Raw genomic sequence first — 128,258 nt, 5'->3', positions numbered from 1 at the left:
TGAGAAGCTTGAGATGGAATTTGAAATTGGTTTGGAATTGGTAGATGGAATTTGACCAGCTTTGATTAGGACTAAAGCTCAGGTTCTTCTCTCTAAAAATTATACCTGACCTCTCAAAACGTTTTCTACTTCTCTGCCAACAGACTCCGCTGATTAGTATTATTTCTTTTTATGAAGCACAAATACTTGCTTCCCACACGGAGCTGTGTTCTCCAAATTAAACCCCGTGAGCAGACTTTTGATGGGTTTTGTTCTGCCCCCTCCGCTTTTACAACAAGGATTTGCCACAAGGTGATGACGAGGACAACTTTGTTTTTTCTGCCTGGTCACACACGTCGCCCGGAAGCGTTTCAGGCCCTCAACCTGCTCGCTTTCAGTGTCACAATCAACCATCTCAAGAAAAGGACTCACAGCTCCCATCTCCGGTTTATTATGTATAATATGAGGCTTCATTTAATTTTCAAACGTGCCGTGCCTCTGTTTATGCGGAGATGTGATAAGAATTTGCACTTGCTCCAAGGGCTGTGCCAGCTTAATGCAAAGTGACATTTCCTTTTGGCTTCACAATCAGCAAGGTAGATAACAGATGAATATACTGTATTTTATGATTTCATTCATTTCATCGGGGATCCTCAGTTTTTTTTGTTTTTTTTGAGTTTTGGGCACTTCTGTGCGTGAAATATGTGCATGCACATGAGTGCAATGTGTCTCCCATTATGGGTCATGGCAGACAAATAGGGCAAAGTGTTGCTCACCTGCTATTATTATGTGACTCACACAAATAGATTTACTGTGCAAATAGCTGCCCATGTTCCCCTGCTCAGGTTTCACTATAACTCATATAAAAGCCACTCCTCTGGGACCTCTTGCCGGGCAATGCCGGGAGCCGGTGGCAAAGGGAGGTATTTACAGAGCAACAGTGAAGAGGAGGGGCGGGTCAGGAGAGAGAGAGAGAGAGAGAGAGAGAGAGAGAGAGAGAGAGAGAGAGAGAGAGAGAGAGAGAGATTGACTGAGCCATACAGAGACAAACAGGAAAGATCTTTTAGAAATTACACACAAAAGAACGTGATGTGCATTACACCCAGGAAATGATCAATGAAGTAAAATCAAAGCAAATTACAAATGCACTATGATCCAATACTGGTCGCTCGTGCTGCTATAACCAAATGCAACAGTCTCCTAAACAGGATGAAATGGGATTTTCACAGGGATTAGTATTGTTTTACATAAGCTTTACAAAAATGCATCTAATTCAGTTTGACTAAATGCTTCTCGTTTCTTTGACTGGTAAGATTACTGACAGACAGTTGTTGTTTTCGATTCATCCTTAAAGCTAATCTGATCAATATTTATATATCGATGAGGATTATGAGTCATGTAAAAGAAATCTCTTCTCGTGACAAACCCCATATGACCACATATTAGTATCTTTTAGCTGGTTTGGTTTGAGTGCCTCCATCTTTTAGGTTTTGTCTGATTCTCACCGATACACATCAGAGGTGACGAATCACACGGGAGAAAGAGTTGGTGCCTAAACACAAAGAGGCAGACTGACATCTCTGATAGTGATATTGTGTCTTGAAGCTTAATTAAATTTTTTGATCTCCAAAAATAAATTTCAACAAATACAATTTTTCATTTCCTCATGAGGTTCCCTCCCATTCTCCTCCTGTAGTGTTGGAACTTGAGGGTGATTCTTTATTCTGAATCCAACAGCAATACATAAGTATCACGAACAGCAACCACCCGTGAGGTTGTGTAGTTCACCTCATGACGGGCATAATGTCAGCCCAATCTGGAAGTGGAAGTCTGATCTCGACAAAGCCTTTGGAATGAGATGTGAAAACACTTTTCAAATCGAAAAGGGAAGTCCAGTCAATGATTTCACACAGGAAGAATTATCTAGTAGGTTTCAACAAAAGAAAGCAAGCGTCATATATTTTGTTATCAAGATCTTAATATTTATGCTGTAGAATTTCCCTAGAATTGTGAGCACTGATTCTTACAAGGAATCTTACTAGTTTCTTTTTCAGTTAAAGCTTTATTGTACTTGGAGTGCTTGCGAATAACCTTCAAACAGTTTTAAGTCAGTTTTTAAAGATGTGAACGATTTTCCTTTTGATTTCTAAGTTTTTAATACGATTTGCAGTCAGCATATTCAATAAGTTTGACAATGAATTGGTTATAGTGAAGGAAAACTGGGCATTTTAGAATAAACCTTATGTTAAGGTTGTTAAGTTGATCGCTGCATGTTTACTTTGACCTGTTGACCACAGAGATACAGAATGCCCCCGGTCATGTTTCTGGAAAAGAGCAGCAGAGGTAAAATCAATGCGAGTGTAACATGGAGTGACAGGACGGAGTGTGTGTGTGTGTGTGTGTGTGTGTGTGTGTGTGTGTGTGTGTGTGTGTGTGTGTGTGTGTGTGTGTGTGTGTGTGTGTGTGTGTGTGTGTGTCAGCAGGTGTGGCCTCTCTCATCAGTCCGACCCCTCCCACCTGTCCGGGGAATTGCCCTGTTGCCGTTGCCTAGCAACCCCATCGGCTGTCTCCACGCCGAATCCTCACCACAAGGCTGTTGTTTTCCCGACCAGTGAGCGCACACGTCACATATTCATACTGAGAGCGGCACAGATGAAAATAGCTTTCATAAAGAGAAGACTTAAGCTGGTGTCTTCTGACTTTGACACGTTTTCTTCAATTACATTTCACACTGACGATATCCCCATTTGACAAGTGATCATTTCCATCATTGCACATATAAGTGGTAAAACATTTAAATAAATGCCTAAAACCTTCTGAAGTCTATTCGTCTTATGTAAGCAATTATTGATTTTCTTCTTGATTTTAATGACTTTCATGTAATTATATATTCTAATTATTTATATTATATTTAATATTCAAGTTTATAACATAAATTTTACCATGTTGATGGTATTTTATTGCAAGTTTATTTGCCTTGCTTAAAAAAATCCAGGTCTATCTTGATTGTTTAACTGTATTCTTATAAACTAAAGAGTCTTCTAATGCTTTATTTTTGTCATTCTTTTTAATAACTGCTGTACTTACCATTTTTTGTTTATTAGCACACTGTCAGTCATCTGTGAGGCACTTTAAAATATGCTATAATAATAAACGTTGAGTGATTGATAATTTATGACTAATCAACCAGCGCTCATAAACTTAAATTTTTAATGCGAGAGCTGAGATGAGAAGGCACTGCCTCAGAACAAGGTATAATTCTACAAAGTTCAGAAGCAAATTAAAGCATATTTGCAAGGCAAAAAAGCCTTTGTGCTTCATTAAAATAGAATTTTAAACGAGGTTATGTTTCCTCACGTCAGAGTTAACGTCAAGTAAAGAAGACAAATGGTGTTTACTTTCGGCCCCCTCATGTATTTCTCATCATCTTAAGTGTTTTCCTCCAGTCGAGCCGCTTCTCCGTACGCCGGCATCACTGGGAAAATGCCAGCTGTAAATCCCACCGAGAGCAGACCACATGACGTGATACAATATGATGAAGCATCTGTCAAAGCTGACTTCTGTCTGAAAAGCTAAGATGTCACAGTCTGGAGCGCCGTCACATTTTTCAAACTTCTGCAAGACAAACAAATTGATGTCTGTACTGCTGAGCCTTCACTAAAGAGGAACAGATTCAAAGAAACTGCATTCATGCAAAAATATTGCATTACAACGTACACTCCCTCCCTCCACATCCTGCCCCCCCCCCCCCCCCCCCCCCCGCCCACCCCCTCCCCACAGGCTGCCAGGCACAATTCATATATTAATTCTTCTGGGTGAGTGTGTTACCGTGGCAACAAATGATTTCCAAGTTTAAAGTTTAATCACCATCTCCCCCGCACAGTGTCGCCCTGGCAAAGAGGACGGGACACGTGTTTTATCTCCACATAAACCGACACAGATGCAGCCTCTCCTGTCACCTCCAACTGTTTGGGAGGAACGATCGGACACGAGAGAAGATGGAAAATCTTGACTGAGATGGCGTTAAAGGACTATTGGCTCAGGAGGATTCAAGCTTGTTGTGATGGATGGGAAGGCTGATGCCGCTTTGTTTGCTCAATGCAAAGCTACAAGCAGTTCGTTTCGGTTCAGATAAAATACTGAAAACAGGGTTCATTTGTGTGGATGTGCATATATAAAAAAGCTCGCTTGCTCTCGTAACACAGAACGCCCCTGCTTACTAATACAACAGCAGAAGCTCATCTTACTTCCTGATCATGTACGACCAACCTTGCCACCACAAAATTACTTTCATAGGCAACAAAAATGTAGTCTACCCTGAAGAGGCAAACGCCTGAGGGAAACTACATATTGTGAAGTGAAACAACTGAGTTTGACCCACTGAACCATCCGAGCCATAGGGCGTAACACGCAGCAGTTTATTCTCCTTACTTACGAGGGACAGTGGTAAACGTGGTATTTTTCTTTTTTTAAGCACAGTGGTACTGTTGAAAGAAATAGCTACATATATATATATAATATATATAGTGATTGTTAAAATACTTGAAGTAAACAAAATACTTAAATTAAGCAAGAACACTGGGATCCCAGTGTTGATAATCCTTTGTCAACATTTTGGATGTTAAAGATTAATCACCCAAATGATCTAAGGTAATAAAGTTAGCTCTGGAGTTTTGCCAACTTCTCTAACTACAAATGTTATTAGTGCTGCATCTTCTTCCTGTAAATGAATCTTCCCTGCATGAGAGGATCTGCAGAACAATTCCATCTCCTTATCTAATCTCATCAGAAGAATGAGATTGGATGAGCGTTACCAGCTACACCAGCCACTGCAGTGGTCACTTTGCACCAGAGGTGAAAAGAGTACAGGACATTTTCATCCCTTAAAAGTAACAGTTGTTGTGCACAAGTTGTACACAGCTACAAGTAAAAAGTATATATATATATATATATATATATATATATATATATATATATAAAAACTCACATTAACTACTCAGTATTTACTTGTTGAGTGTATTGGATTGCATTGCCAATTGTAAGCATTGGATTCAATATACAGTACATGTATACATTTTTTCAAATCAGAAAATTAATACAAGATATGAAAAGTACTACTGCAGATATTCATTATGTATCTAAAAGTAAAGTTGTGAAGTTGATGCTCACAAAATGCACATACATGTTTAAATGATTAAATCAGTTTAGATGTAGTAAAGTTAATTACTTGGTATAAACTGTAAGTATGAGTATTCATATTGTCATTGGTGCTTCTTAAGATTTGACTCACCATTCAAAGCAAAGGTTACCTCATCTATTTCACGACCACACTGTATTTTCTTGAGTGGATCGTATCACAATTATCTGAGCTCAGAACACATGCACTTTAATTATTTAGCTTTAACGATGCACATTTCAATGTAAAACACATGAACAGATCATGTATGCACAGTAGTATTGTACATCTTAAGAGAGATGTATTATTCAGAAAAGGAACTGCACTTGTCTATTGCTCTGTCCTACATTGCTTCAGATCTATGCCATTCACGTTGCATCATTATCGACACACACACACACACAGCTGTAGATCCCAAGGAATGAATTAAAACCAAACATCTGACTTTAACGTTTAGCTCTGTGGTCATGGTCACCGTGGTTACACCTTGTTGGCTCGGTGAAAGAGAAGTGATGGCGGGTGTGTGTGATATGATGTCTCACTCGGGACAAGGGCAGCCTCGGTCCCCTCTGTGCACTGACTGATCACATTACTATTAGTGAAAGCTATTCTGTCAGGAGGAGAAGTTATGGCCCAGCCAAGGAAAGCCTCGGGGTGAAGCAGGCATCCAGTGACGGGAAGTCTTCAGGGGGATGTGAGGTGATCGGATATGAAGGGTCCTCGCTGTCCTGCCCTATTTTGATTTATATATTTTCTGTACTTGCAAAATCTTGTTTCCTTCCTACAAAATTGAATTTAGCTTTTTGTCCTTGTCATTTCACAGATAATTCCTCACCAGAAGTCCTTGAGATTGGTGCTGATATAACCAAACCACTTGTAGTAGAATACTACAGGTGTCTACCACAGGTGGCTGTAACGTAGACGCTATACTTCAAATGAATCCATCTGGATAGTTTATGATGCACAGCCTTGTATTTTGCATCCAGTCCTCAACTTCCATTCACATTTCCAGACACAACCTTAATCTAATAACAAGAGTCTTCAGCTGATGCACAGCCCCGTCTGTGCATCATCTTGACATCCGCACTTTTCCAGATGTCAAGAAAACAAATTTAACAGGGGGAAAACAAATTGAATTCAGATCCATAATTTTTTTTTTTTGTTTTTTTTTTTTATTGTTGAGAAAAGAAGTTAGTTATCAAAAGTCTGCTTTTGCCTTAACGTGAGAGTATTTTTTTTTTGTTTCACATTCATTTTTGACCAGGCGCAGTAACATTTACATTGAATATACATTAAATCTAAAACCACGTTATACCACAATTGAATACACATGCTAATTTTAAAGATTAAATCAATAAAAACCTGAGCTATTTAATAGCAAATGTGAAACTCCAACCTGCTGGTGACCTTGCAAGACACATACCACAAATGCTGGATCACCTTATCTAGGTTACTACACTTACTTCCTTAAAGTGCTGGAAATATCTTTACACATTTAGTATTTCAGTAGATTTGCAAAGTCTTCATGACTACAGCAACACAGAAGAGTCAACATTGGTTTTTGCACACATTCTTCTTCAAATTGTCCATTTCTATATGTCTGTATAAAACTCTCACACCAACGCTTAATCTATAATCACTGATTACCCTCAAACACAACGCAAGAAAGCCACCAAGTCTGGAAAAAAGATCTGAGAACTTCTCAAGCATTTTTCATGTAATTGTTGAAATTATTTTATTATCTCTTCTCATGACAGTGCCAACCACGACCACTTTTCCAGATTTCCCCTAAAAGAAATTGAGTTATTTCAGTCTGACCAGAAGAGCTGGTTCAACCTGTTGAGTAACAGACAGACCAGTTTACAGAGACACATCACAGCTACAATAAAGGTTATTCTCCCTCATCTTGACATTATTATTGACCGAATCCGTTTGCTCTTCCTCGGTGTCATACCCTCTGCAGTAATAATCAAACCCCTTGGAGAGAGGGAAATATCCAAGTGACCTCTCAATTGAATGTGGACGACTGCCGTTTGGAGATCAAGCCACGGTGGATGGATGTGTAACCGCCGGCTGACCTTGAATGAGCTGATGCATCCGGCAACGTCTCCTGATGCGGCCTTGCCAGATCTCTGTCGCCTCGATCAGCAACGACACTCAGTGAATCAGAAATGCAGGACGACAGCAGCGTGTTCTCAAACCCCGCACCCTTCTGAGGTCGGCCATATCTATTGAAGGCAAAAGGAGGAGAACAAACATCTTTAGAAGTGAAGGATCTGAGGGATCCATCAGAAAGGGGGCGGGGGTGGGGGGGGTGGGGGGGGTGGGGGGGGTGGGGGGGGTGGGGGGGGGGGGGGTATCAGGACGTGGTATGGAGAGGGTGAATATGAAAGACAACACGGGGAAACATAAAACACGAGGGAGAGACTGAAAGGGAATAATGTAGACAACAGAGTGGGACCCGGAGAGGAGAGGCTTTGATCAAACTGTAAACATTTTCAGCAAGATGCACATGATGGTGTCCTTCAGTGCTTTATGTCTTCCTGTAACGTCTCTGGGACTGAATACTAGAGAGCTTCAGTGGGAGCAAGTTTATTGTCGTAAGTAAGAGACAACTCAGCAATGGCCATTTAAATTGACATAGAAAAATATTGTCCGGATTCCCACCTTTTGAGTTCCGTAATGCCACAAAGATGGTTATAGACATTTTAAAGTAGACAATTCCAACAACCTCTTATTCGTTATAATAGTTCAAGGATCCTAAAGGTTACAGAGGAAGAATGTGACTGGAGGGTCACTGTTCATTCCCAAAATATGCCCGCGAATTCCACAGAAGATCAAACATCAAACACAAGTCACAAGACAATCATCATTCATAAAAGTTTATATTTAGTAAAACATTAAGGGATTGCCAAAAGCTTCACCAAGCTGTGAGAATAAATGAAAAAAAAATGGCACTTGTCCATGTACAGAGAAATGAAATAGCAAATTTCTAAACATATTAACTCTCTGTTAATATAGGTCGATTTCCTAACAGTAAATGATCTGCTTGAATCAAACCACTGCAAATAACATTCAGCTGTCGCACATCCCGAATAGCTTGTGGCAAGAGCTTAGTGCTCTGCTATATATAACACGTTTTATCTATTTAAAAGTACAGTTGAAACCCCCTGCCAGTCGCTTTAGCCCCCCTACAGAGATCGCGGCCTTCTATGGGCGTTGGCAACAGGTGTCCATACAAAGACACAATTATACCAACAACCATGATGAAGGGTTCCTACATTCGTCATCATTACCAAGAGCAGACGGCAGTAATCAACCTAAGCAATGCAAATATTCTGAAGTCATGACCATGGACATAAATTCTAGATTGATGGGATAGTACATAAAAAAACTGTTGTTGATTAACACTATTTTTAAATTAGCACATATCAACCATTCATGCATAAACAAAACACTGATAATAATAGTTCTGATTTAGAAAAAAATAAAATATGGGTGTGAGTGTAAATGTGCAGGTGCAGAATCAACATTGAGCAGGTGCTGACACATACGACCTGTCACACCCACACACACAGTCTGGGGTCTCTGAAAATATGAAGGCATCAACACAAAAACACACTGGGGGATTGCAGATGGAGGTTCTGATACACCAGATTAATCCATTGACCTTGAGACAGACACACAGAAATGTAATTCAGAGTCACCAACTCACCTCAAATGCACGTTGATATGTTTTCCTCACACAGTCCATAAAGGCCCCAAGCCTAGAATCTAATCAAGGACATGTTCACTATGAAGGGAAAGTGCAAGTTCGTGAATTGGTGAAAATTTGCCAAAAGACCTCGAATTGATCGTCGTAGGCCAGGGAAGCCGAAGGTGGCATCACCAATCTTGGATAATTAAAAAGGTTTTGTGTAATGGTTGTGGGCTCACCACCTGCAGGAAGGTTCTTAATCAGGTGCAATGTGATCTGGGTGATAGTGCTCAGACTGCCACCCCCGCGACCCGGAAACGGATAAGCGGAAGAAAATGGATGGATGGATGGTTGTTACATTAACCCAATATGTGAGGAAGCTGGAGAAAACCCACATCTGTAGAACATGAAAACTGCACTAAACTGCACTCACCCCTGTATCAGCACTTTCGGCTGCATGGTCACCAAAGTCTGAGTACTACCATATGAAAGCATTCTGGCTCCATCTTGTGGCTATTTACTGTTACTACATAATCTGTGAGAACCGTTCATTAATTCATACTGGAATCATACAAAAATAAAAACGTAGTTTTAACCTCAAACTGTGTTATATTGAGTTATGCAACATGTATTGAGTCAATACACAGTAACACCGCTTCATTTGTACTGATATTTAATATTTAGACATGGGGCAACAGCCATTTTTACAGCACATTTTGCATAATTTATCAATACCTCCTGTATACAATCACAAAACCATGACAGTAGATTTTATTAGGTTTACTTACAAGTGAAAAACCAGACAGGTTTTACAAGCATAATCTTTGTACAGTCAGCATACATCGCCAATAATTATAGGTTTTCTTCATAATTTTCCCCCTTTATAACATTTTTGTTCAATATCTCCCTCTATCGCAGTCTTGTTTTTTTCTTTTTTCTTTAATAATATCTGGACACAAAAATAGTATGAACCACCAACGAAACATGCAACATCCAGTGTGAGCACATTTATATTCTCCTGCAACTACTCGAGTTGTTAAGATAGACTTCTGTGTTAGACTCTGGTAAACCTTTAGTGTTTAGTGTAAAGGGTCGGGTAAATCTGGGTCCCCATAGACAGACACAAGCTCATCTCCCAGTCTCTCTGCTGTACAGTGATCTAGAGAAAAACTACATTTCTTTTTTTTCCCCCCTCCTCTATGATCACATACCTTGTTTTTGTTTGTTTTTTAGTCTGCTAAAAGACCTATTGCTTCCCAAACCCCAGTATAAAAAAAGCTATGTATTTACAAGGTTGGAAATAGAGAGATGGCATCTGTGTGTGTTTTTGTGTGTGTGTGTTTTTGTGTGTGTGTGTGTGTGTGTGTCTGTGTGTTACGAGAGATTTTAGAGCTGATAGTCCCACAGACAACACCTAAAAAAAGACATATGCACTAGAGCCGATGACATGCATGGGTTCGGTATGAAGATGCTACACATACAAGCACATAGGTGTTAAATGAATAAAAACAAACAAACAAACAAACAAAAGAAAATCACACACACTGAGTTTAAAACTACGACTGTTTCAGGTATAATGTCCACTGATTACAAAGTTCTCTGGGTTTTTTTTGGGGGGGTAGTTTGTCATACACATATGTGGAAATGGATAATTTTCAATGTGGGAAGTGCATATCAAGATGGGGTTTATTTGAATAGGAATGTCGTTTTTTTTTTTTTTTAAATCTTGATTCATAGCTACATCGCTACGTGACCATTTTCTTTAAATATGTGAGTGTATGTTCGTGCACAAGGGCAAAAATGTTGGTTCTCTGAGTTTCAGGCCCTCTAAACATTGTAAACAAGCACTACATTGTGTACAAAATCAAAACTTATCGAGTTTTTCCTTTTTTTTTTTTTTTTTTACTCTGTACACCTGATATGTACTGTAAACAAATATAATACAACATATGAAATAGCCTCAGGCAATAAATAAAGCTTCATATAGCGATACAAAAAAATCTCATGTGAAATAATTGAAAAATCATATTAAAGCAGTAACCATTTGGTAAAAGATATGAAAACACAGCAGTGCAAAATTAAACTCAATGTCAATGTGTGGGTTTTTTGTTTTCTGTTTTTTGTCACATTTCTGGTAAGCCAAGATGCAGTTACTACCTTTACACAGCAGATGTTGCATAGAAATCACTCAGAGTAAAGTTTCACTGCCCAGTTTGACTTTAAATGTTGAATGAACCAGCTCCAAAATACACCTAAAGACCTTTTCATCATGACATAGTTTTGGATAATAAATCATTTAAGACACACAAGTGACAATTTACAGCGAGGACATGACAAAAAAATAAAATAAAATAAAACAAGCAACAATGATAGAAATGCTGTATCTTAGGATAGTATTAGTGATAATAGGGCTTTTTTGAGGATAGTTTCTGGCACGTTTGCCTTTTTATTCGCCACAACACTTCCCGATGTTGCCATCTCATTATTGTCCCTCTCTACTTCCTCACCTTGTTAACAGAATGATGACGAGGGTGATGTTAGTTATACATTCTAAGCAGAAAAAGTGCAAAATACCACAAAAGCGCGCGTCGTTGGGTTGACTGCCCTTCCGAACAAAAGCGTGTAAGAATCTAAATGTGCTTGGATCTCACGAGGAACAAAAGTGAGGAAATGCTTAAATCTCACGTGGTGAACGTCTCACATTCTAAGGGGGCATCATGGGTAAATAAAACGTCTATGCCACAATCATCAAGACTCGATTGTCTGTGATAGAGATATCTATAAATCTATTTATATAAGTTAGGATTAATGTCCACCTATGACACTTCACTATATACAAATTGAACCTTAGAGGTAATTTCTTTTTTTTTTTCTGAGTAGAACATGTGGCACTCCATACCAAATAGATTAACTCATGCGCACAACATATATAGTTTCCAATTTGAATATATATTGATACCGAGGCATTATCAAACCGTCATTTCATAAAACTCTGGTGGGAAGAGTGCGAAACAAGTAGTTTGTGGAAATAAAGTCAAAAACATGCTTGCGGCTATTTCTTTTGAATTGGAATGATAGGTAGTGTGTTATAAAATATACTTTTAGTATTTGATTGAGGAGAAGACAAATGATAGAACTCTACGCTGATATCGTAATACAAAAATAAATAGGAGGTCCCTGTAACAGAGTCTTCATTATTCTATTCCCGAAATGCTTTGTAAATGAATAAAGTTCTGCAGGTCTTAGTTAAAGCAATGAGGAGTCTTAAATGGATAAAACATCTATGTCAATAAACAAGAATCTACAAGCGAGTCCATTCCCTGTATCTATTAGAATTAAAGTATCTCTCCAGGGTGAATGATGGGTGTGCAAAATTGCCAAAAAAGTAACTGAGTGCATGGGCGTGTGTGTGTGTGTGTGTGTGTGTGTGTGTGTGTGTGTGTGTTTTTACTGTAAAATAAAGTGTGTAATACCTGGTTGATTTCGCGCTTGACCTCTGACCTCAGCGCCTGTGTTCTTCTCCCCAGCGCCGGCTATACTGCTGTACACTGAACTGTCCTGTAAACATGTGTTCATGTCCTGTAAACACATCACTGCTTCCTCTAAACTGAGAGAAATCCGTGCTCAGGAAAAGAAAAAAAAAAGCAACGTTGGAAAGTCCGGCTGTCTGAACTCGGAAAGCAAAGGCTGAAGCAGGAGACATTTTCGCCCCTCCTGCGACTTCACTTTGCCAGAAATCTCTTGCTTCCTCTTGAGTTGCTTTTACGTCTTCAGATCAGAGTTCCTGCTTCCTACGAGTGGATCTGAGCCGTGCTGGCGAGCAGCTTGTGCCAGCTCACCACTCGCTTCCGCAGGTCCACTTTGTCCAGCCACACGTAGGCCTCCCCGATCAGGGTCTTCTTCATGAACTTGCCGCCATTGGACACGAGGAACAGCTGAGACAAAACAAAGAAAGAAAGAAATAGAAATAACTGAGGGGAATATGCTTTGTGTGACATTTTATCTCACAAACGGCTCAATTTGACCTCAGAGAAAATATATAAAAAAACCTAGTTTGAGTGCAAAATTAGTGTTCACATGTTTAAAAGTCCACATTTGCTACGATTTTTCAGAAATACATTTCATACAAGAATCCCTTTGTTGGCAGCTGAGTAGCTACAGTGGATTTTACTGCTGCATCACTGATCTCCTGCTGTTCATTATCGCCACCGCTTGCTGTTCAGTTCAGATTTTGACCATTGTTATTTTTTTTCTTCTGCTTTTCCTGAAATATCTCAACCTGCAGGGGACAAATTTGTTATTTCTACACTTTGGCAAGGCTGGATTGGATCCTCTCGCTGATTGAATTTGACCCACAATATAAAAAGCAAGTCAGGTTGAGAAAAAAAAGTCATTTTTCAAGTTTGCAGCTTTATATAATGTATATACTTTATTTGGATTTGGATTGGTTATGTATGTAGGAAAGAGGATGGAGTTGCCAGGTGAGAGAAGAGGAGACAAGGTTCATGGATGCAGTGAGGAAGAAATGAAGGCGATTGGACTGAAAACAGAGGGTATTGGAAGGAAATGATTGGCTGTTGTAATCCCAAAGCTAAAAAGCCTTATAAAGAAGAATAACACTGTTTGCACCTTCGCTATATAAAACCCTGTGTGTTTGACACCCTAAATTTAGATATAAATTTGTCAAAGCAACAGAGATGCTATATAAGCACATGGAGCACAATGAGTTGGATTGAATGACTGATTACCTGCAGTGAGTGTCCGGTGGGATTCATACAAAAGCGGAAGGTTTCGTTAAAAGACGGCTCGCGGTCGTGCCGACACACTCTGGTCTTCTTCTTGATGATCCTCTTCTGGGTGGCGATGTTCACCACGTAGAGCTTCACGTAAAGATCTGTGGGCGCAGACACACACCGGAATGAAGCTGGTGTCATGCTATGATGAGCATTTCATTTGTCTGATAAATGCCAATGATGTCTGGGACGATTGTTCATAAATTCAATAAAATCACTAAAACCGAGAAAAAAACAACTTCTTATCATTTTCTGAAAGCTACAATATACCAAAGTGTTAATATTATGAGTCACAGAGAGAAATTCTGTGTTTCTGAACAACCATACATTGACGACGGCGATAAATCTCTGAGTACAGGTCCCATCTGGAAGCAAAATGCAAATCAAACAAGTCGCCGCCAGCTTGGGCATTAGGATGTAAATCTTACAAGAGGAGGCGAGAGGGGCTGCAATCTGTGTTTTGTAGGGAAAGAGACTCCTGAGTCTACAGAACCGACCAAAGAGGTGCCTGTGCGGCGTTTCGCAGTCACGGTTTGTCTCAGCACTGATTTATACGGCGATATTTTCAACAAACGTAGTGCTAAACTGCCGGATGATCAAGTGCTCCATACATTTTCTGAACAAGTCTAGCTTTCAGCTCTGTTGCTTCATATCTTTTCTGGCTTCATACAATTTGACACTGTTGGGGTGACATGACGTATACACCCTCAACAGCTTTCCAGGACCACCGCAAAGAGAGATCTAATCTTCTGCTTCCACTAATGGTCAGATTAGAGTTAACAATCAGCCTGATAACAACGTCTTGGGATTTTTTGAGGATGTTACTGCACATGGGAGACAGTAGATTTGGCATTAAGGAGAAAATGCAAATTCCAGAGAAAGATCACACAGCAGGGAATCAAACTTGGTTATTTTTTGCTGAGGTGATCTTGTATTGCTTATTAGTCAAAATCATAAAAATTAAAAAAAAAGTCAAAAAATCACAAAGTTAAATGAAATCTGTTTTTTTTTTAGCATTTCATTTTCTTGATATTTTATTAAAGCTGCTCCTGATTAAAATAACGTATCATGGTGCAATGCACATGATCTGTTCTTTTTGTGTTCAACACTGAGCTCGTCTCACCTCAGTTTCATTTTTTTTATTTTTACGCTGTGTGTGTGTGTATACAGTGAGTATATGAGTTTGATGCACTACAACCAAATGTGGGCTGGGAAAAAAAAAAAAAAGACGCCAGTTGTGCTGCAACCATAAAAAAAACTGGCAAACACTCGTGGTGAGATGCCAGAACAAGTGTCTGTGTGGGCTTCCCAGCTGTCAAATGTAAAACATTATATGCCTCATTAAAAATCTCAGTGAAAAGAAAAGCCAAAAAATAAACCCTCAAAATATGACAGCGCTGCAGGAAGAATATCGACGGGTATTTTTTGATTACCAGGCAGGTGGTCTGGACTCTTGAACTTGTAGGTGATGTTGCGGCATTGAAGAATCTCAAGGACCAGATGTTCACCCTCCGTCTTCATCTCCTTCTTCAAAGCGATCTTGATCTCACCCATTACCTGAGTCTTACCTAAATACACACACATACATACGATTACTCATCAATATTGATTTGTGGTATTTTTTCATACAAACACAATGTAAAATGAAATTCATTGCGCAAATAATCCAAGGAGCGTTGAAAGATTATGTAAAAAGCTCCAGTTTGAGCCCTACTTTGTCAAAAGAAAACAGGTAGTTGTCCCCAAACAGCAATACAATTTAAGGAACAAATCTATGTAAAAAGAAAATTGTGTTTGGTGGATTATAATCAATCCCAACCTCCAATCCCGCTCTGAAATGTGATTTCATCTTTCACAGTTGCTGACCTCTAGTGGACAAAATGTATAATTACAGGTTGAATCATAACCATCGCAAACTGAAATGTCTAATGGATTTTATACTTTTATAGCATTTCCACTGATTCAGCAGCTCTCTAAATCTTTCACACACCAAAGGAGCAGTTTGAGGTTCAGAGTCTCGTTCATGGACACATCGGCGTAGGAAAAGAGTAGAGATTAAGTTTACAACCTCACAACCTACAACTGAGCCGCAGCCCACCGAAAGGCAATAACAATTGTAAAAGCTGGATCAACAACACTCTGGCAAATGATAAATGTAGCCCGTGTGTGTGTGTGTGTCTGTGAGTACTTTTATTACTCCTGTTGTGAGGACATAAATCTGTCTACACTCCCCACTGGGACAAAAATCCATAATGTAAATCATTATGTCTCTATGCGGAGGTGTGGGTAAGGTTGTGTGAGGTCAGGACTCAGCTTAGGTAAGGTTCTGGGTTATTTTATTTTAAATTAATCAATGTAAGTCAATGTGGTGTCCTATTCAGTGATAAAAATACAGCTCTCTGCAAGTATGTGTGTTTTATAAACAGATAATTGAGGCAATGACTAAGAGCAGATGATAACAAAGAAGTTGAAAAGAAAAAGGCTGTGAATAAGTAAAAGTGCATGTGTGTTTACCTCCAGTCTCACACTTTGCAGTCAATTTGTGAGCAAGATAACAAACCTCAGGTCTCTGCTGCTTTTAAAGGTCATCATTGCACCATTACATTATTCATAATAACATGACTCAGTAGCTCTCAAGGAAAAAAAGGAAGAATAAATCGGATTAACAGAGAAAAAGTGAAGGGAATAACCTGTAAATGTGGTAATGCATGATGTGAATGGGGGATAATAAATAGTTTTTCATCCAAATACATGAAAAGTATCTTGTAGAGATGGAAAGGGAAAAATAAAATGCAGAAATACTTCAATGAGTAATTCATGGCTGGACTGCAGGATTTTACATGAAGTTAAAACACTGTTTGTTGCTTGAGGCAACATAAATCAACACCACCGTCATTAATGCATTTAAAGTGCCTAATCAATAAACCTTTGACATTCATATAATGCAAAAATAATGGCTTTTAACCTTCAGAGTCACTGAGTCCTGTAGATTTCAGTCCATCTGTGCCATTTGGGATCTTTCCACTGAGAACAGACAAAAAAGAAAAGAAGACATCAAAATGTTGTTAAATACACAACACATGACGAGCAGATCTTTTGATTTCACTATAGGTGTTCAAGAGTAGTGAGGGATAAATACTCAATAAACGAGTTCAAACTGTGCATGGGAACTTACAATCGAGGCACCTGGAAGATGGCACTGTCCACCTCGTTTGCCTCTCCTTCTTCGTCCAATAAGCTGTAGGCGCTGCCGCTCAGGCCGCTGTCCAACGAGGCTGCCGTGACTGGAGCGTCCCCGGATCTGTAGCTCGACCGAGCTGTGTGGAGATACGACCACAGGCATCATGACAAAGGGAAATAAAGTAAACTTGCACTTCTGCTGATTCCAAGTACTCCTGGGCCAAGAAGCATCAGGTAACTTTCTTTTTTCTGCAAAGGAAATCCATCATGATCCACTTTAATACTTAAAATGATTAATGCCACATTCAAAAAGCGAGGCTCGTTTAAGGCACACAACACTAGACTGGACTGGAATGAATAGCAAGGCAGACATCGAGGACTTGCAACAAGCATATGGAGAGACAGAGTATCTTAAATCATTTTCTGAACAAAGACTCAACAGTAGAAGTTCACATATAAAGCTAACATAAAACAAACAAATCACATTTATGTGTTATGCAGACTCAATGAGAGGCACAAAGACCCTGCTGACGTTGTTAGTCCTCTGTATGGAATATAAGTAGTGTTCAGATATCTAACATTTAGCAAGTTACAAAAAGTGTCATATCAGGAAGGAATTTTTAAAGATGTTTACGGTGGTACTGTTCACAAAAATATGTTTACAAAAATGTAAAAAAAATAAAAAAATTTAATAAAATGCATGTTTGAGTTTAAATGTTTTAGATTTCAACATTCTGCTGCTCGGGCAGTGTGAGAGAGTATGGAGGATGTGAGATGCAGAACGGCATCCATGCCGACACGCTCGTCTTTCGGGCCACTCAACAACAATGTCACTGACGGAGTGCTGAAGCTCACTAATAACAGTACAATGAAGCAACGGGAGAGTCGTGACGCCGCGGATGTGGCAGTGGCGTAGCGTTCACTCTCAATGAATCACACCCCGAGACATTGATTTCCTGGCATTAGTGAGCTGTGTTGGTGGCCGACAGGAAGTGTGTCTCGCTGCATGGATCGCCGGCGATGTGGGGACTTTCTCTGTCTCTTTTCAAAAGCTTGCAAGATTCCCCCCTCTTTCTCCCTGCGGGTGTGCGTTAGTAGTACGGCATCCTCTCTTTCTCTCACTCTCTCTCTCTCTTTCTCCCCCTCGCTCCAGCTGTGCTGCAGTCACACCACAGAGAGGAGACTCTTGGGCAAACGCTCACCTCCGATGCTCTGCGGCCTCTCTTCTGACACGGCTTTCCTGAGGGTCAGGTGTCTGCCGTCTGCTCTGCTCCCTTTGGCCCACACAACTGATGGCAGGGCAGGCAGCCAATCGGACTGGGCTCTCTGAATGGTGAGCACGCCCACTACGCTGTGTCTCTGGTGCCTCAGTGAGAGGCGGCCTCTTTGGCCTGGATGTGTTTGTATATCACAGGTCAGATGTCAGGGGGCGGGGTCAACGGCAGGAAACAAAGGTCACGAGGAGGGGGTCGAAGTTCAAGATGGAGGGAAGAGGAGGGCGGGGAGGGGGTGGCAAGATGGAGATTCAGAGAGCGGTTTATCTTCATCATGGCAGCCAGCTTGACGGACAACTGTCATGCAGCCACAGTGTGCAGTGCACGTTTGCCCCTCCCCTGCACGTCTCAATGGGGCAAGGTGTGCAGCATCGACTGAGATGCATTGTGAGTCCGGGAGTTTTTTAAAAAAAAAAAGAAGGAAGGGAGGGGGGTAGCAGACTGCATGCACAGCCATCTCAGTGAGGAAGTTTAGAAATCTGGCCTTTTTTTTTCCTCAACGAAAAAACACAAATCATAAAGAACTCCAAAAGATAAAATAATAAAGATATCAAAACAGGTTAATGATATTTTAAGGAGGGAGGGAGGAGGGGGCGACAGCTTTCTTCTGTTTTAGTAGTTGGATGGATGAATCTTAAAAACTGGTCCTAAATGTAGTAACATCATTTATCATTTCCTGCTTTGATCCTCATGAGCATGAGATGTTTTGTAGACCTTTTTTATTGATTGTAGCCTGACTTACCTCAAAATCCCAAAAGTTAAAACCTAATTCTAATTTGGTAATTTTATTAAAATTTTTGCTGCACAAGATGTACTTTTAATGGTTGGTTATACGTATTTAACTATGAAAAGAGTTTAAAAATTCAGAAATGAACATAATGCCTCTTTGCTTTTGGTGAAAAGAGGCCAAGACGTTGTGCTACTGTACAAGTGTAATGCTGGCTTGAAACATCTAAAAACTTGTGCAGGCATACAGAAGAGAAGCGATGGAAGGTCGACACACTGTAAACGCACCGGGAAGGAGGACCAGAGGGTGACGGGGGGGGGGGGGGGGGGGGGGTTGGGGGTCGGGGTCAGGAGGAAACCAAGTACGGAAAGGGAAACTCAAAGGAAAATGAAAAGAAAAACCCAACAGAAGGTAGAACAGATGAGAGTGAGGAGGCCATGCTGCGTAGGCTTTATTTGCGCCTTGGTTTACTTGGTTGGAGGCGTTGCGGCGGCTGCTGCTGCTGCGACTGCTGCTGGGCATCGCCCGTTGCTATGGCAGCGCCCCCGCCGCTTCCATTGCTGGTGTCCTGGTGGTGTTGCCGCACGGCGCTTTTGCTGGAGCGCGAAGCGCCATGCGAGCGAGAGTGTTGGCTGTGTCCGTGGCTGTGGTGGTGGCTGTGGTGGTGGCTGTGGCTTTGGCTGCTCTCGGACGGGGAAGGCTTCGATGTGCCAGGGCTACTGTGAGATTTCTCGATAGTGGGCATCTGCGTGTCTAAAACAACCAGATTCACCAAATTACCCAAAAAAAAAAAAAAAAAGTATATTATTTTTTAAGGAATTTACAGGCTTTTTGCAAAGTTGCTGACTTGTGCAACCTTTCAAGTACCTGCCTCCTAAAGTCACAACCTACTGTCATTGTCATTCTATTTTCTTACAATGTTACTTTGAGGTTTTCATTTTTTAAATTAGCGAAGCATTCAAAGCCTTCCACGGCCACGTTGCCCTCAGTGTTAGAAGAAGGATGGAGGGAAGCTCTGAGGCCGGGCCTCTGAGCTGGGTGACATCATGGCAGGCGAGAAAACAGACCACGAGAAAGCAAACAAAGCATGAGGCAGAAGCTACACTGTGTGTAAAAATGAGCAGAGAAAGGTGTCGTCAACGCATTTGCAGAGTGAAAAACAGGTGAACAGAGGCAGACACTGTGATAAAGAAGCAGTGATAAAAAGAGAGTTAAAAAGAGAGGTGGAGGGAGGGAGGGAGAACAGAACTAGAGAAGCAGCAGAGCCCAGGAGGGGAAGGGGGGGGGGGTGTTAGTGGGTGACGGTGTTTTAATCAAGCGGGTGAGAGGAACTCATCGTGTCCTACCCTTGGCTGGGTCTGGAAAGATCCCGTGGCTTCGGCTCTTGATGACAGAGGATTTGGGGGAATCCTGAATATCGTGTGAGGAGCCCATGGTTTTAGGGGAGGAGTGCTGGGACGAGGGTTTTGAGGAACCATGCCGGCCCTGGCCTGAGTGGGAGCGTCTGTGGTGGTCCCCCTCGCTCTGCTCCTTCAGGGTAAGCCAGCGCGGGATGTTGTCTAACTGAGCGGTGTTCGACAGATCAATGAGGACCTGGGAACAAGCACGGCAGTTTAACTCAATTTATAAATTTTTTATTAAGGCATCTTTGAACAAAAATGATGTTCTGATAGAAGATTACCTCTCCGAGAAAATCATTGGAGGAGCACTTGTCGTAGTCCCACACGCTCACCTCCAGAGTCTTCTTCCTCAACTGGAATACACACAGTTTAAGAGTTTCCATAAATGAAATTACAATTAAACCAGTAGGAGCTTTGCAGATGTATTTATTTTTATTTGGGTAATTTAACCTTGGAACCAGTTAAACTGAGAGTTTTCCTGAATTTTCTGGAGAAAGTGTATAACGCACACTCCTCCCCACAATAACTGAAAATATTACCAAGCAGAGATGGCTAGCTGTCAGATAACAGTACACTTGTCTGCTCTCAGATACAAAGAAGTCATCCTAGAGCCTCTATAACACGAATGTCAAAAATATTTTACTTAAATTTTAATGAAACCTGGTGGAAAATTCTGTGAAATGTCCAAAAAAGCTTCTATAGCAGAGGCATTATACATGTTTTTACAAATTCACCCTGACAGCATGGCTTTGAGACTGCTTTGCTGGTGTCTGCTACCCTTAAGTAATGTTTTCTTTGAGATTTTTACAATTTTCTTGGTGCTTTGGACGGATTGGAGCCTCTTGCAGGCTGGTTTTGACCCACAGACCTTATGTTTGACACCTATCAGTATCAACTTTTCTCAATGCTGACTTATTTTAAACAATGGCATGATCATACTCAAACTAAAACATTCAAACAATCACAAAAAAATATGATCTGATTCTGCAATCATAGTTCATTCACAACTTATGCATAAAGAATTACTGTATTGTCATTGAGTATTAATTAAAATGATGATGTCAGTTGTTTGTATGTTAAAATGCCTAAGAATAGACTCCTTGTGTCCGTGGTCACGCTCGGTACCTGCTCCAGGTGGATATTCTTATAGATGACAGTCTGGTTCCACTCAGGGTTGAGGCTTTTCCCTGCATGTTTGGACTTCCTCTTGTTTTCAGCACTGGGGGGGGGACACATCGTACACATGCAGACTTGGTAAGTAAACACATCATCATCCTGCTGGGTAGGGGACCACCAAACTGTAGTGAGCACAAAGTACTGGAGGAGGCCACAATATGACAGTTAAGGGAAGAGAATGGATGTGATGCACATTGTTTAGATGGTAACAATGTATGAGGCCTACGTGCATGGACGGCAGGGAATGATGTCAGGATGTGCTGCAAAAAACTCCATTTTTGATGCTTATCAAGCCGTTTACCATTAAGATCATTTGGCATCAAACTAGCCTGCAGCCGTTCTTGGATGAAATCTCCAAGGAAGACAGGCTTGAAACCGAAAACAAGGCTCTACTAGAAAAAAGACTTTCTAGTAGATTGCTAATTGATATATTTGCCTGCCAATTTAGTAGTATAAACAAAAGACTTGCTGATATGGATGTTTTTTGCAGTGTGTAGGGTCTGATCCCAGATCGTATGATATGAGTAAATCTGTAAGAGTTAGTTTGGAAAGGACAAGGACGCTTTACTCCATGTTGGAAAACAATGGCATGAATAAAGGACTGCATTGCAAAATGATAGGAGTGTGTATTAAATGTGGGAGGGTGCTGAGGGTGCGGTATGATGTCAGGGCACGATGTAGGACAGCACCAAGGAGTTTTAATCACAAAACGGTGACAAACTAAAGGGTGTCAGGATCAATGTTAGGGTTCCAAATTTCAATGGTTCGGGGGTTGGGGTGGGGTGGGGGGGGGGGGGGGGGGGGACAACGATCATCTACCAGGACAAACCAACAGTTAGCTCAGATAAAAATGCACAGGACTGTTTTTGATTTGTGTTAAATAGATGAAAAGGCATTAGTAGTTAGGACTTTGCCACCTCCAAAGACAAAGACACTCCTAAAGCTGCAGGGAACGTTTGTGGGAGGAGGGAAGGAAGGGAAAAAGTGCAATTATTCCAGGGTGAAGGGTAGTTAGTGGGACTGAGCTAGTAGACATTTATCAGTTTTCCAGTTAGTTAGAAAACAACTTGTCTTTTTGAAAAAAGGCATTTCTTTTTCTTTTCTTTTTTTTAACTTTGACCAAACTGACAACCAATTTGCAACCAAAACAGAACCAAAGTGGGCAAGTCACATACCTGGCATTCTGGACAACCATGACCTGACTGAGGGGGTCCAGCATGCATTAAATATAGAGAACAACATACAGAAACAGTCGTCAGAGGGAGGGTGGGTGGGGGGACGGGGGTGTAAGAGAGTGTCTGTGGACTGTTAATGCATATGTAGGAAGGGTAGATACACCGATACATCCGGGTTCCCTTTGGTGTGACTTATCAACAAGTGTGTGTGTGTGTGTGTGTGTGTGTGTGTGTGTGTGTGTGTGTGTGTGTGTGTGTGTGTGTGTGTGTGTGTGTGTGTGTGTGTGTGTGTGTGTGTGTGTGTGTGTGTGTGTGTGTGTGTTTAGGGGCAGAAGCAGGGAATTATGGTGCGCTGGAGTGGTTCACTGAAAACTGCTGTAAGTGTGTCATGAGGTGCATGTATGAGTGTTGAGAGGACTTTCAGGTCATATGAGTCATCCATTGGCAACCGTAATGGCGATGTGCCATTCATGGGCTGCAACAAAACAGCACTACGGGTGGGAGCTTAATTTCTTCATCACACAATCAGATGCAATTTTTGTCTACCGTTGACAAAATTGATCTAATTTCACTAGTTTGTATGCTATATAAGTAGAACATACCATCATTTGAGTGGTTATATTTCCCATTGACATATTACCTGAACAAATAAATATCATGCACCATTATATAAATCAACATTTTTACATAAATGTTATAAATACCAGTGAAAGTTGGACTTTTAGTAAGAAATTTCAACATAAAGTTACTCTGCAGATAACGCCTGGAGAGGTATGCGTCTATCCTTGTGCACATGTTTAATCATGCTGTCCAGATCACAGGTGAGTTAAGTCACTGTTTTCAACCGCTGCAGGACCTCCATGTGGTTGCCAGGAGATGTGATGCAACTGAACAGCCTCTGTATGGATTGGAGTTGGTGTTGATAGTTGTGAGAGCCCATGTGTATACACACACACACACACACACACACACACACACACACACACACACACACACACACACACACACACACACACGTATGTGCACACATGTCGTGTTTAGTGTGCGTGACCCCGTCACAACTTTCAGGCGCCATTCTCGCAGCCTCTTTACTGTTACCGCGGCCCCCGATCTCCTCCGCTATGTTGTTTGCGTCTGTGCATGTGTGTAAACACACACACTATGTTTTATTGCTGTAATGATCCTCAAAAAGAAAAGAAAACTCTAGAGAGAGATAGCATTTCATAGCATAGAGAAGGTGGGAAAGTCAATAGCATTACAGTGCAATCACAGGGAGCAGGGAGCCCCGGACCTTTAAGGGAGTGCAGATCGTATTGCGAGCAGATATGAGAGCTATTGATTTTGACTGCACTCGTTCCTCCAGTGGAACAGCCATTAACAGCAGAGGGATGCAAGTACACTATCAACCTCATACATAAGGTTTATATTATCCAGCAGTGATACAGGGCTGATGAGTCCTGTGAAGCTACTATAATAATAAAAAAATAAAAAAAACCATGACCTTTGATGGACCTGCTGTAATGTAGTGGTGTGTCGACGCTATGGATTTGATATCGGAGAAAGGCCATGAGCTGCACATAGAAAAATGTTATGGTGAGTCAAAATCAATGTCAAATCGATTTTTACAATGAATGGAGATACGGCTTAAGCTTAAGAAAGTCTGTGCCTCCCAGATAGTACATTTCTTATAACTACGTACAACTTTAAATCAGTCTCTCAAAGACGGCTCATGATTTCAGTCCTTTGGACATGAACAAAATTCAAGCATCTACACATTTTTATTTCATACGCTGAACACACCACCTTCCTTCTTGCTGTTTCCACTCTGCTGACTTACCCTCTGCCAGGCAGCAGATACACTTTAACGAATGGATCGGAGTAACCGTTGTTGTCCCGCGGGGCGAGGTTTCTGGCCTGCAGGACGTGAACAATCAGGTTGCCGAGCTGCTTGTCATAGTGGATTTGAAGCTGGAAGAAAGAAACACAAGTGAGTTACAATGGATTCAAATGCATTAGGGGGAGATGCAATGTGGGAAAAGGAAGAATCTGGAAAACGAGGGTTGGCAATGCACAGAATTCTGTTTGCTTTTCATTGCATTTGAATATTTTAAAGGTAAAATCTCACAACATTGGCATCTCACTCTTTCCATTTGCATTAATATTTTTTTTACAGACCTGTATCTCTCCAGAGATGGGGTGGGTCTGGATCTTTGTTCCTTCTGAAGTCTGTGAGAAAAGAAAAACATTAATTTACACATCATTTAAGAGCTTAAACACAAAATAATGCAACTTTTTTGTTTTTGCATATTTTTATTTGTGTTGATAAAGCTAGACTGTTCTTTGTTTAAACTACTTACTTGTTTTTTTACATGAAAAATGAAATCCAACTAAAGATAACTTTGTTTGTATTCTGTCTCATAGATAAAAGAAGAAAAGTAATTGGCTTAAAATACTTAAATTATCCATGTTTTGTAGAAAAATGTTTTTTTGTATTTTGAACAAATATTTTTGACTTAAGTACTAGATATATTTGTGTAAAGATAGTAACTTGGATTTTATTGTTGTTTTCAAAGATTAAATTGAGGGAAATCTACTTTTTGTCATTATAGTCTTATCGTATTCCTTTAGAATGGGTCTAAAAATCATCCACAAAAAGCAAAAGAAGCAAATACAATGTGATATATTGCGTGTTTGCAATCACAATATTGGAACCAAGGTGAAAATATAGATTTGTTTTTCAGAAACCAGCCTCTGAGCACTCGCCTTGCTGCTGTGGCGCTTCTTGCTGACGGACGGGGATCCAGGCTGGCCGGGGCTGGAGGTGGCGGAGGTGGTGGCCGGCAGGCCGGAGGAGGAGGAGGGCGCCTGCTGCTGGGACACTTTCTGCAGCTCCGCCGCCAGCTGCTTGGGATCAACACCCGGAGACCTGGGTGGTCTGTCCCCTGGAAGGTGCACAAATACTGAAATCATAATCAACACCATCAGCCTCATGAAGCCATGCTTGTATACAAAAAAATGAAACACATATTGTTAATCTAAAGATTTTTTGTTTCGTTTTCCGGCATGACAGTGTCTACAGACTGAAACTATAGACACATTTTGAGGTGAACTTTTTAACTGAAAATGAAAAAGAAAACAACAGAGCTCATGAATATAAAACATCAGGCTAAATATTAAGGCTCTATATCACGGAGCCCTATGAAAAGATTACAGTGCTCCCACAATGGTTCAGTGTAATGAGGACAGACAGAGGAAATGGCCACAGGGTGAACTAGAGAAGAAAGAGACGAGACAAAAAAAGACGCGAGAAAGGAAATAACAAGAGAAAAAAAGTTGATTATGAATTACAGAGGATGGCGGAAAGAAAGAACTGTTAAAACCTGCATTAATCCTGGGCCGAACACATTTTAAAATACACCATAACTCACCTTTGCTGTGCTCCTGGAAATCCAAATGCTGAGAACCTTCTGACTCGGCCAGCATGTTGAGATCACTGAAAAAAAAAAGATATTTTACATTACTTGCTTTTAAGAAAACAACAGTGGCAGTGAAATACCAGAACAAACGTGATTAATAAGAAAATAAGAAAAAAGGCTATTTAAAGATCACCAGAGATGAAATGAGTTTCGCAAAAGAAGAGAGAAGCGTGGAAAGAGATGTGAAAAGATCTGTGACAGATTTGAGAACGTGAAATAAGAGGATAGCGGATATGACAAGATAAGAAACCTTCTACTCACAGCCTGACACACACTTCAGCCTCATTACACGGCTGCCCGACAAGCCCTTGGACCTCTTCGTAGGTTTTTCCTGTCTGAAGAACACCGTTCCACTCCAGGACTTGCATTCCTTGTTTAGACATAGGCACAAAAAGGAGAACATCCACAGTTAAAGGACGGTAGAGGTTCCAACTTTTACCAATTTGGTCAACACACACACACACACACAAACACTGCAAACCAAACAAGAAAATGAAGCTTTGGACGAAGCAGTTCTTTAAATATAAGATTAGAAAGTACTTCAGGGTTTGAAATGGAGCCTCCACTTCGAATCACCGTGAAAACAAAGCTTTGGTTTTTACCCTGTTGACAGAAGCATCAGACTGCAAGCCAGAGCTGGAGACACAGCAAACCCACTGCATCCCTCCAAACACACCCTGCACACAGGCGGGACTTACACAGCTTGAAACAGCTCATCCAGAGGGTCTTCTGCTTGCGATGATACTCCCGAGCTGCGTGTGGCAGTAACAAGAAAGGCTATGCTGTGGTTTGATAGTTTGAAACCCATAATAGTCATCGGAGCTGTTGCACTAGATACCGTGGTATGCACACAGATGCACACACACTGTCCTTCTGTGACACTAAGCCTCCGCGCCCGTGGAATCTGACAACATTTTTCCATATTCACACGAGAGAGTGAAGCGCCGTGTCCTCACTGACAGCGCCGGAGTGCTTTGCAGCCTTTCTGCTCAGTGTTGATGACGGCGTTACGTGTGCTATCATGGCTGAGTTGTCCCCACAGCCAACAACACCACAGATGCATCTTGACTCTTGGACTGAGGCAGTCCCCGGCAGTGTCAGCCAATAACACACACATCCTCCTGTCCGAGGACATAATACAAGAGGTACTCTAGTTTCCTCCCCACAGCCCAGAAAACACGCATTTCAGGCTAAATGATGTAAAACGTCCCGATGAATGTGTGTGTGTGGGTGTCTGTCTCTCTGCGTTCGCACTGTGATCGACAGCCCAACTTAAACAAAACATAATAGATAGAGAGATTATTAGCCTGCACTGACCTCTGTACTTTTCTTTGTGTAGTCATTAGCCTGAATTTAACATTTTAAATTTACTACAACAAATGCTGGTTGCTAAAATAAACACAAAAAAAAAACAAATCAGCCCAGAGGCATAGCTATTGAGCACAATAGTAAGAATATTATAGAGTTTTGCTCAAATCACTGTCATACCGAGCCACCAGCATGCCTCCACATCTTTATTGTTCTATGCGATCCACATTTACTTTGATTTTTACTGGAATGAAATTTACATTTTATTCATTATTTGTTTGATATTAATATTTCTTGAAGAAAGACCCCCCCCCCCCCCCCCCCCACACACACACACACACACACTCACACAAACACACACACAGCAACAATGATCTCAGATACAATCCTTTGACTGTCTGTTTAAAGAAGTAGAGAGAAGAAACTGACAAAAAAAAAAAAAAAAAAAAAAACAGCCACGTAACAGGATAAAAAGGGAAACGGATGGAGACACAAACAGGAACACAAAGTGGCTGTACTCACACACCTCCGCACGGCACAGGCAGATGGAGACGCACGCACACACGCACACACACACACACACGCACACACACACACACTGGGTTCGGCTGTTTGTTTCTCTGTTTCTCTCACTGCCTACAGATCACCCGTGTGGCAGCTCTGCGAAAGGCTTTGGCCACAGCTTCGCCAATTGTTCGACATCCTCTCTGTGACCACGGGTATCCACACGGACTGGGAGGGTGATGGGGTTAGCCGCTCCCAGACTCCCCAACGTCCAATCGATATTGCTTCTTTGAAATGTGTTGCTGTTAATGTGCTGCACAAACATCTTTATCTTATGGTGGTGTCAGTGAAAGGTGTATATAGACGCGAAACTACAGATCATATACCATATAGTATATAAAGGTTTTGACATAATGGTTACCGGGCACTCAGGGAATTAAGCAATACCACCTGATTGCCGTCTCCATCAGGGTTGCTAAGACCAGTGGAACTGAGCTTCTTTTATGGTGTTGTGCAAGTAAATGTTTTTGGCCGCGGGTAAGGCTTGGACAAGGCCTCGCTTGAATACAGATTACATAAACATGCTGAGGATTGTGTCTGACAGTCACACAAAATAGTCCACACAATCAATGTAGCGCATCTGCCTCCATGAATATCAAAAAGCAGATGTGTGTTCCAGATCACACAAAATACTGGGAAACGTTTATGTAACTAGGTTTTTTTTTCCACATGCAATGTAATTTTCAACTGAAAATATTTGCTCTGTTTATGATTTATAACCAGGCCCACTTTTACCAGAGATACTGCAGTGAGCTGGTGGCAAAAAACATTTAACCAACAGGCTCAAGATGACTTAGTTCACCTGGCCATATTATAAGATATTCCTTACGCTGTGGCCCTTATTCTTTTTCACACTACAAGATGTCATTGTTAAAAGACACTGATATAAAATAATGCATAACTCTTCAAGAGTTAGAGGTTTGCAATGTTACATCTGCTTGATTGTTATATATCGTCTGGAAATGTTACACCAGTGATTCAGCATCCAATTTTTCTTTTATAATTTGCCTCCGTGATAGGTATGTGTGTCTTTAGTTCTTTTTTTTTTTCTGAATTGCCAATTTTGGAAACATAACAAGCAAAATAACAAACAACTGAGAAAAGGCATCAACAAGTGTTTCCATTTTAATGGAGATGTAACAAATGCTACCACGATGGCTGGAGGCTGGTCACATATTTGGTAAAGTCAAAAGAAATTAAGTATGAACCTTTTCCCTGTAAGCTTTTTATTTTAGTTCTCACTTTTCACAACCAAATATGAGTCATGGCTCATCGCCGGGAGCTGATCAGATGAATGTAAACGAGGACCTAATTTTGCCGCCACTATGTTTCTCTCCATTTTAACGAGACGCTCGATTATGTCATTTTTACAAAATTTTCAAAGTGAACGGGATAGTTTAGTCGTTAATAAATGCATAATTACAGGTAATTTGATGCTATTGTTGTAGTGATACGGTAGTATGAACTAAAGCCTAGCTCATTCATAAGGCAAAAGAAAAAATTAAACCATCATTCGAAACCCAGACCTTACCTTCAAGGATCTTTCCTGTTTGTTCTGCGGCTCCACCAGGCAGGACTTTGGCAACATAAGCGCCGATGTCCCCGTTACTGTCAGGTACTTCTTTTCCTCCAACCACTCGAATACCCAGTCCGTTTCCTGTTTGGGCACGAAGATCAAAAGCAAATCATTGGCAGAACAAATAGGTTTGATCTCCAACATTAGCATCACATGTCTTGTTTATTTGAACATGAACAGAAACACACACTGCAAAAACATAACCACTCTTTGGAAGACAAAGAATTGTTCAGTTAGTCAAATTGGAATTTAAAATATTGCAAAAAATATTGTTTAATATCGGAGCTTTGAAGTCATCACGGAGTAGAAACCTGAAGCTGATTAAAAGTAGTCGTGGTGGAAGGCATAGCGGATTTTGGTAACTTTGAGATCACAGTAATATTATTCCCAACATAACAATTAATATGTCAGAATTACTAATGATGGCAAGAACCAGGTAAAATTTTGTTTTGCATCCTAACTAAAGGCCGCATGGTGACACAGTAGTTGGCGCTCTCACCTCACAGCAAGAAGGTATGGGTTCAAATTGCTGTGTGGAGTTTGCATGTTCCTCCTCTCTCTGCGTAAAGAGATATTTCAGAGGAACTTATTGTTACTTGGTTCATTTGAGTAACAATTGCCTGTTCTTTCTACATTCTGAAACTGTCTCATAAAACCTCCATGGATGAATTTGAGCATGATCAAATAACATCTAGAATAGTTGAAAGGCAAAACTCACTCTTTTTCATATCATGTCCAGTCAGGGTGGACGTAAGTTAAGGTCAAAACATTCTGTAGTGATCTCTGCCTTTGCAGATGAGTTCAGACAGAAGGAAATATTAGTTCTCAGTTACTCGTGCACGCATACGAAGCCTTCAATCACATAAAAGCTTAATTTTAATAAATAACTTGATAACACATCATGAAGTATCTTCCATATAAACAAAACAAAATAACCGAGAACAAATGACTTAGTTAAGCAGGAAGCATTTGTAAACAAAATTCTTCCTTTGTGGGACGTTGGTTAATTGCGGGAGATAATCCTGAGCTTGAGGGAAGCGCCATTTTGGCATGGCAATTAGTGATGGGTGTGGAAAGGAGCCAAATCAAAAGGAAAGCCAGGACATGAAATGTCTGTCTACTTTGAGCCTGGAGGAATGGTGCAATAGAAGGTAATGGAAGGGAGGTGATGGGCCACTTTGCTGAGATCTGACATTAGATGATAGAACGAATAAGATGCAGGAAGCAAAAAATCATTCTTCGTAAACCTAATTAAATGTTTATTCGTGTGCAGATTTAGGGTTTTTTCGTCTTTAATTTTACAATAATTTAAAATTAGATTTTTATTTCTGTTTAGTCAAACGAGAACAAATTCAGTGATTGAGGCATAGTTGAGGGCCTCAGTAAGCATCGAATCAAATACAATTTAATGAATGGACAACAGTCAGTAACACATTAACTTGTAAGATATGCCTCCCCATATGCCTGTTATGATTATATTTAGCCTACTGCTGGAACAACGTTACTTTACCTGAGACACTGCGGTCCTTTGGATCCCTCTGCAGTTTGACCCTGAGGTGAGGGAAGGGGTAGTACGGACCTTTCCCCTGTCGCCCATACACAATGTGAGATGTTAATCACTTATCATTTGTGTATGTACCACACAAACACGTATCAAGGTGATTGAGCGAAGTTGCATGCTTTTTCGTTGACCTTGTTATATGATAACACCTAAAAACATTGCTTCATTGCATGCGGGTCAGAATTTATGTTTTATTCACCTGTCTCTTCTCATGTCCATTCTCTGACCGTCCATCTCGCGGTTTGTCAAACCAGTCGGTCTCCTCCCGTCTGAGGTGGTAGGCTTCAGGGATAAAAAAAAACACACGCTGCTTCAAAACCATTCAGAAAGGCAAGACCCTTATATCCCATTCGACAGAAGGAGTTTCAGGTCATGTAACGTTGTTTGCGGGGCAATTAAAAAATAGAAAAATAATAATTGTATTTGTGGGAAATGACAGAAAATTAAACCAGGGCAAAAATAATGATTAGAAAGTAAATTGTGAATTTTTCCAGCATTCATAAAGTGTCATAGGGATGCCAAGCAAAATAATACTTTCAAAGGTAGTGTGATGTAAGCGACGGAGGAAATGCAGTTTGAGAGTATCTAAACCTATTGAGTTATGGATATTTAAGAATGAAAATGTTAGTGATGTATACGTACAGTTTGTGTATGTATGGAGAGATTTGTATGTATCTGTGGATGTGTTTGCAATTCATGTAAACTACTCACAAAAAGTAATGACAATCATGTTTGGTAGATTATTTTCATGTTCTAACAATGCTTGGTGGCAATACATGTTATCCAAGTCTGTTTATTTCCTTTTTAAATGGCTCCACATCTGTAAGGAACATGGACTTCTGGGTCCCCCCCTGACATCTCCACGCAGTGTCCATTTAAAAAAAAAAAAGAAAGAACCATTGTTCCATCTACCGAAACCAAGATTTCTTTACTTTAAGTTCAAAGTATATTTGAATTCCCAATGTTTGTTGAATTTATTTTCATTCACAAAACCTCCCCAAAATGAATTCATCATGTTTGTTGTGATGCGTAATAAATGTGTGGTGCAGGTTAATATATTAGTTAATGGATAACTAGAGAACTTGACTAATACTCTACCATTGGTTGCATCGTCTCTGTTCAAAGCCATCAGGGAATCATTTAGGGCTGGAATCAAGGCAAATGGGTTTACATTTCAACATAATGGAATACATCTGAATCTATTTACAAGTGGTTAAGTGGCATTCAAGACAACTTTAAACATTAAAACCAGACAACTAAACAACGGTGGCTTTCATTAATTTCTTCAAATTAAAAATGGCACAATGTGCATCTTATTCCATGAATGTGATCTGAACTTGGAAGTGGATGATTGGCTTGCCGAGTTAAGAGAGTACTTTTCAACAAATGAATTTTTTCCATACAATTCAGTCATGCATGTATAGGAGGGGGCAATGTCTTTTCTGGGTGCATTACAAGTCTTTTTGTTTTTACTTGTTTTATTGATGTGTAACTTAGTTCCATTTAGCTGTTTTACACCAATTAGGTCCACTTGGTGTGTCACACTCTCAGTAATGTTTTGGAAAACTTTCAGGATTCATCATCAACCAAGTGTTTGTTCACAAAATAATGGTCCATTTTTGTCAATGACTTTCAATAGTATCTGTGTTTATAAACAGAAACATTGAAAAGGGGTCAAACAACAGATTCTGTTTTTTTATAAAATCCAAGCACGTTTACCCTTTAGAAATGCAATATAAAATAACTGTGTAGAAGGGAAACAGAGCACACAGTTCATGCAACAGAAAGTATCACAAACACTAACTAATATAGTAAAGAGAAGACATGCAAGGTGAACTTTTACATTTATTACACACACACAAGTGCAATCAATTATCATGCATTTCAAAGATAGGAATAATCCAATCCAAGTACTGTGATGACAACAACACCCAAAGTAAAGAGTTTTCAAGGAATACCATTCTAGCAATATATATAAATTATCAATATGAATCGATGTGTATTATAGTCAAGTACACCAACAACACTGACTATCAACAGTAAACATGAACTTTATACAAACATAACTAATCTACTATTGTCTTTGTTGTTAAATAGGACATAAGGTTTTTTAACTGTCATTTGTCTGGATGCCAATTATGCAAAATCTTCAAGTGGGAGAGGCACTTTTCAGTGTATCATTTGTGCAGAAAAGACATTTTCCGCAACTAATTCAAGATTTATAGATCTACTTTGCAATTGTGACCTTGGCTTTGCATACTAAATCTGATAAAACATTTAATTTCATTAAAACAATTGAAACTGCTACCTTCTTCAAAAAGATGCAGTGCTACAAATATAGAGATTCTGTACATAAAAAAATCTACAAGTGAGCAACTACTTTTTGGTAGTTAAAGCCTCCCACATCAAAAGCTGAAACAGGAAGTTCGAATGTAAAGTGATGAACTAAAATATGAACACGTTACACAACATCTGAAACACCAATAGACTCATGGTGCATGCATAGAGATACATTCAAGTCCCGAAAGAAAGCATAAAAGGCATGCAAGGACACCACATCGCCACAGCTTGATGAAATGTACACCAGAAACCAGAAAATGAAAAGAAAGTACATTCACAAAAATGGGACATACAAACAGAAATCTTTCACAGACACAAGCAGAGTTTGAATCCTCAAACACAAGCTAAATATTAAACACGTTAAGACTGAAGACATGCAAAACAAAGAACAACCAGAAGTGTCTAATGACAACGTAATGAACAGGACAAGCATGACAATGTGACTTGTCTGTGTTTTACCTTCACTATCTGACATGGTGCCCTGAAGGTCATCCAGCAGCACATAACCTCTACCTCTTGTTGGCTCCTCCCTGATTTGCTGCTGTTGGGAACCCTCCAAGGACAAGCATGAACCAAACTGGTCCCGTGAATCAGCTGAGATTGGAGGCAAAGGTCCCGCTGAAGCACGCGCCATGCCCATAGGCTGGCCAACGGGACTCAGTGGACTTTCTTCTTCAGAGTTTTGCGCGACTATGGGTATTCTTCCCCGGCCACTTTGCACAATGGGAAGGCTAGTGGGTTTAGTGCGACCAGATGGGGTTTGATAACTTGGTACATCTCCAGATGCTTCACCATCTCCTTTTAGCCTTAATGAAGAGCTGGAAGGGTCCCGTTTGAGAGACAAGTCCAGACCATAGCAAGAAGTTGGTCTGGATGACGGTCTTGAGCGGCTTCCACTTGGATAAGCAGAGTCCAAACCTAAGCTCTGGCCCAAGTTCAGGGAACCAGCCAGATTGGCACCCAAGGTAGACCCAAGGTACTTTTGCTGCTCTGCAATATTCTTACGAAGCCCAAAAGTAATCTCATCCTGCATGAGTCGGCTTGATCTTGGGGATGCACTTGTAGATCCAAGATAGCTGGTAAAGTCTGTCTCCAAACCTCTGCCATCCGTAATGGAGGAATACTTGGATGATATTTTAGGATCCAGTGGCTGAGTCTTGTGTTTTTGGTACAACATAGATGTTGGGAGTTGTTTTGCTGCCTGCTTCTCAAGAGTAAGTCGACTGATGCTGTACTTTTCTGACTTTGGATAATGTCTTTGGGAGTAACTGGAGACACTAGAGCTTGGGGTATAGTAGTGCTGGGAGAGACCCGTCAGTTGTTCTAGATTTTCTGTCCCACCGGTACTTCTCCTAAACTCTTGCTTCAACTGCTGCTTCAGAAGTTTTAGTTCGTAAGGTTCCTCCATTGTATCCTCTTCATCGGGTGTCTTTCCAAAAGTATGGAGTCTAGAAGTTGATCCCAGGTAGTCAGTGGATCCCAAATCTGCAGCGCTCCTACGCAGGAGCTTCTCTGCCTTAGCCAGTTCCCTCTCAGCCAGACTATAAGATGAAGACATACCAGTGGACCCTTTTGCTAGTTCTGCAGCATCTTCCAGCAGCATGTAACTTCGAGGTGTGTGGTGATCGACATCAGTGTAGTAGGATTCTGAGACAGTTGACATTGGACTACCTGCCAAACTTCCTACTTCCAAGGCTCGTAGGTCAAGGTGGTTACCATATTTGTCATACTTGACACCCAGGTAAGGAGATGACACTGGATCAGGCTGACGGCTAATGACATCATATTTAGTTGAATCCAGCTCTGAAAGGAGAGCTGCTTGCCGAGCAGCTTTCTGTTGCAGCAAAAGCATCTGGTGGTAACTCTGCTGCTGGGAGCTGGTGAGTGAAGGAACAGAGGAGTAGATTGAGTGAGACTGATATGACTGGGGGGTCTGGTAAAGAGACTGCTGGTACTGACTTTGATTGTATTGGTACTGGGAGTATTTTCCATACTCATGCTTCGTTTGAGGTGGAACAAAGTCATCCAGCTCTGACTGAGGAGCTGTCCGGGGACGCTCCAGACCATGAGTTTCGATTTCCTCATCCTCACCACCTCGCACACCTCTAGTCTCACGGATGTTACTAACTTCACTATCTGACATGTAATCTCTGTCCTCTGCAACACTCTGTAAGTAGGCTCTTTCTCTCTTTTCTCTCTCCTTCAGCAGTGCATCCTTCCTACGATTGATGCCCATCTCCAAATACCTAAGCTTTGCATCAATCTCTTTCTCTTCTTCATCTAACTCTGCTTGTCTTTTACGGAGCTTGGAAGACTCGCGCTCAACCAGATCAAGCTCACGGTCAATATCTTGTAGGATCTTTGCACGTGCCATGTTGGAATTACGGCACATTCTTCGACGGGCTGAACTAGTACTGTATGCTGTCTGGCCACTGGTTGTGGTCTCCTCCTCTGATGGTGGATTAGGGAGAGTCCTCTTTACCTTCTTTTGAGTGCCTGTTGGGGTGCCACCTGAGCTCTTTCCCTGTAGGAAAATGTAAACTATTAGTCCAACAGCAATTGTGGCGTCAACTTCACTTTAAACAATCATGATGGGAAGGGGGAAATAATCTGATCATTCAATACACACACATCTAAAGTGATTTTAAACCTCAGAAAAGTTTTAACTTTAACTGATATTTACTTTTTGAAACTTAAAACAAACAGATTTTTTTTGTTCTGGGACTTTTTATGTGAATGACAGTAGGTGTTTTAAGTGTTATACTTACACCGTAGTTTTCAGATGTTGCTCTTTCTTCTCCGGTTGGGCTCATGGGCTTAGGGTCAGACATAGATCTCTGCATGGACTTTGGAGAGGCTTTTAAAGGATCTGCACTTCCTCGTAGCTTTTGTGGGCTGGTATCACCCAGTGATTTATCATAGGACACAAACTCAAGGGATTTGCTTGGTGATACACAGGGGGAAATAGGAGAATAGAGTACTTTAGGGGATTTAGGAAGTGCTTGAAGGGTAGAGGAATCCGTTTTGAGATTAGGTGACTGGCCTATTTCTAAGGGTGTAAGTCGTTTCTTTGGTGAGGTCCTTTCAGAGTCAGAAAGCTCCATTCTGGCGTCCATTCTAATATTGCCCTCCGTATCTGTTTGTATGGAAATCTCTGTATGAGCTTGGAGTGACATGTCTGACTGCCCACCCCTGTCACCTCTGGAAGTGCGTGGCCGGCTTTGTCGGCTTCTGTTCTGAGCTTCCCATTCGTCTTGATCCTCATCATCAGTCTGCACACAACTGTCAACACTTTTTTTTGCACTTCTCTTTTTTCTTCCAGCTGTATAAGCATTGCTCACTGCTTCATCCTCTTCATCTGTTTGGCAGCCACTGTCTGTGATTTTTCGGGACAGCACTGTGCCGTCAGGCCCCAGGACAACCGCCTCCTGTATCCCATGCCCTGGAATGTCCCCACCTGGGTACATCTGACGAAGCTTTTGCTCCTCCAGTTGCAAACGAAGTTGTTCTTGGAGTCTCTGAATCTGCTCAAGCTGCTGTTGCTGCTGGGCATAAGTTTCTTTCTGCATCATAAGGTGAGCCTGCCGTTCTTCTTCTTGCTGGGACAGTATCTGCTGCTTCATAGCCTGCAGCTCTTCAAGTTCCTTCTGCACCAGGAACTGTTCTTGTTCACGGAACCGCTGGATCTCCTGCCGCTCCCATTCCAATTCCTCAGCCAGGCGCTGTTGCTTTAGTTTCTCCATTTCTAGTCTCTCACGCTCTGCTTGATACTGGCCATCCCCAGGAACCATGGGTGAAGACAGAGCTTCAAGTGAAGCAGCAATGGCTTCTAAGGATGCATCAGTGTATGTGTCAAGGGATAATGAAGTCGTTGTTGCTGTGGAGGCATTACCAGCAGCATTACTGCCTCTGGAAATTTCCAAATTGAGCGGGGTATCTCCTTGTTCTTCGGAGTTGGTGAGAGTGGACAGAAAACTATGGGATCGTGTAATTGGCAGGCTTTGAAGGTCGGAAAGGGAAGGCATGGTGTCGCTGGTATGCATAGTTGCCAGGGTGTTGTATGATGTACTAAATATGGACCCAGGCTGGGTGGTAATGGCATATGTAGATGGAACAGGTGCAGCAACAGAGGAATAGACTACTCCATTTGATGACCTCAGAACACTGCTTGTACCAAAGAGTGTACCAGCAGCACTTGTGTCTCTGGCTTGGGAATAGGGTGGAATAGTCATTCCTGCATATGTGCCTTTCTTGGAGTAGTCAACAGCTTCACCTGTCAAGAGTCAAGAACATCAGTTCAGTTCCAATACTTAAGAGAAATATAATTTTGAAGCCAACCATGCCTTATTCGAATTATTAAAAAAAACAAAAGGGAACCAGACGAAAGAAAATCCAACGTTGAGGTGTGACAAGCAGAACAGCATGCAGACACATGCAAAAAAGTCACAAAGAAAGGAAACAAAAAAAAAAAGCAAAATGTCCATGCATGACAAAATGAAAAGCAAAAATAAATCAAAAGATGCTATATTAGCCATGAATAAGTGGAAGAAGTTCAAAGTGACATTTCAGTGATAGGTCTGCAATGTCACTCCACTGACCTGCATCAGAAATCTTTGCTGAGGTAAGATCTACTGCACCTTCTGTTGTGCCACTGAAATTATAGCTATTCTTACTCTTGTAGAAGAACAGGCCAGCTTCTGCTAGGTTTGTGTCTGACATTGAAGGTTTGATTCCACCAAGCCCTCTCATCCCGTAAGGTGATCGATCATATTGATAATGGTCATCACGATATCCAAAGCGGTCTTCAGGTAGTGGCGTGGTAGGTTGTTGAGTGGTGCAACTTCCAGCAAATGGGAGCTTGTACACAACGTCACAGCATACAACTCTTTTGCCGGCAGTGAGATCCACTGGCTTGCCATCATCTGCGATTACAGCTGTAACCACTTCTGAAGATCCAGCATCCACTGATACCACAGTGTTGAATGGTTTTGTTGTGCTGAGGTCAACAGCTCCTGCCACTGTAGACATGCTTGTAGTTAACCCATTGGCAACACAACCTGCAGCAGATGGGGGAGCCATTGTGACAGGCATGGATTGGAAGATTCCTCCACCTGTGCTTGATCCAACAGATAGATTGATAGGGATCTCCGTGGTACCATTGGTGGAGGGCTGCGAATCAACTGGACGATATATAATCTGTGAAACAGGTTCAAATGACTTGTTTGTCGTTAACTGAAGGGGCACTGATGATGTTTGAGAGGTGTCGACATCACATCGTTGTATCGTGGCAGAACAAGTTACGATGGTGATGCTATCGGTCACAATGGAAACAGTAGATGATTCAGCACTGAGGTTGACCACGGGTGACTGCACAGCACTGTTGTGACGACTAACATCAGTTGTAAAGGACTGCCGTCTTGAGTCTGAGCCAGTAGTAGACAAATCCACCCCGTTCATGCCTGATTCGGGATCCATCTTCAGAGTCCTAAGATCTACCACATCAGAAAGTTGAACAGTCTGTCCATTCTGTGCTGCCAACTGAGGCTTCGATTTCTCTAATGATGTTGGGACTCCATTAGCCCTAGGAGCTGGCACTGGAGGTGGTGTCCTTTCATGAACAACAGAGACAGTGGTCCTTTGAACTTCTGTGGTGACCACTTGTGAGATGAGGTTCGGCATAACCACTGGTGGCTGTGCTGATGCAGATACTGCCTCAATTATATGACAAGAACTAGATACATGTTTTTCTGGGCTAAAAATCTCTTGACTTTCAATAGATTCTGAAACACGTGTATATGCCAGAGGCACCCTGGGTGTTTGAGGAGGAATTGGTTGTTGTGTTGGCTGTGAATATGAATGAGGTTGTTGATAACTCTCAGGCTGTCCCTGTCGTGAGGGAGATGCTGGCCCAGGGCTAGAGGGAGCATGAGTTGTGACACTCTCCACTGGAGAGCTGGGCTGAGATGGCAGTGTGATGACTACGTATGTATCGCGAAGGTTGCTGGCATATCTTGGAGAAGAAGGAGACTTTGGTGAGGGCTGAAATGGTTTACTTTCCGAAGACGGGCTTAGATTGAGAACAGTGTCATGAGAACTTGTTGGAAGTACAGTAGGTCTTGATGGATGTGGGGCATGGGCTGGTGAAGAAGGCTGTGAGCCAGGCTTTGGTGCAATTGGCGGTTTGACACCATGTCCTGCTCTATGACTCTCCCCAATCCCAGTAGGAATGGACGGCTTAGGGGGAACAGGAGGAGGGATATGAGGCTTGTATGTTGGCGTAACGGTTTGTCTTGTAGGTGAGCCTTGGACTGTGGTCATAGCGATTACAGGGGGTGTTGCAGCTTGAGGTGGAAGGGGAACTGGGGCTTTCCTTGGAAAAACTGTGGGCTTGGGTGGAGTGGGAGGAGGCAGTGGTGGTGCAACGGGTTCTTCTGCTTTTTCCTGAGAATTAGCCCTACGCAGTACATTTGGCTTTGGTGGCACAGGTGGGGCAGTAGAGACGACACTGGGTACACTGGATGTGTACTGGGGGACTGTAGAGAAGGGTGACACACTGACAATCACTGGGGCTGATGTTGTTATGATACTGGATAAGTCCACAACATTATCTTGGGATGTTGTAGTTGTGGTGGCTTGTTGATCAAATGTGGAGGATGGAGACGAGTCAATTACTTTTACTTGCTCAGTTTCTGTTGCTGATGTCACATCTGCAGTGGTCTCTTCTTCTTTTCTAATCATACTCTCATCATCAGAAGACAATTCTCCTGAAGAGCACTGCGTCACTCTCAGATCTGGGATGGGGTGGAGTGCCCTTCGAGATGCAGTAGCTTCCATATCAGGCTCCTGTTGAGTTGGACTTGTTCCAGGAGTCAGAACTCTTTTCATTAGCTCTTCATAGGCAGTTTCAGCATCCAACAATGGCTTCCCATCTTTTCCGAATGCCACTTCACTACTTTTGGAGAATATATTCTCAGCAGGTTGTAAAATAATTTCTGGGTTAGTGCTCTCCTTTTTGGGCTGCATATTTTGGAATTCCTGCTCCAACTGCATGAATTCCTTTCTTTTCTTTATCATGTCTTCATAAACTTCATCTGGTGATCTTAATATTTTGGGTTGAGTAGGAACATTAATAGTCTCAGAATCTCTCAGGTCACCTGTTGAATTGTCGATAAGAGATGCATAGGCATAGTCTTCGATGAGCATTCCTCCATAAAGGGATTCTTTTTCTGGTTGAATGTCAACTTTATCAACTGTTGGAGACTTGGCCCTGAGCAGAATTTCTTCATAAGCCTCATCAGCAGATTTGAGTGACCTTTTCTGTGATTGATCAGGGTTTTGATCATCTGTTGGGGAGTGAAGAGATACTGATATAGGCAGCTGAAATGTTTTCTGGACTGCAGCAATCTTTGCGGCATGAATTTCAAACCCTTCAGGATCCGATTCAATACTGGGTGAAAAATCAGAGCAGGATGATCGTCTGATCTCTTCCATTTCAGCTTCTTGCCTCAATTCTTCAGTTGGTGAGGCATCTTCAATTGGAGAGAGGTTGCTTGGTGTAGTCTTTGAGTGATCTCGTCTTCTCTGAGCTCGCATTTCATCTTTGTCTTTCTTGGACTTCTTTCCAGAGCCCTTCTGTTTTTCTTGCTCCCTGAGCAACTCCTCTTCTTCCCTCAACTCTTCTTCCTCTGAGGAATCTTCAATAGTTGGCAGCGTTTGACCAGGTTGTCTGTGTTTGGCTTTTCTATGTTGTTTACCTTCACCAGTACGTATATGGCTGGAACTACTGTCGCTGTCTTCATCCAGTGACGAGAGGGATGTTGGTGATGTTCCTGGGGTGAAGCTAGATGCATGTAGACTGGACGACCCCTCACCTCTAGACCGATCGTCTGGAGAGTCAGTTAGGCTTTCCATTTCAGGCTCTCCATCCTCATTAGGTATACGCATGGGTCTGCTGGTTGCATGCAAATCCATAGCTTGAAATTCACGGATTGCACTCCCACTCTTAATCTCTTCTTTTGGTTCTAGTTCTTCTACTTTTATATCGGACTTTTCAATTGACAAATTAAGAGCCTTGTCTTCATCATCTGGACTAATGGTAGATCTCTTGGTGAGTTTTCTTCCTTTTCCCGATGTGCTCTTTTCAACTGTTTCTATTTTCTTCAGCTCCCTTTTTTTTTTGTCATCCTCTCGAATCTTTCGCCGTATTAGGTTTTCCTCATCAGATGGTGAAGCGTCTTCATTCTCACTCATTTCCATGATCTGTTTTCTAATAAAATCCTCATCATCCCCTGACATTGGGCTTTCTTTACCAAAGCTTTCACTGCTGTCATCCAGAGAATCTCCCCTGACATCCATGGGCACAAGGAGCTTTTTCTTCATGGTGGTCTGGTCATTAGAAATGTCTCTGTCCTCTTCCGAGCTTGGTGAATCAGGCGAGAGCAGAAGCACCTCTAATTTACGTCTAGTCTTGAGAGTGTCTGTTTGTTGCACCTCTTCTAAAGGGCCGGCCTTGGCCTCCAGAATGGGAAGTACAGTGCTTTCTAGCTTTGATAGGTCTGATGGGCTGGTGGGACTTCCCTCCTTCACAGGAACTTCTGTCACTCCAGGCTCTTTCAATGTCTCCACTGCTTTAACCTGATAGAGGAAAGAAAAAAAAAACATCTGTTAAATATCACAATATCAATGAAAATATTAAAAGTTGAACTTTTGTCCTGATGAAACTTATACTCTACACACACTACACTACACACAGTACAATCTCTGTATAATTCTGCTGAAGTAAAACAGCCACAGAGACAAAGTGTGTAATGTGTAATCTACTGCTATGTGCTACACACTATTTTCACCTCAGAAATCGCATCTTCATCATTGAGCTTTTCCAGAGATGGAACTTTAACCTCTTCTTTCTCTTGCATGTTTGTGTTTTCTTCCTTTGAGCCTTTGTCCTGCTCACTGTCTACAGAGACTGGGATTTCAGGATTTGCTACAAGGACTGAAGATTCGGATACAGGAACACCTCCATCTTCAAAAGCTCTGTCTGATCCCTTATCCTCTTTTGATAATGTGTTCTCTCCCTCATCAAATGCTGCTGTGCCGACTTTGTCACAGGCTTGGCTTGCCGCTGACACTGAAATAGTTTCCTCGATGTTTCTAACAACAGGTTGCGGCTCATCCTCTTTTTTGTCATCTTTGCCTTCGTCTTGTTTGACTGACAGCTCAGCCACTTGTTCGCCTCTGCCTGTCTCAGCTGACGTTTTCTCCTCTACTTCATGTTGATTGTCAGCAGAGTTGTTTGCATTTTGTGAGCCAGGTTCCACCTCATTCTTGCCGAGGCTCCGCTCACAGACTTTAGCCGTATCTGATGTCTCACTAATAACATCTACGGCCGATACCGCCTCTACAGTTTGAACAGGCAGTTCAACAGTGACCTTTTCTTGCTCTTCAGAGTCAGGACGTGAGAGAAGTGAGGACTTGTTAGATTTATCGTCTGGTTCTACCTTTGTATCTTCAGGTGTCTGCTTTTCCTCTTTATATGGAACATTGTCTTCTACTTCTTTTTCATCACACTTCACTAACATTGCTGTCTCAACCAGGCTTTCAGTAGCAGGCTCGCACACCATTTCTGGCTTTCTCTCAATCTGCTTATCTATCAGACTTTTTTCTTTTAGCATTTCCTGGGGTGCAGCTGGAACTGGCTCTCCTGCTGTGTCTGAATCATTCCTCTCAATAGCAAGACAAGTCTTCTCTGTTTCAGTGCAGGGGAGTGCGGGACGTAAAACTGTTTCACCAACCTCCTCTGAAGGCTTGTTGTCATCTTCCTCCACAACAGCTTTTTGTTCAGCTGATTTGTTTTCAAAAACTTTTCCTTCTCCAGCCTTTACCTCAATGTGACTGTCGGCAGATACATTTGCTTTCATCTCTGCTGATGTTTCCTCATCAGCACTGGCATGTATTCCCTCCTTTGCCGTTTCACCATCTTTAACAGCTTCCTGGGAAACTTTGCTTTCGACAGTGTCGTCATTTGGTTTATACAGAGCTTTTGTCTCTCCTGCAGGTGTGTTACCTGCCATATCAAGTGAGGTAGACTCCTTCTCTTTCTCTGTAGGACTGTTTTCCACATTGTTTATTTGGCTTTCACCCTCTGGAGATCTAACTGGGTGTTTTTCTGACACTACTTGAGGATTTAGAGTGTCTGTAAGCTTTTCCTGTTTTGGTTTCAAATCTGGCAGAATTTTGTCGGATTCGACAATATCGACTTTCTCAGGAAGTGGTACAGGAGCAATTGATTCTCCTTGGGTCATACCTTTTGAGGTAACATCAGGAGTTACACTGTTAGCCTCGGGTTTAGTAGTAATATCTGATTCCTCCTCCTTAGACGCGATGTCTGCTGTCTCAGATGGAGATTCGCCAGCTGGAAAAAGTTTGGGTTCCTGACTCAGGGGTTTTTCATCGGGATTGTCTTTGATTTTCTCCTCATTTATTTGTGTAGATGTACTGTCCGGTTCAACAGGAAACTCCTCCTGTGCAACTGTTTCAGAGATGAAAGCAGGTTTTGGCTCAACTGAATTTGTTTTCTCTTCTGAAAGACTTTCTGAAGTGGGCTCCACTTTGTCATTATCCATCAAGGGAGCGGCAGCCTCACTCTCACTAATCTCGGGTTTTGGCTCGGTTTCTGCTTCAGCAGTTGTCTTGTCTAAACCTGTAGGAGTTGATAGTTTCTGCATCTCACCTTCCTGTGGGAGAGAAAGTTCCTCTGTCACATTCTCAGAGCTACTCTGCGGATGCTGATCTGTGGGGATTTCACTGGCAGGTCTGCTCGGATCTTTTTCTATATCAGGATGAATATGGTCCTCTGGTGTATTTTCAGAGCTATTGTGTTGTTGCTCAATTGCTGAGCTGTCACTAACAGTTGTGCTTGCTTGAACAGAATCAGACAGCACTGTCTCAGGTTGAGCATGGCCCTCTACAGCTTTTTCAATATTACTCTGTTGCTCAGCTGCTGCACTCTCACAAACAATTTCCTGAACAGAATCAGACGGCATAGTCTCAGGTTGAGGCTCGTCTCCTCCTTTTTCACTCCTACTCTGTCGCTCAGCTGCTGTGGTCTCGCCAACAGTGTTTTGTTGATCAGAATCGGGTGGACGACGGTCCTCTGCTGCTTTTTCGCCGCTACTCTGTTGCTCGGCTGCTTCCCTCTCACTAACGCTTGTGCTTTCCAGAACAGAATCAGACAGCCCTATCTCAGGTTGAGGATGGTCCTCTGATGCTTTTCCAGTGCCACTCTGCTGTTGCTCAGCTGTCATGCTCTCGCTAACAGTTGTGCTTTGTTGGTCAGAATCAGGCTGAAGATGAACCTCGCTGTTCTGTTGTTGCTCATCTGTAAGCGTACTCTCAGCTAAACCCTCTGCTATTTGAGGTCCTTGCTCTACACAAGCTACATCATCAGATACCGGCTCATCAGATTGTTTTTGTTCCTCTGACTGAGCTGCTTCCTTTGGGATGTTTTCAGGAGGAAGTGCGCTGTGATCAGATGGAGTTTGTGCATTGTCTGGTGTGTTTTCTGGAACGGAGGGAGGCTCTACCTTTGTTTTGGGAGCTGGTGGGGTTACATCTGCTTCTGCTGCTTCAGCTACAGGTTTACTATCTACAGCAGCAGGGGTAGGGGTAGAGGAAGGAGGAGGAGCAGGAGCAGGAGCAGGAGCAGGTGGCTGCTTCTTTGGGGAAGCGATGGTTGAAGGTGGCACGTCTCCAAGTTGGCCTGACATGGCTCTTTGGGTCTGGCAGTTGAGACAAAGCCATTCTTTCTGTGGAACATAGAAAAAAACAACGTTTTAATAATCAAAATAGATTCTTAGATATATATAGAGCATATATATATTTGACAAGTCACAGTGCATTTTTAAAGTGTGATTCTGTTATAATCGTTCGATTTCAAAATACCCCCCAAAAAAGATACGCAATTTTAATTCTAACAAAGAATCTTATGTAACTAAATCGTCACAGTAACGAGTCACACTGTGATGGGACAGCTTCTTCTATTTCAAGGGAAGCTTTCACATTTGTGGGGCTTAGGAGATGGGCCATGCATAATGCATGGTAATGGGACAGGGGTTTAGCAGGGCCTGTCAGGGAGGGTCGGATGGCTGCGTTGACACTACATGTGGCAGGCCAAGCAGAAAAGCTGGGTTTCAATGTAGATTTATGTTTTTGTGCCCGTATGATTTGATGATTACACCACACAAATGTACACATAAATCCACACCATAAACATACAGGAACAGTTTAACGTCTGTATAATTGATCACATTCTTTACTAAATTATTCATTTAACCAACTCAACCATTGAAGAATGTAAAAACAAAGCCTTTTTCCTCCACAACTGTGTGAATCACTGAACCGTAGCTATTTTTCCCACGATCCTCTACTCCTAGGCCATATGATATAGTTAGATTCTTAGAATATTTGTGTTCGGTGTCAAATTGGTTCATATGTTTAGCTGTAAATGCAAATATTAGCCACAATTCATTCCTATTATCAGCTGGAACGTAGTTTTGAGGTTAAGTGCTAAACAACTATTCACTTTTATGATCTGAGAGTTTTATTAAGCATGTCCCGTCATATTTTATAATTTATGTATATTATCACGTACTCACGTAAACACAGGATTCTAGAAAAACATACATCGACTAGGAAGCTTTGCTGGGGGATATAACTTAAGAACCACAGCACTTGTTGGGGTTTAATGCCCAATAATGCTTTGGCTTTGTGTAAATTATAATGACCAACATGTTTGGGTTTGATAAAAAGAAAAAAAATGCAAATAATACTTCACACAATACGCCTACATCAAGTGGAAGCACCAGGCCAGAGTGTGAACTATGGAAACCAAACATAAACAAACACTTCATTTCACATTTTACAAAATGGTTTAGAAAGGAATATTTTTGGGCCACCCTCTTGTGAGGTTTCTATTCATCATGAGCAAAGTTCTCCAAGCACAAACGGAGAGAAAGCAACAGCCAAGGCGAACATAGCAGCAAATTCAGTTTAAATAAGGCATGAGCCGCCAGGTTTCGCTTTATGTCTAAACAGTTGCTTGAGGTTAATGGTTCTTTCAAGGATGCATGGTCACAACAAAAATATCCAACTTTTCAAATTCAATAGATAGGATGCAGTTTCAACCTGAGCTAGTTCTGCTCAGTTACTTAAATATTAATTTAAACCAAAACCTTTCAGTAAGTTTTGCCTTTTTTTTAAACAGACTCAACTGTGATTTGAAGCATGAATGAATATGTGATAAAGTATAAATCTACTTAGAGTTTCAAAATGTAGGTCAAAATGTTGTTTCAGGTTTTAAGGCTTCATCTCTTTACACGTCAACATCTCACTGCACAACACATGGATTTTTGTGTTCCATTTGTTCTCAATACAACGAAATCCACATCACATACGCTGTGAAATATCAGTTTTGCCATGCTTTGTTTGACATGTAAACACACTTCGTGGGTCTTCTTCCATGGTGTGGAAATGTGGTTTAGACAACTCTACATTAATATTCATCATAAAATTTGGGGTTTTTTGCAGGCAAAAGCCTGCTAACCAATGTAAACAAACCGCAAACCCACTTCAGGATCACAACCCACAGGTTGAGAAACACTCTGTTAGAGGGAGAGAAATATACACATCTCTGCTGTTTATGGCCATCCACTAAAGGTGCAAATGTTTTATAGTGCGTGTGAAAGTAGAGGACCATTTAATGAAAGTGAGAGGAGAAAAAAGGAAGAGAAGTGCAACGCCAGAGCTGCTTCAACGGTTTGCTAATAGTGAGTCACAGTCGCAATTTGATGAAAATCAAGTTAATCCTCAAACACGATGATGGACACAGACCAGATGAAAGTGCCCTTCTCTGTGTGTGTTTGTGCGTGCCTGTGTGTGTGTGTTCCAGCAGGCGTTATCAACTTGACCCTTTCCATCCACCCTGCTGCAATCACTTGAGATGGGGGTTCCTCCAACCTGTCAGCAGTATCGGTTAAAGCAGACAAAAGCATGCATGTGTTGAGAGCTGGAGAGATTGTGGCCGATGGCAAACGCTGAAAAACCCACTCAGTCAGATAGTCGGTCCGCCTCAGCCACTTCACAGACACTCATCACCGACATTATCAAAACATCAAACTCGGCACGCTTGGACCTTTCACTGCCTCCTAAATCAGGTTTTCACCAGAGGAACTGATATTGCCGCTTTTAGGCCACAAGTGTGAAAATCTGACACCTGACTGACTATTTCCTACTGATATTTTACTGTAATCATCTTGAAGAGAATAGCTACTGGCAAATTGTGAGGGATTCTAATTTCTCAAACTGAGAAATGAAAACGAGTTGTCTTATTTACCAGCAACAAATGTGTTTAAATAACCAAACGTACCCATGCATGTGGTGGTTTTCCAAGCAAGCTGTGGTGAAATGCATTAGTGGTGTATTGCTATATGTAGGCAGCAGAAGCAACTATGCTATCGAACGACTTGTGCCAGAGTGAGTGCTCAAGTGCACAGATGAGTACTGTGCTCCTACGTAGATGGCAAACAATCTGCTTATGCTATTCTTGTTGCTCTCAAGGGTTTTACCAAAACGTAAAGAGAAGAAGCTTGTGCAGTCTGACTTGATCAAATACTGGTTTCAAGCTCTGGATGTGTTTCTCCAAAAGAGAACAGATGTGTGCATTTATTCTGTCTATATCAGGGTACAGGGGTTATGATTCAACATACATCAATATGTAGGGGAACGCTAAGAAAGTCTCTCAAAAAAAACAAACACTAATTGTAGAAGATTCATAGTTCAAAAGAATTTCTAAAATTGCAGTGCCCCCGTTTGGCCAGAGGGGGGCAGTCTTGCAATCAATCTCCAGTAATTTTCTTGAGAGAAGAAGGGTCAAGCTGAGTCACATTTCCACTATTTGCACACCTGGCTCATATAACAAGCTACATTCTGAAACATACAATGGTAAACTAGAGAAATAGGTCAAACTATATTTTTTCTACTTTAACATTGAATCAAATTCATCGATAGTCGATATTACATCTTATGAGTTCCACTGTCTGATCTTCACATAGCGGTTTAAGCATAATTCTTTGCTTTGCACGTTGATCCAACCGACAATAACATTTTGTATGTTCACTTCACAGTGGCAATGATCGTTTTGTTTTCTGCAATACGCTCCGTCTGGTCTCTACCCTTCGACTTTCTCGTCATGTGTGGCCCTACCAGAAGCATAATACTCGACCTGACAAATCTCTTGGAGTCCTAGAGACACAAAAACAATCCCACCAAGGTAAAATAGTGATCCCAATGAAAAAGAATATCAATGTGAATGCATTATAATCGATGATTATCATAAAAACTAAATATTTTCGGACTTACTTTCACATGCATGTCATTGTTGACGCCTTCTCATCACTCTTTAGTAATTATTTCCATCCAAACCCAGTTTTGACCGTTCTGCCACCAGCTTACATCTCATGGAGCAAAAAATACTGACCTCTGCAGGAAGTGAAACAGGACCATTGCAACAAATCAAAAACAACTTTCCCCACTGTAAGATTACAACTACCAAATCACTGCTATCCATCTCAACTCTTAAAGGAACTTTTTTTTTTGGCTGGTACAGTAACAAGAAAAACAAGAAATCAAAATGTTCCTTTAAATTTAGACTAATACTGTACATACAAATCTCTTACTTGTCCGCCTGAACAGCAGCAGAATCTGTCTCGATGAGCGGGACATACACAGTAATGGAAGAAGCCAGTTCACGAAATGTAAAGAAAACCCCAGAAAAGTGGTTTCTATGGAAATATGAATTGAGTCGTCCTTGAGCTCTATGATCAATGCTGCATTTGTGCAGATTATCCACAATCAATTAGCAAAACCGGAGAATCTGCCCATAGTAGTGCAGAGTAGTTTTAATAAAGCTTTTATGGTTTCTTTATGAACACCTCCTCTTTCATGCCACCAAAAGAAATTCCTCATGAAAACACTGCACAAATGACAAATCTGATGTAAGCGGTGACACAACCGTATCTAGATCCGCAATCATTACGCCTCCTCTGCCAACCTGGCTTTTAATTAACACAAAACAAAGCAGGTGTAGTTGCTCATGATGATTCCTCCAACTGCAGCTTGCAAACGGATGCGACAAGCCTCTGTACGAGTTGGTCCGCCTGCTGTGACGAGTTCTGCAAACAGCAGCATGGATGATTCATAAAAGCAGGGGAGTCACTGACTCACATCAAGGACAATTTCTCTCATTGCATGGGTTTGGACACCAAAAGGGCTGAGAAACGACAACACCCACAGCGATGAGAGCTGTGACAGCGATGATGACATACATATACTCTGATAAAAGGCATGAAATACTTTGGAAGGATATGACAGCCTGATCTCCCTTCCTACGCTGCTCCCAATAAAACGAATTTGGGCTCATGCATGAACGAATAAGGAAAGATTCACAGTGAGTCCCCAAAACTTTTCCATCTCAGCCAAACTCCCTGGAAAGACACGGAGAGAAGACAAAACCGCAGACGGTAACCAGACACTTGGATGAGACAGGCTGTACCTACGTATGTTTGGCTTTTGTTTCCAAATGGGAGTTGGAGTGTTGTGAAGGTTGGTGCTACTCTTTGATTAAGACTAAAGATCCTTTGAGGGTTTTACTCATCTATATTTATACAGATCCCGGCACAGACTGTGGTTAAATATACTTCTCCTAACCACCATCCACTCTTTATACATTATATTTTAATGTTATACATGCACCCTCTCTCGCTCTCTCTCTCTTTATTTGTCTCATATTCATTAATTGTGTTATTTTTATTCTCAATCTATAAATAGCTGCACAGGCTAATGTTAAGCTGCTGTAATCTCTGACTTCCTCTCACTGGGATCCATAAAGTGTTATCTTAAATAGACGAGGACGCGACAGACAGATAAATCAATGGCGGGATGAGAAGGAGTGAGGTAGAAGAGAGGTTTGAGGATGCAAGAGAGAGAGAGAGAAATAATAATGGTGTTCAAGAAGTGGGACGCTGCAATGGGAAGAGTGGAAAAAGGGAAGAACAGAAAGCGCTGAACAAATGGCAGGAGAAGAAAGTGAAAAAGGGTGCGGTTGTGTAAGTGAAGAAGCTTAATGATCATTGGAAGTGACTCAACTCAGCAGCGACTGCCAATGAGCTAAACGTTATCACCCTGCAAATCCAGAAATAAATTGCTGGAAAGTCATGACAAGATGTACTTTATGACAACTGCCAGGAGTGACCTTAAAATATTACAGTGCAAACTGAGATTGACGTCATTCAAGCTTACAGCAACACAAAACCCTGCACTGGCTTCTACGTCAGCTTCTGCACCATTAGCTTTAATGCTTCGCAATCAGCAATGATTTTACGGCCTGTAACACTTAAAGGTGCAAAAGCTCGAATAACCAGCAGGAAAATGTCATTTCAAAAGCAATTGTGTGATGTTGTGATGGTATATCAGCCAAAATCAGCAAACTTATCAGAGTTTGGTTAAATGACTCACTGAAAAAAGGACAAATAGCAAAGTCCCGCTAAAGGCTTTGGATATCACACTGTGGTGATACCTACAGGATAACCAGGTATGCACTTTACACAATCTGCAATACTGCAAATACTGACTAAAAAAGAGCTAAGGGCCAGACTGTAACTAAGTACTCCCACTCAGTGACAAAACTTTCACATTGTGCCCCTTTGAGAACACTGATCTCTATTACACCAGTTAGGAATCAGGAATAAAGTCACAAATTCTCAATTCAACTCAACTTGATTTCTAAAGAAGTCTTAAAAACAACCACAGTTGAACCAAAGTGCTGTACATAATTAGACATAAAAATCTAAAAACACGAGGTGCAATCATTAAAAAAAAAGAATACAATAAAAAATACCATTAAAAGAACTATAAAATACAAAATATCAAATGGCAACAAATATAAATATGTTATATTAAAGCTAATTTAAATTAATCTACAGTTATGTGAGATTAATCTTGATCGTCAAACACAAAGAAAATATTCCCATAAAGTGTACTGAGTGAAGCCAGTCCCAACTGTGGGCAGAGGCAAGGTACACCTTGATCAAGTCACACGTCATTTACATGGCAAGTACAGAGATACAGCAATCGCACACATTCACACGCAATATATGGACAATAATAACAGCTGATGCATGTTTTTAGGCTGTGGGAGGAAATACAGAGAAAAATACTGAATCCACCCAGAAAGGCTCCCAAACAGGGGCTGATAATCTATTCAATCTACAACAGTAATGTGTCTGACCATAAAATATCTCATCAAAGCTGTTACACAGATCATTCAAACATCGTCAAACTACAGTAAAAAAAATACATTCAAAACCTCATTATGTGTCTACACTGTAGAATTGTGTTATTTCCACATTCCGCCTCACCTCACCTTTCAGCGCTGAAGCTTTCGCTAAAATTAAAGTCTAAAAGTCATTGACCTTTTCTCATTGATGAGTGCTGCTGAGTGGCCAACTTAATTATAATGCACTGGACTGCAAGCAGAACATCCCAGCATCAGCTCCTTTTGCGAGCCAAAAAAGGTCTTTGTCCTAATAAATATCCCATGTTATAGATGTTACCTTCCCCAGTTTAATGTCCTGTATTCACTGACCGTGCTCATGTGTTGATGGGATTCTCATTTGACTCATGAATCTGGATGACACCTAAATGGTAATAGCCTTAAGGTTTGAGAACTGGGCTCGGGTCCACAGCATTGTTGACTGTAATCCCAAGATAAGCAGCAAAAAAACCCGAAGCGGAGGAGCCGAATAAATCGAATTGTGCTGTCATAAAGCTTTTGAGAAGAGTGCTTGTAACGCTCCGCTCCTTAGTAACCAGCATTAGCAGACTAGATGGGAATGTGTGTAACTAGATGTGAGGGGAGCGGAGCGCCGCAAGAAATCAAAATAGGTCTTTTGAGGGAGCCGTCCCCAGGATAATTGAGGGGTTGAGCAAGTTAATTATCCCATTCTGAATAGAAATCTTTGATTGGATTCGGCCCTGACAGGAGACAGACAAGAGTCCCGCTGCCTCTCTTCACGAGAGTGTCGGGATAAGTCACTCCGCTGAGGATTGATATTCCCTCGCCAGGTGAGCGGAAGAGGTGCCAGAGGAGAGAAAAACAGTGTGGGAGTAGACGTGTGTGTAAAGTCCTTGTTTTCAAAGTGGATCCGACACAAAAGAGACGATGTGATAAGGGGGCTATATATAAACCCCAAGCCGTGGGATTAGGGACAGAGTTTCAGGGCATTTTCACCACGCATCTGTGTTTGTTTGTCTACAATCCACTTCATAAACTTTATGCACGTGTCACATTTAAAAAAAAAAAAAAAGAGGAAGTTGCAGACTCAAGATTTCTAGTAGACAATTCTCTCCTTTTTTGAATTTCATCCAGATAGCTATAACATGGATTAATCCTCAAAATTATGACAAGAAATTCTCAGTTTGGTGGTTCATAGAATCATTTTGTTCAAGTTTTCATATTAAGGATGCAATAATTCAAATAATATTTAATAAAAAAGGATGAAGGATGTTGGAGATGGAGATGGAGAGAACTTCATTGTCTTCTGGGGGGGATCTATATTAAGCTTGTCATCGCTTCACAGAGCAAAATAGTGATAAAAACACCATAAGAGGATAAATGTATAACAGCTTAAAAACACCTTTACAGGAAAAAAAGAGCGGTTCATCATAAAACAATCAAAAGAAATTATTAGGAAGCTTAAAGTGCTGTTGCCGGTGCAGTTGTTTCACACTGTTATGTTGCCTGTCATGCTTTAATAAATATGTTTCTCCACAACGTAGTGAAGAATATTGAGACTCTTTATCAATCATGGCAGTAATAACAGGAAGGAACAGTGTTATCTAAAAAGGTTAGCGGAACATGTGGCTTGCATTGGAACTTTATGAACAGGATGTCCAGAACATTATGAATCACACACACACACACACACACACACACACACACACACACACACACACACACACACACACACACACACACACACACACACACACACACACACACACACACACACACACACACACACACACACACACACACACACACACACACACACACACACACACACACACACACACACACACACACACACACACACACACACAAAAAAACCTACTACAGTATTTTTGTCTCTCACAGGAAAACAAACTGTGTACATGAGTCTGTTGGTTGGCTGATTCTTTCATTTAATCGGGCGACTAAGAAGCATTAAATCACAAGTTTCAATCAAGTCACCATAAGCCAACTATCTGAAGCAAATAAGTTTAATTTTCTCAAGAATGCAACATGAGCTACAAACACAACCATTATATATTATTTTCCTTTACACCGTGTGAAAATAAGCACTTCATTAGGGGGGGAAAAGAGAGGCTTTATGCATGTTGTTCACCATTTTTCACTTAAGTTTCAGCAGCATTATTGGTTTCCGCAAACTGAGGGAACTTTTCCACAATATAATGTATAAATGACCAACAGAGAATGGCCAGCATCATTATATTCCAGCAATGCCTCAGTCTAATAAATAGCTCTTTCCATGGTTGTAGCCATAGAATCTAATCAACCGCATCAATAGCAGTACACTATTTCAAGGTGATGATTTGCTAAAGTCATTTAAAGTTGCATATATCCATCCATCCAGTGCTTTAATGTTTTCAGGGTCACGGGGCACAGGGGCCAATCCCACCTAACTATAATCGAAAGCAGAGTACACCCAGTACATGTCACCAGTCTAACATAGACGTTACAGATACCTCAAGATATACTGTATCTTTAAAAAAAAAAAAACATGATCCTACATTTCCTGCTTCATCAGTAGTTTCTGCCCGACAGAGAATTTTGCCTATAGGTGCTGTTAATATGACTCACCAGGCGTGAGTCACGAGCGCTAAAACAAACCACAATAGTCAGGTTGTCATGGTTTGCACCGCTCAGGGCTGCAAAGACTGGCACCCATATCATTTGTGACACCCCTCCACTCCTCCCCCTCCTATTGGCTTCCCAGTCATCTTCTCTGCCTCCGCTCTCATCCGTTTTTAGGCCGTCTCTCCATATCAAAATGCGATCTGTCTGTGTATGTTATTCATCCCACAGCTTGTCTTCATACATTCCCACGAGATAAATTGCTATTTTGCGGCATTTTATATCGCTAGACATCTTTCCATCAACTGCTTTCAAATAAATTAATTATATCTGTTTCTCATGATCTGTCAATCAAACTTGTGCCTTCCAGCTTCACTTGCTTTGCTATTTTCTGCACTCAGGATAAAAGCCACCTTTTTTTTTAAAACATGGGAGGAAAAAAAAAAGCTAAATCACTTGCCTCTCAGGTATTTTCAATGCATGAAAAAGATTTTCTGAGGTGAAGCCATTTCCTAATCCAAGCTGCGCTGCTGGCCTCAGCGTGTGAATATCAATTTTTAGGAAAGATGTCAGACTCAGACGCTCCACCACCCACAGGAAAGAAAAAAAACTCACATCAGAGACTTCAGTAAAGCAATTGTAGGGAAGAGAAAGAAAGAAAGCAGCAACAGTCAAGATGTACGTACAGCAGTCTGCGCTAACTAGATGAGGCTGGTGCCAGAAAATGTGGGTTTTCAAGTGTCTGTGAGCCTGCGCCTGCTTGTCCTTCCCCTCTGCCTGATGAGGGCTCAGTGCTGGCACACTTCATGTCTTGGCATTTTTTTCCCCCCTTCCTTGGCACTGAAGGTTCAGTCGCTAAAATGTGGCCCTTGTTAAGCATGCAAAAACAAGTAACCTGCAGAGGATGAACCGGAAAGCATTAGGTTGAAGGGGATTGTCTCCAAAACAGAAAAGAAAAATGGTAAAAAGCAATTGAGAAAATGGTACAGGACGCATTAAACGAGTCGGCCGTTTGGACATGGTGCTCAGGCAAAGAATGAAAACAACAGGCTCAGTATATTTCTATTCAGCTACCATCATTCATACTGCAAAATTATTACCTCGCCAACCGAAAGAACAAAACACATGCGCACAAACAAAATCACCTTAACGTCTAAAAATACCACCCGATTCAAGCCTTCCAACGCGACCATGTGGGGGACTCTGCGGGTGGCCTGGTGCAGCAGAAAGCCGCTGTTAAAGGACGAAATATGAAAGAAGGCACACAAAAGAGACAGAAGAGGATGACTTGGAGAGGGAGGGAGGGGGGGGGGGGGGGGGGGGGGCTGCCCTGCAGTCACTTGTGTTCTCCCTTCTTTTGCCTTTGTGGCTTGCTTTTGTGGCCGTGACTATTTTTGTACACTTCAGCCTCTCGGCCAAGTGATAGGCGAGAGCTGCGAGGCGATCGAACTCTACGGAGCACAAGCGGACAAGTCGGCTCAACACAAACAAGGAATCAAAGAGTCGCGGGCAACAGACCCACTGAACGACGACCCTCCAAAATGTAGAGCGGATGGATCAAACACAGCAAAAGTGAGGTTTACAGAGGCCTTCCCTGTGTATGTGTGTGTGTGTCAGTTTAATGATATCGCAGGCTGGAGGGTGAATCCTGTTCATCCATGTGTATGCGTATGGCCACAGAGCGTGCTTTCATCTGCCATTGCACACTGGGGATGGTTTCAGACTGTGGGCGGAGGTGTGAGTACAGCCACAGAATAACAATGAGGAGGGAGGACACAGGAATCACCACGCAGTGAGTGTGCATTAACAGACCACAGAGATGAGTGGAAGCACAGGAAAATATAACGCATGCACACACACATACGGAGCATTCTGGATGTAAAGACTGTCACTTATCCTTCAGGAATCCAAGAACAAAACCAAGAGCACCATTTCTGCTATTTATCATTTTTACGGCTTTTTTGGGTTCGAAAACTCTTTTGCTTTAAGTGTGATTTTAACATTTGCATCAATGCAACTCCTGCACCTTTAACTTAACCAAGACCTCCCTCCATTAAGATCAGCAAAGTCTATTTTTAGCTATATTTCCTCAAGGTGAGGAGATGACGTGAGAGACACATTTCGCAGGGTAGTTGACTCAGGTTTGCTAACTCTCTCACGCCGAGCAAAACACTGACATTACGTGAGCAAAAAAACTTGTGTTTCACAATCAAAGATGATTTGAGTACTTTTGAGAATCCTGTGGCAAAGCTGACTGCCAGTTATTCTGTATTAACTGCCTACAACTCTCATGGATGTATATTATAGCAAATCTTATAGGTTCCAATTTGTTCTTGTTGCTTGTAGCCCTTTACTTTTATTAGCTTTGCCTGATTCACACAGAGAAAAGTGTTGTTTGTCCTGAGATGAACTGGTGACCTGTCCACAGTGCGAACTGCTTTAAATAAAAATCAGATGGGATTGACTTCAGTCCCCAATGAGATACTAAAGATAAATGAAGGGATTAATCCTTTCCTGAATTGATGTCTTCCTCTTCTTCCTCTTCTCAAAGATTACCTGGAAGAAGACATGCTGGGAAATACTACACTATTCCATTGAATCAATTTCTCCTTTCTATTTATGTTTAATGTGTCTGAACGTATTTATAAACATATCTAAAATTAATGTTTCGCCCTCCTTCGTCCTTTTGTTGATGCAAACAACTGGCCATATTGCTGTCAAAGATTCCCTCAGCGTTCTGTAAAATACTGTGTGTGCTTATGTATATATTTAATACCGGTAATTTGGTTTGCTAATCCATTCACCAGCTTGATGTTGACATTTGGGACACTGCACTTTAGCACAGCGGGGTGTTAATGTTGTTAGTGGAAATGCTCCCACTGTTTCAAAGAAGGGGAAACTGTTTCCTCTAATAGTTCAGACACCTGATGTTGTTTACTGGCTGCTATTTAAAAAAAATTTTTTTTATTTAAGGTTGTGGTAAGTAGCAAATATATTTCATGTGAGCAACTGTCTTCAATATGAAGAAGGTCTCAGCCAAACTTTAGCCTCTTATTAAAGGATTTATTAAAAAAAAAAAGAATTTAGGAAAACAGCTTGTATCACACTTTCTGCCTTCACTTTAAAGCCAGCATGGCATGTCTGTTCTGTTCTACCGGATCAATCCATCAATCACATTAAAGTGATGTGTGTCACCAGATAACGATGACCTCGTTCCTACAATCTTAATCTTTTTCTTTTCAATCTCCAAAACAAAAATACTCCGTTAACAAGCCATTTTTATGGCCTTTGTTTTGCTATTTGTCAGATCTTCACCTGAGATGAAACTAAAGATTTTTTATTTGGGTCTTCTATGACCCATAAATGTAAAATCAGTGTTAGTAATAAGTTCTCTGCAAGATGCTCGATATGTTACAACACAGCAAAATCTGCTGCCATTTAATAAAACACTGAATTTACCATTATTGGTATTTTCGTCTTTTACATTGAGTGCAACACAAAGCTCGCTAATATAAGTGGGTTATGAGTGTACAGCACCAAAATATTTCCAAGCTATCCGATTATGACTGCAACATTATGGCGCAAAGTGGCGTGAAGCAATGAATTTACACAGAGTGAATCAAAACTAGACCATATGGTGGTGAGCACTCTGTGTGGTGTGTAGAATTTCTCCAGGTGCTTCCATTAGACATATGGGATTGATTTTTAAGCTTAATTTGCCTATAGAAGTGAATGTGTGTGTGTGCCTGGCTTTGTATATGCCCAGTGATGGAGCGGCGGTCTGTGCAGAGTGGACCTTTCCTTTGCTGGGATTGGCTCCCGGGCTTGGCAACCCTATACTGGATATAGCACAATAGAAGATGGATGAATGAATGAATGCATGAATCTAGGTGATCAGTCAGTATGTAAGTGGTGGCTTGGTATAAGACATGAGGGTGTGAGTTTGTTGCTCCCTTCAGGGGTCGCCACAGCAGATCATCTACCTCCATCTTACCGTGTCCCCCGCCTGCGCTCTTATTACACCAACTATCTCCTTCATACGTCCATGAATTTTCCATCTCTAACATCCTTTATGCAAACCGTAGTAGTGCAGGTATATTGATGACGTTCAAAGGAAATACTACCATGAATGAATAATGTACCTGTACTTTCAACTTTAAAAAAAAAAAAAAAAAAAACTTTCATCAGGTAGGAATTAATACTTCCTCCTGTAAATGATGCAGGATGTGACTCGCAGCTTCTCTCTGAGCTTAGGTTCTTTGATTTGCGCTTGTTACCAGAGTGACACTTCACCCATTTTATGTAAGACTTCTCCAACGAGCACACTCATTACTGATAAGGGCAGCATGACATGGACCCCGAGCTACAGGAACGTTGCTGAGCTGAACTGGACACACATTTGCATTTCCTGACATCAAAAGCAGTGACAGTGGGAAAGGCAGAGGGAAAGCACCACTGAGGGAGAGTCTGACAGCGAAAGCATCGTGTTAAAGAGGAGCATAAGCACCGATAAAACAAAGGTATTGAGTAAAATAAGAAAGTCGCTCCATGTCTGTTAAAGGAAGTCAAAGATACAACAGAAGGAATTCCGAGAAAAAGTGATGAGAACACAAAAAAAGGAATAAATTAAAAAATGAATAAAGAAACTGGTGGAAAGAAAACTAGAAAAAGCGCATTAAGGTGAGTGCTTTTCCATCCTTTTTTCACAACTCATATTGATGGGAATTAAGCCTGTAACACCTGAGTCTGGGCTCACGCCTCCATAGAAATGACAGGCTTCCCGTTGCCCTTTAAATCCTTTTAGGAAACAGAGATTACGCCTGCACACGTCCACACGTTCACGTGTCGACACATTAGAGTACGCGCACCCTCTAGCCCTTCAGCTATTCAAAGAAAATGGCTGATAGATCATCTCCAAGAAGCCCAAACACACATGTGTATATAGCACATAATGAAATGTTGACAAATCAATGAAGGAAACAACAAATGCCAAGACAACATATTGTTCAGATTCTCCAACCATCCCCCTGTGCGCACACATAGAAACACACACAACCGATCTCTGACCCACTCACATGCGTCAGCAAAGGAACCCTTGCTGCCAACCGACATTATGACGGCAATGACACAGAGGCGAGGCACACTACGTGGGGATTGGGGGGGCAGATGACTCAACCCAAGTGTTGAGTATGTTTGTATTTGTATGTGTGTGTCCCTCTCTCTCTCTCTCTCTCTCTCTAAGAGGCCTGAAGACAAGGGGTATACAAACTTGTGTGGGGGGCCAACCTTTCTCCTGTGAGGCTAAAATGCAGGACCGACGTTTTACACACAATGAAGTTACTACTAGTTTAACAAGTCAGGGTTAGTTTGGATTAGGTGTGTAAAACACATTTTAGTTCAGGGGCCACATACAGCCCAATTTCATCTTGAGTGGGCCGGACCGGTAACATTGTGCCATAATAACCTTTAAATTTTAATTTTAATGTTTTTTGGAGAGTATACATAATGAAAGTGTTTATGATGAAAAAAAAGTGCAATTACTAGTGAAAATGACTCCAATCTCATCATAAAACCCACTTTAATGAAACCTTCTGGTGCAAAATACAGTCAAACGTCAAAACAACAGTTGTTTTATGCATGTTTTTATGAACTCACCCCGACAGCATGGACTTGGGGCTAATGCTAGTTTGCTCGCAATGATCTCATTGTTGTATCAACTGGTTTTAAAAAACGTGTTTGTTTTTTTAATCTACCTTTTCTTTGCCATTTTTACAATTTGCTCATTTGGCGGGCCAGATTGGAGCTTCTTGCGGGCTGATTTTGGCCCACGGGCCTTATGTTTGACATCACTGCATTAGAAACTTAGTAGTGACAGAGACGGGGAATGTCAAAGGGAAGTATGAACGGAGATAGGTTAAAAGCTAGTTAAATTGAAATTTATCATTTCAACAGAATAATGAAAAAAAAAAATCATTGTTCCTGTACTTCCTGTACAAATATATACGTCACCCTCTAAAGCCACATCTGACTCAGCTCCATGACAAGAAGGCGATGAAAGGAATTATTATTTGTCCTTCATATTTACATTTTCTCTGTGCCTTGCCTCCATTAAGTGATTCAGCAAATTAAAAAAGCTACAAAAACTCTGATAGCATTTTTACTGCCATAAACTAATGGCAAACATTCTGCAAGTCCTCCAAAAAAAAAATCAAACACCAAGGAACATCAAAACTTCGCATGCTATTTCAGTTTTTAAAACAGAATAATTTGATACATAATTGCTCTAAAATTCATATAAAGCCAAACCCAGTTGAATATTGTTGCAGAAACTGGACACGAAGGGAAGAAGACAGCCTCTGCCAACAACTAACAAAATCCAAAAACCTCTATGAATGACTAAATTTCACACTGCATCATAAATATTCAATCTACACAGTCTCAGAGAGAAAACAGCAATTATTTGATATTAAGTGGCAGACAGGAAGTTAAAACTACTGATTGTTATCAGCTTAGATCCTCTAACTTACAAAATGCTCTCCAGGGAGCCAGAAATACACAGCAGATTACTGACAGTTAATACCCCGACTAACAAAGCAGCTAACGTGTGACGGGAAGGTGGAGCTGCAGGCTGGAAAGCACGTGACTGAACGCACGACCAAGTCAGGAGGATATAAACAAACATCTTGGCTGGTCAGTGGATTTACAACTGTCAGATATGCAGATGTAAAAAGTCAGTCATGAAGTACTGTATGTCAACAGCAACTAGGATACTGGTATAATAAGTGAGTGTAACACATAGGTTTCCTGCATGTTGAGTAACTGCTCAACCGAAAGCACTGCTTGGCCACTATTGCTATATTATAGTGATCCTTCACCATAGAGTACCATCTGCTCAAACGCAGTCCTGTGATGGTGCTTCCACATGAGACACCCCGCTGTGGAAACCCCAGCAAAACCCCTCAGGACGCGAACGGGCAAGACGGTTCTGTTTCCACCGAGAATGCAAATGCTCTCAGAAACTCAAAAGGAAGATAAGCAAGGATTTGCATATTTTCATGCATTCAATTTAACAATAAGTTAACAGTACTTTATCAGTAGGAAGAAAATACTGTGGTCTCCGTGCAGAAAGCCAAATGGCCACACACACACACACACACACACACACACACACACACACACACACACACACACACACACACACACACACACACACACACACACACACACACACACACACACACACACACACACACACACACACACACACACACACACACACACACACACACACACACACACACACACACAGTATTTAGTTTCAGGGTCAAGTGTCAATTGTCCAAAGTGCTCTCTGCTGATGAAGCCTCCATTCAAACAATGTAATTTATCTTCACATTTCAAGTATGAGAGTAACCGCAAACATCTCTTTAGTGTTCAAATATGTGCAAATGCAATAACAGTGATGACATAGTTTATATAAACTATTAAGTTTACCAAGATAAACAACATGCCATCCTCATTTGTGAGTACTTGCTTGTGGATAAATGCACAGCTGAAAACTACTGGTTGGATCTCTACAGTGACCTATTTCAATGAAACATCTAGAGGATGTTTGTGTTCTATTTATACACAACAGAAAGCATAAATTTCTGGTAGGTGCAGTGTGCTGAAACCAGGCGAAGCTGTGACATATGAAGAAATCTACATGATCATGGGGCTTCTTACCTCTCCGAGGTGGGGAGTGGGATTGAATCCACACAGATTGCACACTTCCTTCTTGCACTCAGTGCACAGACTGTAGTTGGGTGTTTCTCCCGACCCGACGTTCAGATCCACTTTGCACAGAGGGCAGTTTGCTTTGGTCACCGCGGTGGGAGCAGGAGCAGGAGCAGGAGCAGGAGCAGGAGCAGGAGCAGGAGCAGGAGCAGGAGCAGGAGCAGGAGCAGGAGCAGGAGCAGGAGCGGACTTGGCGGACAGGGACTTCTCTTCCTGCTCCACAGAAATGGTTCTCAGAGGCTTCTTGGATCTAGCAGGTGGTGTCTCAGGAGCAGAGTCTGAATCAGGTGGTGACCCAGGAGCTGAAAAGGGAGAATCAGGAGGTGAACCGGGTCCCGAATCCGGAGGAGAGCCCGGTCCAGAATCAGGCGGGGATCCAGGTGGCGATCCAGGCAGAGACGTTTTATCTTCCTCTCCAGTGACGAGATTGGTGGCCGAGCTCAGCAGGGACGATCCAAAGCTGAACATTTGAGACGCAGCAGCGGGCGGTTTAGCCGATTCTGTCAACCCTCCAAAACCTCCAAACAACTTTCCAGCCACCGACTCTTCCTGTTTCGGTGCAGCCTGCGCTGGATGCTTGGACGATTCCATCAACCCTCCAAACCCGCCAAACAGTTTCCCTGTGACAGACTCGGCAGCTTGTGAAGCAGCTGGAGGAGGTTTAGCTGCATCTGTGAGGCCTCCCAAACTGATACCTCCAAACCCACCGAAAAAGCTGGAGTCCTGTTTGGCTTTCGCCGGAGACTGCTGAGGACTAGACTTCTGCTGGATAGGTCGGCCCGTTTTGGGATCGATCTTAGGGGACCCTCCCAGAGAGGAGCCTGGGGAGAGGGGTCCTGGAGATGTGGTACCAGGGGATTTCTGTCTCGGTGTCGTTGGCGGCGTTAAACCCTGATCGGAGGTGCTCTGCTGCTTTATTAGCAGTTTGCCAGGTTTTCCAGACACCTGCCTCTGTGGGGACGGTGGGGCTGAACCTTGCTTGGCCTTCGTCAAACCGGGAGCATCCATTCCTCCCATCGCTCGCTGCATCTGACAGTTCAAACACAGCCACTCTTTTCCCTGCGTGGGGATAAAAATATACAGGTTAGATGTGGCTGGGGCTGTGAACTACTTTAGGCACAATCACTGTGGATATACAAACAAATAAAGAGCCCTTGAAATATACATACATATATATACATATATATATATATATATATATATATATATATAAATAAAAAAGATATATATATATATTTATTTTATTTTTTTTTTTTTTAGTAAAATATATATAGATATAAAAGAGCTGTTATTTAAGTAGCATTAGGAATGATAATAGATCTAACTTTCTCACAAATTGTTACAAATTCTGCATAAAGCGCATATACCAGTTAGTCTGTTACAATCACGCAGTATATATCAATACCTGCTTTTCCACAACAAAAAGAAAAGCTTTGTTCCAGCACTAGCTGTTTTTTCAGTGTTTTGATGTCTCCTTGGTTTCCACTGTGTACAAAGCACAGAGTTCAACGGGACCAATGTTGACAGTTTGATTACAATCTCGAACAGAACAATGTGTCTTTATTTTCTGTTTACTGCTGCTCATTGGATAAATCTGACGACATGACTTTGAATGAGATTAAAGCCTGTTGCTGAATTTGCTTCTTTAAAACCAAAGAAAATCTGCTGTTCTGCAAACTGAATCCTTTTCTGACCAATCTTTGAGTGCAGAATAACAAATCCTGAGAAAATGAAACCAAGCCACTCTGTTCCATCATGGCAGAGACGAGCATTTACTGTCCATGTGTGCCTGAGAGTCCTCACTGGTTGGCACAGTATCTTCCTGTGGCCATGACATGAGTCACCTTGATCAACATTCCCTGAGCCCATATGGTCTCTCTGTTCCTCAAATCATGTGCCATTCGACTGAGAATCACTCCTTCTGCCAGGCTCAGAGAGCAACAATATGCTATTAATGGGTCTGTGCTGGATTCAGCTTCATTGTATTGTACTGAATATTTATTCCACCTTATGTTAAAATACTAAAATAGTACTGTTTGTTCAAAAGTTGAATGAAGCACATTTCCTCTGTGTCCAAATATTCCATGACGTTGACGAAAATGGACAGGAAAAATGACGAGTCGTTCCTATCTGCACATTTCTAATTTGTTTTCAGTGAGAATAATTAAAAACTACAATTGTATTTTTGTCTTTGTGATCTGTACCAGAAATCTGATATTTCACACACGCAAAATATGAAAATGACCTTTTCTACCCTCAGTCATCAATAACAAGAACAGACTTGTGATACTTGTGTATTATCAGATAAATGTCAGCTTTCTGACGGCAGACTTCAATTTATTATTAACATTAAGAATTTGGAATGCTTGAAGCTCTATATCTATGACGCAGACATTAGATCAATCGATTAGGTCAGGAAAAAGGGGTTTCATCTATGTTTTTTAATAGACAAAAAAACAACAAGAGGAAATGTATGACTGTCTTACCGCTGAATCTGGGGGGCTGAAACCACAGAGGCTGCAGACTTGGTTCCTACACTCAGTGCAGTTGTTGTAGTTTGGAGGATCCTTAGATCCAACATTTAGCTGGGTGGTCTTACACAATGGACAGAGTCCACCTGCAGACTTCCCAGCACCCTGCTGACCAGGAGGCCCAGCACTTTTTGCCGGACCTCCAGGATGTGCTCCAGGTCCTTGCGGACCTTGTGGCCCTTGCTGTTTAGGTCCCGGTTTACCAGGTCCTTGTTGTGGCGGACCACTTTTTTGCTGGGGAGGGCCACCTTGCTTGGGACCTTGACCTGGTGGTCCTTGACTTGGTTTGGGTCCCTGTTGTCCTGGGGGGCCTTGACCTGGTTTGGGTCCCTGTTGTCCTGGGGGCCCTTGACCTTGTTTGGGTCCCTGTTGTCCTGGGGGCCCTTGACCTGGTTTGGGTCCTTGTTGTCCTGGGGCCCCTTGACCAGGTGGCCCTTGACCTGGTTTAGGTCCCTGCTGTCCTGGAGGGCCTTGACCTGGAGGTCCCTGTCCAGGCTTGGGAGCTTGCTGGCCTGGAATATTCTGCCTGGGGACCTGCCCAGGAGGTCCCTGGCCAGGACCTCTAGGGCCCTGACCTGGTGGACCCTGACCTTGCCTTGGTCCCTGGCCAGGGGGCCCTTGCCCTGGCTTTGCACCCTGTCCAGGTGGGCCCTGAGTCTGTCTTTGAGGTCCCCCCTGTTGGGGTCCCTTGGGACCTGGCCCTTGCTGAGGGCCCTTCCCTGCTGGTGGTGCAGCTCCGTCTCCCTCCTCTTCATCCCCGAACAATCCAAACTTTGGAATGTTGACGGAGTCGCCCATGGACGTTATGGAGGATGAAACAGAGGATGTCATGGATGACACCGCACTGAGGGGGTTGGCCCCGCTGAGGAAGCTGGAGCCAAACATGCCGGATGACTTGGCCTCGGGGTCCTTTGGCTCCTGCCGAAATCTGGACTCAAAAAGGCTGAGGGATGATGGGCTGCGCCCAGGTGCAGCCCTGCCAGGCGGACCCTGGTTGAAGGCGTCAACAGTTCGACTTTTACTGAGTCCTGCCGGGCCCCGTGAGGCCCCTACCTGCTGGGAACGCTGAGCATCAGATTCTGAAGGTCTGAAACAGAAACAGAGACATAGTTTGTGTTATCATTGTTGTTATGAACGTTATTAACCACTTTGTTCAATGTATGTGTTGTTCATGTATTTAGTGTAATGTAAAATTAAGTATTTATGAGTGACTTTGAGAAGGGATGCATGCTTTTTTTAAATTACTCCTAGCTCATTATTATTGCTTCCTACAATCACGCACACAAATTAACCCAACATATATGTGTTGGGATTATTAGAAGCACCAACTCACACCTGCAGAAAGAAAACATGCAAACATTGACGTAGCAGTGCAAATTCCTGCATCATGAGGTGAAACTAGACTGATATGAATTCCAGTAGAGAACAACATGAACATGTTTCCCCTTCACTCTTTCGAGTTTCCTTATGGATATTAAGTGGCAACATTTGTAAATGCTAAAAATGAGGATAAATTCATTAATGGAACTTTTATATTGTTGAATATTTACTGATGCCACTACATCAACACGCATCGCGCTCTTGGGGCCCATTCAACACGTCATGTTGATGGCACAAACAAAAAGAAGACTTGTGAGTAGCCGTGGGGTGTGAAACCGACAGAAAAAGTAAATAGGCTGAATGACATGGAGAGTACTGAATCAGAGGGAGAGAAACACTCTGCTCCGCTCAGCTCAGACATCTTCCTTACACAACCTACACAGGAGTGTGAAAGCTAACTGGAGAGATGCATCAGGGTACTAATGGACTGAATGGCTATTGTTTGATGATTTAGGTCTCAAATACATGGCTTGATCGGCTTCTTGGGCTGCTATCTTAAGGCCCCCAAATGCTCTTGCCATCATTAAATTAAATCCACAAGCAATAAAGTTTATCGCTGTAATCAATATAGGATTAGATTTTTTTGTTTTTTTTGCAGCTGAGTAATACATGACTGTGCAGGCTATAATAGTGGAGGTATTGGTGTTGTAATGCCTGCTGGAAGCCACTGCAGAGCGTTTCAGCAGCGCGGACAGCGGTGGAGGATTTCAGCACCGCGGACAGCGACAGCGCGGTTCACAATACCAGTGCTGAATAAACAAACAAAAACAAACACCCAGATTTTGACGTAAAACTCCCAGAAAAGAACCGGAAGCGAGTCTATGAGCGATGACATTAACACATCTGTTCTATTTATAGTCGTATTAATATTGATGCACCCCTCCCCCCCATCTCAAGCTCAGATATAAATAACAATTCTCCCCCGATGGGAGCCAATTAGCAGAAACGCGCATCATGACATTTTATCTGGTACCCATCGAGAAATAATTCACCATGGAGGTAAACATCACTTAATATCCTCAGCATTGGGAGATTATTGGTTATTTCGATCGACAGCTTTTGAGATCCACAATACAGATGATCTCAAATTTCGAATGAAAGTTGTTTTGTCTGTGCGTAAAGGCGTCGTTCATAAGAAATGGATTTAGAAAAAAAAAAAAGAAAAAAAAAAAAAACACTGGGCACGACAGATTTTCCTACCCAGCAGGCATTTCGAGAATTTCGCACAAATACTGGAGGTGTGTCTCTTTACTCTCTGATCTCACTCAGAAAAAGCCTTGACGAAGACACTGGCACAAACACTTCACTCAATCCACCTTTTCTACAGAAATGCTCAGTGTGTGTGTGTGTGTGTGTGTGTGTGTGTGTGTGTGTGTGTGTGTGTGTGTGTGTGTGTGTGTGTGTGTGTGTGTGTGTGTGTGTGTGTGTGTGTGTGTGTGTGTGTGTGTGTGTGTGTGTGTGTGTGTGTGTGTGTGTGTGTGTGTGTGTGTGTTAGAGTCTAAACACCATCCAACACTATAAGGCCAATTTGGCGACAAAGAGAGCAACCATTCACATGCAGATGATCAGATGCTGGTGATTATTACACCGAGCTCTAAGAATGAAATCATTTCTTCAGGATTAAAATTTAGGTGTTCTCTCCCTCCTTGAAGCTTATTTCCAAACGATGTTGCACGCAAACCACAACACATCCCCTCGTCTAATTGCCGGGTAGTGTGGATATTCAGGGAGCATGAGAAATGCGGTTTTAAAGCCCTGCCTTCGTGCAGCTGCTGCGCCTCCGGGCTGCCTTCCCTGCGCCCTTGACACGGCGGCGGCGATCTGCCTCCTCTCCTCCTCGCTGAGTTCACTCAGGTTGACCGGACTCCCATCGGAGACCCTCACAAAGCCGCCCTTCCCGTCAGGTGCCAGCCCCGCCGGTAGCCCAGACGGCGGCCCTTCGCCTCCTTCGAGGCTCGCCTCGTTCCCCATGATCGACGCCTCCCGTTCCTCCTCGTATCCGGATCAATCCGAGCGCGTATTTTATCCCCAAAGAGCGCAGCGCAGACGGCGATCCTCGGTGCCTCGACGCATCTCAGATGCTTTTACGTTGAATGGTTCCTTCTTCGTCTCTCCATCCCTCTCGTTTCTCCTTGTTTTTCTGAGCCTCGCATCTCCGCAGCTGTGCACTACAGTTACCACAGTTTTCCGTGAGGGGGGTCTCCGTTTTACTACCGCTCACTACGCCGGTTTCCTGTCTGTTCTCACAAAGTAAAACCCCACCTCCATGTTGGAAACTTAAATCAAGCCAATCTTCAACGCAAAACAATTAATCCACTTAATCTTTTGGATTTTGTCCTTATTTTCCATACCATTTAATTGGTCCAAAAATAAGAGAAGAATAATTGGAAAGTATCGGAAAAATGTTGACCATCCTGGATTGTAATCAAAACTTCATAAATGCAACATTAGATACAGTTTCTAGATGTGCATCATACAATAAAACTTTAGAAGTTCTTTTAGTCATATAGTTTGCAGACCCCTGAATAAACCTGGATAAAACACAAGCCGAGTTCAGATTTAATGATCAAATTCAGGGTAACATTTATGAGCTTGATTGTGTCTTAATGGTCTGCTGCATGTGTGACAGCATGTTCCTCTAAAACAAGTTCATGTCCATGAAGAATGTGAATATTATCATTAAATAAAAAAGGTGAGGCAGCTATAAATACAATCACTTCAGGTCTATGTAATTATTTAAAACTGGTTAGGTGTTTAATATAAATAATATATGTTAGTTGGGAAAATACTAAACCAAGAAGGACCAAATACATATGAAAGAAACTGTAAAAATGCAATTTTTTTCTAAATAATCTGAAAAATGCAGATTTCGATTTGCCTTCAATTCAATTTCAATTCAGCTTTATTTATATCGCATCATTACAACACAGTCATTTTGAAGGAGTTTTTCAAAGAGAGAAACCCAAAGAAAATAGAGCATTTCTTTTCTTGAATTCTCCATGCTTTTATCATGAAGGAAATCATATCTTCTCTTCTCTACGTAACTCTTGAAAGCTTGACGCTCAATCGCCAACATCCTCCTGCCCACTGCGCATGTCCCTCCTCTGACAGGTGATCCAAAGACATCAGTGGAGAAAAATGTCTTTAAAGGGGACCAACTCCAATTAAATTTGTCTGGTTTGATTGTCTGAAAGACGTCAGCCTGAGCGAATGATGGAGGGCAGGCGAGGCCACTGGTGTGTTGCTTATATTCTGATTTTACTCGTGAGTTTGAAAGTAGGTGACACCAAAGGAGACACTTGTAAATAATGTTTGTGGGTCAAGTATCTGGGGCTCCCGGGAAAGGCTTGTGGAGGCTCATATATACTGTATGAACGCAAGTCCCTTCTCTCCACATTCGAAGCCTTTAGGTGCAGACAAAAGCTTTTCTGATCTTCATTTTGAATTAGTAATTATACATGTCGTTCTCATCCACTTTTATTGAGCGATAAACGCAGCACAACAAGGTGGTTCCAAAATATCATACACATAAATTTAGGTGAAACAAACATAGGATCATTCATACAATTAATTATATCTCACTTGTTGTGTGCCTATTTTTCTTTTTTTTTTAAACAGTTGGCAGATCTAAGCTGCTTTTATATCTGAATGGTTTGTATTATTATTGATATGATAATGTGCAGTTCAAGGCTGGTATCAGATAGTGGGAAATTCAGGTTTCACTGACAGTATCCAGATAAGACGCAATGAATTCTTTATCTTCTCGCCTTTTGTGACGATTTGATTATTTGTTATCATACAGAATGCAGCATGCGATCAAATGAGAGCGAAAAATAATGAAAAGACAACACGCCTTTATTTCAAATATTGCACCACCAACACCATGTGCACGTGAAATTTCATTTCATCAGCCCACACGTTTGCAAATGACTGCAAATCAATAGTAGAGTGTGTATTTAGGCTTCGGCGTCTTGAGAATATGCACAAGCAGCCACCACATCCGTCAAGTAGGATATTAAAACACGTCGGCTCTGCTGCACATCAAGGAGATGTGTTGTGATATGACAGCAAGTGCTCATTTGCTGCGTTGCCTGTGAAGCTCGGGGGCAGATGTGTCCTGAGTACACCCTACACAAAGCCTTTAGCACCTGGGCTGTGGTAGGAAAAGAGTGGGTGACGAGATTCTGTTGCACTGGTGATAAAAAATAAACAAATAAAAAAAACAAAACGGAACCTTGGATGAGAGCATGTGACTCATTTAAAATGCATTTCAGATGCAATGACAGTGAAAGTGAAATATCAGGTCGATCTTATTATTATCTTATCTTTATCTGATCTTATCAACCTAATTTTATTTTCCTAAAACCATCACAGAACTATCGCTTTCATTCATTTTTCTGTTTCCAAGCTTTCAATCTTTCATGAGTCCTGCACATTTAAAACCATGTTCTCGAACTCAACCCCATTGGCTTTTCCATGCATAAATATGTCTTTATTTTTGCCAGTTTCCTCTTTGCTAATGCTTTTTGCTTCCTTCCAATCCTCCTCCTCCTCCTCCTCCTCCTGAATGTGTAAGTGTGGGCAGAGGTGAGTTTTGGTGTATGTCTCCAGTGATAAACGATGGCGATGGCGCGATTGCTCTGTTCTGCCCCTTCTTCTCACTGACCACTGAAGCATAACCTGATTGTCTCTACGCCGTGATGCGGAAGCTGCCCTTACATGTATCTCTCTCTCTCTCTCTCTCTCTCTCTCTCTCTCTCTCTCTCTCTCTCTCTCGCTCACATATTCACATAAAAACAGTGACTGAAGCTTTCAGTCATGCAAAGCAAACACATTCATGCAGACACACACAGACGAGCAGGATAGACAGTAACACACACACACACACACACACACACACACACACACACACACACACACACACACACACACACACACGCACACACGCACACACGCACACACACACACACGCAGGTGTAGAGGCAAAACATGACACAACACAGGCCTGAGGACAAGCACTATCAGAGGCATCTGCAAAACTCGCAGTCTATACTGACACACGCACACACACACACACACACACACACACACACACACACACACACACACACACACACACACACACACACACACACACACACACACACACACACACACACACACACACACACACACACACACACACACACGCACACACACACACACAGAGCAGTTTTTTCATCACTACTGACTTACATCAATTTCCTGCAGACTCACCTAAAACTCTACCACTCAACCTTAACATAACTTTAAAACATGTTGATCCACCCCCAAATGGGATGATTTATTTTAAATGGACTTCATTTGCATGTGGTAATATGGGTCCCCACAATTCAGGGAAAGCTACACACACAATTGCAGCACTATCTTCTATCTTTTGGGGTTTTGATGCAATTCACAAGTCCCTTATTCCCACCCTCCAATTACCAACTAGTTCTTCCCTCATTTAACATATCAACACCTCAAAACATAATGAATATAGGCCAAACCTGAAATCACCTCTGCACCCAAAGCAGACCCATTAGCACAGTGCTATCAGGGCCCTTTAGGCATATCTGTTTCTTTTAGAATACGTAGACGTGTCAAGTGTTATGGGAAATTGCAAGATTAAACAAATGTAGCAATAGAAATAAATCATGTAAGATTAGATTAAAGAACAAAAACGATACACTCGGACTGTGAACACAAATTAACTAAAATATCACAAGGGGAAGAAAAACCTATTAGCCAGTACAATTTAAAGAAATGTGTTGCTCCAGTTTGACATCACAGACAAAAATAATCTCTGATTTAATCATTTGAAATAGTTATTTTGAATAGTGATTTTAGTTTTCTAACTTGTGATATTATACTGTCGATTAAAAAGTAAATTTTTAGTTGAGGAAATGCATTGGAGAGTTCAATTCAACTAAGAGCACAATCTTACTTTTCAATATTGAATTGATATTTTGTGAATGTTTGTGGGCGATTCATGGATGAGTGTGCGCTGCGCTGCCTTCACAATGTAACCTGAGTCTGGTAACCAGATCACACACTGTGCACTGTCTTCATTAAATTTGAATACTCAGTTGGGGTATGAGTTAAAGAAGCTGACAAAGGTGATTTCTTTTCACTTAGCAATTGATAGTTGAACAAAACTAGAGTTTAAAGTATGATCAACAACAAAACACAGCATCACAATTAAAGGTAGATACCCTATAGTGTAGTTTACCTTTGAGGTAATCTGCACCACAACAATTCTATTCCACTGTTGATATTTTCACCAAACCAAACAACAAGAAAATTGTTGAGACAGCTCCAGCTTTAGAATATCTAAATAAAATAAAGAAATAAGAGTTACATACCTGTGGAAGTGTGCAGAAATGTGTCTACTTGTGTCTTCCAGTCAGTGTGTGATGTGGTGAGGCAGCACCGGGGTGTCGGTGTACTTTCAAGTGACGTTTAATTTCTGGTATATTAGGACTGAGCCTCTCTCATCCCTATTAGCATCCCGGCACGCGTCTAATTCCGCCCTCACCCGCCAATTTCTCCTGACCAGCGAGACACAGTGGACTAAAAATATTTTTTAAAGTCACAGAGGCTCCCTGCCTTTTTCCCTCGCTCCTCCACGTGCACACCGACGGGCACGCGGATGGATGTGCATGGGTGCACCTGCCACACACACACACACACACACACATACACACACACACGTTCAAACACAAACAAAGATGGACCCGTGCACAGGCATAAGCGCCCCCAACCTTAATCCTCTTTACTTCTGAGAGATAGGCCAATCACACACTACTCTGCACTGTAAGCTGTTTTCCTGTACACACAGAGTGCATGAGTGTGCACAGTCCTGCTCTATAACATGCTGCCACAGTCGAAGGTTACGTTAACTCACTGGCAATCAACTGGAAAAAAACAAACAAACACAAAGAAGCATAAAAAAAACCTCCCGCATTAATTATTCATCCCTCACCAAACTGCATTTTTTTACACTCGGAGTACTTCAGTTTCCCCTCACAGCCGACACAAAGGTCTCAGAATCTGTATTGAAAATACAACGGCACCACCATCTGTTGCACTCGGTAAACATAAACAAGATGGAGGGACAACATAACAACACCATTACAGGAGGCAAACACGAACCAGCCATTAAGATCCTATATTGCGTGGAATTCCACTGAACTCTGCAAGTGACAAACACCCAACAAGAGCTGCAGCTCTCCAGATGCTCTGAACCAGTCATGTAGTCATCATAATATCATTTTCTGCTTCTAAATCATTGACTTTGAGGAAAAACTAAAAAGTTAATTTGCTGCGTGATATATCCTATCTATTCTATCACAAATATTCCCGTCACCTATCGGTGGTTATAATGTTATGGCTGTTATTGTGGATGTGATTGAGAAAGAGGACACATTCTCTCCTCTCCCTGTCGACACACAAAGGCAACTGAATCAGAGACTCAACGCATCGTGGAAGTTATATAATTCCCTTTGTTCTACGCAGACACGCAGCAGCACGAACACAAAGAAACGGGAGCTCGGACGTAAGCGTGAGCTCAACTGTCAAAAGGTGTCTTTTTGGGGTATTTATTGCTGTGAAATGTAATAAAAATGCCAACAACGTCCGACACAAACCAATTCGCACATTTGGAGCCGTGTGCGTCTCGAGGTTTGGCCGTCTACCTGTCGCCCCGCTTTTTCTCATCAACATGGTGTGACTGAAGAAGAATCCTCAAATCGTATAATTAGCGAAGGTGAAAGAAAGCGGACGGTGGGAGGTATGTGAAAGGGTTTGTTGTGCTCTTGTGAAGGGCGTGGGAAGAGGACTATAACTGGTAGCAAGGCTGTTAATAGGATTTGCCGGTCATTGTCTGGACGCCAACTTCCAAAGCCACTAGTCCAAAAGCTAACTGATGTAACAGCAGCAGGCCTCTCGTGCGAGCCGTGAACATGGAGACAAGGCATGTGTAATGGTGCGTGTGCGCTATATCTAAATAATGCCCAAAGTGTTCACTATTCTCATTTCTTGCTCGGTTGAAGTTTGCATTTGTTCTCTCCCGGCTCCACCGAGATCGCTCAGCGTGACAGCACTCTGATGTTGTGTTCCTTGGAAGTTTAAATTCCTCTGAGTATTCCAGTCATTTCTGCATCTCTTCCATGGAGATGGCAGCTCATGCTAATTATCGGGTTTTCTGCAGCAAGCTGGAGCCAGAGAGGAAGCCGCCGTGAAGGATTTTCTGAAGGAAACCGGAAACCTACAACTGTGGTTTAGAATAATGTAGGAAGACCTCATTGGTGGAATTTTAACGAGGAAACTTTGGCAGATTATTTCTGTTTTGTAACAGCATTTCTTGGCAATAAATATTTTCCCTGTTTGAAAGAATATTTTTGGAACATGCGTTTTTAGGACGAGCATCAGAGCCTATTAAAAATTAGCTAAATCTTAAAGCCAAGCCGATTTCACAGTTGTTGCTTTTGAATCTTGTTTTCAGCTTCTGGTACCGCTGACAAACAGGTAGATTAACAAAGATGCTCCAGAGATATTTCAGTTTGATGCCTCTTCATGTCACCAGTTAGAACCAGCTCTGCTCAATGTGGTGCCCTTGGCGAGATTTTAAACGGCAAACCCTCTCCATTGGTAATTTCCATCCAAAATAAATCAGATAGCTTTGTTTTTACCATTGTCTTTAATTTACATGCTTAACAAATTACAAATAAATACAACAAAAATCTGAAATACAATATAAATACCATTACCACAAAATACAAATCCTGTAAATAAGTGATTAAATCATCATAATAGTAATAAACACTCAACATCAAACATTTAAAATGACTACAACAATTTGTGCACAATAGAAAAGCTACATTTATGTTAGGCAATAAATATATACAAAAATTAATCAAAATAACTATATACAAATCGACTTAGTTGGAATTAACATTACAAAAATTGAGCATTGCCTTACATTTGAATCAATGTGAACTTTTCCATTTAAAGAGATAATAGTTTTAACCAATTCTAATATAATAATTATTCTGAAGGTGAATTCCTTCCTGATTTTTTGGCGCCCCTTGGAGGCCACCACGCTCTTAGCGTTTGCCTATTTTTCCTAATGGGTCAGCTTGCTCTGTCTCAGTCTTTATATACGTTATCATGTATGTCATTTCATTGTTCTTGCTTGAGTGGAGTTGACGACAGATGAATTCAGGATAGTTTAACAGCCGTCTGTCCACGAGGAGGAGAAAAGAAAAAGAAGAGTGGCTGCATCTGAGGTACTTAGGATGTGAAATGTAGGTAGATTTAGCTTTTTATAGTAAAGTGATGCATGATAAAGTGATAAGGTCTGTTTGTGAAAGGTAATTTAATTTGACTAAGATCACAGTTCCTTGGAAAGATTTAGCTATAGTTCATAAAATGAAAAAAAAACTCAAAAAATAAATGTGGAGCGTTCGTGTGCCGCCAGTTAAGGTGGGATATAGGAGGATTGTAGTAAAATCGCCTGTCTCATTCCTGGTGTCACTGTGTGTCTGGGGTCAGAAGGGGAAAGTGAAGGAAATGTCAGAGTATGCTGGCGAGTGCAGCTAATGGATGTTTCAGGGGGAATAACGTAAGTCGGGGGCCAGCAGGAGAACCGGTTGAGCAGATCTCATCGCTGTCAGAGATCAGGTGAACATAACCATGAATAAGTCTTCTCAAGACCAAATCCAGGAAGAGGAAAGGTTTTTATTAACTGACCTTTTGGGGTCTCTTCAGATGTGATCAGACATGATTGACTCTTTCAGTCAAACTTTCCCTTTTTTGAATTTTAGTGACCTGAAGAAGCAGAGAGAGATGAATGCTACATCTGAGTCCATCAGGGGAGAGTTTAGGCTACGTTCCTGCCGCTCTGGAGTCGTACATTGCCCTTCAGCCCCTCTGTAGCCTCTCCCTGAAAACTCGAGAATTCTATGTAAATTTTCATTTCATTCATTTGTATTTGTACATGCATACATATTGGTTTGTTTTTTTGTTTGTTTTTAAAGGTCTAATCTCTGGGATAAAAGCAGCTGAATAAGCCAAAACAGTTTTAACAACTAAAAGTTCAACTGCAATATCTAAAACTACAAAAAGGAAACAAACAGAAAAGCTTAAAATGACTAATATAGCGAAAACTGCTCAAACCATAATTAGATGTACAGTGGCTATAAATAGCTTAAGTGGCTAAAATGTGCATAAAATGGCTAAAGTGGCCAAAATGCATGAACAAAACGAACAATAATTGCTAAAAATAACTAAAGAAGAAAAAAAAAGTAAGTTAAAATAGATCTAAATTGGAACTATTGACTTTCATGAATGCATGTTTTTGTTTTGTTCAGTTTTTTCATTTCAGATCATTAGCATGTTTTGCAGCTCCAGACAAACTTTATGTGGTGGAAATTTGCAAAGACGGTTGCAAAAACCCTTGTCCGTACTCCGACTTCAGTTCTACACTAAATGCTAATTCTCAACCACACATCTTTTACAGTAACATATAAAGCAGTTTCAAAATAAAAGCAAAGCAGTTATATTGTGTGCAATCTTTTACTGAATGGCTTTACTATTTCTCAAGGCAATTAACCAGGCCTGTTTAAATCAGTCATAATCTAAATCGTACTTCTTGTGATTCTATCATCAACATCTAATTACACTTCTGTTTCATTCTGTATCATTTATCAAAAAAGTACTTCATTAAGTCAAAGTCTTTATAGTCCCAACATTTGCAATTTTCTAAATGAGGTGTTTGATATTTCAAAGTTCATCAGTCCGATTGATCCGTGTCGTTGCTACAACTGTCACATCCTCTCACATCCTCTCGCTCCACTTTCCTCTGTCATCTTTCTTGGTGAATTGATGCTGGCTGACATCTTCACTAATGCCGCTCGGGGATCTGATGGGCTGAATCATCGGCAGTGGAGAGGACTGAGCAGTCCTTTTCAGGTGGGGACAATGCTCATTTATAGAAGAGGTAGGAGAGATAATGTCAGAGCAAGCCGTCGCTGAATGTCAGTCAAGTCATACTCCCACATGTGGCTCATGAATCATTAACAGCACACACCTGTTGTCAAGGTAGTGCGTCACGGAGTGTGGCGTCATCAACAGAGGAGGAAGGGGGAGGGGTAAATCCCGTGTGTTTAGCAAGACTAAACACAAATGAGTCACTGTGTGCCAGTTCAAATGTTCACATACGTACTAACAGCTACTGAAAACCTTTCAAAGCCAACTTTCTTAATGGACCTTGGGTTGATTTTTCAAAACTCTGCAGCAGCTTTAATGAAATCCCATCCCTGGCGTGTAACGCTGCTATATGATGGCGCTTGGACGAGAGAGAGCTTTTGGCCGTCCTTGATGATTTACCAAGTCCTTGAGTGTAACCCTGGAGCTGATGCAGTATTCTCTCCAGAGGCAGACAGGAATAGGTCATCGATCACCTCGTCAATCCCCAGCAAACGCTTAGTGGAGTGCAGTTGTTAGGTCACACCGCATGCATGTGAGTCAGTGGATATCCGGACCGACACGTGTGTACAGCCGCGACCAACGCCGTGTGAGGCGTCTGTGCTTAGGACTCACATCATTGTAGCGCTAAAGGGGCGGGCTCACATCGATAAATCACGGCTGCTTAACGACAGATGGAGAAACAGCACTCCCAGAGGGCGCTCGGTACACTCCCCAGTGGCATCGTGGGCACTAAACAGACAGAACTGAAGAGCTTTGATGTCAGTGCTGTGATGTAAATAGTCTCAGTACAATCACAGCCATACGTTATATTAACAACTGGGAGGAACGAGTTGTTTGGTCAATGACTGTGTCATTAATACAGTTTGAGATCATTATGATTTTGTGTTGCATCACCTACATTAGGGACTATATTCAAAGATATGTTAGAGTGTGCTAGGCATTTGTTTAAATTGTAATATTCAGTCCTGTCTAGGTGCAAATCTAAACATGTTGAGTACAATTTTTGATATTTAACCTCAAGTTAGTTTACCTTTGATAGTATCAAATAGTTATTGATAACGTGCCTGTAAATCGCCATAACACCTTTTCTTTTTTTGACCTGCAGTCCCAGGTTTAGTTCTAAGAAAGTCTCTGACCTCTCATTTATCAAAACATTGCAGGAGGGGTGTCAAGCATATTTCAGTTTGGGAGCCACATGCAGCCCAATCTCATCTTGAGTGGGCCGGACTGTTAAATAATAACCATAATAAGCTTTAGATTTAAACTTTAAAGTTTGTCTTTGTTGTGATGCAGAGTATATGTGGTAAAACTGCCAATATTTTCACAAAAACCAAACAATTATTACTGAAAATGACTACAGTCTCAACATAAAGCCAATTTTAATAAAATGTTCGGGTGCAGAATTCAGTGAAATAACAAGAAAAACTTCCCTGATAGTTGTTGCATTATGCATGTTTTTACAACCTGACGGTTCGGATTGGAGGTCTCATGTTCAGCACTATTGCTCTAAAGATAATAAGGTTGCGTTTAACAGACAAAAAATAAATAAAATCTTCACATTAATTGCATAAATATAGTTTGGGCAGTAAATGCAATCAGTGTGGCGGGAATAAAGGGAAGTTGCACCTGGAGATCGCAGTGGGGTTCAGGCTTGATGGAAAATGTCATCTCTCATCAATGAGAGCTGCTCTGCAGCAGATCCCTCCCCGGTTGCCATGGTTTCTGCAGCAGCTGCCACTCAAATGCGCGACTCCTAATTATGGGATTACTTTTAAAGTAATACATCATGCAGCACACCTGGAAATGTGTGTGTGTGTGTGTCCCTGGTGTCCACAGCAATTTACACAGTGAAATTGCAGGTAAGTAAACTTCACAGATGTTTTAACATCAGGTTAAAAAAAAAAAAAAAAAAAAAAAACACAAAATGAGAGAATAGGGAATCTATGATGAAAAAAAATGGTTTCATGAAATTAAGTGAACTGGAGCCAGCTCCACAGGATATTCTACATATCTCGTATAAATGATAGAGAGAGGGGGGGGGGCAAGAAATGAGCTCAGCAGTCTGCTGCTATCTTGTCCTGTCGTTGACCTAAATCTCCTCCTCTCTCCTTGCCCACAGACTTGATTTCCCACAATCCCTTGGGCCAGCTCGGAGGCAAGCAGGAATGAGTCAGAGCTTCCGAATGAATCCCACTTTCAGGAGTCGTGAGTAGCTTTGAACGCACGCACACACGCACACACACACACACACACACACACACACACACACACACACACACACACGCACACACGCACGCACGCACGCACGCACGCACGCACGCACGCACGCACGCGCACACGCACACACACACACACACACACACACACACACACACACACACACACACACACACACGCACACCCAAGTATGTTATTCACAATATACTGCATCTGACTGAAGTTGACATGGTATCAGAGCTTTTCTTTCCTCTCTATTGTCTTCGATTATATTATAGGAACAGAACAGAAAGTGATACATGAGTAGTAACTGATCAATGTGATAGTAAAAAAAAAAAAAAAAAAAAGGTCTTACTGGTTTGTTAAATTTTCATTACTGTAGCCTATGTGCTAAATAATTCATCTAATTTAAATAAAAAAAGACCACTTTGTCATGTAGAAGTCTGATTAAAATACTGTCAAACAAACGAAACACAACATGTCAATTTAAAACTCCAAACTTTTATCCAAACATCTAACAGGATGCGGCACTAAATTTCCAGTTAAATGTATTTATACTAGATCTTCACTTTGCTCAGTAGCTTACATATAATGCACATCATTAATGTGCAAGTTACTTATGATTAGAGTTATTTTTTACTTTCTTTTAAATAGTTACTGAAAACTGAAGTTTCTATTGTCTCCCTCGCTGAGGCTTTCATTTCTGTACTTGATTATTGTTCGCTGGCCTGTAAGTAATGTCAGCTCTGTCGTGAAAATGTTTTTGAATTAAACACATTTTATAAACTAATGACAATAAAGAGGGGCAACAAGTAATCAGGTGAGGGACACTACTGATAGGCAGACGTTCAGAAGACTATTACACATTGATTTAGGGCTGCTGGCACTTCACTGGGGCCACCTTCTGGTGTCGTGGTTTTTGCCTCTCAGCGGGAATGACACCAATTAGAGTCGGCCGGGATCCTGTAGGTGAACGACTGACCGTCTCTCAGTATTTTCCCTCTGATGGACTGCATTCTGTCGGGGCTGTTCACTGTCTTCCTTTACAGTCATTTGGGATCAGCTCCAGCACCTCAGGACCCTGAGCTGGAATAACAGATGGATGGACACATACATCAGAGGCATGGCTAACATTGAGGGCACTGACAGTTTGACATCTTTCAGCTTGCCTTCAAGTGAACAATTTAATAGATGTTTAGTGAAATAATGATTATTTGCATTTTACAGTCAAAGGTAGTGACAGTAACAATGACTAAGGCATCTAGACTTGGGAGTTGATCCTTTTTCCACAATGAATATCAAAGTCTTGGGGCAGCCTTTCTGTGAGAAGTTTGCATGTTATCCCTGTTTTGGGTTTTCTTCTGGTACTCCAAACTTCTATGCATTGCCGTCTAAAAAATAGACGGACTAGAAGGAATTGATAGTTTACATCGATGTGGGGTAGATTATATTGTAACTTGACTAAATCTGTTGTTTCAAGCAGAAATGTGTCTTTAATGGGGGTAAGGTGAAGTGTAGGATCTTGAAAACAGCAACAGAGTCATAAAAACCCTCCAACATAATGGTCAAGACGTCTCCTTTCTGCAGCTAAAAGTGTATACTCTAAAGACTCAGACAGAAGCACAGGACATTCAAGAGACAGTCGTCATGGAAACACAACCAGGCAATTCATAACCTTGCATGAAACTTGAAGGCTGCGAACATGATTGCCCCACTGCAATCACTTCATCAGGCATGCTTTGTGTGCACGGCGATGTTCCCTTCTGAGGGGATTGATTCTGAAAAGAAGGTATGTAGGATCTTTACAACATGGCACAAATGTTACAGTATTTTTTTAATCTATTGCGAGGGCCTTCAAAAAGCTTTTGATTTGGTGAGTGGTGAAACAGACACAGTGAAAACAGCGACCTCTGGTGGATCTTCAGGAGAATAATCAGTCTGTTTGTCATGATAGGGTTTGTTATAAAGTCGCCTTTATTGCTATGGGTCTAGCAGTTCTGTTTTTGAGCAACTCATTACATTTCTATGTGAAACAAGACATGAGAACTTACCTGTTATAAGCACAAATTCAGAACCATAAGGTTCCAGACAGGATCAGTTGCTGTGTGCTCCAAGTTACTTTATTGATCCACTTTGGTAAAATACTTTCATTTTCTCTAAAATTTGGTAAAACTTTGACCATGAGACCAACCAAAGGAATTAACAAAAGTCAAAAACTATGAAGCATCGCAGATATACTGGGTTTTTGGGTTTTTTTGTATTTAATTTTACGGCAAAACCTAAAAGGCAGGCACATATTTTAAAGGTCAATACATGTATACAAGAAATAGGAAATACAGAAATTCAAACATATAGTTGTAGAACATTTTAATATTTTAGTGAGGGCTAATCGAACATAGAGTTGTTAAAGCTATAAAGTGTTGTGTCACCTAAAGTGTAACAGAAATAACGGAAGAAGGTCCGTGTGTGCAGCAGGTTTTTGTTGGAGAAGAGAAGAAAGAAAGCATTTTTTTTTTGGTAACGGAGATGTTTATTTAGACAACTGAATGCATGCCAGAAAGAACTGCGTTACAGTCGTGGTAACTTCCAGCTCTCTCACATTTCTAACTCTGAAGGAGAGGCCCAAATCAGGGACACACCAAACCTTTGCCTGTTGGTACGGATCACTATAGGTTCTAATTTATTGCATGGAAACATTACTCTTGTCACGTATTCGGGGGCGAGGGGCAGACAGGAGGTACCATCTTTGCGGATCTTAAAACAGCTTTGGCCAGAATAGTGTGAGTCGGTAATATCACGGTCTTGGCAAACTGACAAAAAGTAATTCACACCTTGCTTTAAGGGAAAATCACCTCTTACACAAACACATAAAAAGACGATAAAAAAGATGCACTTACTGTAGGTAGCATTCACATGCAGTATAATGTGTCTTCTCCTTAGACAAGTTTTAACAATTTTCTCCACTATTCACAGCTAAGGTTTTCAGTTTTTGGGGAATTATCTTACACATAATAGCTACAGGATGAGAAGGAGACATGATGGCCGGATGTGAGGGCGAAGGAAGAAAAAAACAATTTGGTACGAAAAGGCAAAAGAGACAAAATTGTGCTTATCATTGGTGAGATCTGTCAAAATGTTTGGTTAATGAACACAAAAACCCCTGCACTCGTGCTCCTAAACTCACGTCAAACCATCAACACACACACTCCCACACCCCCCCCTCAAAAAAAAGGGAGATTTCTCGATTTCAGCGTGTTGGTCCATCAAAGTTGTTGTTGCCATTGAATTCTCCAATATACTGATGAGCCAAAAATACCATAATATCAAAAATAAATGCAACCCTTTCACAAAACAATGAGCAATAAATAATAATCAAGTGGCGTTCTTGTACTGTATATGTACTGTATATACACAGAGAGTTAAGTTTGTTGTATATATGTACACAAAAACAACTGGCAGTCTTATTTCAGACTGGGTTTTTAGCATAGCCTACAACTGGGATTCATGCCCAGAATCTATAAACCCCCCGCCCCCCCCCCCAAAAAAAAAGCAACAACATAATAATTTACACAGAATCCTTGGGAGCAAAAGGGATTATTATGCACAATGAAGACTACTATGTCGCCTGCAGTTGTTGCCCCCAAGAATAGAAGCACTGGGAAAAAGTAAATAAAAAGTATTTTTTTTAAGGTCGGGTGTAAAAGAAAAAAAAATAAAAAATCCTTTAGAACTCTGTAAAATAATTAGCTTATTGAATCATTGACAACAACATGCACAATGCTTTCCCTCGGATGGAGCGGGTTATGATCAAGCACATTGCACAGTGGCATGACTTTGCAGTTTCACTTCCAATGTAATAATGCTTCTGTTTGTCTCTACGAGAGCCACTGGTGCAAGCTGTGTGCACGTGGAGGTGAATCCGTATCGTCCCTCCTTTAAGGTTGCTGTTGCTGCTCATCTCGTCTTCTTTAAAGACCAGTTTCGCTCAAACAGTTCATCTCTTTTTTAAAAAAAACAAAAAATCCATTTCCATGTACACAAAGTTCACATGCTCTGGTCATACGGGGCAGCAGGATGCAGTTGATGCATCATTTCTGCTTCTGTAAAATGGATTTATTAACGTCTCCCACAGCTGTGCTCCCAGCAGGTTAGGTCCATTTGCTTCCCAACAAACAAACGCCTTGCTAAAGATTTCTCTTCCAGTCTTATTTTAGTAGCTTATGTACAGGAGGTTGAAGTGTATGCCAGGCAGTATCTCAGGCAACCAGTCGAATCCTCACACATTTACACAACGCATTCCAGTTTTTTTTTTCTCTCCTCCGATCATCTTTTCACAGGTTATGTGCGCTTGTCTTCCAATGAGAGTTTTATTATTGTTGCATGTGCAGAGTTCACACATTCCTACCTAAAAGGTGTGTTTGATGGGTTTCTTTTGGTCTGGCTGCTCTCGCGGAGATGTCACTGGATCACACATAAGAGACACAATCTGTTTGCAGTGTTTTTGATTTATGCAGATGCATGGGTTTGTGCTTGTGTGTGCGCGTCTGACCGAATGTGTGCATTTTTGTGCTTTTTTTTTTTTTCTCTCTCTCTCTCAAACGCTACGCGGGGGTCTCTGGAGCTCATGGGTCCTCCTGTTGCGTCCCTTCTTATTTTCCTGCATCCGTCTCCACTTGGCTGCATGTTGGCTGTTCGCCCGAGATCCCCCAACAACCTGAGAACCCGCCAGGCTGCCCTGCCCCTTCTGGCCATTTTGTGTCTTCTGGTTGTTCTTAGGCACCTGGCCACTCAACATACCCAGATTTGGTTGATTTTTCTCGGCGCTCTGGCTCCGTGTCGGCCCCTCCACCGTCGGAGCGCCAGCCTGCAGCCATGGCTTGGTCTGTGGCGGACTTGCTTGCTGCTTCTGAGCGTTAGGAGCCAAAGCTTTGGGCCGTAATGCCGCAGTGGAGCCACCTGTGCTGTCAGGTCTTCCTTGACTGTTGCCGTTCTGTGTCTTTACCCTTTTCTGTTTGCGCTCTTTTTTCCAAACTCTGTCACAAAACTCCTCCACGCTGTTCAGGTCTGGGTGGTCCAGAAGAGACAGGAAGTCTCGGTACCACACCCTATGCTTGGCTGTGCCACCCATGGTGCCTCCTACACCGGGGAGGCCAGGAAGGATGTCACCCAGCCTCTGGGTGGGGATGACCTGCAGGTTGAGGCGCAGCAGAGGCTGGATGAAGCCGTGTTCGACAGCCTGGCAGTGGTAGACTCCCGTGTCAGCCTGAGACAGGCTTCGTATCAGGAGGCCCTGGTCAGTACGCAGCACTCTGTCATCCAGCTTGATCTGAAAACGACACAAGGAGAGAGAAAGAGAGAAATCAAGAACAAAGTATCACACTTGCAGAGGTTTAATGGTCCTTGTCAGTCCAATGTTGGCAGTTTAATCTCCGTGTGCTGAAGATGCTGAACCCCAACTTGCTTCTTATGGAGAGTAAGCACTTCTGCGATATAAGTGGAGGTCATTTACATATTAATGACCAAACTGGAATATTCCACGAGTCTGGATCACAGTTTTTAACTGTCACTTTGGGTCGAGAAAGTGCTCCGATGCATTGTCTTTAGCCATTAGTAGCATGATGGAACGTGCAATGCACCTTCCCGATGCCAATTTCACACTATAATTGTGACTGGCCTTTACTTCCTATAACGGAGAAAAAGCATTATGGTGGCTCACAACAGCACTAAAGAAAAAGACTGCAAGCTAATAAACATGGAAATTAACACTCAACGCGCCTCTGAGTGTGTTTAAAAGGATCTCACACATTAGTTTAGGAGAGAACCCTTTTAACTCTTTCAAAACCAGGGCGGACAGAGACTCGACCACAAATAGCATAAGGCAAGAAAAGTCTAAATACAATCTTATGCATTAAGTCGCACAAGAGAACCTTGGCTACAAAGCCTTGTTTAAACACTTATAACAAAAGTCCAACACTTTATAAAATTACTGCCACATGTAGAAACAAAAGCAAAATCTCCACAGATTATGAGAATGTAAGGGTATATAATTTTCAAGAAGAAGCGTCTCTTCAAAGTGGTTTATATGCAAATTCAGAGAAAAAAAAACTAGTAATGATGCACACAATCCTCTTGTGAAGCAGAAGCGATTCTTATACTGTGATTCACCTTCCTGATTGAGGCCAATAAAAGTAGCATGTACAGGACATTTCTACTTAATGAAACCATGAAAAGGAAATATCTCACAATCTGTGGTAGTGTCAGATATTTCTGGTTTATTTTCAGTGATGTCAGTACGACTTCACCATTTAACAAACATTACAATTAGTAAATGCTGTTTCCTTTAAACGTTAAGTTGAGTTTGTAAAAACATGTATAATGCAACAGTTATAGGAGAAGTTCTTTTTGAACATTTTACTGCATTTTACACTAGAGGGTTTCATTAAAATTTGCTTCATGTTGAGATTGTAGTCACTTTTAGAGGTAATTGTATGGTTTTGTGATTATATATACATGTATATTATGTATACATGGCGCCACAACAATGAAAAACTTTAAAGTTTACATTTAAAGGTTATTATGACTCAATTTTTCTGGTGCAGCCCCTCCAGATCAAACTGAATAACCAAATAATAGAATGAACAAATGTAAAAAGTATTTAAGGTTCACATATTTTTAAATATTAAATAATATCCAAACACATGTAACTTGTCTTAAGTGAAGTAATGAAGATGTTTTGGACCACCCAGACCACTAATCTGGATGAATGAGGTTTGGATTTAGCCCAAGCTATAGGACAAACTGCGGTTATGTTCACACAGACAATGGTAATGGATGGAAGTCTGCAACTCGTTCAATCTTCAGGTTTGTCATAAATATAAATATCTATATCTGAAGAAAAAGACATGCAGGGCTGTCCAGAAAAAATATAAAAACTTGGCTGAATTTAAGCAGCAGTAATAAAATCATCTAGCAATTGTGGTTTCCAATCAAACACTGGGTTTGCAGACATTCCTTCAGCTGGAGACTGTATTAAAGTCATAATATCCTCCCAGATATAATTATAAACCAATGTTTTGCATTTGATAAGCCTGCAGAATCATGGCTCAATTACTCAGCTGAACGTCTCGTATCGTGTTTCTCTTTCTTGCTGATGCTGAAACAACACACCTTGAAACGCCCAGCTAGAAAAATAAGGCTCATGAGAATTCATGCAAAAGTGATTGGTTACATCCAAGGGTGAAAAGTTAATCCAAACATCCACACCCAAGAGTTTTAACCCCTTTAAAATGATAGTGGAAAGGATGGAGAGATGATGTCTGCAGAAATCTGTATAAAAAGTGTGGATTTATCACTGTTAAAATGACAGGAATCTGAGGTCTCATTAAAGCCAATTTACTAAAAAGCCGTTTGTCTATATCACTCCTTAAAATACAGACCTCATGTTTGCGATCATCGTTGGGCTTCTGCAGCTGCCAGTAGATGAGCGCTCTTTGGGACTTGGGGCTGCATTCCAGAAACATGGTGCTGTTCTCCACACCAAACACACTCCTGTCCTCCACGCTGCCTCCTAAGCCATCCACGTCATCTAAATAAATCAGAACACACACACACATACAGAGTGGAATGAAACAAGCGTGGCACCAAAGATGAGATGAGAGTGTATGCTGTTGTTTTTTACCATGATGCTGGAGATCTGAGCACTGGGAGAGAGGATCTCCATTTCTGATGTCTTGTCGTCTGGTTCGCCTGTGGAAAAAAAGAAAAATCACAATTTAAGTGTGGTCAAGTTGGATAAGGATAAGCAGTATCATAGAGTGACAATATCCCAGTTTGTATCCGGTGGGATTAACCCCATGACCCTAAAACTGAATGAAGTTGGGAGTTTCTGTATTGTTCTATTTCAACCACTAGGGGGCAATGTTACCCAATGACAAAAAAAGTGGGCCTTCACTTATCATTACTTTATTGTTAAACCACATGGGATAGAAAAAAGAAAAAAAAAATCTAGGAAGAAAACACTAAACCCTGGAAGAGTGTTAGAGATATAAACCTGCTAAGCAGCGAAACACCATGTTTCATTACTTTCTGATGAGCCGTTATTATGAAACACATACATTATTGTTTTGCCCTTGAAATGCCTTGTAAAAAGCTCTTTGTCCTCTCCAGATGAAAGTCCACGATGCCATTTAGTTTTTTTACTGCGAAGGCGAGGTCTTGTGATGAATGTCTTCCCTGCTCGTGGATGTCAGGGTTTTAAATTGTTGAAGACCATTGTAAAAATCAAAATAGCGTGAGCCAAAACAGGCCTGTGAGAAAGAGGACAGGGCAGGTACAGAGGAAAAAGTAAAGAGATTTGAAGTAGGAAAAAGAAAAACTAAAAAACATGGAGCTTGTCTGCATGATTCCTGCACACCAACGTTGATCATTTTCACTCTCCCATCCTAACTTCCGTATGTCAAAAATATTCGGACACTTCTCTTGCTGTATGTCCTTCCCCTGTACATTTTCTGGGTTAACATTCCTGTCTTTTTGGCTGTCGGAGCACGTGCGGGCCCGGGTGTCTGGTTCTCATTCTGGGAGGGAAAATATTTGCAGTGTAGAGGAGAGTCGAGAGGAGCTGGCCCTGGCCTGAAACCGTGGGGTGTGCCACCTCCTCTGTAACCCCGCCAAGCTGGAGTATACCCATTGGCCTACTTGTGCCGGTGTGAGAAGTTGTGGATGAACGAGACACAGGAGTGTAGTGCTAGGGTTAGTGTGTGTGTGTGTGTGTGTGTGTGTGTGTGTGTGTGTGTGTGTGTGTGTGTGTGTGTGTGTGTGTGTGTGTGTGTGTGTGTGTGTGTGTGTGTGTGTGTGTGTGTGTGTGTGTGTGTGTGTGTGTGAGAGAGAGAGAGAGAGAGAGAGAGAGAGAGAGAGAGAGAGAGAGAGAGAGAGAGAGAGAGAGAAGGCTGGAGTAGTCACCCCTAATCCTGCAGAGGGTAATTTGAGGGTGTGTATGTTCATACCTCCTGGCTGCAGGGTGAAGTGGTCAGGCGGCACCCGTTGGCTATAATTTGGTGTGTGTGCACTTGTGTATTGTCAATGTGTTTTTGTGTGCGTGAGAATCTGGGCTGGAAGTTGACGGAATCACAACTCAGAGCAACTGTTGCTGGCAGGAGCGCGAACCCAGGTTGCTGGATTGTGCTTCTTGGAACGTAATCTCAGTGAATAGATAATGACTGTATTCTGTGCCTGTGTTAACATTGAGATTATTTCCATGTTCAGATGTTTTGGCAGGGGCGTTGTGTGTTTTTTTTGCACCTGTTAATAGATCAGTGGGGTTTTGAGGTGAGAGAAACAAGGTTCAGGTTGCCTCAGGGACGCATAAGGTTCCCAACCAGTTGTTTTAAAGCCAAGTGTGAGAGCAGAAAACAGGTGTACTGATAACTCCCAGGTGTGATGACATTACGCAAAGGCAGGATGTTGTTGCAAAGGAGCGAGAGGGTTGAGTAAACCCAGTGAGAATATAAAAAAAGGGTAAAAAGGAGTGTTTAGTGTGTGCAGGCTCCTACCTCTTGGCGGTAGGAAAGTATCTTGAGCACTCAGCACCATCCCAAGCACAATAGGGGTCCCGGGCCAGGCAGCACTCGGCGCAAGCTTTCCCATACACCTCGCACCGGTGTAAAGACATCTGCGATACACCCAGCGCTGAGCCAAGGTACAGCTGTTGCTGTGAGAGCCAAAGAAACAGCAGGGATGTAAAAAATGAAACGTTCCAGTGTGGCTCGCTTTGAAAAGTTCGCACTGTGGGTTTAGTTCTCAGCAGGCACATTAGTTGTCTTTATTTTTGGTTTATCAGTGTTTGCTTAAAGGCCCAGATCTTCTTACTATATTGTTGCACTTGGACTTCTCGCTATGTCAACAACTTTTTGGATTGATTATGAGGTGTGAAAACAAGCTTCTACCTGCTTGGTTGACAGCTCCATCGCGGTAATGGCAGTAGGCTCCTGTACAACACAAACACAGCCAAGTTACCACTAAATGTTTTGAAAATGTGTATTTTTCTTTAAGGGAGCAGCGTTAGAAATTGCTGCTGACACTCATTTTCAAAGTCATACCCTAAAGACAGTCATCTCCTCCAGCACAACCTCCTCTAGGTCATGCCAGCTCTCTCTGGGGATTGTCACCACCTTCAACACTGTTCCCATATCTGAAAAATCGGTTACATTGACAGATTAATTCACAGTTCTAATAATCAGCATGGAAAGCCCGTCAGAAAGACACATGCTAAGGCATGAATTGACATCTTGCATACCTGTGCCGATGAACATCACGTCATACTGCCCGTCCTCCGCCTCCACTCTGTCCACCACCAGCTGAGAAAACTGGTAGTCCGCGTCTGTCCGCACCATGATGGGACGCCCTCCTATCGGATGCACGGGGTTGTACATGGCAGGGTGACCCCTGGCGAAGGTGATGACGTCATCCGGGAGGTCCTTGGTAGAGTCAAAGCCTCCAAATGTCTTGCTGGGGCACTGGGGTGGACAAGATGTGATATATATATATACTTCAGTTTTTCATTCAATCATCTTGAATAGAAAGCCCGAATTCAAGAATGTGAAGTTGCACATTTTAGCTGCCAATATGAGCTGGTTTCATAATAACGGGTGATATGGATAATCTATTTTGAGACTCACAGTGCCAGGGCGAGGATAGGGAACCCTCCCTTGGAAGGGCACCCATTGGTAGTTGGGTCCATCTCTGTGGGCGTAGGGGCCCAGGAACACCCTTCTGATGTCCGCCATGTTATACATACAGACTGCTGAGCCTTTAAATATGTTACTGTGGAGGAAAAAGAAGAATGGTATGAAAAACATGGAAAACGGATGAAGAGAGGAAGGGAAGAATAGAGTGACGAAGTAAAGAAAGATGAGCGAGATAAACAAGTTGCTGACAAGACAGGGATTAGGAGCTCGTGAAATACTGAGGAAAGATGACAAAATGACCCTTCATCGCACAAGGATGGAGAGGAGCAAGGTTGTCATTATCTAAGTATAGGAATGAAAGATTGGAACTTCTCTCTGATTGCTTCCAGCCTCTTGAGAACAGACAGGAATTTGGGCACACCACCAACAAAGCAAGAGACCTGCTTCAGAGCATATTTGAAATCCCGTCCAATATTTTGTGAGCATTTGCATGAGCCAGATGGGTGGATTTTGCTTTCACTAGCCAGACGAGGTCCAAAACAGGCAAGGTTGATCATTCCTGCTAAACAAGGGAACTGATCCCCCCCCAAAAAAAAACATGTTATACACTGTTCTGGGTCATCCAGGAGACAGCAACTGGAGTCATGACTCATTTGGGGAGGTGGGGGGGTTTGGGTGTTCCACTGAATATTCCAAAATATATATAGTCCAAAAGGGTTAATAAAATATTCCTTTGGAGATTATGAGTAAGTAAGCAAACATCAAAATTGTCAAGAATCTTTTTATTCCTGTCATGTCATCACTGACAGGATTTCGCATGCATGCTTCTCATGACCATTCCTTCACTACCGCTACATTTAAGTCATCCAGCAAACTGAAACGCTTCCAGAAGGCAGATGAAATAAAGCTTTGCACATATATAATAGTCAATGAAAAGCTCCCAAGGACTTCCGCAGTACGGCCGTCCAATCAGAGACAAGAGTCTCCCGCACGTCACACATTTCTAACATGAGCGTCTCGAACACACACGGTACTATTTCACTCCTATTGAAAGCTGAACTGATCTAAAAAGGGGCCAAAGCACCCACTCACTGCACTTTTTTTTTTTCGCATTTCGAGAGCCATAAAATGAAAAGAAATCTCGGGTTTGTAGTCATAAGAGGTTTAACATCTCACCATATGCAATGAGATCTATTTCATGGTGTTTTGAATCAGTAATTATTTGCTTTGATTGGTTAAATTGTTCATAAAAATAGTCCAAAGTTTATTCATCAACTTTCCAAGTGTCACTTTTTACCAGCGGCAGATTTTCTTTTGAACGACAAATCTCCTGCGCTTGCAGGAACCAAACGCCTCAAAAGATTCAAGACGTCCTTTGTCCCACTGACTGCAGTGGGAAGTTGTATCAGACTAATTAGGGATGTGGCTGGCATACACACAGCCGACAGTACTCGCCAAAGCACGGAAGATGAATGGATTAGCATTTGAAAATGTTAATTACAGAAAATTCAATTAACTCCGGGGGCAAAAAAAAAAAAAAAAGACACTCCAATATCTGTTATTAAAGACGTAGGGCGAACATGTGTTTGTGCGGATACAGGCACGGAGGGGGAAAAGAGGCCCGTAAATTCACCCCCTGAAAAATGCACAAACACATCCAGACACATGCACAGGAGCACAATCAAACATTGATCTGTCAGTGGAAGCTTCTTTGTGCCTCATTAAGCAGTGATATTAAAAGCCAGTCCCTCTGAATCTTTGCTCTATTCATCTCTGAAAACCGGCCACTTAGAAAACCAATTAAACCACTCTAATTCCTCAATGCCCCATAATTGAATTTTAAAATATATACATGTATGTGTGTGAGTGTGTGTGTGTGCAGGGATCTGGAGGTCGGTTTACACCCACCAGTGAGCACCAACCTCTTGGTCTGAATGTGCTCTACAGAGCTGAGAAAAGCCAACCGGGTTCTGGTGACGCAACGCTCTTGTCAGTGTGCATTAGCTCGCGCCGCTGTTCAATTCAGCTTGTCGTATCATTAGCTGTGATTGATGGTGAAGTGTTTGTCCTCCATTCAAAGCCGTTCACAGACGACGCTGGACACAAAAATACCCCCTCCTCCTCCTCCTGCCTCCTTCCCCCCAAATGCAAATTCGTCATCATCATGATAAGTGCCACCATCTGTGCCGTTTCAACTCGCTTATCAGCTTTGCCCCACGCCTTCACCTCTCTACATGCTTCAATAGAGCCACACCCGGCCTCTGAAAACCCCATTCATGTCTGGGGCGGCGGCCAGGGGAGAAACGCGCGTTCCTGCAAAGTGAATATCATGTTTCTCCCGCTCCCCCTTGCTCCATAATCTGATTTCCCTACAAGCCTGCCAAAGTTTCATTGAAAAAGAGGGACAGGTATTGAGAAATGGGGGAATCGGATAAAAGCAATTTCCAATCTGAGATGTGGGGAGGGTTGCCATCGGAAGGGAAAGGAACCGTAACACACCTGTAAGTGGATTATGGCTTTGCTGTCTGGGAATTGGATGGCACGCAGGCACACTTGGTTGCTTGTAGGCTGTCATTTGAAATGGTTGGGGAATTACAGATAAAGCGATGGAATAAAGGAAGTGAAAAGGAAAAAAAATCTTGAAAGGAAATATGAAGCACGTGTGTTTTTCAGATACAGAAGGGGAAAAAAAACCAAAAAAAAAAACTCCAGGACGGTTGCCCGGTGAATATATATGAGCTCCTTCAAATCGCCTAGTAACAAATCGCCAAAACAAATATGACACTACCGGTATCTGTCAAGCAATTCAACAATCCAAACCTTTGCACGCACATTTTGGAGGTCAGTTTGGAAAAGATCTGCAGAGAGTAGTACCTGGATGTGGTGAATACGGCGTAGATAACTGGATTCTTTGGGTCCTTGGAGCTCATGAGAAACACGTCCTCTAAAAATCCAAAAACAACAACAACATTAGAAGGTGAGATTTTTCAATTGGACTTTGAAGAAAGGCTGCAAGGTCACATTATCCTCGCAGGGAAATAAAGAATACAAAACTCACGCAGTTCGTCAAAGTGCGTGTCGATGCCGTTGACCCCGGGGACTGAACACATTAGCCGGGCCTTGAGGAAAGTGGTCCACTTGTTCACGAGACTCCTATGACCTCCCATGTCATTCTGCAAAAAAATATGTACAAGCTTCTGTAGGCTCTCATCCTCAATAAGTAATTTGTCCCTGGATCAAGTGTTGTGGACGTGTGAGAAATGCATTCAGACTTTTTATCGCTTAGCACACTGTCGGTAAGGATTTGTTTTTGGTTGTGTGTGTTGTTACCTTACACAGTTGTCCTATCCTGGCGATGGTAGCCTTCCCTGTATGCTCTCCGTCCATTGCATTCTCTTTGAAAAAGAGGAAGATCTTATCGTCTTCAGGGTTGTCGCTCTCGGGAATCAGGTGCACACCTATGAACCTGGGGTCTGAGAAAAGAGAGGGACTCGGTAAAGCAGAAAAAATGTCACGGAACCACACACAAACATGACTTTACAGCCCGGCTCCTGCACCAATGGAGATCCTTTCACCCCTATTTCACACCTCTGAAACCAATCCCTGCTGATATTCTCCAGTCACGGCTCAGTAATAACAGCCATTCACTTTACACCATGGTGTTACAGTATCTGACTTTACCTCAAGTGAGCGCTCCAGATCCAAATCCCACATAACCCCTGTCTCCAGACCACATCCTCGCAAACACACATGGCTCTGATTGTCCCTGGTAACACTTGAATAAATGTATCTTGACTTTAAGCGTAAGGCCATCGGGCCGGGCTACCTCTTGATGTAAGGGGGACGTAAAGCGTCCACAGTCAGTGAGGCGTCGTCGCGCGTAAAATGAGCCTGCATCTAAAAGCTCGGGGTTAGCCGGAGAGAAACAAGCAGTGCCATGTTACGGCTTCATAGCCGTTTAGGATATAGAGTAACTGTGAAAAAGGAGAGTGTGGCCAAAGTGGGAAGCAGATTTATAAGTCCTTGGTGGGTGCAAGACCTCTGGTATGAATCATGTGTACCCCACACACACACACACACACATACACATACACTTAGTGCTGTTATTGTGAATATCTGCCATAAAATCTACATGTTCATAAATTTATTCGTGCCTGCCATCACTTTTAAAAACAGGCCGCTGCCAGTGTCGCCAACCACTGAGGTCATACGATCCATTACATTTAATTCCCAACAAAAGGCCACTTTTATTCAGAGGAGATTTAATCCAACATCCATAAGAGTATGAGGGCATATAGAGGTGACAGGATGTGTAAATAAAATCTATGACTCTGGTCTACTCAAGCTAAACTGCAGTTTAACCCTAAAGCCTTTTAAAATCAACTGCCATTAAGGATTCAATCCCAAGATTCTCTCTTGTTCATTCGAGTACCGTGTAGCCTTGTTGATAAAAGCTCAATAGAATATCCCCATCACAGTAATCCATGCAATTACAATCCCTTCTTTGTGGAGAAGGCGTTGGATTTTGCAGAGTCGAATGGATACAATCCCTGGCGTATTTGTTTGAACAAGGTGAAAGATCGATGGGGATTAACTCCATAACAAAGCCTCCTCCCTTAGAAATCGCTCTTTATTAATATGTCACGGTAATCAGCACTGCAGAGGCCAGTGTTTGTGATTTTTGGTGGCGCTTGGGGGGGGGGGGGGGGGGTTAGAGGAACTAAGAGGAATTTGACTCCACTACAGGAAAACAGCTGAGAGAGAGGATTAGTTCTGTGGGAAAATGGGGGGAAAAGGGATGGCACAGCTTGAGGGAAAGGTCCGAGTTGACCTTTCGTGGCTCCATAAGTCCTCCGCAGTGCCGAAAGATAGCCAGACAGGCTGAACGGTCAATAACCCTTGCTGCGGTGCTAATCTTACTAGCGCAGGCAAATCCAGCGACTCTGTGAATGGGCTCCGATATCTGATGTCGGCACATGAATGAAGGTGATTGGAGACTTGAGGCTTGTGAGAGAATTTAATGCTTCAAAGTCCTTTGCAAGGCTTGACGGTATCCTGTTTCCAAATAATGGCCAATGACTGGCGCTTACGGAGAGTCTTTATTGAAAGGTTAGATAAATCAGTAATATTTGTTGTGAAATCGATGAGATTTCAGGTTTTTTTTTGCATTATAAATACTGTTACAGTCCACCAAACACAATAAAAGCACAAAAAACTAGTCAACCCACCAAAACATTTGTAGTTTTTCTTAACAGAAAGCCCAACCCTGAGGGCAAACAATAACGTCAGCATTTTATTCAATTTTACCATTCAGCCATCTTGAATCATGCTGCTCCGTTCTGATTGGATGATGATCTCCGAGAGTACGGAAAATAGCAAAGTCCCTTCCCATGAAATCAGCAGATGTGCCAGAGTACAGTTCTCCATCTGCCAGTGAGAAAAAAGGGATTGGGAATGAATGCTCTGATGTGAATGTGTTCTTCCCAGAGCTAATAAAAAGAAAACACATGACTCACCAATCAGAAGCGAGGCGGAGAGCATTTTGGGGTCGTAGGGGCTTTTCCCGCGGCCGTTCTCGAAATGCGAAGCCAGTCGAAAGATGTTGTCCTGTGGTGAAAGGGGGTCAAAGTTCAAAAAGGAGCCAATGAAAGCCACATTAGGCCTGGTTAACCGGACATTTATAGCACGTGCTTCATGTTACAACATATTCTTCTTATAGCGCAGAAGATTTGGATACGGATGAAAGATTTGTTGAGCAATAATCTATATTTTCTCACTGGTTACTTATTCTGTTGTGGTTACAGATCAACAAGAGCTTCTGCAACTGCATAGTAAAAGCAGAATAATTAAATAGAAGGATCACAAACGTAGTCGTCATAAGGTCCAGAGTCTTTTAATAAAGAAAACGCCATAATTAAAAGAAACAGATCACAGTTCTACTTTACAGCCAAGTGTGGCAATGCAGGCTTCACTTTACTAACAAAGAAATGGCACAATACTGTTGTTAGGTGGAGATAATCCACACTGGTACACTGATTAACCTGCAGCTACAGTATATCCCGGATCACTGATTAAACTTTTATGTCAGCGATGTGGTTTAATATCCAAACAGCTGTAATTGAACCATGTAGTGACCACTTTTTCCCCCTCAACATGCTCACACAGCAAAAAAAAAAAAAAAAAAAAACACTGATGAGAAAATAATGGATTTAGAGAAGGCCCTGCTGCTGCCTTTCAAATGTCTGTGTGTGAGTGGATACTACAGCCATGGCAGACTTTCTCATTTGTTTACTAAAGCGCGTGTTACGAGAGCAAATTTCCTTTTGCATATAAATAACTGATTAAAAAGCCGCAACATTTGGTGGTATTAAAACACCAGACACATTACCTCTGCCCTCTTGCCCATTTCCAGATAAGCACAGATGGGGTGAAACGCTCCTGTGCCACAGATGTACAGATGGGTCTGGTTGTACGGTTGGAGGACTCGAATGAAGTTAGAACACTCTTTCTGAAAAAATAAGGAAATAGATAAATGAATAAAAAAAAAAGAAACACACACAGGCAGACACACACACACATACATGTACACACACAGAAAAAGGATAATTTAATGCAGCTGGCAAAGAGATCCATATGGATATTGTGAATGTGAAACCTCCCGTTATTTATGCTGTAATCTTACCTTACCATTTTATATAGCCTTGCAAAACAGACAAAACTTTGGGGATTTTTGTAATGCATATTTGCAATTCCCTCCTACATATCATAAATTAAGTTTTATCCTTCATGAAAAGAGAGTTGACATTTTTAAAAGAAGAAAAACCCTGATGTGCTTTCTATTAGTCGCACAGACTAACAGAACACAGGGAATAACAGGAGAAGCTCTGTTGAAACGTGGTTTTGTGCAGGGACTTTCCAGTTTGTAGACTTGTAAAACTGGGTCTCCTTCAAGGAAATCCCACCTGTATGTCAAATCAGGCAAATCGTCCATGAATCTTTAATGATCCTTATGTTTGAATTTGCTGAAAGTATTTGGGCTGGCTCGGCAGTGCATGCTGATAGTCCCACTGGTGTGAGCCTGTTTATTAAAGTGCTAATCAACAGGATTGGTTAATGCAGGAGGGCTATTAGCGGCCTTGAGGAGCTGATTCGGGCACATGTGTTTAAGAGATTAGGCTGGGGTTTGACTAATTATAAATACACGCTGTACATCCACCTCACAAATAAGCGCACATTTGCTCGGGGATTTGGAAACACAAGCCATATCACATCAGCCGGCCAAATTATCATCCTCCCTTCAACACGTGTATCTGTTTAGCCTTGCAGAGCTCACAGACATCTCTCTTTAATGATGTCCCTCATCAGGGGCATGAAGGCATACGGGGCTTCGGGTTGGAGTAATGACATTTTCCAGCACGGCGTCAAATTAACTCTGGGATCACACACTACAAAACGTATCCAGAAAACTGTATTTTGTTTCATTAGTCACAAAGAAAAAAAAGAATATGTTGACACAGCTAGGACTCTGTTTCTCTTCCATAGTAATAGGCTTAAGGGAAAAGCTTGACAATTTGGAAAACACACTGATTTAGGTTCTTACTGGGAGTTGGAGGTGAAAATGGAGCCAACAGCTGGTTATCTTAGCTCGCCTGTTAACAATGCCTGGAGGCCCTACAAGCATGTTTACTTCATCGGCACAAATAAAAGTAAAAATCATTATTTATGGTACTCAAGGAAGCCAGATGACGGACCCTGGGTGCGAGCAGCAATGTGTCTTCTTCTTGGCTGAACAAAGGGGCGTTAAAAGTGCGGGCAGGTGGATTTTGTTACTTCGGCTAACTACCAGCTTGGGTTCTGTGTAAGACTCCCAACGGGACACAAGATTGCTACTAATCTTGTCATCACACAGTTGGCATAAAAGTGAAGCATTGGTCTCAGATGAAATGTAAAAAAGTAAGTTTTCAGTTTCATTATGAGCCCCACTATGCTGACAAAGTTTGCACACTCGGTCCGCAGGACTACTGCGAGGTTGACGGAGGAGGATGAAATGTGCATGATGTCTTGTGGCTGACCTCGGCTGCGCTCGCCGTGTGACTGTGCAACTTAATGACTTTCCCCTCTGTGTTTCCTACTGCTGAGCAGCAGGATTCCCCCCCACACATCATTCTCACACCCTTATTAGACGCATTTCATCAACTTGCCTTTAATCCTGTTCAGGGTCATCTCTGTTTGAGATTGAACTTGACTGTCTTATTAGCTGTGTGGGTGGCAATTTGCACCTAAACCCTGAAAGACACAAGTTACGGTCACTCAAATGTGCACCTCTGCCCCTGCCCTCAGGTGGAAAATGGCTTCCCTGATCACAAAGCGTGTCATTATGTAAAAACCACAATACCCACAGTGGATAAATGACTCATTATTGGATGGAATTAATGAGTCACTTTGGACTGGGTGTAATGACTCTCCCTGACAGAAATGGGTGGACGGATTTGCATTTGGGGTTTATACATATTTGAACGAGTTGAGTGAATTTTGAGTCTTTAAGTGAAGCTGATGAATGCAGTGGAAATATAGAATAACCTAGAATTATTAGTTTTCCTCGAGTCTGTTTAAAAGCTGGACAGCTAATCACAAATGACATCAGGGAGATTTATGAAACTGTAAATCCACGCTCGGCTTCATGAAGCCCTTTGTTCACTCAGTCAATTGCAACAACATGGGCCATGTTACACACTCTTTTTGCAAGGGATTGCGATACAGCCATCAGGCATTTTGGAGGGGGCAGCTGTTACATTTGCTCTATGGCTATAAATTGCGGTTTGCAGAAATGCATCACATTGGGAGCCCTGAATGCTTTGGTAATGTGCTAATCAAGGCCTCTCCACGCTGTCCTCTGTCTCTGCTCTCTCTGCCTCATTTTCAAGGATAAACATTTTCACAGCACGCAAATACCTCATCATTGAATGTTTTTTGCAATTTTCTGGAACCAGAGCAGCTTTCCTCTGTGTGTGCGAGTGAAGGTGCAGTGTTGCTCGTGCGGTTTTGACTTGTGTCTATGTCAAACCAGCAAAGCCGGCAGTGAGTTAGACCCCAGAGGAACCTCTGTGATTTAGAAGAACTATGTAATTCTGGATAATCCTAAATCCCTGCAGCCCTGCACTCGAGACTCATCCAGCCATGAAATTAGGATCAGATACAACACAGAGAGGGGGCCTTTCCAAACAGCAAAAAAAAAAAAAAAGCACAGATAAAATACACTAACACCAGCGTGCACACAAACAGAAGTGGTGGCATAAAATGTGTGTTCTGCAAACTTGTGCAGAATTGGACATGTGAGCTAACACGCCGCCCCAGATAACGGGAACTCAAACAGCACACTCCCGCATGAATGTGCGTGCGTTCACACACCCGGAGGTGCATAAATAAACACACTCCCCGAAAGTAACTGTACATCACGGCAGCAAATGGCCTTTGCGTCATTGTCTTTGTGCCAGTGACACACTGTGTACACTTTAATGTGGCCAAACATCTGCTGTGCAGCCTGTTTTTGTGCATTTAACCAAATGTGTAACTACGGCATGGCATTCACACAGAGCACACTGCTCCAGAGGTAAAGTGTAACACACTACGGCTAATTTCCCACCTTTTATAAGCTTTTGTTCTTCCACATTTGCCAGACCCGGGCAGCTTTTTCTATACTGCATTGTTATTGGAAGATTTAGCATTATTTTAAGCAAGAAAGCAGAGAGAAATATACAGAAATAATAGCAGTGTAATTAGGGAACGTAAAAAAAGCAACCATTACAGGGAGAAGCTCAGATCATGATGCCATCATGAATGTAGACTTACCCCGAGGTCCTTTCCTGCCCATTTGCATTCATCCTTCTTAGAGGGGGTGGCGGGCCACGCAATCTGTGCAAATGAGAAAAAGACAAAGTCACAATGTGCTGGAGGTAGAGAGAAAAGAAACTGTACATGCTGTTGCCTGAAACGGGAAACCAGAAGGAAATGAGTCGAACTAGAAAAGCGGAACAATATGAAAGAAAAAATAAATGAAATTCAAGAGTGGTTTTGGATTTGGCATGTTCAATGCGAATATTTCCTTATTTAGTCAGCTCGATCTAAAAATATGGGTTGATATTTCAAAACAGAACAATGAGAAGTATATTTGCTGTTACAAGTCAATGAAAATGTTAAAAACTATTTAAAAATCAAAGTATGTTCAATTAGATGTATTACATGTGCTGTGTAATACTGACTTTTTTGAGTCTATAATAGGGTTCTACTCCAATTTAAAGCATTTAAAGAGCTAAACTCCTTTATAGGGTTGAAATCCTCAGCATGAGGTTGCAGTTTTCACTTCCAATATGCGGGGAAACTGGGATTTTGCTACTCTGTTTTGGAGGAGATGGGCCACACCATCATCCATCTGTTGCCCTTGGTGTCACATGAATTATAAACACACATGGAGCACATGAGTGTGCATGTGTAAGCTGTAATAAGTCCGGGAATTATTACATCCTAAAATATTGGGTGTGATAGGGAGATAAATAGTTTTTTGCTGCAAGCTACACAGATGTTAAATGACAATGGAAATCTATGCACATGCATGCCCTTGCATTATTATACCCATGCATGCACAAAACTCCTACACACATTTCTCTCTTTACTATTTAGATTTTATCCCTTCAGATCAGCTGAGTTTTCCTCTCAAGGGAATCTGCATTGCACATTTCAGGGTAATTACATTAGATTTGCTTAATCACTGCTTTTTGGACTTTATCTTCTAATGATGCAAAGATTAGAACAAAAGAGCGAAAAGGAAGGGGAAAAAAAAAAGAATTACACATCTGAGCCAAGGGCAAAAGAATTCAGAGACACTCGCTCCCTCTCTGCATTGCCTATGTATTTTTCAGCACTTTCATTCCCCCGCTCTGCTCTCTGCAGCCTGCAGGCAACGCGGTGTCAGTCTTGTGTTTCTATGATAGCAGCCCGAATCAGATAAAAAGACTGTTAACCTAGTCCAGGTGGAGTAATGGAATTATGGACTGCCTCGTCTGGAGTGAGACAGACAGTGGGAGGGATGGGGTGGTGGTGGTGGTAATGGACTCCAGAAGAGAAGAGAAGATTTTGTGGCCTCACAATCAAGTCTACCAGTTGAGATTATCTTTTTTTTTTTACCTGCTTGTTGTCTCTGTTAATATTGACGAGGTCGAATGAGAAGATGTGGTCCTCCGCGCCGACCAGTAGCCTCCCTCGCTCCTCATCCAGCAGGAAAGAGTCGTAACTGGAACTGTTGGCCAAGCCATTAAAGGTGATGAGGTTACTCGACTCTAGCATCTCTAAAACATGAGGAGAAAGAAGCAAAGACAGAACATGATTGTTCCCGCAATGCAAGGAAATGACAAAACAAAACCTGAATATCTTATTGACAGGACTGAAAAGTGCATGTTACAAATGTGTGACACTCTTTTGAACTGTGTCTGCACTGTAATGAGTTTTATACGGGCGATTCTTGCATTAAAGATTTAAAAAGGAACAAAAAAGAAAAGACAATGAAACAGTGGATCACATTGTCTTTGACTGGCAACAAGTTCTGGATTTATTTATTATTGTTCAGAAGCTGGCTTTTGACTAAACACATTCCAGTTCACCCTTTAATACAAATGTCTAAAAAACCTGGAGAACACTCGAACTTCCTTGAAAATAATCTGATTACATCTATTCACAGGTGAAGCTCCATATCAACCGATTGAAAAGTGACCTCAAACAGTATGGCTAACAAAAATGCCCAGAGACTGTTCTCTTTAATTTACTTATTTTTCTTGTCTTAAAGAGTGATATTTTGTCTTTAATTTTTCTTTAATAGATGTAAAGCAAATGTGCTTGATTACTAATCAAAAATATATGGTTGGAAAACTCTATTTCTGTGCTTTCAGTTAGTTTTTTTTCTTCTTCTAGATGTCAAAAATGATCTTGAAGTTGTGGTCATGAGAAGTAACTATAACATAAACACAAATCTGTGCCATAAAAAAACCCCTTTGGGGGCACAGATTTCTTTTCACACGAAAAGGTATAAAAGAATCACTCAATCTTCAGAATATATACACAACACACTTTTTCATGCAGGCGAGAAAAACCGAAGTACTCCGCCAATCATGTTGTTAAAGAAATTTCATGTTCCCTTAATTGCGTTTCCACTCAGACATTTTGCACACACTCAAATACGGACACATGCCAGTCAAGTATAGCGTGAGACATTTTAAATGAACACAGCATGTCTCAATCAGGGACACAGTTCAGACTGTTCAGCCGTGTGATTGGTTGAATAATTCATATCAAGCCAGGGCCAGGGGACACACTTTGTGTAAGTAAGTATGTGTGGATTTTTCTGTGAATGGGTTATTATGTAAATTGACATTAATGAGTTTGTGACCTCTGTCTGGTGTTCCTTTCAGGTGCACAAGGTGAAGCAGGATCTGTATATATGTCATAAAGCTGAGAAGAACCCGAGGCGAGAAATGAGGAAAGAAGTAAAGTCGAGCCAGACCGCAGAGAGTCGGTTAAAGTTTAATCGCCAAAGATGACTTCCATTAACTTTGAAGGGTCAGATAGGGAAAGCAGTATTATATTAACAAAGAACTACACTCCTCCTTCTCAAAGCAGGTTAACTCTGGATTATAGGCAATGCAAAGGCTTATGCAACAGATTTTCTGTCATAGAACCAACTATGCAATATTTATAGACTTTACTATCATGCAATTTAATATGATCTTCAACTTTAAAGTTTATTCAAAAAGGTCTTCCGATTCTAATCATCTGCTCCAGACACAATGCCTAAGATTTCAAAGCAAAAAAAGACAATAAAAACCTTTGGTCAATGAACATTCAGTGCTCTAAACCAGGGGTGTTCACATTTTAGTTCAGGGGCCACAAACAGCCTAATTTCATCTTGAGGGGGCCGGACCGGTAAAATAATGCCATAATATCATTTAAATTTAAACTTTAAAGTTTTTCTTTGTTGTGGAAAGTTTGTTGAGTGTATGAGATGAAAATGTTGATATTTTCGCCAAACCGAACAATTACTACAGATAATAACTACATTCCCACCATAAAGCCAATTTGAATGAAACCTTCTGGTTCAAAATACAGACATTTTTTAAAAATAAAATAAAAAAATAAACCTCCACAACTTCATTATGCAAGTTTTTACAAATTCACCCTGACAACATGGCTTTGAGGTGACCACTAGTTTGCATTTTCACATCTTTCATGGCAGCATCACTGATCTCAGCTCAGGTCTCAGTGTTTCATTGTGTCCACTACTTTCAAAAAATGTTTTGTGTTTAGATTGGTGGGCCAAAATGAAGCGTCTTACTGGCCAGTTATGTTTGATACCGCTGCTCTAAAGGAAGACGTGTGGCAAACAATCTTCAATTCATAGTGCAAACTTTGCCTTTAATCTATGAAATCTGAGCTAACATGTTTAGAAGATTATCATTCAGCAGAAAATCATCGGCATGAATCTGAAAATACTTTTCTGTATATTCAATTTGACATGTTTTCAGATTCAAACTTAATAAAACATATTACAACTCATAGCTTTTTGTAATAACCTTGTATAAAATAAATATGCAATAAAAGAAACAATTCCTTCCCATCATATCATCTAGTTCTTAACCATTTACATGATGGCGACTACTTATCGGACGAGCACCAGGAGAATATCTTGAATCATTTATAGGAATATATAAAGCGATTTTCTGGTTGATTCCAAATGTAATCCCACAAAAACTATAAGCAGTCAATTAATCTGCATTTTAGAGTCCAGCATTTGTTCAGGCTTTTTTTTTTTTAAACAGAATAATTACAATAACAGTCGTAGGTTTGATTTACAATTAAATAAAATGAAAGTGAAATAATCTATCGACCATCTGCTTCTGGTTTGTCTATCGAACGCACAACTCTGGAAAGATCTTCTGATGCATCGGCCTCAGATCAAACGCCATCCATCATCATCAGTGTCACCTCATAACATGAACATACACATGCAGACCAATAAACCTGCGTGCATACAAAGAAGTGTCTCTGTCCCTTTCCACACACGTATGAATATATACGTTCATACACACACATGCAGTCCAGTGGACTGTGATCTCCATGCTCTCGCCACAAAGCTCTGATTGACGGGCTGCTATAGGAGCCATCTGTGCCCACTCGCAGTGAAAGATCTTGGACATCTGTGTCTCCATAAAAGAAGGGATTGATGGAAAGGGAGACGGAGGAAGTGGTGTGTCAACCATCTCTGTGCACCGAGTTCTGGCGACACGGATGAAGGCCGCGAGAGGGAGTGGTCGTCACCTAATAAAGACGGTTGCAGCTCATCTGCGTCAGTCGGATTTCGGTTTGAGGCTAAATTTGTGGCCAAAGAAATAGAGTGGGTGGGTGTGGGCATGAATGGAGGTCTGTGGATGTGACTTTGTGTGAGAATTCGTACTGTACCACAGATGGATTGAGCGTATGTGTGTGGGTTTCAGTGTGTGTAGGTATAGTCCCCACACTAGTTATTACACATTCAAGCGGCTACCGCAGGAGGCTACACGACCACGTTCGTCACACATTTGACAATGATTTCAATGCTGATGTTATGTCCTGTTTTGACGTCACGTGGTGGCCAATCAGATACTCTGTTTTTCTCAGTTTACCTATAAGACATGACATAGCAGGTTCAGGAAATGGGTTCAAGAATGGAAGTCAGGAAATGTGATTTCCAGCCGGCAGAACGCCGAAGGAGGTCTTCTTATGTTTCGGCTATGAAAAAAAGGGGGGAAAAACAATGTGACAATAAAGTTTGATATTTAAGTTCAGATTGAAAATTAAAAAAAATTGTTTAGGAATATAAACATTATTGACATTATAAAAAATAATGAAAAAGTAGGTGCCGAAACTAGATGGTAGTGTCTTATAACGGATCTCTTTTCTACATGCTGCCAAATTCAATGAACTTTATCATCAGAAAGCGAGTCAAAGCCAGATGCCAGGATTGTGGGCCAAAATGGGGTCCGTCACGAAAGGTTTCCCCCAGATGGGCCCAAGCAAAAAAAGAAAAAAAAACAAAAAACAGACACACATATTTCAACACTTGGTGATCTCTGACAAAGACAAGGTGGCCTGTGCACACAAACACACACACACACAGAGGTTTTATCTGGGCCAGGATCTACTGTGGTTTGGAAAATCGTAGGAACTGGGGCGTGAGCACCTAAGGACCTCCAACCTAAACACAGACACGCTCATTTGGAAATGGGAGCACACAAAGATAGAGCGCCCACAGCCCCGCTCGTACAAAATATAGTAACCAAGCAAAGGGCACATACACATGTTCGGCTAATGTATACAAAGAACATATGCGCACACACGGGCACACGCACGCAAAGGAAAGCAGGTTCAACTTGAACCCACAGTCCACCATTTTCGAAATGCTAACACGAGCGCGCACACACACACACACACACACACACGCGCACGCGTCTTCCCAGTCTAAATTGTAATCCAATCAGAATTTCTGCTTATCCAGCACAAAGTACCGGTACAGCAAGCAGACTCAGCAGCTTCCACCTCGAACACACTCCCTGGTCCTGGACCCTCGGAGACGCATGCACGCACGCACACACACTCGTGACACATTCCTCCAACTTCAACTAACTCCCCTCACGTATTGTGTGCTTTCAAAATAACACCAAATGTCCCCTTGATACCGTCTGCATAGTTAGTGAGCTACAGACATTTAAACATGTGTTCGTGTGTATATGTGAAAACCTATCGCACTCTCTTGTTTATGCACACACGCACGCACACAGGCCATCAGTCTCTGTAAACCAGTTAGTCTTGTTGCATACATCTTCTGTGTTCTTTCATTCACACCTTTTGTCTTTTTCAAATGAGACACAATAGCCTGTGCCAACAACAGCCCCAGGCATATACATAAACACAAGACAGTTCGTAACATGATGTTAACAGAAAGCTTGTCTATGGTAGTTTTGCCTTTTATCTATATATTCATAAACTCCCACTTCATGGTGGTTATACTTAATAATTTCCATGTACACACGTTTTATAATCAAGGCCAGAGCTTGAATCCGGGAAATAAAAGCAATTCATTCAAATAAATTACCATTTGTCCCTCTGTCATGCTCCATTATGGAAAATAACCTGGCTCTTGTCTTAAAAAGCTTGGTGGAAAAAAAAAGGAGAAAAAAAAAGCTACATTCAAAATTCAAGTGCAATTGTCTATGGAGTACTCTTCACTCCCCCATTCTCCGAACAGGCAGGCGTTTTAGACGCCTACATGCCACGCAATAGGAGAATAATGAAACCGTATGAAAGGAAGGCGACAGGGCATTAAATTATGTTTATCGCAACGTGTGTACGTGCAAATGTGTGTGTTTGAGTGACATGAAACATAAAAGCCTGACAGAGGAAAACACTTGACTGAGATTCAACAGATGGATAATATTCCATTAAAATAATGCGGCTCTTTTCAAGTGTTTTTCTTGCTCACGGATACAGCGAATGCTCAACAAGCACAGAAGTTTTCAATATGCAAAAAAGGGCTCTTTGAATCACACATTTCGCTTGTTCATTTCCTGTTCGTTCACACCTTTTGTGCAGTTGCTGCAAAGCACATCACTTAGACCATATGTTTGCAAAAGTGTAAAAGAGCCTGCAAATGACTGAAGATGAAGATACAACTGCAGTGATGAGCAGGGATAAAACCAGATGAAAAGAAAATGGCAGCTCAAAAGGAAGTGGCGCTGAGAACTGCCGCACGTTTATTTATTTTCGAATACAAGGCCTTACTTCAGAAAAGCAAAGACATGCAGCACTATAATATTCAGTGGTTTGGCTTGGCATGTCAACGTCTGCCTCCGAAAGCTTTCTTTTTTCTCCGTGTGTGGTGCAGCGCACATTTCGCCGCTCTCACGATGGCCTCGGCCACAAAACACAGGTGTTGGGGGGGGTGGTGGGGGGGACTGCCCCATGGAAATTTGCGGAGGGCTTTGCTTAACAAAGTGTTCAAATATTATCCTAAGCTCAAGGATATCCACACATGCCTGAAAAGTTCACCTCCCCTCCTTCTTCTCATTCTCCCTCTCTGTATAAGCACCGTAGCAGGTGTGGGCTGGTTGCCATGGCGACTGTCTGTATAACACAACCTGGGTTTCTCATTCAGGTGCAGCTGAGTGACATCTCAGACAGGAAATGTGCTACCTTACACACAGTGCCATGAACTCTACAATTAAACAGCGCTCCCATGTGCATTTCAATCCGCACCGGACGAGAACAAGAGCATGAGTGAAGTGTACTGAGTGATTAGTTAGATGGACTGGGGCATGCTGTCGTACTGTTCAGACCCTCATGCGTCAGGATCAATACATTACCATTGTTAAGAAATGCATATCAAATCCCCAAACATATGTTAAAGTATATATTGTATTAGTTTGATTCTTGCATAAGGCTATTGAATCATAGAGGGGTAAGTGAATAGTTCCTCACTCACAAGGCACATGTATTCTTTTTCATCTGAAATCTTCTTTTTCTTTCGGTTCTTTCGGTGTTTGGTCATCACCATCATTTCTTGATGTTCAGATTAGTTTGACCTTGTGTCAGACTTTCTTATGCTAAATGGACTTAACCTATGAAGTTGCACTCAGTCAGCCACTCACCCATTCATGCACACATTCACACACTTTTGGGAGCAATTTGAGGATCAGTGTCTTTCACAAGGACATTTCAATACATGGCCAGGATGAGGCCGGGAATTAAACCACCAACTGTCTACACTACCAACTGAACCAAAGCCCCCGAAAAAAAAGTTTTGACCAAATACTGAACTCCTAAAGAATGTGACTATTAAGTCATTTTGAACTACACAAGTCTGAAATGAAAATATGCCAACATTTTAAGTATATTGGAAATTTAACTAGTTCGACTCATAAGTATCACAGTTATCAATCCACTGTAAGAATTGCTGTAGATCGGCTCTCTAATTTTTGCCAAAATATTCTTTCTATAGTTACATTAGTCACTGTAAGCCTTGTAAATATCAATATTTAAAATCACTTATTTGATTATTATTCTGTCTTCCTGAAATTTTAGCTTTCTATTTATTATGTTCTAGTCTGTGTGGAACAGCACTGCAAATGTCCCTCTGGGATGAACAAAGTATTTTTATTCTATTCTGAATGTCAAATATGGTCAAATTCAAGTTCACCTCAGTTCACAGTCTGATTAGCTTTCCATTTTTAAAATGCTTCCTTTGATGGTAAAATATTTTGTCTTATGTGACTAAAATCCCCCGCCTCCCTTACAACCTTGCTATGTATGTCACAAATGTGCTACTAAAGCCATGATATTAGTTTTGAAAGAGAAGAAGAGTTTTCTCTGATTCAAAAATCTGTTTGACACAGATTCACTTAAGATAAAAAAAAAACTTAATTCATCTTTTTTTTTTCTGTCGTGAAGTGACTCATAGTTTAATGAGACATTTAATGTCATATTTTGTCCTGTGAAGATGACTCAGTGTATGTTAAAATGTAAAATATGTATCAGAGGGACTATTAAGAAAAATACGTGACCACTTTTCACACCGCAGAGTCTATATGAATAACCAAAAGATGTACTGAATTTCACCATACAGCACCATTCATCTTCCTCAACCTAAAATCTTAGACTTCCTTGTCACCGCACGACATTCCTGTTTTCCCTCGAGAGTAAGAGAGACAGAGCAAGGAAGGATACCGAACACAAGGGCACTGTATACTACAAGGTTTGACAGGAGGAGAAAGGCAGAGAGGGAAACAGGCTGGGAGAAAGAGGCAAAAAAAAAATAAAAAAATAACCCCAACTTGAAATCAGGGATAATGACAGAAAACTGAGGCAGAAACATGAGTGCAGACGAAAAAAGCTCCCCATACAACAAACGAAGTTGAATATGGAACCGTTTCATTAGTGTGTGTCTCCTCCTGTCATTGGACGGCTGGGCCACAGACCAGCTCTGTGACCACAGACGGCTCGAGGGCTGGCCATGACTACCACAGAGAGCCCACTCACACACCACTAAATGCTCATGATACAACCAGGCTGCTCGGTTCTCTCTGGTCCTTGTTACTTTTTAGGCAGAGCTCGCACAGACATGGGCACACATTCAAATATCCACGCCGATTTTAGTACGTAAACACAATTAAATAGTGTTCGAGTGTGAACAAACAGGCAAAATAGGTTGAGCGCGCAGATGCACAAACTCACAAATTGCATTCTTCTGCCAAGCCGTGCAGACAGAGGAAGGTAGTGCTATCACCAGGCAGCTTGATGGATGGACTTTGAGAGGAACCAGGCTGTGGTTATCGTGGTCATGTCTGGAGCCACTGCCTGTTAGTGCAGGCTGTCAGCTGTACGCTGTAGCTGAATGTCAGCCCTGCGATTTTATTACAAATTAATGAGGCAAGGCAAGCTATCCGAATGTGTCCCAGGCAAACTGTGACAGCAAACACAATTATGCGACAGAAACACAAACCCCACTCACAATGACCAGTTCCAGTCGACACACAATTATTTAGATTCTTCTCTATGGAACAAGTATTCCCAAACTAATTTGTGTGTTTCATTAAATGCATTTGAACTTTAAAGTGATCATTAATAAAAACCTCATGTATAAATGATCAAGAAGACTTCTCAAAGCAGCCAGCTTGACATTTAAGAAGAGTTTTTTTTTTCTTTTTTTAATTTCTTGATTTAGCTCATGATGCTGCTTGTAAACATGAGGGAAAATAGGAAGAACAAAACAAAGAAATGTGATTTTAGAGTAAATAAGTCAATGACCTATTACTTACCTCAAATAAACAATCTTATAAATATTTCTATGTATCACTTTTATTTATTAAACCAATAGGTCGACACTGGAAATCCTGTTTAACATCACATTAGAATAAATGCCGCCACACGATTTGCTTCCACCATTTGTTTGCCAGCCACTCCCCATTCTTCATGTGTCTCTCTGTTGTTTGCGAGTCCTTCAGTCTGTCTTTCTGCAAAGATGTCCCTCTCATTTGTAACTCGACTCTGCTCAGATTGAATGGTGCACCCTTTTCTCCATCTGACTGACAAGACATAGCAGGTGGCGGGACCCATTCATACCCGCCGTTCAGCAATCTGCACCATGCTGTAACCCAAGCCTTCATCCCAAACACAGATGCAAAGACACAGGATATTTTTCCTGCGCTGCATGCCCGTACAGTGCTTATGTACACACACACAAAAAAATGTACACTGAGCATACACAATTTGCTAAGCGCATACAAGCGTAGATCTTTGGGCAAACACAAACTGCACTGAGACTGCCTCCTCTTGTGGTCTTTTGAATACACATCCAGATTGTTTTTGATAGCAGTTTCTGATTCAATAAAAAATTTCCTCGAGCAAATAGGAGCATACAAACACTTTATGAACACAGAGGGAAACATACAAAACACAAGCGAAGGGTCGTAAAACTCACGGTTTCCACAATAATACAGTGCGATTTTTTACTTCTGTATTAGCTCAAATTACATACATTGAAGTGAAATCGCCCAGCCGTGAAGTGACTGGTTTTCCAGTGATTTTGATGAATGGCTTTTTGTTTTCCCAGCGGAGTTGTGCCACTGCACAATTATCTGCGGACTGTCAGTGTGAGAATGCATGCTTCCACACATTCATCACACCATCTCTCAACTTGTGGATGAGGGTGGTGGGAGCTCACCAAACACTGTGGTCAAGTTTGTGACTCAGTGTGAGGAAATGTTATATATTCAGATGTGACATGGGGTCATATCCAAAAAGCAAAGCCACTGCAAAAACAGCGGTTTGTACAATTGGAATGTGGCCGTGTGGGAGCAAAGATGAGGGCCGCCGTGTGTGTGTGTGTGTGTGTGTGTGTGTGTGTGTGTGTGTGTGTGTGTGTGTGTGTGTGTGTGTGTGTGTGTGTGTGTGTGTGTGTGTGTGTGTGTGTGCAAATATGAGTTGAAAAGAAGGATAGCCAAAAGATATGTATCAAGTGAGCTGCAATCAAAGAGACAGGAAAAGATGACGAGTTAAAAAAAAAAAGAAAAGACAAACACACACACACACACACACACACACACACACACACACACACACACACACACACACACACACACACACACACACACACACACACACACACACACACACACACACACACACACACACACACACACACACACACACACACACACACACATACAGCATGATTGAAGATTGTACTTAGGGTCTGCGGTGTGGTGCTTTCCTTGAGAAGCGAATGAGCCGCAGGAAGAGGAGGAGGGAGTGAAAGAGAGAGAGAGAGAGAAAGAGTGAGAGAGAGAAGGAGGCAGACATCTCCAAAGTTGGCGCGTTGCGAGAACACCTTATAATTATCGACATCCGCTCTGTCAGCCAAAGCCCACAGCATGGACAGACACAGCAGTGAGATACTGAGAGCCCGACACTCACGTGCTCATTCACATATCAAATTATAAACAAGGGAGGGGAAAAAAAAAAAGAAGCTGACAAACCAGCGCGCATGCAAACATCCACAAACATTCAAAGTGTCTGTATTTTACCGGCCAAGCAGGCACACCCACGCACGAACACACACCAGCGCACACGTACAGAAAGACACGCAGAGCCGGGCTTATTATGGGGCCGGAGTCCAGACTGCGTTGAAGTGCGGTTCCACACAAAGTGTCTATTTTAAAAGGTTGTAAGCCAATTCCAGATTCTCCTTCTCGGCCTCTATCTTCCCTCCTCGGTTCCACCCATCGAGCCAGCATGGGGTGGCCGAGGTGGCATCAAGAGGTCACACAGCATCCTCCATAATTACCCACACTGAGAGTAAATATCGGGTTGTTTAACAAGACCTTTTAAGTTTTAAAGTCCTCGCAGGCTCTGTTTCTGGTGAACAAAAAGGGTCACGCTTTCTGATCCCCCCCCCCCCCCCCCCCCCCACACACACACACACACACACAAACACACACACACACACAGACACACACACACACACACACTCATTGTGCTACGTACGTGTCTCGATTGACCTTTAGGGGTCAGTGTTCCTCCTGACGCCCACTCAGTGCCGCACATTGATTGAGTTCAGGAATGTGATTGTGTTGGCATGTATTGATCCATTGGATTGTATTACTGTTTTATCCTCGTAATTCAAATGAATGTTGTGTTACTGCGTTGCAGGAGAGTTGAGTGTCATTGTGGAAGATTATAATGCTAAAACCAAAGCTTTATTATGTTAAGATTGATGGTTTGCTCAAAGTGATAATGACTCACTTTTAATAGGAGATCGCTCCCATTTCATTTCTGCATCAGCGCACCACATTAATTCACATTGGTTGTTTACACGAGTCGAACGGTGATGAAATGATATCAAGCGTATTACATTTTCTGAGCAAGATTATTTTAACTTGGACTTGAGTTTCACCTTCTGCCTCCCACGCCTTATGTTACCAGTCAAGACGCAGAAAGTAACGTCTATTTTAGTCCCAAGGAGAAGAGAAAATCATTAACTCTTGTGATCATCACTGTGTCTCTATGAAGCCGGATCCTTTTTGCTCAATGTCTAACTGACCCCATTGGGAAATCATTTACTCTGCACTTGCTCCGCCATCCGTCCCTTGAGAGGTCATTTTATCTACCTGTCTGCACTTCTCAGTCGTTGTCTCTCGATCTACTCACTCTGCAGTAGCTGGTTTGTCCTTTTCTTAAAGAAGAGAATCGCTCACTTCTGTGTATGAGGAAGAGTCCCCGGAGGCATGTCATCAGCACTCATTTGAGGATGATTTCTTAGGGAAGCCTGCTCACATGATCTATGTTTGAGTGTCCTAAATCACAGATCGTACTACTTAACATGACCGTCCTCCATCCAGTTTCTTTGCAACTTGCTAATGTGATCGTTGGACTTCAGATTGGCGCTGGTCAGACTCTCCTCCCAAGGAGGATTCCTCCCTGTTGTTTATTTGACTTAATGACTATGCCGGCTTCGCACAGGGAGAGGGGATGAGTGACACTTTACTCAACGACCAGCCTCCCTTCCCTTTGCGTCATCTACTGTATGTCTGCCAGCTTTTCCTTCATTAAAAGCAAATCCAGTCCCACTCTGCCATCAATAACCCCCCACCCCCCCACCCCACCCCTTTCCTCCCTCCATCCGCTACAATGTGGGTGTTATCTGAAAATTGTCTCCTGACAGACATCAAGAGAGCCATCAAACACCTGTGGGCCTGAGATACAAGCGCAGATGCTGGCGAGCGATGACACACAAAGAGAGCGGCACACAATACAAGCTCATGCCTTTACACACCGCAGTCACTCACACTGACACGCACTGACACACACACACAGCAGACTGCACTCACCCATAATCATAGAAACACTCATGCAACTTGATAAACAAAAAACAATCAAAAAATACTGATCTGTGCATTTGTGCACATGGAGTCTCATTATGGATATATATGAGGACTTGACACGTTTGTGCTGCGCTGAAACACACACACACACACACACACAAACTAACATACCAAGACACCACTTACAGTCGAAGGGGAAGAAATCACAAGAGAGGGTGTTGAGTCCTCACACCAAGATGTGGCAAGAACATTCACACGAGCGCATGCACGCACACATTAACAACAAGGCTTTTGTATACTTTAAGCAAAAAATAATTCACAAAAGTACATCTATCATAACAGGCTACTCTTCCCAGCAGACCTGCTCTCTGTCTCACAGTTTGACGATACACATCCATCACTCACTCACTGACTCAATGCAGACTTTGATGCTTGATGACATATCTCTTGTCTCGTACTGTTGTCAGCAACATGTTCACTTGTCAGACTGAACAGTGAAGAGGATCACAAAAGGGGGCAGGAGGGAACTATATTCGCATTCTTTAAACAGATGGCTGTGCAAAGAAGAGATGACATTTTCTCATCGTGCCTAGAGGCTTGGCTTCGTGTGAGCTGACATGATGGAGCTCAGGGGATATACGACTCCTGGCAGGTAAGTTCAACGATCCAGTCCCTCCAGATTTATTTTGTTCACATGGTGAATGCATGTCATCACCGTTTCGGAGCTCCCACCATGGCATGCCAACCACGTGGCATGTTTAAAATACTTACTTTAAAATTTGGAACATATGCAATACATATACGTACACATTTGGAGGCTGAAAGGGTGAGGAAAATATACCACGCCAAAATTACAAAGTGAAGAATAAAGCATGTCATATAGCGGGCCTCTAAACACAAGTTACACTAAATGTCTTGTCTAAAGATAGAAAATGAATTAGTGAAAAACATCACATTCACCCTGTTGAAGAGTGAAGTCTGATTTTAGTTCAACATGCAAAAGGACTTGAGTGAAGACCTGAAGCTTTGGGTGACAGTCTCACACGAGCAGACTTTGAACTGCACTCAAATGCTCTTAGCGATGGCTCATCAGCCTGTTTATAAATTTTCGGAGGGCATTTTTTTTTATGAGGCGAATGGGACCAAAATAAAGAGTCAAGAGACCACACTCTCAGCTCTATACTTTTAGTCATGTTTTAGGACAAAGAACCACAATAGCCCGCCTCGCTGACATTAAAAAGCAAAAAAAACTTCCCAAAATATGCCAAATATGTTGCCAGTTATTTCTAGCTGAGATGAAAAGTCTGCTATTACAAAGAGCCTGATTTAGTGTGGGGTGTGAGAGAGGAGACGAGACACAGAGAGAAAAAGAGGGAGAGAGAGAGAAAGAGGGAGGAGAGGAAGAGCCGGCGCTCCGCAGTCTCCCCTCAAAATAACACAGAAGGAGAGAGAATAACATGTTTGCTGAATACGTCAAAAACTTACACGTGCACGATATAAAATGACAAATGAAACCCCAGTTACTCTTGAGCAATAAAAAAAACTAAATAGCTGATTTTTTTTTTCTTTCTTTTTTTTGTAAAAGTATTAAGGCAATAAATGCATAAAAAAAGAAGCACTTCTCCAACTGTTGGATCCATTTAGGAAACAATAATGAGAAGTCGAGAAGCCTGACTGGCCCCTTAAAGGAGGGCTCTGTGTCACGACCAAAGCAGATCCCCCTTTTTTCAGGACTTTTTGGGACAGAAGCCATTAAAACAGAGGCTCTGCTGCCTATTCAGAGCACTTAACAGGGCTGTACAGTGCTAACAGAAGGGGACAGCACCAGGGAAAATTGGTACAGGGGCCAATATATACATTTAAGTTCAGGCAAGAGCCCTCCCAAAGCATATGGAACCAATCTGACTATTTGTAAGAACAGTGAATTCTGAGAGTAAGTAAGAGGAAAAGGGTGAGTTAATGGGAGAGAGGGACACAGGAGGTTAGGCAGAGAGTTAGATCCTGCACGCTGACCAAGAGGGAGGAAGAGTGAATGAGACAATTGCAGAGGCAGAAATAGTCACAGAAAAAGAAAAAAAGAGGAAGAAAAGGAGAATACTATACATGCGAAAGAAATGAAAAGAAAGGCATAAAAGAACAGCCGTGGGCAAGAGAAAATAAACTAGACGAGCCAGTCTGAGCTAAAAGCACCAGCGACCACAGCGGTCCCGTACCACCTGGAGTCAGGGGAGAACAGAGAATGGGCTTACCCTTGTATGACAGCTTTAGCCTGGGTACGTTGTGCTTGGGCTCCACTCCTCTCCCCGGCTGCACCGCCCCACACAGCAGCACTACAATCCCAAGCAGGTAATCCATGGTGCTGGAGTGCTGCTGGCTGGCCTCCAGACCAGGGGGCACTCACGGCCCGACCAGTGCCCCGAGATGGGTACCTTCCGCTGGGGAACGCCGAGTCTGAAGAGTCCCTCCACGCGAGCCCGGAAAGTAGAGGTTCCAGGGAGGCGAGAAAAAAAATCCTGGTTGTACTCCCCAGCCGAGAGTGCAGACTGTGGGAGGTGGGGGACTTCTCTCAGTGTGAACTCGGTGGAGGGGTGCTGCTCACATGGCTCCCTGTGTGGAGGTCCAGGATATATAGTCCCTTGGCTTATCTGTCCTCCCCCAGGTGAAGGCTCAGCAGGGCTTCAGCTCCGCTTGACTGAGTGGAGAATCACAAAGGAGTGGAAAGATAAATCAAAACATTTGTCCACAATAGTAAAGCTATCCTTTTCTCGAGATGTTTTTTTTTTCTATCTCTGTCTTCTTCTCTTTGAGCAGACACTCACGGCAACCCTCTAATCCTTGTGTGCAGCTCCACCAGACTGCGAGGGAGAGAGAGAAAGAGAGAGAGCTGCACCATCCACGGGAAGAGAGGGGAGGGGAGGGAGAGCAGCTGAGAGACAGAGGGAGTGCTAGAGAGAGAGAGAGAGAGAGAAACAGAGAGAGAGAGGGGCAGTATGACTTGAGAGCAGTGATGAAGCTCGTGAAGTGGATAGGAAGTGTTGTGAATGGTTAGGTTTTTATCGTGTTCAGTCTTCACCTCCTATTTCCTTTTTTATTAGTCATCATTTCTTCACAGCCTATAAATCTCACTTTTCCTTCTCCGAAACTCTTCCGCTCCCTCTTTAAGGTCTTCTGCCAGGCACGGTCTCCAGTCATATATTTAATTTATTCAAGTTTTTATCACCGAGGTGCCCTTATCACCCTCATTCACCAAATCTCAGGAAAGGGATGCAGCGGCTCCTTTTCTCTCAGCAAGTTGAATAAAGTCAATCAAATAAAACTTCAACACCTTGAACGGACAAATTTAAACACATTTGAATACAATCAACTCCTCTCCCCATGCTCTGAATTGATGATGGGTGGATGTGATCAAAAACAAAAATATCCTGATGCTTTGGTAAAATAATCTAATTTCTCTTTGTTCTTTAGTTTTTATCCAATTTAAGGGTTTTAAGGAATTTTCTTAAAGTCTCATAAAAGTCAAACGTTTTTACGATTTTGGGCTTTGTCATTGTTTAATCATTGGAAACCCATTCATATATTTACACAGAAATCAAAATTCAGAGCACACCATAGTTCTAATAAAAAAAACAAAAACATTTGCTTAAAAGATTATTTGGAATTTGAGAGGGGAAAATAAAAATCCATCTTGGAAAATGTAAAACCTTTTATTAAGTTTGGTCGAGAATTAGGAAACTATTCAGATTGTTTCGTTGAAACTATTAACTGTAACATGAGTAAACCACTCCAATACTATTTACAAGGCAGCAGCTTCATTTAATGTCATTTATTGGCCTCAACATAGGTCTTCTTGATCCCACATATCGAAAAAAAAAAATCTCTTATCATTCGATATAGGCAAGATTTGGTAATAAATCCTGAAAATATGTTAAATTAAATACTGTATCTAATGTTTCCATTCCTCAATTATACTTTTCTTAGATATGTTCTTTTTTGTATCTCGAAGATCTCCTTTGAAGTTTTGCTAGTTTTCTGATTATACACTATATGCACTATATAAAGGAAATTCTCTTTAAAAAATACACCTGACATTAGATTTACCTGAATGAGACAAGATGAGACAAGTTAAGACAAAATACGCTTCGTAGATCTCACCACAGTTATATTTGTAGTTTCACGGCTGTGCAAAGCAAACACAAAGGCACAGGAATTTAATAACAAAAAATAGTAGAAACAGTAATTGTGAAATATGTGTTCATGTTTACTATCAAAAACAAAAGTATCGTTGACCTGATGCAGATCCACTGAAGATGGAAAAAAACCCAAACATCTCAGGAACATTTTCTCAATATTCCTCAATTCTACAATATTTGTGTGCAGACACTCATTGAATGAGTTTGTTACGACATACTTTAAATAGGGGTTTGAATCACTACAGGTGATAATGTCCAACACATTTCACCTGCAATGTCTCTTTCAAAATTTAAAAGCACTGCAAATCACATCCTGGACTTCTCCAAGACTTTTGAAGTGAAGCTTGGGATTAAGGGGGTTTGGGAGGTCAGTAAGTATTGAGCTACACATGAGCGAAAGCAGCCACGGTCCTGGGAAAAGTTCAGAGAAATAAATCAAGAGCAGGAAAAATGGAACACCAGTGTCTAATGTCTATAATAGCGATGTCATGTATAGCCAAATCCCCACTTTCAACAAAGTAGATTAAAAAGGGAGATTACTTTAAAAGAATGGTCTCTAATGTCAGACGGTCAGAAAAATCGGAGACATAAATTATAAAGTCACAATTTTCCCACACAGAGCAGAGCCTTAAGCGTGTGTTTTGGACTTATCCAGATGAAACCTAACGGTTAAAGAGAACACATGCTGGTAGTTAACCTGTATAGTCTGAGACGGATCCTGTCTCTGGTAAAGTCGTTCACATCAGTGAGGCAGGTCAACAGGACCGCCCCTCCCCACCTTCTCTTAACCCCCGCAGGCCCATGCAGGTGCTGGTGTGTGTGTGTGTGTGTGTGTGTGTGTGTGTGTGTGTGTGTGTGTGTGTGTGTGTGTGTGTGTGTGTGTGTGTGTGTGTGTGTGTGTGTGTGTGTGTGTGTGTGTGTGTGTGTGTGTGTGTGTGAGACAAGGCACCCCCTGCTTCCTCTGAGGAGTGACAGAGCAGTGGCGAGGTGATAAAAGCTTTGATAAACAGAAGTGCTGATGTGTCAACTCACACACCTTGAGTCACTAAAGGAAAACAAAGTGAAGACTGGATGTATAGTGGGGCTTTCTGAGTGGAACCCTAATTGAACTCTTTCCTCCAGCTTCTAATGTTCCCCTCCATTGTAACGACTGCAGCTGTACTGTGTGAAGTAACAGGTCACATTTTGGGTTCTTGTTTGTTTTACGAAACAGAGACGAACCTATCCTTTCTTTTGGATTGAAGGGTAGATAGCTCTGGAAAACAGTCAATATCTTCTCTTGCTTTTTCTTGGACAGCACAGTGTAATTCCAGTTTTTAAGTTATCGGCTAAACAGAGGCGATGTGACAGCCATGCGATTTAGGAAAGAAAACTCTGAAATAAATCACCAATGTTCATAATGGTTTATGAGCCAATTTCCTGTGACAGCTGTTTTACCTGTTAAAAGAGCTGTGGTCACCCAATATTTCTCACTGATGAATGACAATTACCCAAAAATTATTTGTAAATATCCCGATCACAAATATCCCGATCACAAATAGACCCGATCGTCCATCCACTTTTGTTACCACTGTATCTAATTTAGGCTGCAAAACGGCTGGAGCTGATCCCAGCTGACTCAGTGAACTGAAGGGACACACTGCGGAGGCAATCACGGGGCCAACATCTAGAGAAAGATAATCACACAAATTTGCGTTTTACATTCACCAACTAACCTTGAAGACATGTTTATGGGCTGTGGGAGGAACCAGTAAAAGTGGTGAAAATCCCACGCATACACAGGAAAAGCTTGGATTCGAACTCAAGGGCTATGCTCACTTTGTGCTAACCACTACACCACACCGCGGCCTGGAGCTGATCAGTGGATTTGAAACTGAAGTGATTTATAGTTGGTGTGTTTACAAAGTTTTTTGTTTTTTTTTTTCTTTTCTTTTTTGTTTAAACTGGCTTGGAAATCTAAATGTGTGTCGACATGTTTCCATTTGCTCCATTGTGCGCTCGCTTGCACAGCCATGGCGTCCCCAGCGCCATATCTCATCCCCCCCTTCAGTCTAAACAGCCTTTTTAACTGTTTACCCAAAACAAACAGATGTGTGGACAGACCCACTAAAGTATCCTCGCCCACTCAGCCCATCTCCATCAACCTCTGTCTCTCTCCTCCGCCCTGAGCCGCCACCTCCTCTCCATTTATCTGCATTAGCCAAACTCAGAGCGTCTCGGCTACCTGCATCGATCCCCACCCGAGGAGTGAGCGGCGCCAGAACACGCCTTCACGCGTCGCCCTTTAGGGAGTGCAGCAACAGCCCAACCTATCGTCTGCGATCTATTTGCGACATCCCCTTGGCACCCCGGCAGCTGGAGCGGCCCTGAGTAATGACGACTTAATAAATGGTGACACGCCGTTGGCGGCAGAATGAGATGCTCATTGACAAGGAGCTTCCAGAGGCTTTCAGCACCCGGTGGTAAAAATAGAAGACGACACGAGACACCCTGCTTATGAGGACACAGCAAATAGGCGATAGGCGTCAGACAGGTGTGTACGCGCCTAGTGTCAATGTGCTGTTACCGATATGACGGTGTATCTTCATCCGGCGGTGTGGGAGGCCTGTTAATGTCCCGCGTGTGCGTTAGAGAAAACGATTATGCTAACGTGACCCAGAAGTCGGTTTGAAAGAGAACATCGGAAACGGCCCACCCTGTGCCTCGCGCACACACACCGACCTTTAACCTCTTTAGCACACACCTACAAACCACCCTGCCCACATCCTAGCCGACCCCAAGTTCCTGAGGCCACCGCCGCAGAGAATAATGGAGAATAACTGTCGCCACAAATGACATATCAAGTTCAAGGTACAAACACCCATCATTTCCCCGATGCTGCAGGAGTTCCTCCTCCTATTCTCTTCCTGTGCTCAAAACACAACCTCCCTTTGCATGATAACAGAGGTCACACAGCAGCACCTTACTCAGCAAACGACACGTCCAGGAAACAAGGAAGGGAAAGGTTTCAGGAAAGATGGGAGGGCGTTCGGTGGAACAACGGTAGCCGGTAGAGGGAGTAATGACAGAGCAGCAGTTCCTTTGCATTTGGGGAACTGCAAACCATAGCACAATGCTGTCACACAAGCACAAACAGGACACATATAATATTAATTTGTACAAGTATGCACATTTAAAGAGCTGGCAGGCAGTTGGATTGTGTTCAGCTTTAAAGTCAGTGGAAAACAGAGATAAGCCCTTGTTGTAGCGTAAAAGAAAATTGTGTAATTTTGAGAAATATCAGATTCCAAAATGAAAAATCACCATGTCTGCTAACTGTGCCAGAGTTGACTGAGCATCTTAATTGCTAGCATGTGCATATCCAGTAACTTACAAACGTTGTAGATTCGTCATTCACCGAGGGAAGGCGCCTTTCTTTAGGTGTACCAAATTTGTGCTGACTCACCATGATCCTGAGAGGCATTGATGACATACTGTACCTCTTATGTTTTTAAAAATTGTGCCTCTGACTAACACTTTAGCATTATTAACCATTGTCTCAGACCCGACTAAATAATTTACAAACTTGTGTAAAATGTTTTCACTCTTAACAAACCAAGAGATCAAAGTGAGCTTGAGTCTAGACGTTTGCAGGTCCTTAGGACAAATCTGCACCCTATGTTAAGTTAAAACAAATAAACGAGAAAATAATTAAATGGAAGTATAATGGGTTAAATGCAGAGGAGTAATTTGACCAAAAGGATAAATACGTTAAATCTTAAAAAGGCAGTTTGCTTTAAGCATGGGATAAGAGGTTTAAATAAACTTGGTTTATGAGGTAAAACTAAGTTTGTTGCACATTATAATGCACCTACTTACCTACTTGAACGTGTCCAAATAACCAACAAACATAAAAAGGAATATAAACACTAAGGACTAATCTGGTGGCCATTATAGAATAAAATTGTACACAAATATAATTATGAACCCTTTTCTGTCCTGACAGGATTTGGTATTTCTCATAAGCAGAACTCCGAGGCTGTTTATAACATCTTAAAAATAAAAAATAAAAAATACCAAAAGCAGAGAGATAAAGCTTTAAACGCCATATACTAGTTGCTAAGGACTTCTGCAATGCGACCATCTATCACAGGCTTCAATGTCTCATACATTTGTAATTTGAGCTTTTCAGTAACATCGAAAAAACAGTAGTGTTGAAGAACTGCCAGATATTGAAAGCTGGAAAAAGAAGCAGACTAAATCTTTGAGCGTTTCAAAATCAAAACACATCAATGTATCCTTGTTATAAAAGGGTTGCGCATGTCCATATATAATTATGTTGGAGTATCTGAAATTGTATAAGATTAAATGTTCAAAACATGATGATGTGATAATTAGGTTATTCCAAACAATCCCAAATGATAACGCTCATGATTAGTTTACTTATTTAAAATTAGGTAATTTGAAAAATCTAACTTTTATCTATCTAACTAAAATTAGGATTTCAAGAGAGATAACTTTACTTGAAATTTAAAGATCTAGAGTGTGTTTCAAAAGACTTTGAAATCCAATCAATTACACTAAAAGTCTCATATTTGCACAATTCATTCCAAAAATACTGAATGACCAATTCTGACGTGAAGCTACAATTTCAACACAAGCTTTACTGAGTGTATTTATTGCAAAAGGGAGGACAAGAGGAGCCTAAGTTCAAGAGAATTATGGAGGGGTACGCTGCAATTACCAGGGTTTATCTCAACATGCAGACATGGGAAAGGAATGAAAAGGCAAACATATATGTGGACAATCACCAAGGTGAGTGTGTAAACCTGTGGGTCTCTGTTGAGGTAGTACAAAGAGCTATCAATCAAAGTATACGAAGAGTGAAAGTGAGTGTGTAACTATGTGAAAAAGTTGTCTTTGCATTTCTAATATCCCTAAAATCTTGACAGGGAGAGCGTTTTACCAGAAAAGGCATCTGGAGTATGATGGAAACAAGGTCTGGCGGTTAGGTGAGATACCTTGACCTCAACCGCAGTCTTTCACATAAAATGTAAAATCACGGCCCACCCCCCCAATGTTATCGGCCGCCGAGTCGAGTGCCGACACCTGTTTCTGCTCTCGCCTGCTCTTTTTGCTCCGCTCGTACTCTTCAAACCGAACGGTGGTTTCATTAAAAATCCATTCTAGAGCTCATTAACAATGCTTCCTCCGCATGAGAACTGCCTCCATGCCCGGTGCGGGGGAAATGGGAGGTTTCCCTCCCCATTTCATCGCTTCTCAAAAGGTCAGAGGTCAGCCTCCGGGTTTACAATGGGGTCACACAACCCCATCGTGTGCATGACGGAGCTTGGGTAATCTCTTTTAGCGAAGCCCTCCACCTACACATGTGCACACGCAGCTTTGTGTGCGCGCAGTTTCCGCATACACTCAAGACGAGGATGGGAATCGGAGCATAAATAAACAAAAGTGGAACCACATTGCACCATGGGAAGGAAAACACTACAGAGACGCAACATCTGTTGTCGTGAAGGAAGGAGGGATGAAGGGAAGTTGTTAGATGTATTTATTTGTTTCTCATAGGTTTCCATTCATCTCCGAATGACACGAGCCACCTGCGTGGCTCTGCCTCACACAATGTGTCAACTCCGCGATGACGAGGGTACCCAGCTGATCAGGAACTGCTTACAGGAAGAGAGGAAGTTTGACTGAAAGTGCCAAACTGATTCATAAAATCTCATCATTTCCTGCCGCGGCTCGGTGCTGACGTTCACGTGTGGGAGGAGGACGGAGGGGTTGTTTTGTTTGACGTTTGCCAACACGCACTTGTTGAGCAATAATGTAAAACCAGAGAGATTTTTATCTTTAAAAGTGCTAAAACTGCCGGTAAAATGTAATCTACGGGGGGGGGGGGGGGTTGGATTGGAGCAACTGAACAAGAACAATGTTGCAAATGAATGCTTGACTGACTTTTAATTCAGGAATGAAAGACTACTAAGTTGTTTAAGCCAAAAAGAAACTCATCATGAGGCATCGCTGATGCGTAAAGAACACTCGGCGGGGGGGGGGGGCTAATCCAAGACCTGAAGGATTCCTTTAAATTGTATGTATATGTTAATGCAAAACACGGCATTGATGAATAAAGGTTTGTTGGGGAAGGATTAAAGCCAGTCAGGCAAAGACAACAGTGGAGAAGCTCATTACTCCTTCTATGTAGTTAAACTAGAGAGCTTATGTGTCTCTGAGAAATCTGCTCACCCTCACCTCTTCCTGCCACCGACACCCACCGTGAAAATGAATAGGGCCTCTGTCGGCTCTCCCGAAGAGCATTAGCCTCTTTCCTAGATTGCTAAAATTAAAGTGAAACCTAATTGGGTGGCAGGGATTTGTTGAGATGTGAGGGTAATGATAAGACCGAGAGTATCACAGTGGGACCTTGTTTATGCTCACTTTAATTAACGTTAGGCATGAAAAAAAAACTTCATTCAGTGGCACATTTTTAACAGCTTTTTCTAAAAGTTGAGTACATCAAATGAGCATAGAGGAAAAGAAAACAGCTTGTACAAACAGCAAATATAGCACATGTATATTTAAGGGGACCTCAACTTGCTCACTATTAGAAATCTGGGAGAAGGTTGTTGGAGGTGCGAAAGATGAATTAAAATGTGGTTCAAAATCATGAGTGTAACATGGAGCAGATTATATATAAAGACTTATATATTTTAGATACTTTAAATTAGAAAGCGTCTAACTAACACAGCATTATATTTATTGTTTTATTGCCTATGCATCTCAACTACCATTATTATTATCTATAATAATAAAACTGTAAGATATAAGCTTTACTGGATGCATTCATACCATTCATACCACCGTATACTACACACACACACACACACACACACACACACACACACACATATATATATATATATATATATATATATGATGCACCAGGTGCACACTTTAGTTTGTATTAAATTGTGAATCAATTCAGGTGATCAGGATTACTACACAAATGTAAATGTGTCTACATCAAAGAAAGATTTGACAAGTTTTTTCTGGTCATAATATGAACTACCTTACTATATGTTTAAGTCACAGCTCGATGTGGCCAAATGTTTCATGCCTTCGAAGATGTAAACAGTCTAATAAAGACCCACTCTGTAAGTTGTAAAGCACATTGTGAAGTCAAATTGTCCATTAAATGTGAACGTCTTAATGATATATTAATACTTTGTTGCACTACAACAAAGGCAGAGATTTAGAGTTCTAGTTGTTTATGGACTATAATGCCATTAGTTACCCGTCCGGCCCACTTGAGATCAGAATATGCTGTATGTGGCCCCTGAAGTCAATCGAGTTTCACACCCCTGACTTAGATAATCTGTTTTAGTCATTGCTGGCGGCTCGTTGGCTTTTTGGGAATTTTACAGCAGAGCATCTAAATGGGAAATGAAATGAGTGCAAGACCAATCGGTTTCAAAAATATGAATGGAAAAATGGTACGAGACCAAGAAATGTCAGAAATCCCACTGTGAAGTTAGAAAATACTGAACAGATGCCTGAACACAACATCCCATATCTGGAATGCTGCTGACCCCCATCGTGTTTCATACATATCAAGTTAGGTATGAACATCTATACCAACTAACATCTTCTCTAACCATAAACAGCTTGTATATCTGTGTCTTTGTCATACGATCCAAGAATGCGACGAAGAAGAAGAATAAACCGTTTGTAAGTCTTGGAGCTAGTCCATAAATTTCCCCTGTCAGGAGGAAATTCTCCTGGTGTTTTCTCCCTCGACGTCTGACAGAGCGGGGAACAGTGACACAGCACTCCATCCCGCTCTTCTATTAAATATTTACACGCTTGTGAAACATATAAAACTAACCGCCGGCGCTCACATTACCGTGCAGCAGAGGAGTCAGATTTAATATGGCTCAATTTCGCTTCCAAGAATATGTGTGTTAAATAAGGAGAGAGAGAGAGCGAGAGAGACAGAGAGACAGAGAGAGAGACAGAGAGAGAGAAAGAGGCAGATAGAGATACCAACCGCATCCTTGGTGCTGAGGAAGTGCAGAACGCTGAACTGGGAGAGCAACTCCTTTTTTTTTTTACATTTTTCTTTAACATAAACTCTCATGTAAGGAAGCTTCAGTTTTGTTTTTCTTTAGCATAGCTGGCGTTATTTTACTTAATACAGATCTAAATTATATAATCGGTTATGTGTAGAAAAGTTAGCAGAGGGATTCTGGCAGGCACAGTCTTTCTGCTTCCATCATAACTGCATTTTTGTTTTTTAAACAGAGCCGCGATTCATTTCTTTCACTCAGTGGATTTGACGTCAATCACGTTGTCTTCTGGGGCCGGCGGATAGCACATTAGTCAATAATCTTATTACTTACCACTGTTATCACTGCAGTAGGACAAATGAATATTTCATTTCTAGTAATAACACGCCAGACACAAAGCGCAATTTGGTTAAATTAGCCATTTTAAGCATTTACCCCATGGAGATAAATTAAAGTGCTGCAGATAAATTATGCAAAAGCATGTCTCCACATCCGCTAAATTATCAGTAGCTGCTTCCCCCTCACATGGCTCACAGATGAGTTTGAAACACTGACATTTAATGATCCCACTCACTATATAAACATGTTAAGTCCATTTAAAAGTGGAATACAGCCCTGTATGATCTCAGCTAGAGCTGTGAAATTATTGCATTAATACTTAGAATGACAGAAAACAAGTGCAGGAAGATACAAGTACATTGAGCAAAAATAACTTTAACAAAATCCAATGTGAATAACCACATATTACTCGGAAAAATGAGTGGAATCTAAAGCTCCTCTGCCGCTTTTCACCAGAGATTTTGATCAATTCAAGAATAAGCTGTTGTTTTTTAGAGGCTATTAAGCATGCATTAAATTGATTGACACATTGCACAGAATACCACCAGTTTATTGGTTGGGATACATTCCCCAAGATGCTGCCTATGTAATACAGTCACAACCAAGGGGAGCAGATGTCTGCCACAAAATGTCAAAGTTCAAGTGCTGCTTTCCACAGGATATGAAGAAAAAATACAATACTCTGAATACACAGTGAGACAGGCCTCATAGTGTGCATGTCATGAAGGAACGTCTGGAGCGTTTTATGTGGAGTTTCCATGTTTAATCTGTGTAAGTTCATCTTGGACTATGGCTTTTTCACACATTTAACACATTTTTATTTATTTTTATCCATACAGAGGAGGCATGCTTTGTATATATCAAAAATATTATATGCTACGCCTCCGTTGTAAAGGATATGTACAGTTTCTCATGTCAGGTTTTTCACAAACAAAGACAGATAATTTAACTGTGGTCTTTTAGGAACACAAAAGAAGCACATGAGAAGTTAAAAGGTGTGAACACTTTATTGTGTAAGATGTGCAAAGGATAAATTCTCCAAGGGGCTAATAAGCAATGTTTTAAAATTCTTTTTGAAACGATGAATGAGAAAGTTTGGGGGAAAAAGAAGCCCAACATTGATCATTACCATATGATTCCGGCAAAAGCTATCTGAAAGTGAAATTATGTATTTCAGCTTGCTCGCTGAATGTCTCCTTTCCATAAAATAGATGTGCTGTGGCATGTGGGCGACTCGGCTACCACATATTTCTCCACTGTGATTTGCTCCAGCTGTGTGAATGAGCTAACACTTCCACGCCAGTAGAAAAACATTCTGTGTTTTATCGGGAGAGCAAAACTCCTCGCGGACACACGGCAGTCCTGCTAGCGCCACACTTTTCACCTCTCGTCACTTAACTCCAAGACAAAAACCATGCTCCGAGCTGGAGGGAGGGCCTCTTGTTTTTAACCTTTTAGCGGTAATTACCTCGCTCTTTATCTATTATCTTTGCCCCTCCTTTCCTCATCCATTAGTACAATATTATCAGTTCAGATTTATTACAAACTTCACACTACCTATCTGTGTGTGTGTGTGTGTGTGAGTGTGTGGGATTCATGTCTGTCACCTTTAACTTTTTTATGAGACCCCGTGTCATGTAACCCCGAGAACAACACAGTCATGTTCTCCACATTCATTACCCGGCAGCCAAAGTCCTCGCATTCTGCGCGCTTTACAGGATTCATATAGGGCCCTGGTTGAACACAAACCATCTGTGTAAACACAGACTTCTGACAGGCCCGTATAGTGAGCGATGAGTCCCACCTGTGCAAAAAGCGAGAAAAGTCTCTGGGACTTCTGAAGTGGGTGCGCAAGTTCTTGTAAAAGTCACACAAATGGACACTCGCTCCAAACTCTGTGATGTGTATCTGGGAGCGGCCGTTCCTCATAAGACAAATGTCTGAGATGACTCACTTCAAGGGATAATTGAAGGACAACCTGCCACGTTAATGACGGATATCTCCTGCCATCTCCTCTCCCTCTCTTCTGCAATCACCCACTCACAAATTGATGCTTCACATTTGCTGTCCCTCAGACGCCTTGTAAATCAAGTATAATTGACGGACAGAAGTGATGAAATGCAAAGCGGTCCAACCAAATGACTCCATCAAAGCGGCCCCATTAAATCCTCCTGGGCGACCAATTATCTTTCACACTTGCTTGGGAAATAACGCACACAAACAGAAAAACACTTTTCAGTGCAGTTTAGT

General features: G+C 41.8%; 2 protein-coding genes across 2 annotated transcripts; both read right to left on the bottom strand.

Moving 5' to 3' along the window:
• Positions 1-9,516: 9,516 nt before the first annotated feature.
• pcloa (piccolo presynaptic cytomatrix protein a) lies at positions 9,517-68,261 on the bottom strand. The gene is made up of 26 exons (XM_080492322.1): positions 67,817-68,261; positions 64,633-65,764; positions 62,096-63,205; positions 44,985-45,206; positions 38,001-42,036; positions 36,171-37,675; positions 33,862-35,926; positions 32,161-32,208; positions 31,262-31,344; positions 31,012-31,087; positions 29,457-29,582; positions 26,315-26,423; positions 26,006-26,070; positions 25,341-25,519; positions 24,753-24,803; positions 24,415-24,545; positions 22,578-22,604; positions 21,352-21,445; positions 20,508-20,579; positions 20,173-20,419; positions 19,298-19,579; positions 16,821-16,962; positions 16,611-16,669; positions 15,079-15,213; positions 13,601-13,746; positions 9,517-12,787 (listed from the first exon to the last, which is right to left on the bottom strand). Exons 1-26 carry the CDS (start codon positions 68,026-68,028, stop codon positions 12,644-12,646), a joined length of 12,498 nt encoding a protein of 4,165 aa, XP_080348448.1. The 5' UTR covers positions 68,029-68,261; the 3' UTR covers positions 9,517-12,643.
• Positions 68,262-81,800: 13,539 nt separating this feature from the next.
• On the bottom strand, positions 81,801-116,284 carry sema3aa (sema domain, immunoglobulin domain (Ig), short basic domain, secreted, (semaphorin) 3Aa). The gene is made up of 17 exons (XM_080491646.1): positions 115,672-116,284; positions 101,148-101,308; positions 99,816-99,878; positions 96,355-96,474; positions 95,483-95,573; positions 95,274-95,393; positions 93,297-93,439; positions 93,025-93,139; positions 92,841-92,910; positions 89,958-90,102; positions 89,576-89,795; positions 89,379-89,470; positions 89,226-89,267; positions 88,833-88,990; positions 86,963-87,030; positions 86,721-86,869; positions 81,801-84,610 (listed from the first exon to the last, which is right to left on the bottom strand). The coding sequence occupies exons 1-17, from the start codon at positions 115,775-115,777 to the stop codon at positions 83,879-83,881; spliced, it is 2,595 nt and encodes an 864-aa protein (XP_080347772.1). The 5' UTR covers positions 115,778-116,284; the 3' UTR covers positions 81,801-83,878.
• Positions 116,285-128,258: the final 11,974 nt, after the last annotated feature.

The sequence above is a fragment of the Lipophrys pholis genome, assembly GCF_963383615.2.
Source record: "Lipophrys pholis genome assembly, chromosome: 22".
Lineage (NCBI taxonomy): Eukaryota > Metazoa > Chordata > Actinopteri > Blenniiformes > Blenniidae > Lipophrys > Lipophrys pholis.
This window is presented reverse-complemented; position numbering and strand designations above follow the sequence as displayed.

Coding starts and splice junctions, on each gene's coding strand:
- pcloa (XM_080492322.1), bottom strand. CDS start 68,028: ATGGGGAACGAGGCGAGCCTCGAAGGAGGCGAAGGGCCGCCGTCTGGG. Junction 63,206..64,632: donor TCAGCCCCCCAGATTCAGCG/GTAAGACAGTCA, acceptor ATCCCCACGCAG/GGAAAAGAGTGGCTGTGTTT. Junction 31,345..32,160: donor CAGAGACGATGCAACCAATG/GTAGAGTATTAG, acceptor TTATCCCTGAAG/CCTACCACCTCAGACGGGAG.
- sema3aa (XM_080491646.1), bottom strand. CDS start 115,777: ATGGATTACCTGCTTGGGATTGTAGTGCTGCTGTGTGGGGCGGTGCAG. Junction 89,471..89,575: donor CGTGATGTTCATCGGCACAG/GTATGCAAGATG, acceptor CCGATTTTTCAG/ATATGGGAACAGTGTTGAAG. Junction 86,870..86,962: donor CTCAGATCTCCAGCATCATG/GTAAAAAACAAC, acceptor TGATTTATTTAG/ATGACGTGGATGGCTTAGGA.